This window comes from Schistocerca americana, chromosome 1, assembly GCF_021461395.2.
Source record: "Schistocerca americana isolate TAMUIC-IGC-003095 chromosome 1, iqSchAmer2.1, whole genome shotgun sequence".
NCBI classification, from domain to species: Eukaryota; Metazoa; Arthropoda; class Insecta; order Orthoptera; family Acrididae; genus Schistocerca; species Schistocerca americana.
This window is the reverse complement of record NC_060119.1, coordinates 42127250-42271428: the sequence shown is the minus strand read 5'-3', so window position 1 is coordinate 42271428 and position 144179 is coordinate 42127250.

Below are 144179 nucleotides of genomic sequence, written 5' to 3'. Positions count from 1 at the left end.
ACTGAAATATTTATGACAACAGGTTCCGCTACAGTGGCAGTCTCATATAAAAAATTTCACAGGTCAAGAATTTGCGTTACAAATCTGTAGAAACAAAATCCTGTAACTATAACAGTGTCCAAAAAAATTTTCGCCGGCATTGTGATACATTCACGCATATACACACTTTTCATAACTCTTAAAGTACGATTCTTGGTTTCCAACATCCTTTTTCACAAGTCAGAGTCCCTAACCACTACTCATTATTCCTTACCTTATTATACATATACATATTCGTCGACACGTCAATCTTGTGATGACACTTCAATATTTCATCATAATAAATACATAGCATAATCAAATTCCTCATATAGCATCAGCTTATTGATCATTAACATACCGCAACAGCATAATACACATCGTCATCATAACATCATAAAACCTCAGCCAAATCTCAAAATCGTCGTAGCTTCCTCCAATAATTTCAAAACCTAAAAAAAAATCTCTGCCACTTCAATAGTGTCATCTACCTCAAACGTACTTTAAAAATCATGATCCCATACCAAATACATCATTCAAAGCTCTCATAGTATCACAATGGTTCTGAGAAAATAAGAACAGTTCACAAAGTACAGACAAAACACAGTTTCATAAGTGTGAAGTTATCCAACTGTGTAATTGCGTAAACATCTGTCACTGACATAAAAAAATTTTTGTTTCTCTGTTAAATAATCAGATAGCTGTGTAATTCTGTGTTGGAGAAATATGGTACCGATGTGTAAAGTTGTATAAGCAAATACCATATTAGCTAGGGCTCCTTGTGCTTGCCAAACACATGGTACACAAAGTAAGCGTGTACCCCCCAGAGGATTAATGTAATTATACCCTCAGGTGTTACAGATTACAGTAACGGAATGAAATGTGTCACGGAAAACCTTTGTATCATTGTACTTCAAATATCTTTAAAAGTAAATGTTTTAAGTACAAAATTAATCACTCAAATACGTGTACTGTAACGCTAAATGTGCGTCTTGCTGTAAGATAATCTCTGTGGAAGTGTCGTAGTTATCATCCTCCGAAAGCTAAGTTCTGCAGAAGTCAATGTACTTACCTCATGATACACAAAAGTGAAATGCTTTGCGTATAGATATCTTAGTTATTACGCTTATTGCCGAGATGAAGAAAGTACGGTGCTGTAACGTATTGTTGTGCTACGGAAAAGGCAGTTTCATTGTAGCTATACCACAAAAGTTACTACTAAAACATGTTTTACTTTCCAGAATAATGCAGAAAAACTGTGCAGATATAAAACAGAAACACCACAAAAGCAATATTGTAAATTGTCACGCATTAGTAGCGTCTTGATAAAACCGTGTAGTTGTCACATAAACTAACCACTGTGTCGTCTGGTATCACACAGAAAGTACTTTAAATCCAGAATGTATTTTCAAGTAAACCAAAATGTTGCATTAAAATCTCATTAGCAGTACCAGTATATGTTCTAAGTATGTAAGCCTTATAGTCATTACGTAATCGTGCAACTAACAAGCAAGAATGTACACACACAATAACACTGTGACGTCTGTTCACTATAACAATGCATTCGTAATTTCTGTTTCAATAAGTTCTCTTGGTTCTTGACTGGATATTTAACTTCAAACATTGTTGCATGTTAACAGATTCTAAGTCTGACAAGCATACTAGTAATGTAAAGTGAAAAGTTTTATGGCAAAGACAAAGTTAAACAGCAGGTTATCATTCAATAAACGGTTTTACATGTGAAATGTGGTGTAAACCTTTACTCTTCCTAGTACGCAGACTTTCAACTGAAAAGCAATTGTCATGTTTTATACATCGGTAAGGAATGCTAAATCTTTTCTCAAGGTTAGCGTCTGTGTTATCTTTCTCTGAGCTAGCCGGCGCATGTGGCTGCCTGCGGTGCGAGTCATCGTCTGTTCCTTTATTGGCGCGCGTCGTTATTGGGATTAGGAGACCTAGCTTCTACAAATTCACGTTGTCGAAAGTGCCCTGCTCTGTTTGAATCCCGCCAGTTCTGATGAAATTCAGGTCTGTCGTTATGATTATCTCGTCTGTCGTCATGTCGGTAGATTTCATAATTTCTTTCTTGTCGGTCATGTGGTGGAGAATTTCTTCCTGAATCGTAACTGCGCGCTGAACTGTTGCGTCTGAAGTTATTCTGTCTCCCTTGATAATAATTGTTTTGGTTCCCATATTGTCTGTTTCTAAGGTAATCTCTGTCATATTCATTACTACGGAAATGCGATCTTTCTCTGTAACTATTGTTACTCTGCCAGTGGTTGTCATATGGGTGGTGTCTGTTTTGTTCACGATTTGCGTTGTGAGAATAGCCTTGTCGTGTCCAGTTATTATTTCTTTCATCGCGGAATTGCGACGGATGTGACCTGTAATTGTTGTGTTCCTGTTTTCGCATTCCGCGATTGTCAGTGTCAATTTCTAATTCTTGTAAGAGTCCTTGAAAAGCTTCAATGTCGTCTTTGCAACGTCCTGCCAAAATAATGTGTCGTAAATGTTCAGGTAATTTGATTAAGCAAATGCGGATGAGTTCTGAGGGGCTGTATGGGTTTGACAGGTACTGATTCTTGTGCAGCATGTCTTCAAAATATTTCACAAGACTGGAGAATTCAGATAGTTCGAAATGTTTCCTCATTATGATGCTATGTTTTACTCGGTCTTGTGTAGCTTGAGACCAATATGCTGAGAGGAAGGCATGATAAAATTCTCCTTCACTGTGACATTCGTGAATGACCGATCGCATTCTTACAGCTGGTTCATTCTCTAAGTAGCCACACATAAATTCTAATCTGTGTTCTAACGACCAGTTGGGAGGAAAACAATGAGAGAATTGATGCAGCCATGCTTGTGGATGAATGTCATTGTCAGAATACTTAAATGTTTTGAATTTGCGTGTAGTAATGAACAGCTTATAGTCAAAATCATCGTGTCGGCGAGTCGCATGTCGGTCATTGTTGCGTCGTTTCGGCAGTTCCAGTTCAAAATTTGGTGCACGTTGCCAATTTCTTTCATAATTTCCGAAATGCCCTGTGTTATTATTTTGCGGCTTTTCCGTATTTCTAAGTCCCTCTTCCCTTGTTGGAGCGCGAGTGTCCTCTGAAATACGTAATTCTTGTATTCCCTGTGTCAGCTGATCTTGTACTTCCCGGATTTCTCTTTGGTGTTGTGTATTAATTTGATTCTGATTTTGTTTGAATTTCCTAATTTGTTCGTACTCTTCTGTGTCATTAAAGACTACCGGTCTTGCGTCATTCAGATTATCATCTACCTTCGTAGATAAATTAGTGAACTGATCCGAAAGTTCGGCTACTCTCTCCGATAGTGTACTTATTTCCTCAGTGTGTTTTTCTGAACCAAGTTTCAGAGTATCTACTGTGTCCTTTAAGTTTTCCTGAGTTTTTGCAAGTTGCGTAACCGAATCGGTAGATGCAACTGAGTCAAATTTAGCTTGCAAGGTCTCATGATTTTCATGAACAATAGTTTGCAGTTCTTTTATGGCTGCTTCGTGATTCTGTAATGCATTTTCATGTCGCGAAAAAATAGGTTGAAAATGCTCACAAATTTGAGTTTTTACGTCATTACAGACTTTTTGACATTTCGATTCAATGTTATGTAACTCAGTAGTTAAATCTTCACGTGTTTGTTCAAGCGTGTGGTCCAATGAGTCTAACTTTTGAAGCTGTTGCTGTGTTTGTCTCTGATTTTGTTCCATTGTGTCTAACTTTTGAAGATTTTGTCCCATTTGTTTCTGATTTTGTTCATGCGTTGTGTCTAACTTTTGTAGCCTTTGTCCCATTTGTTGCATTAACTGTAATAACAATGCACTGGTGTCTGAAACTTGTTCCTCAGTGCTTTTCGGCAGTGAATTTGCACCGGCAAAATTGACATTTTGACAAGCAGAAAATGTGTCTTGACTTATTTGAGAAAACGGTGAGGACCCAAAACCTGAATCTGCAGTATTTGCAAGATTGTGTCCTATCATTCCCGATTCCTGAGGCAAGCTGTTGCCGACCGATCGATCGATAATGCTTCCCTGTTCACTATTTGTTTCACTGTCTACACCATTATTTGCCACCCGCTCTATTTCCCCATGCACAGTTACCAAATCACTACTTTGAATATTAGTTAATTCATTACACGGTGGCGCTAACACACTGCTTTCGTCTTCGCTGTCATTTCTCAGTTTACTTTGGAGCCTAGTGTTACGTTTTTCACACGCCATTATTGTCACAATATTTCACACGGCAACACAGAAAAACACAATTTGAAGAGCAAAAAAAGGGGAACACATTAACATAGCACTGAAAATAATATCTAGTTAATTGCAAGCGCAGCTGCGAAATACTTGCTGCAAATCTACATGCATGCCACAACTGTTTTACTGTACAACAATGAAAAACTACAACTACAAAGGAAATTCTGTCTATAATTACGCGCTAGTAATAAACAAAAGCTACACTAATTACACAAACTACAAAAAAAAATCAGAAGATTCCAGTGAGGTATCCTCGGCTAAGGGTCGACATATGAAACGTCCCCTTAGAAAAATTATACACGACTGTGCTTGAACTGACACACAATACTTTTAGCGCAACGCAATCTGACTTTCAAAAATCCATACAAAAGAATGGCCCTGACTAACATTAACCTATACGTTTCACAAATCACTTACCTCACAAAAATCTTGGTTACTCGAGCTACTGCAATACAGCTAGCGCCACTACTGCTAGCTAAATAAAAGATTCAAACTACGGAAGGCACTAACTACTGATAGGCATAGTTAGCAAATGAAAGATTTTAATAGAGAACAAACAATGTATTTACCTTAATAGTCATAATATATATAGCAGTTCATGACAAATTTCAAAACTCCGCCATTTCTCTCCCCACATCTACCACTGCTGGCGGCTCACCTCCAACTGCGCAACGCTACGCGCTGTTCACATCCAGCTTCCGCTGCCCAACACTACAATGGCAGACAACAATGCAAACTAGCCCCAGACTGCACACACCACAGCCAGTGATTTTCATACAGAGTGCTACGTAACGTTGCCAACAAGAAAACATGAACAGCCTACTTACAAAGGTACTGACCCGAACTGGGGAAAAAAGAAATTTACACCACAGCTCGACTAGCAGAAGTGATCAGTTGAAAGGATACATTCCGTGGCATTATGGAATCAACAATTTGGTCATGTAGGGAAATTTGTGTGTGTGTGTGTGTGTGTGTAGGGAACGAGGGGGGGGGGGAGGGGGTAGAAGATGGGGTAAAAATTGCAGAAGAACACGAAGGTTTTGGCATCAGAGATAAACTTTGACTTCCTGTTCCAACACACTGACGTTATTTGTGTAAGCTGCACGTGTGTGTGGAAAAAGCGGTGAACTGCTCACAGAGGTCTCCTGCCCCAGAAAACAATTCAGAAACACCATCTCAGCCACGTGTTCAATAGAAATAATCACGCACACACACACCCACTTGCATAACGTAGCGCAGGTGAAAATAGGCTTAGCGTAGCTGTCATTTGAATACTAACCATCAAGTAATGATTGATCAAGATTATGATACAAAGCTGAACAAGTGTTCAATTTATGATTACATATCTAGCTGTGCTAATGAGGGTGTTTCCTCAGTTTTCTAATCATTGACTTTAAACAGAGTAATTAAGTCAACAAAGTAAACACATGATCTGTGAATATCATTTGCGACTAACATCACAGTAACGTGTGAGATCTCTTTACACAACACTTAGCAAGCAGCGACTATCGAAACGGCAGCCGTTGACCTACCTCGTCCGTATCTCTAGTCTAATAGTATGCTGGGAGTAGCCACTTATTACTAATTTCTTGTGACTGCAACTCAGCACTTGTATTCCTGTATGCTGGTAGAATCGTGAACTGTGAATGGAATCCATGATGTACCACGAGACGGCAGCCATGCAACATGGCACTATTATGTGCAGTTAGCAAAGAATGATTTGTTTTGGACACAAACAATTCCAAAAGAAGTTGGTTAATAGGCCTACGAGTATATACAGGGTGTCCTATTTATCTTGACGACCCTAAATAACTGTTTGTCCAGATGCAAATTACAAAATATTTCAAGCAAATGTTCTTTAGCCGTCAGTGGGACATCAGTCATCGTAATTGCCTTTGTTGTAGCTTTGTTTTTTACAAAGATATGAACAGCGCTATGACTTTTTTAAATGGCACCGTGTATTTTTTATTCGGTAATTCATTTCATCTCCTAAAGACCAATTCAAAAATGTATCACAGTGTACCATTCACTGAAACACAACGTTATTAATTACATAACACGACATTGGCGTTGACGCTCCCAGCACGTAGGTGCAGGTACTCGAGGTAATGGAACACATCCACGTGCTGACGTTGACAGAGAACAAATGTAAACATAAGTAGGATGCACACCCGTCATTCAGTCAACCATCGTCAGTTGACGAGTTGTGTGAGTATAATGTACACCAACGAAGAGAAGGTAGAAATGCTACTCATCTATGGGGAATGTAAGTTAGCAGAACAGTAATTGCAACTGTTTCCTTACGTACGGGTACATTTAGTACAGTAGTTTAGTCATTTTAAATACTGCTGTGTAGAGTAGGCATACAATAAAGGCTGTCCTTCCTACAAACTGCATCGACATAACGTTTCTTTAATTGTTGTTGTTGAAGTTAGGCGAAATGCTACGCAGGCAGCGGAGCCGTATAGAGAGCGATATCCTGAGAAGAACCCACCTTCCCGACGGTTGTTTTCTCATCTTGTTGCGACGCTTCAGGAAACGAGAAGTTTCAACTCACGACAACGCAATCGTCGTAGCACTGGCACAGACGAAACTGCCGAAGTTACTGCTCTCGCTTCCGTTTCTATGAATTCATATGTGAGCACACGACAGCTTGAGCACGAGATTGGCATTCCTAAAACCAGCGTACATCGTATTCTTACACGTCACCGGTTCCATCCTTACCATGTACACATACATCAAGAACTGCATGGGAATGATTTCCAGAACCGTATACAGTTCTGTCAGAGGGCACAGCACTTCTTCTCCAATGTTCTATTAACCGATGAATGTTCCTTCTCAAACAAAGGACAGGTAAATACAAGCAACATGCATTACTGGCCCAGCGACAACCCACGATGGCTTAGACAGGTTGAATGTCAGCGTCAATGGAGGGTTAACGTCCAGTGCGGGATGCTTGGTACTACAATTATTAGCCCTTATTTCATGAATGGTAGTTTCAACGGCACAGCGTATGCCAACGTCCTAAGAAGAATTCTTCCTCCTCTTCTGGATGAAGCGCCGCTAAGAACCAGAATGCTTATGTGGTATCAACACGATGGATGTCCAGCACATAATGCCTTGCATGCACGTCGTGTTCTGAGCCGAAGGTATCCAACCAGATGGATTAGCCGAGGAGGAACAGTTACTTGGCCTGCTAGGTTTCCTGATTTAAATCCTCTGGACTTTCTTCTTTGGGGATGCATTAAAGACGTTGTCTATCGTGATATTCCAACAACTTCTGACGACATGCAGGAACGTATCGTGCTTGCTTGTAATTCTCTTCAGAAGGAAACACTGGAAGCAGTAAATAATTCTTTCATTCAACGAGTGCACCAGTGTATCGGTGTCCAGGGTCACCACTTTGAGCACTTTTGAATGTTCTACCCGTGGGCAATGGTACAGGAGAGTCAAAGTCAATTTTGTGTTATGTTTTTACTTGGTTTTCATTTCTTTTCAACTCCAGCAAGTGGACGAGTTTGTCATCCCGGGTTCAAAGTCAGTGTTGTGTTATGTAATTAATAACGTTGAGTCTCAGTGAATAGTACACTGTGATACATTTTTGAATAGGTCCTTAGGAGAGGAAATGAATTTCCGAATAAAAAATACAGGGTGCCATTTAAGAAAGTCATACCGCTGTTCATATCTTTGTAAGAAACAAAGCTACAACGAAGGCAATCATGCTGATTGATGTCCCCCTGACGGCTAAGAAGATTTGCCTGAAACATTTTGTAATTTGCATCTCGACAAACAGTTATTTAGGGTGGTCAAGATAAATGGGACACTCTGTATATCATTACTAAAAACAACTGAAATGATTTACATGGGAACGAAGCAATAGGTATACAATTCAATTTCAAAATGAGTAATGCGAAAACTCTGTCCCAAGTAGACGATTATAAACAGAGGAATAACTCCTTCACAGTTTATGAACGGAGGAAATATTTGAACCTACAGCATAACGAAAAGATAACAGACATCGCTATAATCAGCTTCCATGCAATCAAGTTTGAGCGACCTCAAGTTTCTATTTTACAATGCAAAAAAAAACCACACTCCTCGTCACGGAGTAATCATGAGCAAGTAGTGGCGAAGTGACCTACCGCCCAAAACCAGGCTTTACTATGGCAAACGATCCCACCCAATTTTCTCGTCATTGTAGAACCTCCGTACCACCACGAAAAGCAATCGTCCTCCCCAGTCAGAACACAGAACAGAAAACATAATGGGGAATGCTATTTCAAGCAAGAACAGCGTTGCGGCTTCTAACCTGCGAAGGCTCCCCCTTCATCGAAAGACAAACTGACCCCCAAAGATGCGTAATTTCATTGATCGCAGAATATGTTGGTCACAGATCTTATATCGATTGATCGATCGAGTGATTGATTGATGCTTCATTGATTGATCAAGCTGAATATAAAGGATACATGTTATCTACAAAAAGACAAATATCGAAATATATTGGGAAGAAATGAAATTCCTGAATGAAACGAACACTTCATTTGACCACAGAATTTTCTGCATTAGTATCAGTTTCAATATTTTTCCTCTAAGTGACTGACAAAGTACATAAAATTATGCAATAATAACTGCATGCAGTGATACTGTGCACTCACAGGTTAGGCTACACTCGTCAATTATTCACAGTGGCAGCTGGTGGTCATGTGACCACCGCTGAAATTGTGCCATTCCTCTCCAAATGCGAGCCGGAAGTCGCACTAAAATTATGCCATTTCTCTTCGAATGCGAACCAGAAATCACACTAAAATGACGCCATTTCTCTTCGAATGGTTGGTGGTATGCAAATAAATTGGACAAAAACATGTTTTGTAGAGCCCTGTCCATGATAATTAGAAACCAACGTCAAGTGCTGAAATGACGCCCAGCCACATTGATGTAGATAACATATGGAAAATTTATTAAAATTGAGAGCAGGACGATATGTCATTTCTTCCTCAAGTTGTTGAGAGGCACGTGTGGTGTGCCGGGGTCTGTGCATGTGGAGATGCCAGCTGCTACGGAATAGTTATCATTCTATTTCAAGAAAACTATTAGGTAAACACACTTGATTTTTGTACATTCGCTCGATGAAGGACTGAATTTCTTTTCGTTATTAAGTAATGCACTGCACGAAATTTTAAAGAGTTAGCAGAGATAAAAACGCACTGCGTAAACTTTGGGTATGGTTGGTTTTAGCACATACATTGCTGTGAATGAAATGTAGATAAGTAATCAAAATTTTATATCAAATTGAGAGCAGGGCGATATCTCATTTCACTCTCGAGTTATCGCTTTGTATGTCTGGCGCACGGTCGTGCGTAGCATGCTCATTTGCGTTCCTGCACGTAGCGAATCATGTGGTCAGAACAATCGTCTTACTTCAGAAAGATAGGGATAGATTTATATAACGATTTGGAGAACAGTGATTTGTGCCTCTAGCTAAATAAAATTTACAATCAATAACTCAAGGTTTTTTTTTTTTTTTTTTTTTTTTTTACAATCATGTTCCCAGGACAATATCTTGCGGTGCTGAAACTCCCCCGGATCTTGCATGTCCCCGACGTCCAAATTTGTAGTCAGTCTTCTACGCGACCCAGAATGGGAAGAGTAGAAGGGACAGGGATACCAGATTTTACATGCAACATTCATTCCAAAAGAATTAGCAATGAACGAAAGGGAAACTCTTCCTGTAAAAGAACTGGTTAGGTTGCACCGTCAAAGATTCTCCTTTTTGAAAACAAAGTCCCTATGGCTTCATGCATCCTTTTTCTTACGATGTACTACAGGGAATTTAGCCATTGACTTAAGGTTTCCATTTATCCATTGACTAATGCTGTTGCCGAAAACATCATAATATTTACTCCCGTTTAAATTTTCTTTTGTACTTCGCATATCACTCAATCTCCACTTGTGCTTATAAGTCCAAAAATTTTGACACATTTTCTGTCATTGATTTACTCTTCGTAATTTAAAGGATTCATGCAACTTGCAGTAGATTTTGGATTCAAATCATCGAATAATGGAAAGTGTGGTTCATTTTATACAAAGACATAATCCATCATTTCCTTGAAAAGTCATATCATTTATCTATACTCATAAAAATTTTATCCTGAATACATATATTTCTCCGCTTGATTGCTGTAATGTAAAAGTTATTAGTGACGAGGAATGTGGATTCACTTCTTTCATTTATTCTCTGATTCATCCGGCATTCATACATGCACATATATGGAAATGGATTTTAAAACAAAATTCCAATGTGAACAAAACCCTTTAAATAACTACTAATTCTATGAATATTAATTTCTTTTGACATTTAACAATAAATCAAGAACTCTTAACCTTTAATTCTGACACTATTTTGAAGTTCATCGTCAATCAGTCTCCCCTCGAGTTTGATGCGAGTCTCTTACAAAGCATATCTGTGTCGTCTATATCGATTCTAACTCTCGCGCCGACGTCATTTGTTTTGCGTGGGAAATTATCTTTGCGGCGTTAACCGTCACTCATGATTCACTGCCTAAGTGCATCACTTCATTTCACACGTTTACACATCTAAGCGTGCACTTGAAATTATACATGAACATTCACTGGGAACCGCTTTTGATTATGCTGCGTCATTTTCGGGAAATATTTCTTTCTTCTTGAAGGTCATTCAGATCCTTTATAATTCTTGATGACATTAGCAATGCTAAAGTTCTCTGTTTACCCAAACACAAGTGAAGCCTATCTCCACTATCTTCTTTACAGCACTCGATAGTTATAGTTGTTCACTATTTCTTCAATATGTGTCACTGATTAATTATTTCAGTTTAAAGTTTTCTAACACTAAACGCACACAGTTTATTGTTTTGTTTTTACGAGCGTCCATCTCTGTCACTCGCAACACCATTCATCCCTATCTTCTAATCTTCATTAAATTTTTTCAAGTCGTTATGGGAAAATAACCCTTTAATTTTGTCAGATCCCGAGTATGCTAACAGATAAGCCCCAGGGTTCAGAATTTGTAGAATGATGATTGGGCCAGTATATAATAACTCCCATTTCTTCATACTCTTCTTTATTAAGGATGATTTGGTATGTCTTTTGACTAGTACGTTCTCTCCGACGTGGTACGCCTGTACCCTCTTGATTAATTTGTCATATTGTTGTTTTCTCTGATCGCCCTTTTGCGTCATATTTATGATGGCTTGTCTTATTTTTTCTTCCCAAGGCATCTCAGTTTCCTGAGTTTTGGGCACATGTTTAGTCCAGAAGTTTTTGTCTTTTGCCTCGAACATCAATTCATGAGGTGTATATCCAGTGGAGGAGTGGGGCATGTTGTTGTATATCTGCTCAAATTCTTCCACATAATTTTCCCACGCAGTCTGCTTATTATGGCAATAGGTCCTCATAAAGCGATTGAACTGTCTAAAAATTCTCTCAACGAAATTGCCTTGTGGGTGGTAAAATGATGTTAGTATGTGTTTCACACCGACTTGAGACAAAGCCTGTTTCCATCGAAGTCCCGTGAATATCTTAGCATTGTCTGTTATTATCGCCTTAGGTATACCAACATGGGGAAGATAATCCCTTGTCAATCTTATTACAATTACTTTGGCTGTAGCCGCCTTTATCGGGTGTAGCTTTACGTATTTCGTACACACATCAAGAAATGCCAACACATATCTAACACCTCCTCTTGAAGTAGGTAACGGTCCACACAGATCGCACGAAATTAAGTCTTTTGGTTCTCGGACTAATATAGAGCATAATGGTTGCTTACTCCCTTTTGAATCCAGCTTTGCTTTTTGAGAGATTATGCATTTCTTCAAGACCTCATGCACTCTGCGCTTTATGTTTGGAAAGTAACAGTACACACTTATCTTGTCTGCACATTTTGTCGCACCGAAATGTCCCCATGTTAAATGGGTGAATCATACGAGTTTATCTATTTGCGCCTCAGGTATACAAACACACCAAAATACTTTATTTGGCCTTCCACAGCGGAAAAATAATACGCCATTTACCAGCTTGTAATAATTTGCCATCTGATCCGAAGGTTGCTGTTGTAACCTTTGAATGACACTTCCCCATTGAGCATCTCCTTTCTGTAACTGTGCCATATGCGCACACAAATTGACGTAGTACGTCTTATATGGATTTTCGTGCAGCAGCAATACAGGGAATTCTGAGTTATTATTTACTTGCAATCTCTTTAGTCAAACCCTGTGGTGACCTTGATAGAGCGTCAGCAATAATGTTTTGCTGTCCTGAGACATGCACGATCTTAAATTGGTGTTGTTGCAGAGCGAGAGTCCATCTAGCCAGTCTGGGGTGTAACAGTTTACATATTTGTAAAAACGTTAATGATTGATGATCGCAATATACGACAGTCTTTGACCCATATAGATAATAATGAAATTTTTTAAATCCCCAGATGACCGCAAGAGCCTCTAATTCTGTCGTCGTGTAAGTTCGTTCACAGTTTGACAAAACACGACTAGCAAACGCAATAGGACAGAAGGTGAGTTGTCCATTAATCTTGCGTACGTGGAAAAGGCACGCTCCAATACCCACATTCGAAAAATCTGTTGACAAGTAAAATTCTTCTTGCATGTCCGGATGGTACAGAAGCGATGCATTTACTAATTGCTTCTTTATCTCTTCGAATGCTTCTTGACACTCTAATGTCCAGAGCCAGGGCACATCCTTCTTCAACAGACTATTTAGAGCTGCTGCGTTCATCGCCTGATTTGTTATGAATCTTCTAAAAAATGAGGCAAGGCCCATAAACCCTTTTAATTGCCTCCTATTCCTGGGTGTTGGAAACTTACCAATTGCAATTAGCTTCTCCTTGGTTGGTAAAATTCCCTTTGCGTCAATTATATGCCCGAGGAACTTGATTCTGTTTACTGCAAAATGGGATTTCTGTAGGTTAGCAGTTATTCCCGTGGTTTTGAACACGTCCAACACTCGATTCAGTAAGGTAATATGCTCCTCCCAAGTTTTCGATGCAATAAGCAAATCATCAACAAACACTGTTATCCTGCTTCTGCGTTCTGGGCCTAGTGCATAATCTAGAGCTGCTATAACGATTCCAGCACTAATGTGAGTCCGAAAGGAACTACGGTAAATTGGTAACTTCTCCCAGAATAAATGAAAGCCGTATACTTCCTTGATGACTCATCCAGCTTGACTTGCCAATAAGAGCTCCGCAAATCAATGATCGTCAAATATTTGGCATCCTGGAATCCTTTTATAAGTTCATCTATGTTTTCCGGATGTGTTCTCACTGGATTTATGATTTTATTTATTTCTCCGGCGTCGAGTACCAGTCTAACAGTCCCATTTGCTTTTGGCTCGACTAACAATGGGGAGCAGTATAGGCTTGTAGAGGGTTCGATCAAACCCCATTTCAACATGCGATCTATTTCCTTTTGAACTTGAGCCTTTAACCTCCAGGGAACAGGATAGAAAGTTCTACAATACGTTTCGTGCGGCATAACGTAGAGATGGCATATGTATCCCTTGATAACTCTTGGCCTTTCATCAAAAACGTTTTCATACGTTAATAATAATTCATTGAGCTGCTTCTTCTGATTTTCGATAATGCAGTCGGATTCATTTAACTTTACAAACACTAATTGACCGAAATCTTCTTTGACTTGGAACTCATTAATTACGTGCTCTTTAGAATTTTGGGCCGTCCTGATTACTTGCACACTGATCCCACAATCATATTTTCTCGTAAGGCTTTTTTTCCAACAACTCCAACTCAATTTCTTGTTTATTAACATTCAACCAAATTTTTCCTGTTTTGAAATCTATTCTGCATCCGTACTGACGTAGGCTGTCGAATCTGATAATGCAATCTACCACCAAATTTTCCACAACAAGGAATGTGCTTAATATTGCTACATTTCCGAATTCCACACCAAGTAGTGACTGCACCTTTACATTAGCCGATCTAGCCCCAACGGCGCCTATTATTCCGCAATTTTGAACTGGAAAAACTGGTACCCGTCTTATATTTCTGATCCTGTTGAATAGTGCCTCCGAAATAACGTTTGTGGTTGCAGCTGTGTATAAAACCGCCGCTATAGGTATAGTCTCCATAATGACTTGCACTTCGGCTACTGCCACCTGTTCCTTATCCTCATCTTGTGGTTCTAAGTCCTCGGTCAGTTCATCTGCCAGTAATCGTCCATCATTATACGTTAGCATGGGTACACATATCCTGTTGCCCCTCAACCAATTGTTGACCGCTCCTCCGGGGCACTAGTCGGTCCTTACGAGTTTGTTGGATTTTGATTTGTCTGCTGGTTGACATCATCCGTCACTTCGGTAATTACCGGTTGATTCGTAGATGTCCGTCCCCACTGATGTTTGCTATTTGAATTCATTCCTCCCGGTTGATTCCAATGTCTACTTATTCCAGGCTGCAGGTCTGAAATTTCTTTCGTTTCCCCACACGGGGTTGTATCTTTTCCCGTTCCTGTTGTTCCTTGAATAGCCCCTCGAAAGACCATTGCCAGGATTACTATTGAGATTTTGAGGGGTTCCTCCATTATTTGACGATCTCTGTTCATGCCTTCTAAGTGTCGATTGATCGCCATTGGCATAACACATACTTCCACCTTGCCTACCGTTTGGCGGAGGTTCTATCGCCCTATATTGGAATCTGTTATTACGGGCTTTCTGATTGTTCTCTTCGATAATATCTATATTGTCTAACGTCGTGAGGAACGACTCCAAATCTTTGTCGTTGCCGTAAATCAATTGATTCCGGATGCTAGTTGGTAGTCGTGCCTTGAGTATGTTTATTATGTCTGGCAAGGGCATAGGTCTGTCCCAGTATCTCGTTTTATTTACATATTTTTCGAAATAGCTTCTAAGGCTTCCTTTCGAAAAGGAGAAAGGTTCTGGGTAGAACACCTCCTGTCTTAGGCGTTCCTGTACTGCTTCTGACCTGAACTTTGCTAAAAACACCTTCTCAAAATCGTCATATGTCGGGCAAACAGAAGTCATGTCCGAGGCAAAGATCGCCCCCGAACCTTGTACACTCCGACCAATTTCTGGGTAGCACTCCTCTGAAACTTCGAATAAAAACAAGTGGATGGAGCCCCCTTATGTCAGGGTTAAAAATGTGGAATTGCCGATGCTTTATCATTTCTTCTTCAGCATGGCAAAGGCTTTCGTAATCTCCGGTAGATAAGAATTCACGCGAACAACCAGCTTGTGGCAATTTAATGTTTGAATTACTTGCACAAGTCGGTATTGTATGCGAATGGGCCGTTACTGGCTCTATATTCGTTGCCAACTTCTGCTGCTGCCCTGTATTCGTTTGTTCTGAGCTTTGTTGTGAAGCGCGCATCGACTCTTCTATCGCTTGTTTCCAATGCTCAAAATCAGCACCTAACTGCTGTCGCACCTCCTCAAGTCCTTTCGCAAACAAATTCTCTTCCTGTTTGCCAGATAAATTCTGGAATGCTGTCTTAGCATTTTGCTCAACGTTTTCACACATTAACCTTTTGTTTTCTAATGTGATTTCGGATAATTTACCCGTTAATACGTTAATTTGGTGGTCTAAAACGTCTTGACGCTCTGTCAGATGTTCAACGCTTTCCTTTAATTTAGTCTGTGTACGTGCCAATTCAGGAAGTTGCGCAATTGCACATGCCATGGCGTCTTGCTTTTGTACTAATTGCGGAACCATTTCCGCTTGTTCCTGTACGGTATCTATCTTAATAGCCACATACTCCTTCATTTCGACAAGTACGCGCTCAGTAGATTCCTCACATTGTGCTTTCGCCAATTCTATTTGTGCAGTTAATTTTCGTTCCGTCTCTTCGGCCTGATCTTTGAGTTCCTTGGTCTTCGCCTCTATTCGCTGCTCTAATTCGGAAAAACTGTCTTGTAACTGCTGCTTAATCTCTTCTTGAGTTTGAGTGGCTGTCACTAATTGTGCTTTAATATCGGTTTTCAGATTTTCCTGCCCTTCAGTAACTGAGGCTAATTTCATATTCAAATCATTTTGCCCTTCAGTAACTGAGGTAAATTTCGCATTAATGTCTGTTTTCAAGGTATTCATGCTCTCGGTTATCATCTGCATCTGTCTCATGATAATTACCAATGGATCTAATCCCTGCTGCGTACTTGCTGTTACACCCGCAGCCGTGTCTACAGAGCGTTCTATTGCACAATCTGTAGCCATCGGTCCTACAACACTTCTTACTGCTTCATTATTATCAGTGCTAACAGCTGAAGGCTGATGCGTGCTGCTTTGTCTGTTTGACTCATCCTAAACATTGCCCTAGTTAAAACCATATAAATGTTCTACTGTCACTATATGTAACTTCCTTCACACGAGAGTACTTCTGTGTCTAATTTCTTAATGTACACATACAAATTAATGCAACTGGGACAGGTCAATCAAAACACTTCCTATATCTAACATGAACACAAATAATCAATGTTCAAATATCAAATAACACTAAACAGAAAAGCGTATCCTTCAACTGTACTAGCAAGCTTTAATAATAAAAATATAGATCTGGCCTTTTCTCTGCGCCCAATGTGCTGTCTTCCGGCTTTATTTGTGGATCCAATTATATCACCTGCGAATCTTTCCTCTCTTTTCCAAGCGTCAGTTAGGTTAGCTCGTCGTAGTTGACATGAAACAGAGAACAAAATTATTTTAGCAACGTCCAAAAACGTGTCCTGTAATGGTCGCCATTTTAACATTTTAAATGTTCGGATAATAAGTTGCCGTCTCTTTAATCTAAGAATAGATTATCAATGCATCTAGCCGCTATCTCTGTGTAATGTCGTGTCTGTATAGACGTGTATCTGTTGTCTTTAAGATCCCTTCACCTCCACACACAAGTCTATACAGTAAAGTAAGACCCTCCCAGTTCTTGGTTGATCCGTGGTAAGACAGGCGAAAAATTAGACTGATGGAGGATTATTAGTATTATCTCTATTTTCATTCGCTCTTTCTCTTTCTCTCCTTTATCTATGTACAGTTTTTAATATAAGATTTCATTACGTGATAAAAGGAATCAGCCAAATAAAATCTTTGGTGGAGTCCTTCGTCGTGGTAATCAGCGGTTGGCTTGCTGTAAGAGATCTTTACATTTATTATTACTGTTAAACACTGCAGTCAGTCGGGAGAATCAATCGTTTGGACAATTTGTTCCTTTTACAAAAGATTGCGAATTCCAAATGTGTACGAAGCCTTTTTGGACGATTCAACACAGACTCAGTGATTGCAGGCTCTCTTCGACACAGCTGAAACTTCCCCACTAATTACAGGGCCAACGTGATCAACAAATGATTAAGAAAAAAACTCATTCGTTCATTCACTCCAGAACAAAAAAGTCACAAACCTTATTTATGGAGGAAATCGTGTATTAAATCAATCTCCATTACATGTCCAGATCTCCAGTGATTCCACGCTTTAATTATTTTCCTTTTACAATCTCTTTCTCTTCAAAACAAACCGCCAACGGCACAAATGTTAATTGGCTCGCTTTAGAGAGAAGAAAAGCAGAATATGTATCTCTCAGAAACACGTCAATCCCTCAACAGAGGCCGAGCGGTTCTAGCCGCTTCAGTCTGGAACCGCGCGACCGCTACGGTCGCAGGTTCAAATCCTGCCTTGGGTACGGATGTATGTGATGTCCTTAGGTTAGTTAGGTTTAAGTAGTTCTAAGTTCTAGGGGACTGATGACCTCAGCTGTTTAGTCCCATAGTGCTCAGAGCCATTTGAACCCTCAACAGATACTGCAGAAGCTGTCCTAGTTACCACTCTAACAACCATGGAGAATGCATATAAACATCTCTGTTATTTCAAAGAATAAACGCATTAGAAAATACTTTGGCGTCGACGAGCTGTCGCCGCACATATTACGAGAAAATCAGATCAGATAACTTTTCAAAAGTGAATGAATGTGGATGGTTTGATTGAAAATGATTAATTGGTGCGTGGTAGAGGGTATTTGCTGTGGGGACATTACAAACTCTCCGTTCAAGTGTTTCTCTACAGTACAGTGTCATCTGAAAAATGATGGTTCAGATATATTCGAGAAATTTGCACGGCACCTGTAAGAAATGTGATACCGCAGTACTCTATTATATTATCTTACCCGATCGATGCTATCCGGCCCAAATGGCCCAGCGGTTCTAGGCGCTACAGTCTGGAACCGCGCGATCGCTGCGGTCGCAGGTTCGGATCCTGCCTCGGGCATGAATGTGTGTGAAGTCCTTAGGGTAGTTAGGTTTAAATAGCTCTAAGTTCTAGGGGAGTGATGACCTCCGAAGTTAAGTCCCACAGTGCTCAGAGCCAATCGATGCTATTATCGTCAGTAAATCACAATTTGAATTTTAGAAAGGTTGCTCAACAGACAGTGCCATTTACACGTTCATCTGCCAGATTTTACGAGCTTTAAATAATGAAATAGCACCAGGTGTTTTCTGTGACACGTCGAAGGATTTTTAAGAATCACAAGCCCTTCGAGATAAACTGATATTTTATGGAATTAACGGTATTTACAATCAACAGATTATGTCATGTGTAATAAAAGCAGTCCAGGATATTCTAGGTAATAATTCAGCTAACGTGGACGGGGAGATTCTTCTGACTGGAAATAAACCACATATGGTGTTCCATAAGGATAAATCGTAGGCCCACTGTTATTTCTCATCCATGTACACGACCTTTCGTCAAATAGACAACAAGCAGAATTGGTTCTTTTTTCAGATGCCACTGGTATTATAATCAATCCAAACAGACATTCAGCAATGGACGAAATATAGTACTCTTAAATGTATTATTGAGTGATCTTTTGCAAATTCTTTCAATTTTACGTTCAGTTCACCACATCTAGATGTAGTACACCAAAGACAAATGTAACATATAATGAGGAAATAGTAACATGGCGGAGCTTCAAAAATTTTACATGCTCATACTGCTATGAATTTAAAATGAGAAAAAACGCATTTTTGAAGTCCTAAAACACCTCAGCTGAGCCAGATTTGTACTTTTAATTATTGCAAATCTTGGGAAGGGAAAAATTAGTAAGCCAACATAGTTTCTACATCTACATGATTACTCTTTAATTCAGAAAGAAGTGCTTGGCAGAGGGTTCATCGAACCACCTTCAAGCTATTTTTCTTCCGTTCCACTCTCATATAGCGCACTGGAAAACGAGCACCTAAATCTTTGTGTGTAAACTCTGATTTATCTTATTTTACTCTGATCGTCGTTTCAACGTGCGTGAGTGGGCGCCAATAAAATATTTTTGTAGTCGGATGAGAATGTAGGTGATTGAAATTTCACCGGAATATCCTGCCTTAACGACAAATGCCTTTGTTGTGACGATTGACACCCTAATTCACGTATCATGTCTGCGGCATTCTCTCCCATATTTCGCGATAATTTTGCGTATTTTCAGTGCGTTATGTACGGAATAATGGTCTGGGATACTTTATCCTTCATAAATAAAATATTCGTCGGTCAAAATGTGCGCCAAGAATAATATGAAATGCTCATCGGTGATCACTTTGGAGAGATTTGTTTAAGGAGTTAGATATTTTGACTACAGCTTCACAGTGTATTTATTCCTCTCAGGAAGTCTGTTGTGAATAATTTACAGCAGAATAAAAAGGAACAATGATGTACATAATTACAATACCAGAAGATTATCTTTAAGACAAAAATAGGTGCACAATGCTGCCAACAAAACGTTTTATCACTTATCCCATGATATGAAATATCTGAGAGACAGAAAAGTTAAATTTGAGAAAGAAACTAAAGAAGTTTTTCAGTGACAGTGCATCCATTCCATATCTTTGTAATCTGTAGCGGTGGTGGGTAGGAATTAGTAACTCACATCTGTATTAAAAAAAAAAAAAACCTTGTAAATCATCATCATGTAGCCATATTTACATATGAGTAAGTAATTTGAATGGAAATGATCTCTTCAACGTAATTATGATTAATCGTACAATGATCCACAAAACTGAGTAACTTGCAAAACGAACAATGTGTGTGTTAGCTAAACATTTGCAAACTTTATCTAACAGTACTGTCTTCTCAAAAAAGTATGACTGTATACTATTTTGATGAACTCTAATAAATGCTCCAAGATGGAAATACATATTGTCCAGTATTCTAACGTAACTTGAAAAGAAAATGTTGTGGCAGTGATACAACACTTCATAAATGGAATACACATATAGATAAAGCTTTTGTTTTGTAAGTAAATTATTTCCTCCAAAAAAGAATGAAGTGTGTGCAACCGCTCTCTGTCAGAGCTGTGAGTGTGTTTAGAGCTTCCCTGATAATTCCTGTTCATAGTATTACTGGACACAGGCACCACTAACTTGTGTTGTGTTCATGACCGAAATGGCCTAAAATGTGGTCCACTCCCATCTGAAGCTGTTTGAAACCGTTCAGTTCTTTAAGTTCACTTCCTCTCACAGAAATTACACACATGTGGTGTCCATTCTTTGATACATTTCCTGATGTAGCAAAGAGGGTGTCTAATAGGGTCTCCTAAGATGCATAGCATTCATTTGAATTATCAACAATCCAAAGACTTTGCAAGCTATTTTAAACTACAAAATAGTTCCTACACTTTTTCACATCTTCACATGGCTGTGTAAACGTGTCAGATTAATAACATAATATTCCGTTTCAGACGAGGCATAACATTATATTCTGTTCCCAAGGCCCAGTGTCTTGCAGAAGATCATCAGTGGACTCGCTGGGAAGGTTGTGACACACGAACAACTGAATCAGGTGAGGCCACATATATTAAAGAAGAGAAGAACGAATGGTATTTAGAGGTGAAAAACATTAAAATAATTGGAATAAGTTAAGATGGACAGGCTGGCCAAAAGTGGGGGTTGAGATCAGCTATGGACATTTATTTGGAATTAACCATCCCACCACGTATTTCACATGTTTTAGATGGTAGCGTGGAACTCATACCAGTTAACAAAACGCACACAGTAAAGTTATAGTCTCAACAACCAGAACAGATATGATCATGTAACTGTGACAGCCAGTAAGTAGGAGTCCAATTGGGATGCAAAACAGATCAAGTGCTTGTACTTACTGTATGGTACACAGTCAGAATGGATTGGAGATGCGCCAGTACAAGTCAGCTGTAGATATGGCTTCTGCTTGTTTGCCCAGTTCACTATCTTATGCTGTCCCACGAGGCATGCAATCTCTCCACATGACATTTTATGTTAGTGTTCAAATCTCCACTTGACCATTCAAATTTAGGTGTCCTACAGTGCCTTAAACTGCTTGAGAAATAGATGAGGATATCGAACATACTCCCCAGTCCGATATGAAGCTCTGCCCCTAAAGATCTTGTCATTCACAGGGAGTAAAACTCTAAACTTCCAAGCTTCTCATGTGTCATCTGCTTTCCAAGCTCCATTGGACTCTATTACATACCTTGCAGGAGTGGCTTTCCTAGAAAATGGATGGTGGAGTAGTAGAGAGTTGGGGGCGTCAGTGCAATTTTGATATCAAATTGATATGCAAATTAATTAAATTGATCAATTTATCATCCCCACCCCCGTCCACGCCGACACACGCCCCCCCCCTCCCCAAATTACATTACGTGTTTTCCAAGCGGCACGTGTGCCCCAGCTTCCTCACCATCTCAACCTACCTTATTGGCGGGAATTTCGAATTTTGGCTGGGCTTTCGAATTCACCATCCCCCACCCGGGAATTGGCAGGAAATCAAAAATGGCGCCCTTTCCAGGACTTGAACTCTGGTCCCAAGTGCACCTCCATTGGAAATTAAATCACTAGAGGCGCTTGGGATTGATGGGAATTAATAATGGCAGGAAAAAGACTCAGGCTGTACTGGGCTGCTGGAGAGAGGAAGGGGTGTACTTTACTTATTTTTTGAACAATTTATTTAGGGACGGATTTCAGTTTATTTATTACACTGATACAAAACACTCGCCCTGACGTGCTTGGGGTCACAATATACAGTTTACAGACCTGGAAACTACTCGTAAATCACCGAAATAACGCAGTAAAGTGCTGTGTGGACATGGAAACAACTCGTAAATTACCGAAATAATGCATGGTACACCCTGCAGACAAGTTCACATAACAATGCAGTACACTGATGTGCCGGCACCTTCACTATGCATAAAATTATCAACATAATGCATGTACAACGCTCAGCAAACACACTTACAACGCTTAAATATCCGAAATAATGCAGTGCACAAACACTCACTGCACGTAGAAATGCTTTCGAACTATCCTTAAGAAACTCAACCACGACACATCAGCGATCTGTTTCCTACAGAGGTCCAAGGCGGAGTGTTGAGTGACTGTGTGAGGTGCATGCGCCAGTCCAGCCTGTCCCACAGGACAGACGCCTCTGGGCGTGCACACCTGGAGAGGGTGGCAACGTGCCTACCTGGCCACTGCGACTAGAGCGCTGACACATCGCCTTAGTGTTGACACTAATCCGTGCTGGACCCACAGGTACAAGGAGACATGCTCCTCTAATTGCTTGGATGCCAGCCTGTCCCACAGGCGAGACCCATCTGACTGGCGCCCGTGACGTGAACGACAACTCGTAGAGAGGTTCTATACGTGACAGCTCTGTGACATTGCCTAAGTGCCAAGCGAGATGTTTCCCTAGCGACCCACCCTTGCATCAAGGTGAAAAAGGTTGTCAGTGTCATACTGACATTTCATGTCTATGTAAAATGACAGCCGAGTCTTCCTCTTGACACACTGAAGAAATCTTTTGCACTGCTTTCAGAAACTGTTTACGAAAACATCCCAGAATAACACAGGACCCATGCTTCCTAGCGGTCCTAATGACGCAGCGTGTCCATTACATATCACCCCTTCTTGTAAATCATAAAGTGCTGCAAAAATAGTTAAGGATAGCTTTTCTTGTAGGAGCTTTCGTGACATCTCAGCTTGTCTGCATGGACATTCTTGTCCTAACAGGAGAGACTGTTCAAGACATGGATCAGCACACGTTATTAACGTCTCTGGCGACCTGCCTTCGAGGAACAAAAGCATGGCGCAGATAAAAGGTTGTCAGTGTTATACGCACGTCTCATGTTGATGTAGCCGACATCCAAATCTCGCTCCGGACAGATGCATGTTACAGAAATCTTTTGAACTGCTTTCAGACACTGTTTACAAAAATATCCCAGAATAACAGTGAATGCGTTCTTCCCGATGGTCCTAACGAGAGACGTCGTGTGTTCCCTCCTTGGAAATCGTGATGTCCTGCTGTCAACATACGTCTCAGAAACGTTAAACTTTCTCTCGCCGCTAAAGGCCTTCATCATTTATGTGCACGCTTGCGAAAACGTAGTTAATCATAAAATCATTCTTGTTACTCGGGGAGAGAGAGAGAGAGATAGAGAGAGAGAGAGAGACGATGGTCGCTTCAAGCCCTTCCAGAAATAGTGATGTTCGAAGCTTCTCATTGGCTGTACATTCAAATGAAGCTCTCTCATTGGTCGCCTCGGTCCATATATAAACCCACAACCAACCTCCGTCGTTCTCAGTCCTCTGCTGTCCGGCTTGTTGTGCATTCCATCGTGTCTGTGTGTGTTTACTAGTTCTTTTCTCTCCGCAGCATGAAGAGAGATAGCTGTAGGAACACCTCAGAGTGTAGCGGCAAGAGGCTTAGAGTTGTGGAGACAGGATTACCAAGTGAGTAAATAAGCTGTATTTTGAGTGTAAATTTTCGTGTGTATGTAAAATTCGCCTTATTAATTCCGTCTTCTTGTTACAGTACAACTCCAGGATTATGTTTTGGAGTGTGAGGAGAGGCAGGAGGGGGCTATACCGCAACAGACTCTGGAAGTCCTCCTGTGTTGGGTTCACAGCCGGAATTGCCTTTTGAGAATAATTTCCATTGTAATTTGTTCTTGTGTGGAAGCGATTCAAAATTTTCTTATTTCATACTTCTTTTGTTTCTACATCACTTGAAGCAAATGCAAGCTGAGCTGGAGGCAGAGCTGGGGGCTGAAAACAATAATCTACTACAGCACGTTTCTGAGACGTATGTTGACAGCAGGACATCACGATTTCCAAGGAGGGAACACACGATGTCTCTCGTTAGGACCATCGGGAAGAATGCATTCACTGTTATTCTGGGATATTTTCGTAAACAGTTTCTGAAAGCAGTTCAAAAGATTTCTACAGCTCCCAGCTGTAGATAACCGACAACAGCGCCCGCGTAAGTATAGAACAAAATATGCATGTGTTATCTTTCAGTGTAACTCGACATTAAAGTAAATAAAATTATGTCTCGTCTTGTTACAGGAAGAGCTCTGGAGGACTTGGATTTGTTGGACAGCAGCTGAAGGCTGTTTATCAGGAGATGCAGGAACAGCCTCCAGCAAATAATGAGATGCCCAAGCAGCATACCTGCAAGTTAAAATAAAAAAAAAAGATTACGTGCCTCTAGTAGTAGCGGTAGTAGTATAGGTAGTTTATTTCTGTAACATATCGGCTTATATATCTTGTTTATTGTTGTTGTTGTTGTTGTAGGTAGGACAGACAAAGACGCTGAGATCAGGCTCTACTAGACGATGATTATGATGACTTTTTTTAGAGTGTGGTGGAGTCGCCTGACCAACTTTTATACTCCGGAGCCAGCGCGGAAAAGGTAATTACTCACTCTGTTTATAACCGTGTGATCGTCAGAAATCTTTCTGTCAGCGCGCCAGCAACGGTAAACAATGCACGTAACTATTATTTATTTTCTACAGCAACGTCTTCCTCCATTATCAACATCAACATCACCATCATCATCATCCGAGTGTTGTCGGAATCGACGCACTCACAAGGTATGTGTACCTAGATGCATACCCTTCCCCCTGATGGCACCCCATCCGCAGCGCCCTCCCCCACCGGCTGGATGCAGTCGTCACCTAGCTGTAGTATTATTAATGATGAAGAACCTGTGGACAGCGGTAGTGCTCTATCCCGTCCTGATAGAGAAGGACATCAGATTAGCGGCATCATGACCCCTCTATAATACTCTGCAGTTGCTAGGGCCTTTGAGGGACGTATCTCTTTTAATAGAATAGAGACTCTGGCTGGGGGGGGGGGGGTATCGTGACCCAGCTATGTTTCTAGAAGTGTGCCTTCCTGTGGTAGAAGCAGACCTCCTGAATGCCATAGACGATACGAGATATATTGCCATTAAATTAAATGCAGTGCTCTGCTGCGTGTTGCCCCACCCGCCCAAACAGCAGGGTGCTGCTGAGAAGAAAACCTTACATTACATCTGGGGTGATGATGGCGTTATATCTCAGAGTACCATAATTGCCGAGTGGTATCGTGAATCCACCTTGGGTGCTATAATGGCCCTTGTTTTCCGAGATGGAAGTAAGAGGGTCAGCTAAGGCACTCAGCCAAATACTTCACGTCGACATCCATATTCATGTCTATTAAGAAGAAGCGGGCTTGCATTAACGTTCAAAATGAAAAAGATAACGCTTGTTTTGCATGGGCAGTCCCGGCTTGTGAGAGAAATTACACAAAAGATTTCGATACGAATAGGTCTTAACATTCGTGAATGTTATAACTTTCACGGTATCGAGTTCCCCGTAAAGATTCAGGACATAGCAAAATTTGAGGCAGAAAATCCCAGAATATCGGTTCATGTTTATGGCCTGAAGAAGAAGCAGAAAAGCAAGCCAGATGAGCAGGGAAGGGAAACTATAGTTGGATCACTCACTTGCAGGTGAGCATCATCTTAATGTGAACATGCTGTTCTTCTGTGACGATGATAATCAGCAATACGTATGTATCAAAGGCATATCCCGCCTCCTTTACAGCCAACTGTTGAAACATAAAGATAAGAAACACATTTCCTTCAGGTGCCTAAAAAAACTTTTCTGAAGAAAAGTATTTAAAATGGCATCTGGACGACTGTGAATCCAAGGAACTGGTATGTATTACTACGCCTACGAAAGAAAACAAGTTCATTACATTCAAGAATGCTCACCACCAGGAACGATGTCCATTTGTTGTATAGACAGACTTCGAATGTCTCCTTGCCCCTATTACCTGCTGTGAAGGGGACCCCTTAGCCTCACATACCACCTTCACGCAAAAACACGTACCGTATGCGGTGGTGTGCCATATTGCATATTCATATGAATCAAGTCTTAACCGTTATGAATGTTGTGTCGAGGATAATACTGCAGTTTGGTTGCTCACTGACATTGAATAACTCTCATGGGATGTTGATAGGCCTTGTAGCACCAACATCCCCATGACCAAATCGCAGGAGGATAAAAAATTATACATTGATGAGGATAACTTTCATATTTGCAAGCTGCAATTAGATAGGAAAGCTGGAACTCCGCATAGAGATCATTGTCATCTCACTGAGAAGTTCCGCGGTGCAGTTCACAACACATGCAATTTGAAGTATCAGTTACCATGACACATAACCATTTTCTTCGATAAGTGGGCACAACGCTCACTTTCTAGTCGAGCAATTTGATAATTTCGGTTGGGAGAAAAATCTGATCATTGTCCTGCCTGAGAGTGTTGAGAAGTATATTTCATTCTCCAAATTGACACCAAAAATTACGCTCCACTTCCTTGACACGCAACGTTTTATGCAGGCACCACTCCAGAAACTCGTTGAAACTCTTCCTCGAGAGGACGTGCATATCACCCGATCTGCTTACTCCGATGGGGAAAAGCTTCAGCTTGTGACTAGGAAAGTAGCTTTCCCTTATGAGTATTTGGATAGTAAGCCGAAACTCGACGAAGCCAGGCTGCCAGACATTTCTGCATTTACCAGTAATCTCACAGTCCATCCCATAACTAGTGCAGATGATGAGCATGCCATGAATGTCTGGCGGGAAATCAACATTCCAAATTTGGGTGAATGCGCAAGACTATACATGGACACCGACGTGCGCTTGCTTGCGGATGTTTTTGAAAAGTTTCAGATTGTATGTATGGCCACGTTCTCTCTGGACCCCGCCTTTTATTACACGGCAGCTGGGTTGTCCTGGGATACAACGCTCAAGAAAACGAGGGCAGCATCGAACTTTTGACTGATGCCGGTATGCTTCTTTTCATTTTAGCGTGGGATCCGTGGAGGACTTTGTCAGTGTGTCCAGAGACACGCCCAGGCAAATAACCTACGTATGGGTGCGGGGTTTAATGCATCTCTCGATTCAAGTTATATTCTGTATTTGGATGCGAGTAACTTATATGGGCACGCCATGATGCTGCCGATTTGGCGGGTTTTGTGGGTGCCCGAAAACGAATTAGAGGGATTAAGCGGGAAAATATTGGGTCTGGTGGCTGATTCTGATGTAGGGTATGTGGTGGAGGCAGACCTCATAAACACTGTTAGTTTGCATGAAATGACAAGCGACTTCCCGTAAAGTGCAGAGCAACAAGTTCTGCGAGGAAGCACTATCCCTAAACTGATGACCACTGTTGGACACAAGCAGAGGTATGTAATTCACTGTCGTAGTCTCCAGCAGTGTCTCAGCTTATTGGTGGAGCTGCTTAGAATCACCTGGGCTATCTCATTCAATCAGTCCCCCTGGCTGAAGGAGTATATCGAATTAAATACCGAAAAGAGAGCAGTCGTGACTAGTGATTTCGAAAATTTTTTTTCAAATTAAATAATAATCAAACTTTGGGTAAAACCATGCAGTATGTAAGAAATGAACGCGATATTTTGATTAGGACCGAATGGGATGGGTCGTGGGGCGTAAGAAAGTGCATCACCAAACCAAATTTTAAACGGGTCACAATATTCAATGAGAACCTTGTTACTGTGGAGATGACGACGGTTTCAGTATAATTTACGAAACCAATCTATTTGGGTTTTGTGTATACTGGACACCTCCAAACTCCACATGTACCGATTCTACTATGAGTTTGCTGAAACTCATTTCGTGGGGCCAAAGTTACTTCATGTGGATACAGATAGCTTCATCTACTGGGTGAAGAACTGCTTTCTGTATAAAGTAAATAGGTGTCACGGTAATGAATACGCAGCCGATAATCCTTACGGTATTGTTCCTCGGAACAAAAAGGTTGTCGGCTTAATGAAAGATGAGGTGGGTGGATTGCCGATTGTGGAGTTTGTGTATCTAAGATCCAAAGTGTATGCTATCGTACAGTAGATGGAGCCACCCGGAGGCAGGCTAAGGGTGTGCGACATGCGGCATCACGTGTCCTCACGGTCGAAGACTACTTGCAGTGCCCGTACGGCGGCGTTCGCGGTGCTCCGCCACAACCGCTGCATTTGGTTCAGCAAACTAGTATTCGATGACGAGGACACGAGGCGTACACTGTGCTGCAGTCTATAGTCGGATTGTCGCCTCGTGACGATAAAAATGCCATTTGTGATGACGGGATCGAAACACTCTTGTACACATATTGTTTACTTGATGCTCGAGACGGGGTGGGGGACTCTGACGGTGTGAATGAGAGAGAGTGAGAGAGTGAGTGAGTGAGTGAGTGAGTGAATAAGTGGGCTGAGTGAGAGCTTGTACCTATTAGTATGGCTCTTTTATCATAGTTTAAATATTGTGTGTGTGACGTACGGCTTGCCTGAATGTGTGAATTATTATGCGCGTCTGGTTATATGCTTGTCAGTGCGTCTGAGTGTGGATGTCTGCGTAAATATGTATGTTTGTGTGATTATATATATATATATATATATATATATATATATATATATATATATATAGGGTGTTACAAAAAGGTACGGCCAAACTTTCAGGAAACATTCCTCACACACAAAGAAAGAAAATATGTTATGTGGACATGTGTCCGGAAACGCTTACTTTCCATGTTAGAGCTCATTTTGTTACTTCTCTTCAAATCACATTATTCATGGAATGGAAACACACAGCAGCAGAACGTACCAGCGTGACTTCAAACGCTTTGTTACAGGAAATGTTCAAAATGTCCTCCGTTAGCGAGGATACATGCATCCACCCTCCGTCGCATGGAATCCCTGAATGGCGTATTGTATCACAGCCGTCCACAATACGAGCACGAAGAGTCTCTACATTTGGTACCGAGGTTGCGTAGACAAGAGCTTTCAAATGCCCCCATAAATGAAAGTCAAGAGGGTTGAGGTCAGGAGAGCGTGGAGGCCATGGAATTGGTCCGCCTCTACCAATCCATCGGTCACCGAATCTGTTGTTGAGAAGCGTACGAACACTACGACTGAAATGTGCAGGATCTCCATCGTGCATGAACCACATCTTCTGTCGTAGTTGTAAAGGCACATGTTCTAGCAGCACAGGTAGAGTATCCCGTATGAAATCATGATAACGTGCTCCATTGAGCGTAGGTGGACGAAACTAAAATGACCTCTGACATGGAAATTAAGCGTTTCCGGACACATGTCCACATAACATCTTTTCTTTATTTGTGTGTGAGGAATGTTTCCTGAAAGTTTGGCCGTACCTTTTTGTAACACCCTATATATATATATATATATATATATATATATATATATATATATATATATATTGATAGTGACCGGGCCAAATATCTCACGAAATAAGCATAAAATGAAAAAAACTACAAAGAACGAAACTCGTCTAGCTTGAAGGGGGAAACCAGATGGCACTACGGTTGGCCTGTTGGACGGCGCTGCCATAGGTCAAACGGATATCAACTGCGTTTTTAAAAAATAGGAACCCCCATTTTTGTTACATATTTGTGCAGTAAGTAAAGAAATATGAATTTTTTAGTTGGACCACTTTTTTCGCTTTGTGATAGACGGCGCTGTAGTAGTTACAAACGTATAAGTACGTGGTATCACGTAACATTCTGCCAGTGAAGACGGTATTTGCTTCGTGATACATTACCCGTGTTCAAATCGACCGTTTACCAATTGCGGAAAAGGTCAATATCGTGTTGATGTATGGCTATTGCGATCAAAATGCCCAACGGGTGTGTGCTATGTATGCTGCTCGGTATCCTGGACGACATCATCCCAGTGTTCGGACCGTTCGCCGAATAGTTACGTTATTTAAGGAAACAGGAAGTGTTCAGCCACATGTGAAACGTGAACCATGACCTGCAACATATAATTAAGCTCAAGTAGGTGTTTTAGCTGCTGTCGTGGCTAATCCGCACATCAGTAGCAGACAAACTGCGCGAGAATCGTGAATCTCAAAAACGTCGCTGTTGAGAATGCTACATCAACATCGATAGCACCCGTACTATATTTCTGTGCACCAGGAATTGCATGGCGACGACTTTGAACGTCGTGCACAGTTCTGCCACTGGGCGCAAGAGAAATTACGGGACGATGACAGATTTTTTGCACGCATTCTATTTAGTGACGAAGCGTCATTCACCAACAGCGGCAACGTAAAGTGGCATAATATGCACTATTGGGCAACGGAAAATCCTCGATAGCTGCGACAAGTGCAACATCAGCGACCTTGGCGGGTTAATGTATGGTGCGGCATTATGGGAGGAAGGATAATTGGTCCCGATTTTATCGATGGCAATCTAAATGGTGCAATGTATGCTGATTTCCTACGTAATGTTCTACCGATGTTGCTACAAGATGTTTCACTGCATGACAGAATGGCAATGTACTTCCAATATGATGCATGTCCGGCACATAGCTCGCGTCCGGTTGAGGCACTATTGAATAGCATATTTCATGAAAGGTGGATTGGTCGTCAAAGCACCATACCATGGCCCGCATGTTCACCGGATCTGGCGTCACCGGATTTCTTTCTGGGAGGAGAGTTGAAGGATATTTGCTATTGTGATCCACCGACAACGCCTGACAACATGTGTCAGCGCATTATCAATGGATGTGCGAACATTACGGAAGAGGAACTACTCGCTGTTAAGAGGAATGTCGTTACACGTATTCCCAAATGCATTGAGGTTAACGGACATCATTTTGAGCGTTTATTGCGTTAATGTGGTTTTTACAGGTAATAACGCTGTAACAGCATGCGTTCTCAGATGTGATAAGTTGACAAAGGTACATGTATCACGTTGGAACGACCGAAATAAAATGTTCAAACGTACCTACGTTCTGTATTTTAATTTAAAAAACCTACCTGTTACCAACTGTTCGTCTAAAATTGCGAGCCATATGTTTGTGACTATTACAGCGCCACCTATCACAAAGCGAAAAAAGTGGTCCAACTAAAACATTCATATTTCTTTACGTACTACACGAATATGTAATAAAAAAACGGCGGTTACTATTTGAAACACGCAGTTTTGGCAGCGCCATCTAGCGGGCCAACCGTAGCGCCATCTGGTTTCCGCCTTCAAGCTAGACGAGTTTCGTTCTTTGCAGTTTTTTCGTTTGACGCTTATTTCGTGAGATATTTGGCCCGGTCACGATCAATGGACCACCCTGTATAATCCTTTCACCTTTCTGCCTTGCCTTCTTTACTTGGAACTGGTTTTCCATCTGAGCTCTTGATATTCACGCAAGCGGTTCTCTTCTCTCCAAAGGTCTCATTAATTTTCCTGTAGGCGTTATCTATCTTACCCCTAGTTATATATGCCCATGACTATTAAATTTCCGTCTCCCTTCACTATCTGAAAATTTTCTCTTATCTCCTAATACATCTATTCGTCATCTGTGGAGCTAGCTGGCATATGAAGTTGTGCTACTGTGGTACGTGTGGGCTTCGTGTTTATCTTTGCTACAATAACGCAGTCTGGAACCGCGCGACCGCTACGGTCGCAGGTTCGAATGCTGCCTCGGGCATGGATGTGTGTGATGTCCTTAGGTTAGTTAGGTTTAAGTAGTTCTAAGTTCTAGGGGACTGATGACCTTAGAAGTTAAGTCCCATAGTGCTCAGAGCCATTTGAACCATTTTTACAATAACGCATCCACTAGGGTAAGGTGGTACAATTGCGATCATTTCGGACAAATGTTGTTGTAACTGGAAATATAATGAGAAAAGAAATAATTTTAACTATGGCACTTGTTCTTGGATGTTAATGAATATGAAACACAAATTTTAGATATTTACAAATGGTGGTATAAACACAAAAAAAGGTTACAGAATTGAGAAAAATGTACCACTCTAGGTAGAATTGTGATCACTTGCTGGTACAATTTTGATCACTGGCTTCTTCCTTACAAAAAGCACTTTTTCCCTCGGGCACCAGAGAATACTTTGTGGCACCAAACATTGCATTTTTGTCAGCGATTCCAGTCACCATTAGCTACTGATTCTGCGCCATAGTAATTCGATAAACAAAATCCACAATTATTCTCGTTGTTTGCTGGCGATTTGAAGCTTGGTACACCTCTTTCATCATTACTCACAGACGTACATTTCTGTTTATTGTTCTTGTTGCATTTGTTAATTGCTTTCGTTGTACCCTGTTGAAAAAGTTCTCTCATGCTTTGGAGATTTTGCAGGTTTTCATCTGAAGTGAGTCTATCTGATGTCTATATTTTCCTCTTCCGATACGATAATTTTTTCACTGGACTTGGCAAAATGTCCTTGACAAATGGTAATGGATCCTGGCGTTACGGATTTGCCGTGTTCTTCAGTTACATCTTTTGAAGATACGGGTTCCTCTCCCATAATGCTGTTAGTAGCTTGACTGGTGGAGATTGAAGGAGTTGGAGCCTCGAATATCATTGAAGGCGCAGATTTCTCCTCGGGAACAGTGTCTTTGCAAAATGGCATAACTCCTGTGCATTGTAACCCTTTTACTGCGCACCCAACGGACGCAGTTTTGCTCCAGGCATCACAGAAAATAGTACAGAATCATTGTTTTGTAATGCTTTCATTGGGATTGCGATGAATCCAGACAGTTGCATTTCTGTGATACTGAGCCTTTAGGGACTTGAAGAAAGTTCTATCTAATGGTTGCAGTACAAATGTACTGTGCCGCCGGCCGGTGTGGCAAAGCGGTTCTAGGCGCTTGTCTGGAACCGCGCGACCGCTACGGTCACAGGTTCGAATCCTGCCTCGGGCATGGATGTGTGTGCTGCCCTTAGGTTAGTTAGGTTTAAGTAGTTCTAAGTTCTAGGGTACTGATGATCTCCGATGTTAAGTCCCATAGTGCTTATAGCCATTTGAACCATTTTCTTGTACTGTGCGGAGGCAATCCCTAAAGTTCTATCTCATTTTCCCGACAATATTCTACAGCATCTAAGCTGGTATGGCTGCCATGGTTGTCAATAATAAGAAGTATAATAGGGCTACCCATTGCTTTGTATTTCTTGAAGTGTTGAAGCCAGACCATGAACAATTCTTCATTAATGTGTCCCGATTCCCTCATCTCCGTAATGGAACTAGGAGGTAAGCCATCTTGAAATTCAAGGCGTTTCCTCACTCCTTTAAAAATTACCGTTGGTGGTAAATACGTACCACTTGCATTCATGCATGCAGCAACAGTCACATTTTTTCCTCTTTCCACGTTTGTTAGCGAAACAACTTCTCGCTTTCCTTAATGACTTACTATTTTTGTGGGTCTATTGTTAAGAGGAAATCGGGATTCATCCGTATTATATGATTATCAAGCAAATCACATTTCTTTAAGATTTCTTCTAAATTCTGAAAATATTTACTTACTTCTGCTTTATTCAAGCCTTCAGCAATGGCTCGCGGAAGACCCTCGGGTTTTTCTCAGGCTAAGGTGAGTGGGTCTCTTAACAAGTGCTCTAAACCAATCGATTCCAGCAACCTTGCTTTCAGTGTTCCATGGATGTTTCAAATTATTTTTCTCAGCTAACCGAAATGAAGCTTTTCTTAACTGGAGTGGCGAATGACCCAATTCTCCCTGTTCTAGAAATAAAGCTCTCTGGACCAAAGCATCTTCCATTTCAGAACTGAGTACCGTTGGATAACCAATTCTGTTTTCTATAGGACTAGTTGGAGTTAATCCAGCTTGCATTTTAATTTGCACTTTACCATGTAAAGTGCTGAAGGGAAAGTCATATAATTTTGAAGCAGCGCGAAGGCTCAAATGTCCACTTATTACACTCTTTATTGCCTCATCTAATGGAGCTGGACTCCATTTATTGTAGATTTTCTTTCCTGCTCGTTTTCGTGACATCTAGAAAATAAGAGGAGGCGTTAAAAATCGCTTAGGAAAATGTTTAAATATACAGAATTTATTTGCAATAATTGTGTATAATATGTCCATGGTAACAAATCGTGACGGACTAAACTAAAAAACTGCATTGATCGAAATTGTACAAGGGTATAGAAATTGTACAATTTTTCTAATCGAAAATGTACTGTTGGCGTGAGTGAAATCACTAGTAAATAGTAGTGAATTGTGCCAAGAGATATCAGCACATGTCACAGAGGCTTTCTCTGCAGGTGCCTCAGAACACGCCCGAAAGGTAACCAAGTTTCTAACATCACTAATATAGAATTTGTAGAGTTTGCAAGCGCGTGGAAACTAAAACATTTATAAGAGCGCGTTAGACTAAGTAGTTTCACTTACCTCTTAACAGGGAAAAATTTATATCACCGTAGCACAAAGTGGTGTATCGTTGGAAAAGACAGGAGGAGCTGTAGAAACCTGCTACATTGCAACGCCGCACAAAGGCAAGTGCTGCCAACACTGTCAGACCGACAAATGGCGGGAAACCTTATGTTGCTCGGAAATGTACCTATATCGAAATTGTACCTCCTTACGCTATGCTGTTAATAGTAGGTTACCCGGGCTCCTACTTTTCATTCATTATTAAACCAACTCCTGCATTACCCCTATTTGATTTTGTATTTATAACCCTGTATTCACCTGACCAGATGTCTTGTCCCTCCGGCCACCGAACTTTACTAATTCCCACTATATCTAGCTTTAACCTATCCATTTCCCTTTTTAAATTTTCTAACCTACCTGGACGATTAAGGGATGTGACATTCCACGCTGCGATCCGTAGAACGCCAGTTTTCTTTCTCCTCCTCCCATGAACCATGGACATGGCCATTGGTGAGGAGGCTTTACTGCCTTAGCGATACAGATAGCCGCACCATAAGTACAACCACAATGGATGGTTAGCTATTGAGAGACCAGAAAAACGGGTGGTTCCTGAGGAGGGGCAGCAGCCTTTGCAGTAGTTGCAGGGGCAACAGTCTGGATGACTGACTGATATGGCCTTGTAACATTACCCAAAACGGCCTTGCTGTGCTGGTACTGCGAACAGCTGAAAGCAAGGGGAAACTACAGCCGTAATTTTTCCAGAGGGCATGCAGCTATACTGTATGGTTTAGTAATGATGGTGTCCTGTGGGTAAAATATTACTGGGGTAAAATAGTCCCCCGTTCAGATCTCCGGGCGGGGACTACTCGTGAGGCCGTCGTTATCGGAAGAAAGAGATCATTTAAATACTTCATCGCTAAATTATGCAGAATAAGTCTGCCTATAAATAACTAAGTTCATTACAAGTATTTTACAGTCGTTTAAAAGTTGTCTAAAAGAGCAATCTTCGGTCTTGATAGAGTTTTCAGGTGACGTCAGTTTATCAACTCCGTGTCGCCCTTCTCTTGAGGTCCTCAGTGCGGTTGCACTGGGGAAAGGAGAACCAATTTTCGTGAGGCCCTCTGTGCGGTAGCAGAGGAGAATGCAGCAATTATTTGAGATGGAACTCATCTTTTCGATCCGCTCTCTTGAATACTGGACAGATTGTTGGTAACGTAGTCTGCATACTGACTTCAATTAAATGTTCGTTACGTCAGCACCTCGGCGAGATTATTGCGAACTCTTATACCCTCCTCTTATTATGACTTGCGGAGCACGTTAGTTCAGTTGACTATTTGCTGATATATCTCTTCTTATAATTATTAATCAGTAGTAAAAGTTATATCTTGATCACTGGTGCATCTGATTTCTTCTCGCCGATTGACGAAGTACTTACTGACATCTTATCTTCCGTTGCGTTTTAATGCTTCATGGCTTTCTTCCATGGGGTTTTATTTTGCAGATCCCCCCCCGCCCCCCCTGCCGGTTACTTTCTTGGCATCATCGTCAATCATGACATAAGCAGCTTTAGACGACCATCTGATTATTAGGTTGTCGTTGTTGCAATCTCCTTAACGTCTTGGTTCCTAGCTGCGTAAAATTTGGCCCAACAGGACACCGGCAGTTCATCTTGAATCTCATTTGGTGTGGAAGTTCTGTGCTGCGGCTTAATGTGCTTTCGCCCCATCAGAGAATTCATGCAGCGAGCACACGTCATCTCGACCACCAGACGGTTTCGGCAGCCTCAGTATGTTGTCCCGCCCCGTAAGGTGTTGCAGGCAGCGTCGGTGTGTGTTCTCGCCCCATCAGGCAGGTTGTGCAGCGTCGGCACGTTGCGCAGTGCTGACTATCGAAGGTAGTGGCTACGTACAATTCATTCTCGTAGATAGTGTGGATACGGAACACAAAATTTGTGCATATACACGGTAGCAACAACCGCATCGCTTTTAGACAAAACAATGATAATTAGTCGCATTTAAAATAGTTATCTCAATAAGTTCCCTTGAGCTTCACGAAGTAAATTTAATCGTAGTTATTTTTTCACCAAATCACTCACGACACAGTCTTTAACACAGATTCTAGATCGTCATCTATTAAATGCATAATCACATCGGGTTCATTTTATAGCAACACTAACATTAATTAGCCGAGCGGTTCTAGGCGCTACAGCCTAGAACCGCGTGACCGCTACGGTCGCAGGTTCGAATCCTGCCTCGGGCATGGATATGTGTGATGTCGTTAGGTTAGGTTTAAGTAGTTCTACGTTCTATGGGACTGGTGACCTCAGATGTTAAGTCTAATAGTGCTCAGAGCCATTTGAACCATTTGAACTCACATTAATTACCTTTAATAATTGAGCAACTAGTTACGTGAACTGATTCCGTCCTCTCAGTTCTACCCACGCACAGTCACAACACGTGATCAATCAACGTCCCCCATCACGAGCTCAGATTCTGTCCTTTCAGTTAAAATCACGTAATGATATGAGGTCTTAATTGAACGCTTCCAGCGCGTCACGAGCCCAGATTCTGTCTTTAATTCAGTTCCGAACACGCAACAGGCGTGATACGACTGACCAAGCTTCTGTGTCACACGTTATGATTCAGTTACGTTTATCTTCAATCACGCAGTCACAAATCTAGTACTAAGAACCTTAAGTCTCCCCTCCCCCCCCTCCCCCCCCCCCTCCCCCATGAACCATGGACCTTGCCGGTGGTGGGGAGGCTTGCGTGCCTCAGCGATACAGCTGGCCGTACTGTAGGTGCAACCACAACGGGGGGGTATCTGTTGAGAGGCCAGACAAACGTGTGGTTCCTGAAGAGGGGCAGCAGCCTTTTCTGTAGTTGCAGGGGCAACAGTCTGGATGATTGACTGATCTGGCCTTGTAACACTAACCAAAACGGCCTTGTTGTGCTGGTACTGCGAACGGCTGAAAGCAAGGGGAAACTATAGCCGTAATTTTTCCCGAGGGCATGCAGCTTTACTGTATGGTTAAATGATGATGGCGTCCTCTTGGGTAAAATATTTCGGAGATAAAACAGTCCCAAATTCGGATCTCCGGGCGGGGACTACTCAGGAGGACGTCGTTATCAGGAGAAACAAGACTGGCGTTCTACGGATCGGAGCGTGGAATGTCAGATCCCTTAATCGAGCAGGTAGGTTAGAAACTTTAAAAGCGGAAATGGATAGATTGAAGTTAGATATAGTGGGAATTAGTGACGTTCGGTGGCAGGAGGAACAAGACTTTTGGTCAGGTGAATACAGGGTTTTAAATACAAAATCAAATAGGGGTAATTCAGGAGTAGGTTTAATAATGAATAAAAATTAGGACTGCGGGTAAGATACTACAAACAGCACAGTGAACGCATTATTGTGGCCAAGATAGACACGATGCCCACGCCTACTACAGTAGTACAAGTTTATATGCCAACTAGCTCTGCAGATGGTGAAGAAATTGATGAAATGTATGATGAGATAAAAGAAATTATTGAGGTAGAGAAGGGAGACGAAAATTTAATAGTCATGGGTGACTGGAATTCGAGAGTAGGAAAAGGGAGAGAAGGAAACATAGTAGGTGAATAACGGAATGGGGGTAAGAAATGAAAGAGGAAGCCGTCTGGTAGAATTTTGCTGAGAGCATAAAATAATCATAACTAACACTTGGTTCAAGAATGATGAAAGAAGGTTGTATACATGGAAGAACCTCGGAGATACTAAAAGGTATCAGATAGATTATATAATGGTAAGACAGAGATTTAGGAACCAGGTTTTAAATTGTAAGACATTTCCAGGGGCAGATGTGGACTCTGTCCACAATCTATTGGTTATGAACTATAGATTAAAACTGAAGAAACTACAAAAGAGTGGGAATTTAAGAAGATGGGACCTTGATAAACTGACTGAACCAGAGGTCGTAGAGCGTTTCAGGGAGAGCATAAGGGAAAAATTGACAGAAATTGGGGAAAGAAATACAGTAGTACAGTAGACGAAGAATGGGTAACTTTGAGGGATGAAATAGTGAAGGAAACAGAGGATCAAATAGGTAAAAATACGAGGGCTAGTAGAAACCGTTGGGTAACAGAAGATATATTGAATTTAATTGATTAAAGGAGAAAATATAAAAATGTAGTAAATGAAGCAGGCAAAAAGGAATACAAACGTCTCAAAAATGAGATCGACAGGAAGTGCAAAATGGCTAAGCAGGCATGGCTAGAGGACAAATGTAAGGATGTAGAGGCTTATCTCACTAGGGGTAAGATAGATACTGCCTACAGGAAAATTAAAGAGACCTTTGGAGAAAAGAGAACCACTTGTACGAATATCAAGAGCTCATATGCCAACCCAGTTCTAAGTAAAGAAGGGAAAGCAGAAAGGTGGAAGGAGTTCAAAATGGTTCAAATGGCTCTGAGCACTATGGGACTTAACATCTGTGGTCATCAGTCCCCTAGAACTTAGAACTACTTAAACCTAACTAACCTAAGGACATCACACACATCCATGCCCGAGGCAGGATTCGAACCTGTGACCGTAGCGGTCACGCGGTTCCAGACTGAGGCGCCTAGAACCGCACGGCCACAACGGCCGGCAGTGGAAAGAGTATATAGAGGGTCTATACAAGACAGATGTACTTGAGGACAATATTATGGAAATGGAAGAGGATGAAGATGAAATGGAAGATACGATACTGCGTGAAGAGTTTGACAGAGCACTGAAAGACCTGAGTCGAAACAAGGCCCCGGGAGTAGACAACATTCCATTAGAACTACTGACGGCCTTGGGAGAGCCAGTCCTGACAAAACTCTACCATCTGGTGAGCAAGATGTATGAGACAGGCGAAATACCCTCAGACTTCAAGAAGAATATAATAATTACAATCCCAAAGAAAGCAGGTGTTGACAGATGTGAAAATTACCGAACTATCAGTCTAATAAGTCACAACTGCAAAATATTATCGCGAATTCTTTACAGACGAATATAAAAACTAGTAGAAGCCGACATCTGGGAAGATCAGTTTGGATTCCGTAGAAATGTTGGAACACGTGAGGCAATACTGACCTTACGTCTTGTCTTAGAAGAAAGGTTAAGGCAAGGGAAACCTACGTTTCTAGCATTTGTAGACTTAGAGAAACCTTTTGACAAAGTTGACTGGAATACACTCTTTTAAATTCTGAAGGTGGCAGTCTGAGAAAAAAACGAGGAAGAAGAGTTTAGTTATTGATTTTAGGATGAGTTATATTTTTTGTGTGATTTCATGTAAATATAAGGAAACAATCTTAGTGTATGTTTTATGTATGGTTATTAGCTTTTTTAGTGAATTTATCTTCTAGAATTAAGCTGAATAAATGCCTCAGATGTAAAGTCAGTTTCATGATGCAAGGATATGTAAAAGCACGATGAGTACTGAAGCAGTTATTTAGCACGTAGTGCGAAAACAATTGTCCTAGAAGTTAACTGTCCATTACTTCCTGTTTAATGGGGGTTGATCCTAATTCAATGGAACATACCGTTTGAGTTTTTGCAGTATATGACCACCGACTGTGACTGACCTGGTATCAAGAACTGGCATGAGGACAGACTTTAGGTTGTTGTTGTGGTGGTCTTCCGTTCTGAGACTGGTTTGATATAGCTCTCCATGGTACTCTATCCTGGGCAAGCTTCTTCATCTCCCAATACTTACTGCAACCTACATCCTTCTGAATCTGCTTAGTGTATTCATCTCTAGGTCTCCCTCTACGATTTTTACCCTCCACGCTGCCCTCCGATACCAAATTGGTGATCCCTTGATGCCTCAGAACATGTCCTACCAACCGATCCCTTCTTCTAGTCAAGTTGTACCACAAACGTCCCCTAGAACTTAGAGCTATTTGAACCTAACGAACCTAAGGACATCACACACATCCATGCCCGAGGCAGGATTCGAACCTGCGACAGTAGCGGTCACGCGGTTCCAGACTGAAGCGCCTAGAACCGCACGGCCACACAGGCCGGCGAGGTGACTGAAACCGACGGAAAGTCACAGGAGACAATTATCGAAAGCACTTGACGCCTTTGAGCTGAACACTGTAAGACAAATGGCTACAATACAGCGACAGAAACGAAACCGTGATTTTTCAGTATGACTGTTCTCGACCTTCTGTCACAAAACCCGTCGAAACATACCTGGAAAGGTTGAAATGGGCAGTCCTGTCCCATTCACCTTCATCGCCGGACATTGCTCCCTCTGACTAGCACGTTTCTCGATCAGTGGCACAAGGCCTGGCGGACCAGCACTTCCGGCCTTATGAACAAGTGCAAAATTAGATCGATTCATGGATCTCCTCAAAAGACGCCCAGTTCTTCCGCTGAGGGACTTGTAACCGGAAGATGGGAGAAAGTAGTGATCCGCAGTGGCCGATACTTTGAATCGCAAATTTTTTGTAAGTTTTTTATAATAAAGTCTCCACCTTCGAGAAAAAACACCGCAAGCCAAGTTGTAGATCTAAGAAGTAACATTCAGATATCTACTCCTACATCTAACACCCTTTTTCTTTCTTACAATCTTGATGTGAAAAATTATTATTATTATTATTATCGCCGTATGTTCAGTTAGTGGCCTACAAGAGGCGGATTATGTAGTTTAATGTCATTAAGTGCTCAGTAGTAAATGCGCAAACGATTTGGAAATGTGACGAGGTTTGAAATATTAAATATCTCGTTGAGATATATTTTTGGTTACAGCTACATAATTTATTGAACAGCACATGGTCGACAGAGCCTGAAAGCTGTAAACGTACTGCTGTACTAACAGCAGTATACAGCCAAGGGAGCGCTGAACTGTGTACATCGGCACCTCGTGCCAGACAATTAGACAATTCGTTTGTAATGTTGCACACAGTTCAGAGCCAGCCGACACTAGTAAAAGGCTTGGCTGTGTGCTGCTGTTCGTGCTAAACCGATTGTCATGGCAACAGCTCTCAAGCCCGACCAGTTACGGACAGTTCATGAAATTATATGATATGACTGTATCGCAAAATATATATGTTTAACGCGTTCAACATTATACTGAAAATTGCTACAAGGAGGAAACGTCGTGGTGTACAAAGCAAAAATAAAATGTATGTAAAGAAACAACCAGTGGACGAAATAAATACCTTTTAAGAAGATTACCACTGGCATGGAACCTGTTGCAACTAAAAGCTATTAAATAAGCTTGTAGCATAATCGCATTTTGGACTTTATTTTGATGTAACATAATGTCTATTACCTTACAGTTTTTCAGCGAGCGTAGAGTACTATCTATCTCGTATCGATTAATATCCAATTGCTTGGTATATCTTTAGTACTATATTATTTTTCGAAAGTATAATGCGACATTGCAGTCCATTTCATTTTATGTTTCAGTCGTGCTGAGCTGCAGTCCTACACGTTACCATTCTTTCATTTTTGTACGTATCGAAGTATTTTGTTTCATCCCACTAATCTCCTAAGGAATCTCTTGTTGCTCCACCATCTGTTGCTAAGTATGTACCTCTGTTGGAATGCAGTTGGTATTTAATTGAGGACACATCTGCTCGCGATTTTGGTTCCTATTCAGATGCATAGTGCTATCTATCGACAAAAATATCACCTTGGAATCTGCTACGCTAGCATGTGTAATGCAGCGAAGTGTCTGAAACGTTTTGCACATATTGTGGCAGTTTTCTCCGCAAATTTGAAGTAATAAATTCTAATAAAAGGAAAAAATAAATTAAGTGTTAATCTGCAATTTGTCGTCTACAATTGAAATATGTAGGAGAGAGGTGCCTTTATTGTACGAGGTCCCAATGCATACCACTACTACAGAATACTGCCTCTAGCACTGTCCGACGTTTTGTGACGTCGGGGTGAAATACCTGCTTCTTGGTGCCATATTATCGGCTACGTGTTGAGGAACAGGTCGTCTGAAGGCAGCGTTCATTTTGTTGAGGTTTCCATCGACCGTAACCGTTCTCTTGTGGACGTGCCGAAGAAAATTATCGTTAAAGATAATGGGAACAAAATGTTTTATTTTTGGTTAACGTACATGAAACAGCTTTAATTTACAGACATTCATGGTTCGTTTGTAGGAAATTGACAAAAGGAAAATAGCGACGTTGCTTATAATCTACCGCTAGAAGCTTCCTATATTCCGCTGGTACAATATATGAAACTTTTTCGTATAATGAGCTTTAAAAATGTGTTCAGCATTATTAGTGCAACATAATGTTTAGAAATGACGTGGTGAATCTTATCATGCGTTCTTTATGCTAAGTTATTAATCGAATGATCATTGTGTATTGTAACACAGAAACAGATAGGCGTTATGGCAAGTGAGGCATAGATGAATTGCATTTAGTTGTAACAGTATATTTAACTGGCAATCACGGATTGAATGTATGTGAACGAATATACAATGTTCCTAAGCTAACTATGAAGAGGCATGCTGAAAATCAAAAGAAAAATGCTAACGGGGATAATGAATTGTTTTCCAGCGAAACTGAAAACGAATTTCAATGATATGTTCTTACATTTCAAGAGATAATGTTCGATTCACGTTTTTCGGACGTAAGAAAACTTGCGTTAGACTTACGAGTCGGTTTACCCCAGGATTTCAGTGCAGAAGAAGCAATGGCAGACAAAAAGTGGGATGAAGGTGTCCATCCAAGCAAAGGAGAATAAGAATGGAGCTACTGCTGGACCTGTGAAAAGGAAGTATTTTCGAGACTCTGTGGGGAAACCCCCACAGAAAATCATTCCTAAAATACAGGAATGGTCCAGTGACTTTTTTAGAAAGAGCGAATGGAAGAAGTGACCAGACGCATGAAGTAAAAAATGTTGACTCCTGCGAAGTGGACAGGGATGGAGAAAGGAGGAAAGAAGTTGGGTCGTGATGCCAGAAAATGGTGTTGTAAGAAATAAAACATGGGACGTTTCCTTAAACTTAGACTAATAGGTATCTTTCAGGTCACTCATATAGTTTATAAGGATGTTACAGTTTATCCACACACTTACACATATTAAGAAACCAGATTCTTAAGTTGTATCATTTGCAGATGTTTACAAAATTATATGTAGTGCGTTTAGTTTTCCAAGATTTTTAGTTCCTTAAATCAGATACCGAGAACAACGTCCCACAGTTGAGTAGGCATTGTTTAAATATCTTTATAAGTTGCTGTTTAGATTATAGTAAACAAAATCTCAAAAGCGATTAAATTTAGGCAACTCTTCCCTAGTCGTGTAGGTTATTCTATGCAATAGTAAGGAAAAGATTGTCTTAGTAGTTATGAAATAATTTCTCTCTCTCCCTTTACTTAATTTCATTGTTTTCGCCATGGACGATACTATTTGTTGCAGTTACCACGATTGTAATTTCGACCTTCGGTCTTTTTAAAGTGGTTAAATGTGCTGAAAATACAGCAACTGTCAATAAAACAGATAAAATGGATTTAAGCCTACGTTCATTTCATTAACGTTGATTATTGCTGTGTTGTCAGTACCTTTAAGCACTATAAAATGACCGAAGGTGGAAATTACAGTCGTGGAAATCATAGTAAATAGTACAGTGGATAGTGAATGTGATGCCATTAAAGAGATTCTATGGCACTGCCATCCCACAACAAATACAAGTGTGAAATTTGTCGTCTATTTCGGTGGTATGGAAGTCAGGAAGAAATGCGAGACTGCAGGGCAGCTTACGATTTCTCAGAGATTACGTCTGGAAAACTTACTCGTTTTTTGTGAAACATATTAGCAGGTGACAGGAAGCGGGCCAAAGAAATGTACATCTACATTTGCATCAGCATAGTATTCCGCAACCCTCCGTACGGTCAGTAGTGGAGGGTACTCTGTACCACTACTAATCATTTCCCTTCCTGTCCCACTCGCAAATAGATCTAGGCAAAATCGATTATCTACACAATGACGAGCCAAAACGTCATGACCACCTGCTTAATAGCTTTTCTGTCTGTCTCGGAACGAAATACATAACCGATTCTGCGTATCAGGGATCCGATAGTTTGTTGGGAGGTTTGTCCATGTATGTCGCATTATGTGTCTACGCACAGGTCATGTTATTCCCGTAAATAACTGGCCGCTGATTTATGTACGCGGTGATGGCGTCCGATAGCGACCCATACGGGTTCCATAGGATTTTATCAAGGTACTCTACTCGCAGAGGCATCAACGTGAGTTCACTACAATGCTGCTCAAACCACCGCAGCACGGTTCTGGCTCCGAGTCACGGTCAGTCATACTGTTGACAGCTGACATCGTCGTCGGGGAAGACATCAAGCATGAAGGGCTGCAAGTGGTTCGGAGCTGGCAGCGTGTCTTCGATTACTGCCACAGGTCCTACGCAAGAGGAGGAGAATGTCTCCCACAGCTTAATACTGCTCCGCTCAGCCTGCGTCCGTGGCGCGCTGCACATTTCGAGCCGCCCTTCAGCTCGATGGCGACGTTTGTGGAAGTGACCACTGACCTGGTGTAGCAAAAATGTAATTCACCCTAAGAGCCGACATGTTTCTGTTGATGAGCCATCGAATCCCGATGGCCCCGTGGCCACTGCAAGGGTAATCGACGGCCGCTTTGGATCAACATGTGAACACGTAGGGGTGGATTGCAGCGGAGATCCATTTTCATCAGTGTACGGTGAACGGTGTAGTCCGAGACACTTGTGCGTGCATCAGCAATGTGCTCTTTCGGCGGAGATGCCACGGATCACCATCTATCCTACTTTACAGAACAGACAACCCACCGAACCCCACTTTCTTTGAAAAGTCACGGGCGTCCAACCATTTAGCACCTAGTAGTAGTTTCGCTGTCCTACCTCTTTTCCGTAGACGCTCACGACAGTCGCAAGTGAACAGTCAAGCAGCTTCGCCGTTTTCGAGACACACGTTTATAGGCTCTGCGTAACAACAAATTGCCATTCGTCAAAGTCGCTTATCTCAGCGGATTACCCATTTGCAGCCCATATCTTGGCTAGGCTGATCCTCCCGTCCGTGTGTGCTCCGTTCACATACTTTTGTTATCGCGTCACGTGCCCGCAACGACACCACGTGGCGTCGTACGTAGCGGTGGGCAGAGGTCGTAACGTTCTGGGTGCTCACTCTACGCATCCGCACGAGCCCTGCTCTCTCTGACCTGATCTTCATAGTCCTTACGCGAAATGTACGCGGGAGGCAGTCAGCTACAAATGCCGGTCCTCTAAGCTTCCTCAGAGTGTCCCTTGAGAAGAAAGTCGCCTTGCCTCCAGGAATTCCCATTTGATTAATTAAAACTTCCGGGCTGAATTGCCGTGGTCCATATATAATACTTCTTCTCCTTCCTGACGTTTCGTTGCCTACTGTGGGCAACATCTTCCGAGGTGAATCGGCGACTGGGTGCTAGGCTCGCTCGCTCGCTGTAAAACACTGGCGACATACGCCAGGGGTTGAGGCAGTGTAAGCAGCGGGACTACTGTTCCTGCGCTGACCTGTGGCGTTGGCCGTGGGGCCTGTCTTGACGAGCTGTCCTCAGTAAGCGTCGCTGGCTTTAGAGACGCTCTTTGTATCTTCATCGGGACTGCGGGAGAGAACTACTCCCGCAGTAGGTCGGGCCAACGTGTTGTCGGCCTGTGGTGGACCTGTTGGCCCAGCCCACGAATTAGACGGCTGTCGGAGTGTTCTGCGTTGTTGTAGAACACCCTGGCGATTTGCCGGAAGCGATCCCGCAGGAAAGGGATGCCTGCTTCCTCGCGGAGCAGCCTCGTGGGGGAGCGAGGCGGTTTGTGGAGGGAAAGTCGCATCGCCCTATTCTGGACGCGTCGGAGCGTCGCAATGTGCGTCGCTGCTGCGTTACCCCACTCCACGGCCGCATATTCCAGAACCGACTGTACCGAGGCCAGGTACATGGAGAGGCCGTGGAGTGGAGGTAGTGCAGACGAGGAGTTGAGCAGCGGGTACAGCGCACGTAGTCTCCCCACTGCTTTACCCTCTGACGTCGCGGACGTGGGGCAGCCACGTCAGGATCCTGTCCAGTGTGACACCGAGGTATTTGCCGGTCCGAAACCGTGGGATGTGGTCCCCCACGATCGTGATCGGCGGCAGGTGCGGAGGTAGCCTCTTCCTGCTGAAGACGACAGCCTGGCTCTTCGCAGCGTTGTACTTTGGGCGCCACTTCGTGGACCAGACGCCCAGGACGTCACATCCGAGCTGGAGGCGGCGGCGCCTCTCGGCCGCATTCGTGCTGCTGATGAATAACGCCGTGTTGTCAACATAAAGCGCTAACTCCACGCCTGCCACCCGCGGTGCTTCGGCTGTGTACAGGGAGTACAGCAGGGGGCCGAGAACCGACTCCTTACGCACTCCCGCTCGAATCTGCCGATCGGTGGAGGTGCCACCATCTGTGCGGACGTGGAATGTGCGGCCCGAGAGATACGAGCGCTGTAGGACCACGTGCGACGTCGCTGCCCCGTGTACAAAAAATCTGTACAGGAGGGCGTCGTGCCACACGAAGTCGAAGGCCTCGGAGACGTCGAGAAGCTCCGCCCCTAGGTACTCCCGCGTCTCCAGCGCTAGCATCGCCTGCTTCACGAGGCGCAACAGCTGCTGGGTGGTCGACTGACCGCTACGGAACCCGAACTGTTCCTCGGGGATGAGCTGCTGCTCCGTCACGTGGCGTAGCAGCCGCTCCACCTACAACCTCTCAAAGACTTTTGAGAAGGGCGGGAGCAGGCTGATCGGCCGGTAGTTCGCTGCCTGACGTGGGTCCTTGCCGCTCTTGGGGACGGAAATTTTCCGCGAAAGCGTCCGCAAGGATGCTGGCTTTCGTATCCGGCTCGCAGACAACGTTCACACCCACGTGGACTGGCGGGACTCGCTGGTGACGGTGAAGGAAGCGCCTGGCGGTCCGCCAAGCACTGCCATCTGTCATCGTTAGGGTGGCCACAAGGCCCGACCAGTCACGATTCCGGTGATCATCTATGACGGCCCGAATCTTTCGCTGCGCCCTGTTGAGGCGACGCTTCGTCTCGGACAGCTGCCTCAACGACCGCAAAAGCGATTGGAGCTCGGCTCCGTCGGGAGCCTAGGGGGCGGCGGGGGCCGCTGGGGAAGCCTCCGCTACGGGGGCAGCTCGTTGCGACCGCTCCGTGGATCATCGGCAGCTGGTTGCACTGGCGGCGCAACACGACTTGCCGGCTGCTGCCGCGGCAGAGAGTCGACGGCAGTCCGTTACCCAGCGGCAGGGTGGCCCGGCCGGGCGCCGGCGGCGCCTGCGTGGGGCGGCATCCCGCGTATCATACGTGGGTGCCGCGGTTGCCACTCGCCCGGGCGAAGCCGTGGACGGCGCAGTCGGCTGCTCCCGCTCGCCAGCGGCCCGCTCCGTTCGCTGAGTGGAGGAGGCAGACGGTCCGCCCTCGGTGGCGGCAGCAATGCTGGTGGACGGGTGCACTTCACGAGAAGGAGCAGCCACGCCCTGTTGCTGGTTTCGGCCCCGTTTGAAGGCCGAACAGCCTCTGTAATTGGAACGTGCGGCCCCCTGCAGTTGCAGCACGTCGGTGAGCCAACAGGATTTTTTCTCGTGCTGTCCCGCGCACATTACGCAGCGGGGTAGCATGGAGCAGAAGCGAGAGACGTGGTCCAGCCTCTGGCATGAGAAGCACTGGGCCCTCTTGTCTTTGGCCCGAAGCGGCTCCCTCGAAACCTTCACACGGCCGACTGGCTGCACCTGGAAAATCTTCCGGTTTTCCAGGTTTTCAACGACGACAACCCGGTGCAGCGTAAGTTGAGTTCGAGGGGACTTCATCAGACCGGTAGACCGGATGCCAGAGCCGATGTTCTCGAGCTCCCCTCGGAGGTAGTCCGCGCCAAACTTGAGGGGAAGGTGGCGGAAAACCACCTTCAGAAGTTTGGGCAGCTCGGAAGGGTGCGTGTAGCACGGGAGGCCATCCTTGCAGGTGGTGTCCATCACCGGTCGGTACTCTTCATTGGTCGTCACTCTGACCTTGTATAGGTCACGGCCGGCGGCCTTGACAATAGTGGACGTGGCCACCCTGTCAAGTTTCTGCTGGAAATCCATGTAGACGCCGTCCCATTGGACAACGATAGGCGTCGGGGCGGCGCCAGAGGCACGTCGCCGTCCTCCGGCGCGTCTACACTGGCGCCCGCAAACGCGTTAGCGGTCGGCAGCGGCTGCGTTTGCTGCAGCGCGGTGTGCCGCCTGGGTGGGGCAACAGAGCCGTCCGCATCAGGCTGCCGGGAGGCAGCAGGCGAACGAGGGGGTGGCTGCGTCTTCTTTGTCGGTCTCGGCTTGGCGGTGCTCCGGGAGGAGCCCGCGACAGTCTTCACAGCCTCTGTGGTGGAGGCGCGGGAGGCCCTAGATGCCTTCTTCCTCGGCTTCGCGGTGTCAGAGGTCAGGGAGGAGTTGTCGGAATCGTCGTGCGTCACAGCCCGGCGCTTTCTGGGTGCGCGGGCATCGTCAGGGTCGATGTCGCGACGCTCTGCCTCGTCAATCGCCTCAGCAAGATTTGCTTCCGGCAGTTCGATGGCGTCCATCTCGGTGGCCTCTGCAGCTGACTGTGCCTCCGTCCAGACCGCGGGGTTTCCCCTAGTGCAGGACGGGGCATCAACTGATGTCATCATGATCCCCGTCTCTACCCTAACGCCATCGACAAGGCTCGGCCTGTTTTTACCTACAGGGTCTGAGAGATCTCCATCGCGTGTGGTCTGCCGAAGTAGGTGCTCAAGACAGTTTTCAGAAAACATATTCAATAGTCTGAGATTTGGTATTCTCGGCACACGCTTGACGCTGAGGGTCACGGAATATTAAATTCCCTAACGATTTCCGAAATGGAATGTCCCATGTTTCTAGCTCCAGCTACAATTCCGCGTTCAAAGTCTGTTATTTCCTGTCGCGCGGCCATAATCACGGCGGAAGGCTTTTCACATGAATCACGTGACTAAAACTGACAGCTCCGTCAACGGATTGCCCTTTTATACCCTGTGTGCTTGGTATTACGGCCATCTGTGTATGTGTACATCGCTACGCCATTTTTGTTACAGTGTAAACGAGTCTGAGGTGAGAATATTTTTAAATGACTGTAATATAATTTTTATTATTTAACCTAGGACCTATAGTCGTACAGAAATAACTGAAACATCCAAACCCAGTTGGATCAGCAGAGCACAGTATTTTGATAGAAACGCCTGAAAATTAGTCCTCCTTTTGTTTCATACAAACGTAACATAATTACTACACTGCACTTTGCCTTGTATTGAAATGGAGAGCTTTTGTCTTAAAGAGAAGGTTGTAATTGTGCGCTATACTAATAATATACGTTGATAGCTTAAAATGTGTTATATCCTAGCCAGTAATGCCACCCGAGCCCGCTGCCAAAAGGTTGGCAGCATCAAAGTCCGGACGCCGTCCGCATAAGCAGCGCCAGCGAGACAGGAAATCGCCGCAAGTCTGCGCGCGCCACCGCTGGCTTCTGGGTTCTTAAGCGCTGGAGTCGCGAGCGCTAGGACAGTTCTGTATTCCCGCTCAGTTGTATACTCGCCACCGAATTGTGTACTTGCTAGTCAGTTGTGTGTTCATCGCAGCAGAGTTGTTGTTTGTCGTCAGCCGACGCTGACCTAGCCGCTCCGACTCGAACTAGACAGATCTCTGTAGACACGGAGTTCACTACTGTATTTCTGTATCTTCGTAATAAAGATAAGTACCGACTTTTATTTAATCAGAGTGTTTGGGTTTTCATCTTTCTGTTCACTGTTCCAGCGGACCGGTCGGCCCGCTATTAAAAGTGTGGCGGTGACTTCGTAAGCCGTTTCTACAGCGAATAGTTTGTCGCTACGAACACCGCCACAAAAAAATGTTCGTCAAGTTCCATGTTTTGCTTGCGGTTAGAAAAGTTGTCATTTACTTCTTACATTTGTTTTCAGTTTGAAGCTAATGTTGGGTCATGAAAACATAGCCTATTTCCACACATGCAGCATTTTGTTCTTAATAAGAAAAGCTTAGAAACAAATAAGCAATCAATACGTTGCGGCGGCTCCGGTCCTAGTTAACTTTTCCGATATTATCGAGGTATCGACAGAATTTCCGATATTTGTACTGATACCAAATATCGCATCGATTATGGTTCCGAACACCTATAACTGTAAGTCTCAGAGCTGGCCAGAATCACAGTCCCGAATGACCTATAGTTTGTCGTTCACATTACATTAACCCTATTCCATTCACACCACGGGGAAGTTTCTGGGACCTGCTAATAAGTCATGAAATATCATTTTGTGTAATTCCAATACATTGAAATTACTAAACATTGTGGTACAGTACATATTCTAGGCTCACAATGGCAAGCTTATTTATGTCTTGGTCTTCTTGGGCCCACATTGTTATGATGTTTATGTGTAGTGGAACAGTTGTTAACTCACTTTTGGAAGCTATTTCTGTTGTGACGTATTTATCCCATTAATCAGGACGGAAAGTTTAACTGCAGCCTTTGGAATCAGTAACATAACGGCTGCACTAGTTGCCCCAATGTTATACACGGACATTATCTCTGCATTTATTTCCTCGAGATGTATCTATTTCGGCCAGGACTGTGTTGACTGTGGCAATCCTTTAGACGCCTACTAACTGATTCTGGTCGTTTCTCCACTTTTTAGTGAGTGCCTCGAAGCATTTTTTAATTTATTTATTGCTACGTTGTCGGGACCTGCCCTCTTGAATCTCTTTTCCAAATCATTTAACATGCAAGTGGCACAATACTGCAGCGCAGCTAATAGCATTTCGTGCTGTAGATCACAAGTTCAAACACAGCCACTAGCATTGATTTGCTATTAAGTATTTATAGGTTGAGAAAGGGTCTTGAAATGTGTAATGTTTGTGATGTTTGTGTATTGTGGAATATTCCATGTATGTACAAATACCAGCATTCTGAAGTATTCGCTGTTTATATCAACACCAGCATTCTACAATATCTGATGTCTGTATAAATAGGTACACTCCCCGTCCAAGAGTCCACTTCTGTTCACTGGACTCGCATTCGGGAGGACGACGGTTCAATCCCGTCTCCGGCCATCCTGATTTAGGTTTTCCGTGATTTCCCTAAATCGTTTCAGGCAAATGTCGGGATGGTTCCTCTGAAAGGGCACGGCCGATTTCCTTCCCAATCCTTCCCTAACCCGAGCTTGCGCTCCGTCTCTAATGACCTCGTTGTCGACGGGACGTTAAACACTAACCACCACCACCACCACCACCACTCCACTTCTGTTGTAGCTCCACGTTGACGTCAGTAATAAAAATTGCTTCAGTTCTAACTGGTCTATTTCGCTGATGACCCTGGCTTCGGATCTGGAGTTGACTATGGTTTCGATGTGACAATATTACAAAAAATTAGTGTTCAAATTGCAGTCTTAAAGTAATTTGCAGCGAAGCAATATGTTACTAGAACATTGCTCTGGCATTATTCCGGATTACTAAAACGTGGGGTTTTACTAGTCATGCAAGGATCTAAGAATTGGAACATAAGAAGCACGTAAATTAATATTTTCTTATAATGCATTATGAACAAAGTTTTATATTGATACAGCTACACTTACATGCAAAAGGTAGGTTCTTTATGTATCGACAGCAGCGGCGTTTCCGTAGATTTGTCAATGCTAACAAACAAGCAACAATGAGTGAAATAACCGCAAAAATCAATGTGGGACGTTCGACGAACGTACCCGCAAGGACAATACGGCGAAATTAGGCGTTAATGGGCTGTGGCAGTAGATGACAGACTTGAGTGCCTTTATTAACAACACGACATCGCCTGTAGCTCCTCTCCTGTGCTCTTGACCGTATCAGTTGCACCCTGGATAAATGGAAAACTGTGCCCTGCTCAGATGGATCCCGATTTCAGTTGGTAAGAGCTCATGGTAGAGTTCGAGTGTGGTGCAGATCCTACGAATCCATGGGCCCAAAGTGTCAACAAGACACAGTGTTGGCTGTTGGTGGCTCCATAATGGTGTGGACTGTGCTCAAATGGAATCGATTGGCTACCCGGTTATGTTTGCTACTTGGAAAACAATAGCAACCATTCATGAACTTCATGCTTCCAAACAGCTACGTAATTTTTATGGTTGACAATACGCCATGTCAGCGGGTCACAGTTGTTTGCGAATGCTTTGACGAATATTCTGGGCAGTTCAAGCAAACGATTTGGCCACCCAGATAGCCTGACATGAACTTCATCCAACACTTATGGTATATAATCGAGAGGTAAGTTCCTGCACAAAACCCTGCATCGGCAACACTTTCGTAGTCGTAGGTGGCTGTAGAGATAGCATGGCTCTTTCTGCTGGGGACCTCCAACTACTTGTTGAGTCGATGCTACGTTGAGTTGCTGCACTACGCCGAAGAATAAGAGCTGCGACACGATATTAGGAGGTACGCCATGACATTAAGCCGCTTGCTCTCGTCCGTCTGTATAGGCAGGCTAGTGTCAGGAAATTCTGTGGCGCTTTTTACCCGATTTTTACTAACAGATACGCTGATTCGTGAGGAAAGTTTTTGCATGTAGTTTATATACATTTCATACATACTGTCTGAATTACGACGAATTGATGTTAAACTGTGAAAGCGATACCATTGTCACCTACCAAACAGCGGCCACAACCAGAGACAGCAGCAGTGTCTCGTGAATGCAGCAAGCAGGACCTAATTCGTAATATCTCATGTGGTGGTGTAGTGAGCGGTAGAACGTGTGGCTGGAAGCCGAAAGGTTGTATGATCAAATCCCGGAAGATTTCTCTTTTTCCACTCTGTCTCTTAACCTAGTATCACTTCTCAATGATCTGGCGATAAGCATTTCGAAATATGGCTACAGTTTCAATCTGTCAGTGACTGCTTCCCTCAGATTCGCACGCTCAATTCACTGCAGATTCCTTGAACAATGGGCAGTCAGTTACTCTACACTGAAGTATCGTAGTAAATATGGGCAATGACGGAAAGATAACCACTTCATCATCAGGCTGTGATGAGACACAGTTTGAAATAATGAACCAATAAATCCCCTCCAATCATTTGAGAACAATTGCATTGCGAAGAAAACATGCGAATCCCAAATATCTGATGTTTTATTTTTTTCTATTAGTAAAATTTTTTCAAAAAGCAGCTTTGCTTCGTTGACTGGCTAAAACCAATACGGGTATTTTTCGGTATTTCTTTGGCCTTGGTCATATCAGGTGCTTTTATTTTTTTTCTAATAACCGGATAAAATAGTTGTAATATCAATTACCCGTTGAAACAATGCTAAAACTGTCCGTTTTTAAATAGAACTTTTTTTAAGGTTCAAATGGTTCAAATGGCTCTGAGCACTATGGGACTTAACATCTGAGGTCAACAGTCGCCTCGACTTAGAACTACTTAAACCTAACTAACCTAAGGACATCACACACATCCATCCCTGAGGCAGGATTAGAAACTGCGACGGTAGCAGCAGCACGGTTCCGGACTGAAGCGCCTAGAACCGGTCTGTCATAACGCCCGGCTTTTTTTTAAGCAACGAGTGTTTTCTATTCGTGATATTTGCATTGCTTTGAAGTATTGTGTTATAAAAGAAAACGGTAAAAACGGTCAGTTCTATGTTAATAACAATACCGACAGAAACGGGCAACAAACGAACAGTATAAGAATCGGTATAGCTTTGCTGAGTCAATGATGTACCTGTTACCATGTGGCGTGGCCTATTATATGGTATGCGTATACATGCAGTGTGCAGGACTTGCGCTATCTGGTCTACGTGGCAGTTTCACACTGTCATAGTCGAACATCAGTTGTATTACAGAATGGAACCATTCCTCGTCTGAGGTATTTTTTTGAAGTGTGCTATCATCGACGTACGCTAGTCCATTTGCTTTAAAAGGTTAAAAATGGGAGAAGTCACAACATATTTGCGACATCATGTAAGGGGAAAACTTGGAACTTAACAGTTCACTCATAGTTTAAAAGAAAAAACAACACAAAGCAACTCATCTACTGCCTGTATACATAACATGCCTTTATCTGCTTTTAACAAGTGAAAACGGACAAATTAACACGAAAAATAGAGTTCTCCAACCTCAGTTTTCACCCTATGGCACTGACTGACTGCAATGCCCAAGTAGTGGTACGATCCGCTATTACAACACGACTTTTGAGCAGAGCTACAAAAACTTCCAGTCAATAGGAGAACACTGGGGATTTTTTGTTGTAGTCAACCACGTTTCACTGTTCAAGAAAAGCGGCGAACCGTACATGGACTAAGTCTTTTTCTGTTTTCCTATTAGTTCAATATTCTGATTCTTTGTGTTTTGAAATTGAGGGAGAAAAAACTTTTTCAATCTTTGTTCGGTTTCCATCCTTATTTACAGAACATAATAGGAACAAAAAACCGAAAATCGGTTATTTCTTAAACCAGTTATTTTGAGCGGTTTTCACAGTCCAGTTAAACTGACCTTGGGGATATAACCGAAAACCAGTCGTTTCAGCAATAATCGCCATCGTTACTGTCAGCTTTCTGCCTTTCTTGAATCAAACCCAGATATGGACGCAGTTCTCTATGCGGTGTAGAGAGTCCACAGCAAAGAACTGCAGCATTGAGCCTCGACAACGCATCACAGTGCGTGCTTAGCTTCACAACGGAAGTACTGTTAACACAAAATAAACAGCTTCATTTCGCCAGTTCCTCATCTCCTTCCTTCCAGACTTCACAGACATTCTCCTGCATTACTTCCAGAAGGTATGCTGCGGAGACATTGCCAAGCCAAAACCTGGAGGATGTCTACAGAATGAATTTTCACTCTGCAGCGGAGTGTGCGCCGGTATGTAACTTCCTGGCAGGTTAAAACTGTGTGCCTGAACGAGACTCGAACCTGGGATCTTCGCCCTTTACGCAAAAGCGCTCTACCAACTGAGCTACCCAAGTACGAGTCATGACCAATCGTCTCAGTTGGTAGAGCGCTTCCACGTCGAAGGTAAAAGGCCTCAGGTTCCAGTCTCACTCCAGCACACCGTTTTAACCTGCGAGGAAGTTTCATATCAGCGCATACTCCACCTCAGGGTGAAAATTCATTCCATAAACGAGCTAAACTTGTATTGTCATGCGTGGTTTATTATTATTATTTATTTTCGTCATCTGTGCCAGTCTCTGGTACAAACTTAATCATTCACACACACATACACCCATGATTCGCATACAGTTTTTGGTTCAAATGGCTCTGAGCACTATGGTCATCAGTCCCCTAGAACTTAGAACTACTTAAACCTAACTAATCTAAGGACATCACACAACATACAGTTTTTGCATTCGTTGTAAACATATTCCTAACATCGCGTTATGCTCCCATTATTCTCATGAGATATCACTCCAACCTCCAGTTCAATATCGAACACGTAGCATTCATGCCTCCAGTCAACTTTCCTGTCGTGTGCCACTTACAGCGCAAAAGTTATATGGAAGTGACGATATTCAGTTTGTTAACGTTGTTATCTGAAATTTATTCATAACTCCACGCAGTAGCCCGCGAACAAAATACGCTACGCCACACAAGCTGTCTGACTGTACATACTTAATGCTACCTGTGCGTAGTCGAGCTGGGTCACTCGTGTGCGAAGGCAAATCAGAAAGTCTTTGCCACTATTTTCTGTAAGGCACATAGTTCCACACCGATTCATACATTTGTCCCATTGCAGCATTAAATTTGATGCGCCCCTGAAACAGAATTTGTCTGGCCGATTATGGAACCACCTTCGGACTGCTGTCTTGGTTTATTGTTACTTGTGAATCGCTGTTCTTCCAGGAACTTCTTCTGTGGTGCTAAAACGTGGAAATCAGTATGGGCGAGGTCTGGACTCTATGGTAGGTGGTCGGGAATGGCTGGAGCTTTTTGGATGTTCTGATTGCCACCCCTCGGCCTTCGCCTGACGGCAGCCCTCGGGTGTGACAGTGTGGAACAAAAACTGTCGACATTGACGGTTGCACGTTGTGGCGTGAAATCCGGCATGAGGCAGTCCACGGCTATCTCAAATGGCCATTAACATCACTTTCCCAACAGATGGCGCTGAACGGAATTTTATTGTCACAGGCGAACTTGGATGTTACCACAACATGCTCTGCTGCTTGAATTCCGGTGTGAAATGCAGTATCCACGTTTTATCGCCAGTAATATGGGGGTACAGGGACCTTTGACCCTCCTTGGACTACCACTGCAGATGATTCAGTGAGGACGTCATTCGCTTGCCTTCCATCATGTCGTCCAACTGCTTAGGCACCCACTGACATGAAACCTTCCGGTACCATAATGACCCTTTACCGATGTCATAAGCACTCCCATACAATATGTCAAGCTCTCGGGAAATGGTCGTGATTTGCACGCACCGATCTGCTTTCAACATTGCATCCGCGCGGGATTATGGTCATCAGTCAGCAACAAACGCGGCCTCCACGATCGCTCATTGAGATGCAAGACCTCACGGCCTTTGTCGAACTAACAACACCACCACGACCTCACAGTTCCCAGAGCGAAGCAGTTTTCCCCATATGTGGGCTGCACGTCCCTGTAGAACTGGGAAGCTGTTCGTCCCTTGCTCCATAGAAAACAAATCAAGCTTCGTGGCTCAGCGCCGTGCGGCGGAGCTACCGAAAGATAAGGCCGGAACGAGCCAAGATGAGTCCAACGCTGGGAACTTCGCATTTATAACCGTAATTTGGCTACAAAAATTAATGGTAAGGACTTGCAGATTTGCTCTCATATATGTAGTGTCCCCCGTCGCGTTTTTCATTCTGTATCTGAAGGATAATTTCGACAATCACTGTAGGGAATTTCATACGGTCTCACTGATAGACAGACTGTTTTATTTACGATGAAGGCTTCTGTCTAAAATTTATTGCCGCAACGCCAGACAACTCGTCCGGCTGTAGGCACAAGGGGAACCCGTCGTAGGTGGCTCTCTGGCACAGTGGAAACTTGGTAGATTGAAAGAAGAGCGAAAATAAAGGGACATGTACTTCAACTTACAGTCAACAGTTTTGGAGAAAATGACATTACAGCTTTCGACGCGACTTCATCAGTTCAAAAGCGCATCGTACACTACTGGCCATTAAAATTGCTACGCCACGAAGATGAGGTGCTACAGACTCGAAATTTAACCGTCAGGAAGAAGATGCTGTGATATGCAAATGATTAGCTTTTCAGAGCATTCACACAAGGTTGGCGCCGGTGGCGACACCTACAACAAGCTGAGATGAGAAAAGTTTCCAACCGATATCTCATACACAAACTGCAGTTGACCGGCGTTGCCTGGTCAAACGTCGTTGTGATGCCTCGTGTAAGGAGGGGAAACGCGTACCATCTCGTTTCCGACTTTGATAAAGGTCGGTTTGTAGCCTAACGCAATTACGGTTTATCGAATCGCGACATTGCTGTTCGCGTTGGTTGAGATACAATGACTGTTAGCAGAATACGGAATCGGTGGGTTCAGGAGGGTAATACGGAACGCCGTGCTGGATGCCAACGGTCTCGTATCACTATCAGTCGAGATGACAGACATCTTATCTGCATGGCTGTAACGGATCGTGGAGCTACGTCTCGATCCCTGATTCAACAGATGGGGACGTTTGCAAGACAACAACCATCTGCACGAACAGTTCGAAGACGTATGTAGCAATATGGACTATCAGCTAGGAGACCATTGCTGCGGTTACCCTTGATGCTGCATCACAGACAAAAGCGCCTGCGACGGTGTACTCAACGACGAACCTGGGTGCACGAATGGCAAAACGTCATTTTTTCGAATGAATACGGGTTCTGTTTACAGCATCATGATGGTCTCATCCATGTTTGGCGGCATCGCGGTGAACGCACATTGGAAGAGTGTATTCGCCATCGCCGTACTGACGTATCACCCGGCGTGATGGTATGGGGTGCCATTGATAACACGTCTCGGTCACCTCTTGTTCGCATTGACGGCACTTTGAGCAGTAGACATTACATTTCAGATGTGTTACGACCCGTCGCTCTACCTGCGAAACCCTACATTTCAGAAGGATAATGCACGACCGCATGTTGCAGGTCCTGTACGGGCCTTTCTCGATACAGAAAATGTTCGACTGTTGCCGTAGCCAGTACATACTGCAGCACATCGATTGAAAACGTCTGGTCAGTGGTGGCCGAGCAACTGGCTCGTCACAATACGGCAGTCACTACTCTTGATGAACTGTGGTATCGTGTTGAAGCTGCATGGGCAACTGTTACCTGTACACGCCATCCAAGCTCTGTTTGACTCAATGCCCAGGCGTATCAAGGCCGTTATTCCGGCCATAGGTGGTTGTTCTGGGTACTGATTTCTCAGGATCTGTGCACCCAAACTGCGTGAAAATGTAATCACATGTCAGTTCTAGTATAATATAGTTGTCCAATGAATACCCGTTTATCATCTGCACTTCTTCTTGGTGTAGCAATTTTAATGGCCAGTAGTGTACTCAACCTAAATTATATTAAGGACAAAGACACACACCCATGCCCGAGGGAGGACTCGAACCTCCGCCGGGATCAGCCGCACAGTCCATGACTGCAGCGCCTTATACCGTTATCTAATCCCGCGCGGCTGTAGTTAACTGCCAAAGCATTTGCAACAAAGTGCCAGAGTTCGATGTGCATCTGGAGAGCAAATGAAGCCTACAGAATCTGAGGTACAGAAAAATGTTTGACGCCTGACATTGATATCTATAACGTTTTGGGAAAAGTTTAACTTTGTATAAAAAAGATAGGGTAGTGGGAAATACGGTTGGTGTATTTGTCGTAGTAAACAAGGATCACAGACCCGCCGAGACAAAATTTGTAGCTGAATGAGAGATTCTTTGGGCAAGACTCTTTAGGCAAAATGGCAATTGGATCATTCGATCGACCAGCAGATTGACGTTCTATAGTAAGTGAGAAGTTTAGAGAAAACCTCATTTGATTGCACGTAAGTTCCCCAATCATACTGTAATCATTGATGGAGATTTTGGTCATGCAGCAACCCAAAGGTAAACTTACAATTTTGGTAGAAACGATCATGACAAATCATCCTTTGAAATGTTATCCAATCCCTTCTTCGAAAACTATTTAGAACATAAATATTGGAAACGGACTCTTGCACACCTACTTTTGTGTACAGTCACAGCTACCGAAGCAAAAGCTAAAATATTTAACTCTAGTTCATAAATGCCTCTACAAAGGAAAAACCCAGAAAATTACCCCACTTTAATTTTCGTACCATGTAGAACATACCCTGAGCCAAAATATAGTAAGATATCTCGAACAAAATGACAAAATGACCTACTTCGTGCCAGCCAGCATGGCTTCCGTATACATCGAACATGGGAGACACACAATCACGTGATATAGTCAGAGTTTTGACCAAAGTAGTCTGATAGATGCACTATTTCCTGATTTCCGTGAAGTATTTGACCCAGTACGACATCTGCACTTCCTATCAAAACCAGTTCTAGAATATTGCTCATGTGTGGTACCTGTACCAAATAGGACAAAGACAGAATATTTAAAAATTGCGAAGAAGTGCAATAATTGTCACAGGTTAGTTTTACATGTGAGAGAGTCACAGTGTAACGACAACTGTACATATAATAATTTTTTCTTTATGAATTTAGATAAATTAATGTAAGCAATGTTTTGAACTTCTTTTTCGGTTCGTATCGTTATGTTAAAGAGACTGTGAGCAACTTTTGAAATGAATATTATTATTTATGTTAGATTTCCAGCAATGTGATAATCAAAAGGGAAGTGTACTTAATGTTAAAACTATTGTAAGATGTGAAAATTATAATTTAAACACTTGGTCCATACGTAGGTAATGTATTAAGATATGTGAAGTAGAAAACCTGGCGTGAATACCCTACCTGTAGGGGAGCGGGAAAAGGTGGAGGCAGGCGAGGCGGGAAAACGCACACTGGGCGCGGTTCGGCACAACGGGCTCAGTATAACAGTCGGAGGCGAGCAACAGTCGGAATTGGGAATCGGTCAGAGGAACACGTACTGTACCGAGGAGGCTACCCAGGAAAAGTGGATTCCATTGAGCCTCGGATGAAACGATTCCGACGACTACTTGGCATGGCTATATTCTGAGGCACAAAATTGGAAAGATTACGACGCTAAGAAGAAGGAAAGTGCCAATGCAGCGAGAGCCTTAGCCGTGCTTGTATGTGCGCTGTGCTGCCCGCTATCTCGCTGCCCGCCACCCGCCGCACCGACTTGCACAGGTCAAACATTTATTTCATCTTTAGAAGTGTATCTGTGTGGACCAGTGTTGAAAATGTTTCTAACTGTTCAATAATAACGTGACTTTTACCAGAATTGCCTTAGCCGTGACTTATCCTGATCACTGACCTAGACAGGATCTTTACCTCGTATTGTGCAACCCGAGTATCCTGAACTGAAAGTTTAAAAATTAGTGTTAATAAAAATTATCAGCAGACAAACCTATGCTATAAAGAAGTTTACAGTTCTGTGTGTTATTGCAAATGTTGAGAAAGAACAAAAGTATGACTAAATTGGAAGAGAGTTTTTTTTGAATTGAGTTAGCGATGTTATTTAATTAATTTGAGACATAAATAATGACAGTTAAATTATTCAGAAGTAAGACAAATGAGTAGTTATCCATAGATTGATAATTTTGAGTGTTAATTTGCCTTCAGTACTTAACAGTTTCAGTATAACGACCATAACAGTTTCAGGGTCCCCCCTTCTCTTGTCCATTCTTTCAAACCTTGAAGTGTACTGATCAGTTTTGACCAGTAAAGCTAAGATCTATATTAAACCTAAGTGTATTAGTGTTTTTCCATTCTTAATAGTGACATTGTGTGTGTACATTCAAGATTGCTAATTTTAGGGTAATCTACGCCCGATTTCAGTCTGATCAATATACAAAATGCAGTTCGTAGTAATCATTGCAGTGTGGTGTTGTGTATTTATAGCTCGTCCAAATTAGTACAAAAGGAGAAAACTTTAGTTCAGTGGATTTTTCTGGTTCCAAACTTTGCCATATAACGCATCATTACTACGCGTTACTACGCTTGTACATGCACCCACTTGTACAAGGAAAAACTCACTCATTGCCTAAGCAGGCTGGCGACCGAATTATTAATTATAGGTAGCATCTACTGTGTGTACTTCTTGTCCATGCGAAAGAGTGATTATACTTTGCTTTTGATTGATGCATCACTGTAGTTATTGACTGAGTATAAGTCCGATCTTGCTTCTATTAGGTACACGCGGTCAACTAATGTACTAAAATCCTTGTTTATAAGGTGAAGCCCGTGAACTTATTACAGTACAGGCTTTATAGAGCTAACGTACGTCCGAGCAGGGAGGTAGCGTTACAACAGGTTAGTTTTACATGTGAGAGAGTGTTACAGAGATGCTGAGGGAAGTGAACTGGCGGACTGTTGAAGATACACGTAAGGTATCCAACGAAAGCCTACTTAGAAGGTTTCAAAAACGGCTTTATCTGATTACTCTAGGAATCTACTAATACCCCCTACATATCAGTCTGATAAGAATTGTGAGGACAGTTAATTATTGTACTCTTAGAGACTTTTAATCAATCATTCTTCACACGTGAACGGAATGGGAAGAATCCCTAACAAAATGGCACAATGGGACAGACTCCCTATAATGGACTTAAAAGTGGTTCGTGGATATAGCTGAAGACGTAGATTGGATAACATATGAGAAATCGTATTTGCTTCCGCAAGAGAACTGAAAATGGCAATCAAATAACTGAGGCAGGTTTACGTCTACATTGTACAGTGTAAGATAAGTGACCAAGCACAGGTAACAGACATCTGTCAGAGAAAACGCCGCAGAATTGTCTGTCACAGGGATGCATCAAGTGGTGAGAAGGCTCACATTACCATCGCACCTGTGACAAGCCGAGTGCCACTTCAACGTTGATGGTTCTCCCGTTAGTAAATATTCTTACAGAAATTTCTTTTTTAACACCAAGTTTTGTTTTGGAGCAGCAAGGTCCGTCTGCTCAACCTGCTTTCCTCTCCCAAACACCTTAAAGAAAGAAGGAGAGAGTACCTGTTTCTGGGAATATCTGAAGAAGCGTTCCTCTTTCCTTGGGAAATGGTTGCTGTGAGCATGATATGAAAATAACTTGCCGGCTGATGCCTCATAATCACATTTTGACTGCTGATTCAGCAGATAGACGTTAGATAAAAAACTCATTAAGAGCCTTTCAGTTGATGCTGAACCTTATTGCTACTATTAAGAATTTATAAATTTTGCTTATCTACTATATATCGTAATACATGAAAACCAGTATTGGAGAACATGAACAGTCCGAGGAGTGTAGTACACACTGTCAAACTGTCAGCAGGGGTGTAAGGGCGGCGGAATCCGATGTTCAGCACAGAACTCCGAACGCGACATCACGAAGAGCGATGGTGCTGGTTCATCTGAAGGACTGCAAGATATATCTTTCATGAAGAATTTCGACCATCAATCCCTATGAAATACACTCCCTCAACGGTGTTAGCCGGCCGGAGTGGCCGAGCGGTTGTAGGCGCTTCAGTCTGGAACCGCGCGACCGCTGCGGTCGCAGGTTCGAAACCTGCCTCGGGTAAGGATATGTGTGATGTCCTTAGGTTAGTTAGATTTAAGTAGTTCTAAGTTCTACGGGACTGATGACCTCATAAGTTAAGTCCCATAGTGCTGAGAGCCATTTGAACCTCAACGGTGTTAAAGTGTGCCTAGCGTATTGCAGAAGAGACAATAACATTGACACAGTCGATTTTGAAACTATTGTTAATATTGTTTGTGAAAAACGACATTTTCCAATTACAAAGTATCACACAATGGAAGAATAAGAGGTGTTAATATCAAATCTCTAAAAAGATTTATGTGACTCCTTGCTATATTCGCAACAGCTTCTCAGATATAAAATAACTGGTGGGCTAAAAGCTCTTAGAGAAGTCAGTGAGCGCGTAAGACAATAACTTCAGGGACAGTGCTTTACCGATCCCGAACACTACGTTGTTTTAGAAGTATACGGTAGTTACGAATGACAGAAGTCTTTCTGTTCCAGTATAAATAACTGCTTGATAGCTACATTAAGATACGTTATTCGTGATGTGCACAGTTGGCCCGTATAGTGCTGTTCAGCGGGGTTTCAATTTTATTAAGGCAGATTCAGCAGTGAAATCATGGTTGTCTAATGGGAATATTTTTAATATGATCTCAAATCGGAAAATAAACTACTTTTTACAACAGGCAGTGCTGAGAAAGATGTGGAAAACGATATAGAATGTCCATGAGATTGGTATGTCTCCACAGTATAAATAGTAGTAATTATCTGATAAAGTGTTTATATTGTAAAATGGTTAATTTTCCAATTTATTGTTCATTCCTCAGTAATATAAAATAGTGAAGTAATTACGATACAGATTGCGGCCGTGTCTGAATGCGTATGTTCGTGTGTGTGTGTGTGTGTGTGTGTGTGTGTGTATGTGTGTGTGTGTGAGAGAGAGAGAGAGAGAGAGAGAGAGAGAGAGAGAGAGAGAGAGACAGACAGACAGACAGACAGAGAGACAGAGAGAGGAAGAGAAGAAATTATTACTTTGGATAAGAAGCAATACAAGGGTGTACAGTATTTTGGAGTTTAGAGGTTTAGATATACAAATACGTCTGTATATTAATAATGCATAATTTTGACCCTAGAATCACTTTTTCCACATTATTACAGAGGTATTCTAATGTATACAGTAAACACTGTGTTTCACAGAAATAATTAAAACACCATTTTTATCTGTCCTAAATTTCTAGAGATCTGTAATTATAACTGCATGTAGCAATAGCGCTTAGCGTTCACCATTTAGCTTTCACCATTTAGCTTTTACTATTTGGTGTTTACCGATAGTTATTCAGCGTTTACTGTCTACCATATAGCACTTACCATTTAGTGTCTACTATTTAGCTTTTAGTGTTACCTGTTCAGTGTTTAAAGTCAAGCATTTAGTGTTTACGATTAACGTTCAGCATTTACTCTTTAGCGTTTACCACTGATGGTAGTATTTACTGTTTAGTGTTTGTGGTGCCACATTTACCATTTACCATTATGTGTTTTATGTTTACCTTTTAGTATTCACTGGAAAACAAAACTCATCTATTTCCACCATCTTGGAATTTTTTTACTTCTCTATGACTGGTCCGAAGAAATAGAGGTAACTTATAAAGCATACAATCGCTCTCTACGTAAGTTATGCAACTCGAATGCCATTTTATATTGGAAATAATGCATATATTTGGATTTCAAATACATATCGAAATTTTTGACTTTCCAGTGTAGGCTGCATGTTTTACTGCATCTCTGACACGTCATTTAAGTATTACAAAGAATGGAAATGAGGGTATGGCACCGTTGGCCCGAGAAGCCCCATGTGGGGAAGTTCGGCCGCCAAGTGCAAGTCTTACTTCAGCAGAAGCCACACTGGGCGACTTGCACCACGCCGGTGATGAGGATGGAATGATGATGAGGACAACACAACAGCCAGTCCACGAGGGCTGAAAAATCTCCAGCCCGGCCGGGAATCGAACCCGGGCCCGCTTGCACCGGGAAGGGGGGGGGGGGCGGCAAGCACGTTACCACCCAGCGAAGCAGGCGGAAATTTAAATATTACTCTCTGACTGGTTGGAAAGATGAGAGAATTGTTCTGTTCCCGTCATCTTGGAATTTCAATATTGTGACTGAGGTAAGGAGTACTATAGTGCGAACGGTAGGAGATACAGTGGACTGGGAGGGGAGAGGGCAGGGGAGAGTGTTTTTAACTTTCTGTTTACAGGATGTCTTGTTTTAATATTTTTCTCCGATTTCTTGGTAAGTGGCGGAAGAGGGGGTTGGGCTATGAAGCACAGCTCAGCTAAGTCACTTCACGCCGGGTCACACTTTGTCGCTGTGTTAGCGGTTCTACGTGCCTCAGCCGTGATTGTTGTCGCAAACCTCATCTGTCCGGAGTGTTTTGTCAAAATGTCAACAGTACTGCCCATTGGCTTATTTCCTTAGCACACTGGTTGTGCTGCTCCCCACTGCCTAGATGTGGCTCGCAAAAAATAAAAAGAAATTAAATTTCGGTCGCCCACGTTTTTTGAGGCAAAGAAACACGTACGTTCGTTTCTTCCGTTCAAAATGTCTTGTCGCACAGACGTCGTTCGTCTTTGTACACCATTTGGCCCAGCAAGCACTAACCTTTCTACCGAGAGTTCGTAGGTCCTGTTGTAAGTTCTTAATAAACGGTACTCGGCCGCTGTGGTCGCAGAAACTGCCACAGAGAGACTGCGGGCAGGTGGCGTTGTGCGTTGTCAACGGACAAACAAAAGTGCATCATGAATGTGTGAAAAATTAAACAACAGTGGTAGAGAAAGGTCATCTGAATAAAGGTCACTGTCGTTTACTAGCCTTCCAGCGACTAAATAATCAATGCACTGCCGTTTATTGATTCGTACTACACTGTGCAATACAAGACAGCAGTCATTAGTATGAGGTACAAGAATCTTCCAGTTGTTATTCCTTCATATACTTTTTCTACATTCATATAATGAGTTTCATGCGCAAATTTTCTTACAAGGCTTTATGGCGGTGTAATATTTTACCCTTGTGTATACTCTTTCGTAAACTAATGTATGATGAAGAAAAGTAGCGCTATGACTAGGCCTGGGTCGTTGTCACCATGTAAAAACAATTGCGTTAGAAATTGCAAACGGCGTCGTTTATGAGCTAAAGAAGACAACAGCTAGCCTTGTTGATTACAGACAGTGTACTAACGGCAGTTTGCGAACTTGAACCGTGTGGCTGGCTGTGGTTAGGATGTAAACAATAAGTTTATTTCAACTCCCAAGCTGCTGCACGCACACAGTTCGAGGTGGTTCTATAATGAAGCTAATAAACCTCGCCTTATTGGCGTCTTGACTGAAAACAAAATGTGGGGCTGCAGCAACGTGTAGTCGTCAGTTATTCTACAATTATTATATCCTCTGGCCAAAGGGCAGTCAAGTTCTAATCTTGCAGAAGTATTACAGCATCAAGGAACCTTGCAGGATTTGAGGAAGAATATTGTTAGGGATAAATGTCTCCACACACGAAAAATGAATTGACCAGCATATAGTACCTTTGCGTTCAGGGACAGAGTGAAAACTGGCAGGATTTTGGGGAGATGTTTTTAATGGTCTGGAACCGCGCGACCACTACGGTCGGAGGTTCGAATCCTGCCTCGGGCATGGGTGTGTGTAATGGCCTTTAGGCTACTTAGGTTTAAGTAGTTCTAAGTTCTAGGGGGCTGATCTCAGATGTTAAGTCCCATAGTGCTCAAATCCATTTGAACCATTTATGTTTTTATTGCGTCAACAGGGTGGCTGGCTCACCCATGATTTTTGTAAGTGGTCAGCCAGTTACATTTCGAGTGCATGCGTATAATACAACTTTAGTTCTTATCTACATTCGTTTGTTTGAATAAACCTCAGGGCGCTGATAACCTCGCTGTTCTGCGCCCATTAGATCCCAAAACACAGACACGCACACACACACACACACACACACACACACACACACACACACACACACACCTTGCAGGAATATATAGAAGGGGTTCGTAACGCCGTTATGGCTTTGGAGCTTGAGTGATGAGGAAGCGATCGAAACTACTGTATTCTGCAAAGGGGCTGTGCCCGAAGACCGATCGCGCTTGATATTTTGTAATAAGCCGGTGACTTTTGCCGAATTACACAGATTAGTGCTTCAGATTGATTCGATTCGTTTCTCCGATACGAAGCGAGATGGTGCGAGGTGCGTTTCAGAACAACCGAGCGCTGGACAGGTTGAGGAGAGTAGTCGGGATGCCACGTTGGTTAAGGCCAAGTGGTGTTTCCGATGCGGTGATCCTGCACAGTTGGTGAGCCGGTGTCTTGCGCCACGCAACGCACGTCCGGCCAGCTGACACCAAAAGCGTGCGGGTGCGTTGAGGTTTACATCTCATATTTAGTGCTGCAGCCGCATTCGACGTCCTGTAAATTCACTTTTGCCTCTTGTTTGTGCTGCAGTAAATCATTAATTCGTGTGTGCTTTAATTGATTCTGGCAGAAGCCTTTAATTTCTTGATTATTACTGGTATATTTTCAGTCGCAGTAGTTGTGAATTTCCTAGCCTAAAACCGGCCTTGCAGGGATGTCGTACTGCCAATGGGCAGGTGTTGCCTCTGATTGGTCGCTATGAGGCGCCAATCTCTGTGTAAGAGTTTTCTTGGCCCGTCCAGTTCGCCATTGCCAAGCACTAATGCGTTAATGGCCTTGTGCTGCGACTGGATTCAGCGTAGTAGTTTTATCTTGAATTACGTGGTTAGGACGTTTTCTTTTAAATTTTAGCCCAAAAAGAGGTACGAATTGTCAGTGTATTCCGGTCACAGGGGAAAACGCCGTTACTGTGCATGTTGTAAGTGTAAGGTAGGTCATGTTTGTGATGCTGAGGTTGGGGCGATGCTGCTCCTTCCGGGCGATTTCCTGGATGTCTTAACTGACAAATTAGGTGACACCCACAGTATACAATAGAGGATCCGCCTTAATGACGATCTTCAGTCCGTCAGCTCATTTCTAGGTTAACACCACCCATGTTGACTAGATGCTTCGTGATGGGGTTATGAGGCCGTCTGTCTCTCCTTATGCCTTCCCTATCTTTTTAGTTCCGGAGGGTCAGGGATTCCGGTGTCAACCCGTGGTTGATTATAGGCTATTAAATAAGTAGTTGGAATCTGTGACTCTGTCCCACTTGCACCACTGTTTCACCTGGTTTTCTGATTCTCATTCTTTTTTCTATTCTCTATGTGACAGCGTTTCGTCCGGATTGGAGTATATTCTAATTTAGCCATGTACCATTTGGCTTTTGGTTTGGGGCTGCTGTTCTCTCCAGACTTCAGACGTAATATCGGGGGATGTAAAATTTAAATCAGTTTGTTATTACTTAGATGACATGGCAATTTATAGTACTACCTTCCAACGACATTTGCAATACCTGGAGGAGGTTTTGAGCCGCTTTCTTGCCATTTGTCTCATTGTAGAGCCTTCGAGAACTAATTTAGCTAAGCACGAGATTTCTTCCCCTAATCATTTGGTTTCTGCTGGCCGGATTCGAGAAGATCAAAAAAGGAACATGTACTTGCTGATATTTCCCCCACCTAAGACCAAGAAGGGTGTCGTTCGGTTCATTATGACAGCGAACTTCCATCGAAAGTTCATCCCTAATTTTGCCCAGATAGCGGCCCCCCTTGAACCAGCTGCGTAAGAAGAATCAGACATTTGAGTGCAGGGTGTCACAGCTGTTTCCTTGATTAATTCTCCAGTGCTAGCCATTTCTGACTTCGCACATCTGTTTTGTCGTGCAGACCGACGGTTCAAAATTGGGTATCGCTGCGGTACTCTTCCAGGAAATCAGGGAGAACGTAGACAAATTGCGTACGCTTCAAGGTCCCTTTCGCCAGTAGGACTTCGATATTATGTTTACGAGTGTGAGGCCCTGATGGTAGTGTTCCCCCTCGAAAAGTTTCTCGACGTCGATCACCGGGAACTTTGTCTTGAAACTGACAACCAAGCCTTAAGTTGGGTACTCACCAGCCCCAGGAACACGGGACGAATTGTCCAGTGGGCCGTGGGCATTTCTGCGGTTCACTTTACCATCCGGCATAATAGGGGAACCGACAACGCTATGGCAGAAGCACTGAGTCAAATGTTCGACCAGGGTTGCAATCGCCACAATAAGGAACAGGGAGTAAGGGAACCAGGTTGGGTTGCTGAGGTATTAAGCATGTTCCATAAGTTATTTAGTAATTTGGAGCACCATCAAGACCAAGACCTCGCTCTGTGTAAGATTAAACAAAATATATTATCATGCAAAAGGGAGATTGTGTTATTAGAGCAAGTGGGATAAGCAGACCAAGATTTGTGTTACGCAAGACTTGGTTGCCGGAATTTTCCATTGCTTTCATAAGTCTGTGATTGGAGGGCATTTAGCAATCTGTTGGATCCTTGCCAGGGTTAGGGAATTTCTTAGTTGACCTACCTTGTATCAAGATGTATAGCATTTGGTGGGACAGTGTCATGAATGTAAAATTGCTAAACCCAGTTCCAATACTTGTAGGCGATTTTTGCAGTCTTCAAGTGATCACTTACTCACGAGTACGCTCTTAGTTGATTATGTCGGCCCATTCTATGTAATAGTTACAGCAACCGGTACATTCTGGTCATGTGTTGATGCCTGCTCGGATTAGTCTGGTTGGTACCAAGATATAGCGTGACCACTGTTGGGTGAACTCTTCTTCACTTGTCACCGATATTTTTCATGGTTGTCACTCCCTTTACCATTGCCGTGCAATGCTCCTGTCTTCTTCTCTACAACAAGTTAAAGATTGTGTTTTGACAACGCATTATCTCATTCGACGACTATACCCTACTGCCTGAAACCTTGATTTGTTGAGAGAGTGAACTGCAATCTGCAGGCAGCCATAATTATTTTCCATTCTATTTCACTCCAGAAGTGGGGTCCTTCAGTACCATGGTTTAATTTGGCGGTTACTTCCACCTACCATGAAACCCTTAGAACCACCACCACATTTCTGATGTTTGCTCATGGTCTCAACTCCCCTTGGCCAACCTGTGGTCTGTTAATGGCCAGCTCCTTGAGAAACGAACACGTGACCTAATTTAAGAGAACTGGAAACAAGTGTGACCTAATATTAGTATCACATGCTAGAGGCAGGTGCGCCGTTACAGTCAGGGACAAAGCGAGTTTAAGGTGCCTGTTGGTGATAAGGTTTCACCCAAAATCTTTCTGCCAGGGGTCAAGATATGACCCTAATTTCTCATAAATTGGCACCGTGCTTTGTAGCACCTTGTGAGGTTATCCAGATTCTTTACCCAGTCACCCTATCGGTACGTAACATTGCTACTGGGAAGTTTTCTAGAGTACATATCTCCAATGTCAAGCGATGGAACTAAATTCTCTGTTCCTCGTTTGACACAAATTAGCGGACGGGCTTTGTGGAGATTTTGATAGGGGAAGAATGAGCTGTGGCGCTTGATTCGATATATGACTAATGGGCTGGTTCCCGAGCCTCGCATGTAACATTGTCTGGCTGGTGGTATGAAGCAAGTCCCAGAGATGGCGCGAGTGGTATGTCGGCATCGAGTGAGTCCACAGAATATAGAAGGGGAGCTGCACTATGGAGAGCAGCAGCAGTTACGAACTTTGAGATGATGCCGCGAGTGGCGTGTGTGGAGTCAAGGGGAGGGACTGTGTTGTGCCCTGGTCGGTGAGGCTGCCTGCCTGTGTGGTGTTTGGACGCCGGTCTCACTATTGGGAGGAGCGAAGACCTTCAGCTGCTGATGTTCATCCAGAACCTCTCGGTGACCTATGTGACCAATTCCAGTTTATGAATGTGATAAGACACTTCGCCTGATAATTGCATGTTTACATGTAAAGGACAACGTCCTGCGCTGCTTTAAAGTTCTGGTGAAGCTTATGGACAAGAGTTCCAGCATTTGTTGAGGCGTAATTATGCTCCACTTAAGACAGCTAATGTTCTGAAGCAGTGTAATATGTGATAGTCAAAATGTTACAGAGTTGTGACTGTTAGACAGATCGCTTTGCTCTTATTAGCCCAATATTCTACCTTGAGTTTGGTGACTATTATTGATGTCCCAACAATAATATTCATTGCCTGACTTTTGGTTGAGTTCCCAGTTGGTTGTAGCTTCAATTCAAAGAAATTGCTAATGTGAACAGGCAGTTTTTGTATAGAGTAATGTAGGAACGTTACTCTCACTTCCCTTAGGTGGAATTGGTTTGTTCCACCTTTGTAATTTTTCACCCTTGTGTGCAACAATCTGTTCATTTGGAACTTTAGTGTGTCGCAGTTGAGTCCATCTGGGATCCTGTGTGATCTGGATAGTTAACAGGCGGCAGTTCAGGGCAGATCTCCGCTGCCATGGCCGGTCACGGATCTGGTGCAGCTCCCTTAGCGATAGCGAGGTGCTGGTGTTAGAAAAGGCTGAGCCATCTCATGGCCTGCTGGCAGTTAGAGGTAGGAACTGTGAAACAGTAAAAAGTTTCCTGTATGTATCTTACTCTCTTATAAACATACGGCTTTATTCAGATGGCTGCTAACGTCTAAATTCGCACCTTATTTCGCACTGATATCTTGGTGTTTAATGAATCATTTGTGGAGAGCCTTGGGGCGTTTGGTCTTAAATATCTTAGACTTCATGAGCACAGTGGCTCATGTTCCTTAATTACAGCTGCTAGTAGGAGGGTTATTAACATAGTGTAGTAAGAGCCAGGCGCGTATTTTTCAAAAATTGCAAATATTATTCAAATTGTTTTGAAAATATAAGTTGTTATTTACAGGTGGTTTAGTAAGCGTTAGTCACATATTTTTTAAGTCTAAAATGTATTTTTATTCTTACGAATATCAGCATTTTGGAGTATTGTGACGTGTATTAACTACGAACTGTTTACTGTGTAATCAGTACTGTAATTGGTGTATTTCATGAAGGAAGAAATTTGCTGCATTGGTCCACACACTCACTGGTTAAACTTGTACAAATGAATTATCGTCCAAACTGTGAATGATATTACAGTTGCTGCGCTAAACATCCCACTCCACAGCCATTTATGCTGATATGTCTCTATGACCCCCCACCCCCCCCACTCCCCATCCACAGGGCACACCACTCTTTGGTCAGTTTATGCTTGGTTACCATGGGGCCTCAGCTTTTGCAGCATCTTTTGCCTTCTGTGCTGCATGTCTATCCTCCTGCTATCCTTTTTCCGCTGCTTTGGAGGACCTGTCTGGGATTTTTTTGGGAATGTCTTCTGAATTTTCAGTAACCTGACATCAGAGCAAGCCCCACAACATTTTTCTCTTTCTTTACACTTCGTACTCAATCTCCCATTATTCATCCGTTTCAACGCTTGAGGTTCCTCTTTATTTGTTTCTCCTCCCTCCCTGGGTGCTTCTGAAAGCTAGCCGATGCATCTGCCACATAACAAATGACTGGGTAATGCGTAATTTCCCGCCCTGGGTAGACACGTAGGGTCCGCATGCACTCCCTCGTACAGGACAGACCCAGGGAGAGGTGACTGACAGCCTGAGCTATTACTTCCCAAATTTCCAAGTGGCCCCTCTGTCAGGAGCTTGGGAGGTGTGACATGAGGTGTGAACGATCACCTAAAGTGGGTATGCCACCCATCTGAGGGGGGCCCCAGTTGGAAGGAGCACACTATTGCATTTGAGACACTGGCAATCACGGGGGATTTTCCCACAATGAGCCAATCACCATCTCAGTCTATATCTACTAAATGAAGATGGAATGAAGCTAAACATTCCCAGACTCTCTCAGCTGCACCTCGGGTCCTTGTGGTGTCATAAACCGAAGAAGCTCAGTCCTTTTCTACAGTTAATCCGTTTATCATTCAGAGAGGTGCTGATGCAGATACCAACCCTGTGAAATCCTGCTCCCGTTTATGTAATGGCAATTTGCTTAGGAAGACTAATTGTGATACTGAAACGCAACAACTGGTGGCAGCTTCGCTCCTCCATGACTAACCTGTTTATGTTGAGGCCCATCGAAAGCTGAATTTTTCGCGTCTTGTTATTTGCACTCGGTTGCTCGATGATCTGACCGACGTCAATGAAGTGCATCGGGTAATGTAGAAGGTTGATGCAACCTTAGTGGCTAAATGCACTCTTTTTCTCACGTTTGATATGATAGTGCTTCCATCGGTGATTAGAGCAGGCTATGAAGTCATCAAAGTCCAACTGTACATTCCAAATCCGATGCGGTACTACCAGTGTCAACGTTACAACCACACTCGAAGGACCTGTCGAAACAGAATCAAATGTGTTACTTGTGTTAGGGATGCCCATAAGGGCCATTTCCCACCTCCTTTTTCTCACTATATCAATTGCAATTCCAACCATACAGCATTATCTCAAGAATGTCACATGTGTCTCGATGAGGAGACCTTCTGGGAGTACTGGCAGAAGAAAAAGTCCTTATGCTGTCTCTCCCAAGCTGTTGGTTACTAGAAAACCCTGCGTTTTACCATCTGGCACTTACACCACTGTTCTTGCTACACCTCGTTCTACGAAAGACACAGCCACGCAGGCTTGACACCTCAAATTCTGCACCAGAGTTGTAAAATCGCCTAGTGTCACGGCAGCATCCCAATCTCCTTCTCCTTCAACTGTGTAACAAGTAACTTTATGTCCACCTTTTGGGGCGAAATCACCTGCTACACAACCGCGAGGCTGGAAAGGACAGAAGGAACTCTCCCATGAACACTTTTTACATCCCTCTGGCCAACAAACATGCGAGTATTCCTCCGCCAACCGCAAAGGCTCCCAGAAATTTTACAAAGGCAAATGGTCTCTTTTGCCGAATCGACTACCCTCTACAACGGTGTCGATGGTGCGCACCGCCAACCGCTTTTCCGCCCTGAAACCCGCAGGCTAACCCAGTTAGGATGCTGATGTCTTTGTAGATCTCATGGAACAGGATCCTCCAGCCTCTGAACCCTGTAGCAGTGAGTCTTGGAAGGCTGACACTCGGTGACTGCCGAGGTGACAACCCATCATTTGTTTCCCTCCTCCGCTTTCGCTATCGCGACTCTTCCTCAATGGAATGTTCACAGCATTAGATCCTACAAGAAGGAATTTCGGCTGCTCTTGAAATCACGGGGTCCACTTCTTTTCTGCCTCCAGAAAACTAAATTGCGTCCTTGCAACTCCTTTGACCTCTCGCATTCTTTTCCAGTCATGGTGCTCATCCAGGATTACATTTATAGTCAAACCATATCAGTGAACACCCAGTTGCGCGCTGTTGCAGCCAACGTTTTCCTTCCTCATTTAAACTTTTCTCTTTGTAATGTCTACATCCCCCCATCGTCAGGTGTTGAGCCATGCCGGTCTTGCAGCTATCGATATCCGTTCAGAGATGCTGACTTTTCGGCGCTTGTGGGTCGACCGCGAGTGGCGCGGCGGTGAGGGGATCGGCGGCCGACCGGGAGAGGTTGTTTGGAGGTGGGGAGAAGGCGGTGCGACTGTCCGTGGAAGGGAGGTAACGCGGTCGGTGAAGAGGTGTTTTGAAAAGTCATTGTACAGGCGACAGTTGTAACGGTTGTGTCTTGCGATGGTCTACACAGCCAAGCAGTTGGTGGCCGTTAAGCGATTACATTGTATTGGAAGACTGTACTGGCGACCTACTTCTCTGACGATTATTTCGCTGGCGTGATAAGGTGACGTCATTCTGTTTATGTCTTTCACTGGCCACGCACTTTCCACCTTCCGTATTGCAAGTGCTCAGTTATGAAATTCTGTTAGTAATCCATGTTGTGGTCGGACACTACGCAATTTGTTGGACCATTCTAATCGAACTGTTGTTGCTTGGTGTCTAGTGACGTCGGTATTCTGCCCTACCACCCGCGCCGTGGGGCTTATTGTGTACAATGTTTTAAAACTGAGTGTTTAGTTTGTTCCAGACAGTGTTGTAGGTCTTCAACTGTACGATGTACCAAAGTCCGCTAACTCCGTGAGATACTTGTGCGGAGGTTTGAATGTCAGTACCAACCAAGGGCTCGATTTACGCGAGGATATAATATCATTTGGTGTTTTTTTGGGGCATCACGTGTGCAAGTGATCTCAATCGGTTACTTGAAATATCTCATCCGGAGTCCTCTTTAATTATTACTTGTAAGCTATATTTAGCAGTCGCAATTTGTTTTAATTCTTGCGTAACTGCTACCATGCCTCTTTATTTAAAGTTGTTTTAAGTGACTGATTTTGGTGTTATTAACATAGCACTGTTTCAGACATTTGGTTGTAGCGTGTAGTTGCTGCATCAGCACACGCGATTGCTTGGACTATAATTGTTGACAATGTGTTCTACACCTGTGCCTAGGTGGTTGGTCTGAGCCACCCCTCCCAGGTGCACACAATGAGATCCCTCTGAGTTAATCGTTTGGGGGGGGGGGGGGGGGGTCACGCAGAAAGTGCTTCGCGCCCTCCGTCGGGCCGGCACATCGGGCCCGAGCGGCACAACCAGGTGTGGCCCGCGTTAGCCGCTCCGACGGACGTTCATATCCGCACTTGGTCGATGCCGAGAGCTGGGAACTATTTGTAAGAGAAGTGTCTGATGTATATTATTTCCTGTCTAGTTGGGAGCCCGTATGTAAGGTTACTGTTTCTTTTAAACGAATATATTTCGGGAAGGATTCAAAAATGTCTGTAAGTGAATTTACGATAGCCCTTTGGGAGTGCAGTATTTTCTATTTTCTATAAAAAGGGTATTACATTTCTCATTTGAAAAGTTGTTGTACATTCATTGGTAACTAAAGCCAAGTGATAGACTTCATGTATAAATGATCTCTCACTGGGAGTTTATTATTATAAATGTTATTTCTTCCTATTTTTTGTACAAAGTATAGTTACCCTTTCTTTAGTAAACGAATATATCTGGGAAAGCTTTTAAATCTGTCTCTAAGTGAACTTACGGTAGCCCTTTAGGCGTTCAGTGTATCCTATTTTTTGTAAAAGGGTATTATCTTTCTGATTTGAAAATTTGTTACACTTTCTTTGGTATTTAAAGCCAACTTAGGAGCTTCATGTACAAATGTTCTCCCACTTGAAGTTTATGACAACTTTTATTTGTGTAGATTGCCTTCCATAAATACTGTGATCAATAAAAGGTGAATGCTTCCCTGCCCAAAGGTCCACTCCTTCCACTTAGTCGTTTGGGTGTTTTATGATACGCCGAGGTACTACCGGTATAAGGTGTCACCGGGGAAGACATCCTCCAGCTTATTGGTCAGCTGCCTCACCCCTTGTGCCTGTCGTCTCGAGTGGTCTGTTCTCTTTGACATGTACTCGAGCGATCATTTACCGTGTGTTATCCATTTACTCCTCCTACCCCAACAATGTGTAAACCCAACTGGCAGCTTTCTAAGGCTAAATAGGGGCTTTACTCCTCCCTGCCGATCTTCGCCGAGCAATATTTTCCCAATTCTCATGAACAGGTACAATACCTTACACACGTTATCCTGACCGCCACAGAATGCTCTATTCCTCGCACTTTATCTTTACCTCTCCGTGTCCCGGTCCCTTGGTGGACTGAGGAGTGTCACGACGCCATTTGCGCGCGAAGACGTGCTCTCTGCTTTTCTAACCCTCATCCTACAATGGAGAAATGCATCCATTATAAGCAGTGGCGTGCGCAGTGTCATTCTATTCTTAGGGACAGTAAAGAAGATAGTCGTATTTCATTTACTAGATCTTTTGGCAGTTCCACTCCCTCTTCAGTCGTGTGGGCCAACCTCCGGCGGCTCTCTGGGACCGAGGCCCATTCCCCAATTTCCCGCCTGACCGTAACGGATCTCACTGTGGACCGCATTGCTCTCCGTAACACCCTACACCGCTATTTTTCGGAGATTTCGAGCTCTGCCCACTACCGCCTGCCTTTCTCCATCGGAAACGAGTGGAGGAGGCTCGGGTGATACCCATTTCCTCTCAGAATCGTGAACATGACCATGCTGCCTTTATTACGAAGAAGCGAAACCATGCTCTCACTTCATCAAAGTCTTCTGCCTCAGGGCTGGACGATGTTCACATTCAGACGTTGCAGCACCTTTCTGTTGTGGGCAAGCACTTTCTCCTTCATACATAAAATCGCATCTGAGCAGATGGCACGTTTCCCAGACACTGACGTGAAGCCACTGTCATTTTCATACCTAATCTCTGTAAGGACAAACACCTTCCTCCTACTTACTGCCCCATTTCTCTCAGCAGGAGTGTTTGCAAGGTGATGGAACGTATGATTCATGCCCAGCTGGTATGGTTTCTCGTATCTCGCAATTTATTAACCACTGCCCAATGTGGATTCCGAGCGAGTCGTTCTGCATTCGACAATCTCGTCACTCTGTCAATCTATTTCATTAACAGTGTTCTGCTGAAATACCAGACGGTGGATGTATGTTTTGATTTGGAGAAAGCCTACGAGACCTGCTGAACGACTGGAATCCTCCGTACTCTATACACAAGGGGTTTCCGACGTAGCCTGTCCTGTATCCGACAGGAATTTTTAAAAGACGGAGTTTTCAAAGTCTGGGTGGATTCTGCCTTGTTGGACACCTTCATCCAGGAAAATTGGGTGCTTTAAGATTCTGTCCTGAGCGTCGTCCCCTTTGCTGTAGCCATTAAACCTGTTATGAACTGTCTCCCAGTGGACATCTTTCTCCCTTTCCGTCGACCATTTTGCTATCTGTTGCATTTCTCCACGTACCTGTCGCCTTCAGCGTCGTCTTTAGCGATGTCTTTACTCGTGGAGTATCCACTACGGTTTTCGCTTTTCTACTGACAAAACAGTTTGTATGAATTTCTGGCGGCTCAATGGGTTTCTTCCAGCGTCTTTTCATCTTGGGCCCATTGCCCTTACGTTCGCTGAAATTACGAACTTCCTGTGACTCACTCGTGATAGGAAACGTTCCTGGCCCTCCCACGTATCTGATCCGGCCGCCCACTGCACCCGGTCAAGCAGTGTCCTACATGTCCCAAGCGGTACTTCCTAGGGAGCGTATGGGACCACCAACTTGCATTTGTATCGATCCGTTGTCCGTTCGGAACTAGACTATAGGTGTTTCGTCTACTCGTGTGCACGTATCTCCATCTTACACCGTCTAATTACAATCCACAGTCGTGGAATCCGTTTGGCCTTTTACGCTAGCCCGGTTGAGAGTCTCTTTGCAGAAGCTGCTAAACTACCGCTGTTCTACCGCCATGACTTCTCCTCTGCAGATACGCGTGCCGTTTGTGTGCCGTGCGCGGCCACCCATCCCACGCCTACTCCTTCTATGACTCCTTTGACTGCCAGTATGCAGCACGCCCCTCCTCTCTGCTACCTCCTGGAGTTCGCTCTCTGCTGTTGCTCAACATCACGCTACTTGCCACTTTCCCGATTGGTGTGAACCCTTCACCACATTGCCTTCGTACGGCAGCCCTTGTTACCTTGGAATTAATTCACTTCATAAGGAAACTATTCCAGATTCGATTTATCGCTGTAAGTTTCTCAACACTTACATAGAACTTACAGATAGTACAGTTGTATACACTGATGGCTCTCGTGTCAACCATAGTGCCGGGTGTGCCTTTCCCATTGGCACCGACGATTTTCGGCCTAACTCACTATTTACAGCAGCACTCTTCAGCCTGTATCAGGCCACACAGTACATCAGGCGACACAGACTTTTCAGTTGACATCTGCTCTGACTCCTTGTAGCCTTCAGAGCTTCTAAGTGCTGTCCACAGTCCACCCTTTAGTGCAACGGGTCGAAGAAAGCTTCCACTTGCTCCCTCTTGAGAAAACCACCGCGATGTTTATGTGGGTTCCTGGTACGTCGGTCTGACGGAAAACGAGGCCGCTGACGCTGCTGCCAAGCCTGCAGTCCCCCTACCTCGCGCCGCTAGCTCTTCCATTCCTTCCCATGATCTCCGTGTTGCCATCTGTCAGCAGTTGCTGTCACGTTGGCATCACCATCTTCATGGTAGCAAGCTCCGAGGAATAAAAAATATCCCAATGGGCTCGGCCGACCTCCTCTCGGCCCTCTCGCCGCGAGATCGTTTTAGCCAAACTCCGTACTGGACACTGTCGTTTTGGCCATCGCTATTTGTTAGGTGGTGACCCCCCACTGCTTTGTGCTTGTTGTCATCAGCCTTTGACAGTTCGCCATTTCCTGACCGAATGCCCCCTTTTTTAACCACTTACGTTCTGCTGTCAGTATGCCGTCTGAATTACCGGCCGTTCAACGAAGAGACGCGTGAGCTGCCGCCTGTTTATTACTTTCTATCCGTCGTAGCAGTATGGCGAAGAACATTTAATCTTTATTTCGGAACTATATTGTCTATACTGCGTAGTTTATTGACCTTTCTCCAAGAGCAAGTCCTTCTTCTCAACGCTCTATCCTCCAATCGAATGGGCTTAAAGTGTAGTTGTTTTTAACTCCTTTTTCGTATTTATGTTCTAAGGTTCTGACATGGTCACGGATGACCTTTGTTGTTTTTGCGCCCTAATATAAATCAAAAGAAACCTATGACCGTCCTTTCATTTAGCAATTGTGAAGCATTGCCGGGTTCACTAGGGCATTGTATATGTAATCATTTCTGTACGTCATTCTCGTATTCACAGTGCCAGATCAGCACATGGTGACCAAAATTGGAACAAATTTTTTTCAACCAACATTGAATAACTATTAAATTCGTGTTTTTTTTATTTTATCGTTACACAACTTCTAATATTACTGACTATTGCTCATTAAGTACTGACACATTAATTGGTTATGGTTCTGAGCACTATGGGACTCAACTGCTGTGGTCATAAGTCCCCTAGAACTTAGAACGACTTAAACCTAACTAACCTAAGGACATCACACACATCCATGCCCGAGGCAGGATTCGAACCTGCGACCGTAGCGGTCGTGCGGTTCCAGACTGTAGCGCCTTTAACCGCTCGGCCACTCCGGCCGGCTACACATTAATTGATAAACATGCGTATGCACTTCTCTTCTCCGCTGTTAGTCGAGCCTGTTGAGTAAACTCTAAGTGGAATGTTACATTCACATTTGGCGAAGTGCAATTACGCCGCTTATTGCTAAACTACTGTATTTCTGTTCTTTTGTGGTGACATACGTATATCAGCAGATAAATTACTGCCTATCAGGGCTGACATATTAACACGTTGGGTTGATTTCATGAAACCAGGTTTCTGGATGGTACTGAAGTGATAAGTGTGTACTGAGATATTTTTATCGTTTCTATTTGTGTTTAATTGGGAGAGGCAAATGTTCGTGTGCTTAGAAATCCTTCGTCAGGTTCGTGGCATTTAAGATGCTTTTGAATGTTATTAGGAGTGTGATCTTTCGACCTTGTGGAATCAGTACTAACTTAGTTATACATTAAAAAAGCATTTCTGATCAATAATTTTGGGAACTGAACACCGTATTTAACGTTGGGGTCCGCTGTGTGGATACCTATATTGAAGTTCTGCACGCAAAAACCTTTCTCCTGCTAATTATATGAACTATTAATGTGGATCAAATGTATATAACTGTACGGAATATTAGTCTAAAACTTTCGATGATTATTGACTGTAGATATGTTTTTCCCGGTTGGTGGCTATAGTATCTGTAATGAAACTTATTACTGGGTTGCTGTGGGCTGTTTTAATAGGCAGTTTAATTAGAATGGAATACTATGAGTAACTTTGATTGCCAATTTCATCGTTGTACTTTGCAGTCATGACAACTCGTAGCTAGAATAATGAAGCAGTCCACATCCTTCAATCCTCTCGCCTCCCAGCACCCTCCCATCACGATTATGTTAACTGCAATTTTGACATAGTGGAGTTCATAATCATTTCCATATTTGTTAAGAATATTAAATACTTTGCAATCCATGGATCTGATGACTTGATTCATTTGCTTGGAGAAAGTGTATACTGGACTTTGTAAATGTTGTCGCATGAGCAACTTAAAACCACAAAGCTGAATTGTTTCACATTTATTATACTGATTGTCTACTACTTGTGTTAAATACTAACGCCTTGCTGAATTATTACGCTGCGCTTTAGTGCGCACTTGCACTGAAAATAATGCTATGTTGTTGTGGGACGTTGGGTTGGATTCAGCTCAATGTACTTTATGTTACTTCAGTCCCCAAGCTAGCCCTCATTAGAACTTGCATTGCAAAATTTCTGCATTCTACAGAGGATGACATTCCCATGTTACAACAGACTGCGTAGGACTACAAGGAAGTATTACAACCAAACAGATTAATAGCACTTGAGGACGACAATCTTAAGCAATTATAACTGTCATAGACCAGTAGATAAGAAGTGAAAGACCAGGAAGATGGAATCTATGGAAGAAGGGAATAATCTGAGTTACATCATAGGCTAGAAACTGCTCTAGAAATAATGTTTGAGGGAACAGAAACGGCTGATGTAGTTGTTACTGTTGTAGCCCAACTGGCTACTTGCTGTAAGCAGAGCTTGGATAGCCCAGTAATCTGTAATTCAGTGTTTGTGGCTGAGCTCACAGCGTGTTGGGAGCACCTGACGACCACAAGGCACATGTTAAACCAGGGTTGAGAGATAAATCTGGGGTAAGTTCATTTTCAGTAAATATACATGTTCATGTCACGTCTCTGTATGAAGCATTTGTATAACGATTGGAATTCACGATATCCATTATTCTATGGCGCTATACGATAAGATCGTTTATTTGGATAAAAGCGTGTGGGTCCTGAAGATGGCAAAGTGATTTGCCAAGACTGGTTGCCTTCAGAATAAAATAAAGTATTTTGAAGTATACGGCTGTTGGTGAAGTTTATTGACACTGAAATGTCATTGGCCTTGTTGAAAGTGGATTATTAATAAATTAGAAGCTAGCAGTCCAAAGTTTATTGAGGAGAAGCGGCTCCCCACCTACCGTGGTTTTGTGAATGCTGTCCCAACAAGGACTAAAACTTCAAACACGAAATTTTATGCCTTCAAACTAACGTATATCTCTTTCTGTTACGAGATAACCATCTCCGATGGCCTCAATGTCAGTGGAAAGTTAAACACTAGTGTTAGAATATATAGAACTTGCGCAGGGTAAAGTGCAGACCTCAGTGTGTGGTAGTGTGGAAGTAGCATATTTTCTGACGTTCAGGTATCTAGTGTAATATGTCTAGTGTTCCTGCTATTGTGCCAGTTAAGTTTCTTTGAGTAACCCAGCAGCATCGATGTGTTCTCTGTCGAGCATATTTTCACGCTTTATAGAATTTTTTGCGTGAGTGAGGCATTAGTCACGTGTCAATAGCCTTCCCATATTGGATCTCGCACTATCAACAACGTTAAACAATGTCAGGCCGGGTTAGAATTACGATCGATTATCTTGTGGTATTCCTGGCGCTATTTGACTCGTATGTTGCACAATGTGACTATTGTTATTATAATGCAACATGGAATGAGGAATTTAGTATTATTGAGGAGTACTATTGATAAGAGTGCACAATTATGTTAATTATGAGGACGAGTGAGATAGTGTGCAGCGCTCGAACAGATGACGATATCATTAGAGATGTAGTTACCATACGTAACACACATATACATGTATTTTCTTACATTTCGTTTATACACAAATGAGGTAATTTTCTGCATACATTGTGCACTTTCTTCTTTGAGTGTCAGGCCTGATTTGATGAATGACAAGTTACATTATATGATTTGCATGAGTATTTTGATATAGTGGTGGCCTATAAGAGTTATATGAATAATGTATGCTATAATGAGATGATGCAGGGTAACAACATTTGTTTGTTGTGAGGCTGAAACTGTCACACTTGTTTATGAAAGGATGTTTTCTATTAGCGAGCAACTCCATTACACACTGTGAATGATATGCAAGAGGATTTAAGCAAGGTATGTTTAGCCTTTAACTGGTGTTTTATTTAATGATGTTTTACTTGAATGAGTGACATTCTTCTTTGATAGAATCCAATCCATCTGGAAGACATGTGTATGCACGATCTGACATGTTGTGGATCTCATATTTTTCAAAAGTTTCAATTATAGCTGTGTGATTCCACAGTTGTTTGCATGAAGAGATGGTGCAGTTCTAGTAGGCTCGAAAGTGAGTTTTGATTTGCAGTGGTTGTGACTTGGTCTGTGAGATTAGTATATGATGTGAAAAATGCCGCGTTTGGTCGATACGCTCTGAGGATGGCTGAAATGGCTCTGAGCACTATGCGACTTAACTTCTGAGGTCATCAGTCGCCTAGAACTTAGAACTAAATAAACCTAACTAACCTAAGGACATCACACACATCCATGCCCGAGGCAGGATTCGAACCTGCGACCGTAGCGGTCACGCGGTTTCAGACTGAAGCGCCTTTAACCGCACGGCCACACCGGCCGGCGCTCTGAGGATGAAAGTGAATGTAATGTGTAGTGAGGTTATTATCTTGGCGCCCAGCGGCTCATTCTGACTGTGTGCATGGAGGGTGTAGCAAGCTCAAGGTCACTCCTGCCAAGTCAGTACACATTTCGGTATTCATTTTCTGTGCTGTTTCCTGCTCTCGTTCTGCCCTATGTTTAAGTGAGTGTAGCTCTATTGCAGAGTTGTTTAAAAAGGGTGGACGTCTACGAGAAAATTTGTACGTCCACATGATACAAAACTAGAATGGTTCATTCGGATGCGTGAGACATATTGGGTTGTGTCAAGGGAATTACTAACTGTGATTAAGGTCTCGATATGGACGCCGTTTCACTGATGCTTGACTATGTTTTACGATGGTTTCTGCAGGCCGTCGTTGCGTATCAGACTGTGATGGTCCCATTTCTCTATGCAACAAAGCGAGTAGTAGTCATCTTTATGTCCGAGATTAACACTAGTATAATTTTTGTAGCGGTAGCTTTTTCGAGCTGCAGTAACTCATAATTGACGTGCGACAGAAGACAGCGACGAAACACCGTTTACATTCACCTAGGTCAGGTAGTGTTTGTGGCACTCTTGTGTTGCCACATCCTGTTGTTGGTTCCTGTAGCTCCGTGTCGCATTGCCACCGCTTTGTCAAACTTCCGCCTTCTTTTGAGAAACATAGCCTCTGTTGCAACATTCTGTGCCCACTAAGAACATTCCAGTTGTTGCTCCAGAACTTTTTCTCTTTCCCTTAAATCAATGACTTTTTATGCCTCAATAATTACAAATTCGTGCAATTTACATCTTGATCCAAGTAAATCATTTGTCTTGCTATTAATAACTATCCCTTGCGTGAAAGTTAAACGTAGTGAAGATAATGTTGCAGTTTTGTCTCCTTCAGCTTCCACCGTTGGGAGGATATATAGACGTGAATACGTCCATCCTCGTACCCCTTGGCTGTGTTGTGCAATAGTAAACACGGAACAATTTTCAAGCAGAGATGTCCCATCATTCACAATACTACAGAGTTTTAATAGCTATCTATGGTTAAGGTAAAAGTTAATTTAATAGGCATGAATTTTACAAGCTCGTAATCATAGCAACACAGTTATTGGCCTTAGTGCAGAACAGTCCATATTCATCAACACTGCTGTAATAATTATAGCACACTGTTTTCATCTTCAGAACGCTTCCCAGAAAGTTAACAAAACCACGGTATAAGTTATGATGAAAGACAATGAGGCCACCAACATCCTCATATCCAAAGGAGCGACACCGTAAAGTCGGTGAGTGGGACTCTGGCTGCGGGCCTGGCGGCAGAAGTGGCGCAGCTCTACAGTTTCTGAGCAGCGGAGAGTCGAACCCAGGCGTAGTCGGCACACGACAGGAGCTGTCTGCGCCGCCTCCCTGGACAGCGCGTGCGAGGACGCTATCACCATTAACAATTGCGACGACTGCCACTACAGAACCAAAATATATACCACCTCTGGCCGTCTATGTGGTAGTGATAAGGTTATCGCAACAACGTTCCAAGAAATAGTGCACAGTGGTGTCACGATGAATGAAACCAAGAATGTCTCACGAGCCGAAAGAACCTCCTGAGACTGGTGGCACAGTGCGGAGTGGACTCTCCTCAGTTTCCGGTAGCGGTCTGCAAGTGGTCGGCTCTGGCACCTCATTTGCTCCGAACCTCCCAGACACTGGTTGAGTTGACTTAAGTCGTCCTTCACCAGAATAACAAAGCCCACGTACCTGAAAACAGCTGTTGGTACAATACTATTTGTGAACAATATGGGGAAAAATGACCAGCCGGTGCCGTTGCTCGGACGATCCAGCGTAACAACAGCTATAATCAGAGCAAGAGACATGACGTAAACTGCAACGCAGAAGATCTTTACTGCCCCACTGGAGGAAAGATGAGACTCCAAGACGCCGCTGTCCCGATAAGACAGCAGAGTGAGGATCCTCTGGTACTTGCGGGTGTTCAGAAAAAGATCTGCGACGACAGTCATCACGGTGGTAGCGAAGCGTGTCGTGATATAAGCAACCAACCACACAAAGGTGATGGAATCCTTTTTTCTCGCGTTCACAGTTTGCAGCCGGTTTTCCACGGGCGCTATCATTGCTAGGCTCATGACGAGAACAACAGCCGCGTATAGCGTTCCAGCACGTGTCTTCCGTAGCTCACACCTCTCGGTGTTTACTGTGAACGGCGTCAGCCCGAAAACCCTGCAGATGGTGTGGTATGATGCTGTAGATGTTAAGAGGTCTCTTCTATTCGCCATGTCAACATCGGCTAGCACTCCAGTATACCTCTGTTGCCTGTGAAGAAAGAAAAAGTTATGCAGCTGTAGTAGGCAAGATGCTCGCATTACATAGAGAATTAATCTATAATTCTCTACATAGAACTAATTAACAGAGTAAACTCAACCATGAACACTTCTACGACAAATGATTTTTCCTTAACTCTTGTTTTCACGAACGATTAGGAGAATGATAGAGTAACCATAGGCATGATTAAAAACACCGTCATAGTCATTATTTTCCGACAATTTATGACAAAACAAAAACTTGACCAACCAACACAGTTGCCGCATCTCTGCACATCGCAAATTGTGGGAATTGAGAACTCGAATCACTCATAACTTGTTGAGTATGACAAGTATGTAAGTATTGGTTGTTTTATAGCAAAGTACTTATGTTCATTCAACAAAATTAATGAGAATGGTCTCGCCGTAACACGTTTATTAATTACTACAACTATTATTATTGCTACATAAAAACCACCTATCAAGCACATTGCGAAGTCTACTGTTATGAATGTCTTTAAGGAGTCTTGCTTACATCTCAGACAGAACCTTACGTATTTAATAATTGTGGGTTAAGTAACTAAATAAATGAAAATAAATAAGAGTTGTAATGGAAAAATAAGAGGAAATATTGGATAGTTATGGGGAACAGTACAGACCTCGCATTATACACGTTGGAGATTGCCACTTGAAGGAGTACTGTCGACAGTCATCAAGATAAGCCTAGCAAACCTAAATCATCTGGAAGAATGAAAATTCATATTCCGTTCCTCCCATATACAAGTTTAGCAACTCAAATTTTTACTGAGCTTTTTTATTATCATGTTTCCTTGTTACCGTAATGCTGTCTTTTATTTTACTTCTACTTACGTGTAGCTTTTTAATATCCGTTTGGTCGTCTAAAGTGCTATTTAAGTTAGATCTAAATAGTTTATTTTATTATGATGTACACTCTCAGTTGTAAATCTATTTTTGCATGAAATCAAATAATGGAATAACAACAGTACCATATAGAAGAGGCATTGAGTTGCAGACATGCACAATGAAAAAATAGCCTAAATACCTAGCTTTAAGACGAAGTTCTTCTTCAAAAATAGGAAACACACACATACGCACAGAGCCACAGTTCACACAGTAATGGCCCTTGTCTCTGGACACTGGAGCCTGACTCACGTTAAGTCGTGCTCGAGCGCCTGGAGACAATGACCATGTCTGTGGGGGTTGTACCTGTGTGAACGTGTGCGTATTTCCTATTACAGAAGAAGAATATTGTTCTAAAGCTCAGTATGTTAGCGGTCTTTCGGATGAAACCTCTCTGTGTCTCATCGTCTCTTAATGTGGTGAGTAGCGATGTATCCTTTCCATACTGTTCATATTTTTGGATTATTTATTCAATTCAATGGAGTATGTTTATTTTTCTCATCGCTCTTTTAATATTAGTGTGTCATCTACAAAGAATTTTTTATCCATTTGGGATTGTTATAAGGAAATTAGTTCTCAGTATGGTGCAGTAAAATATTAGCTAGTAGACCAGCAAGATAGTGTCACTTTACTAAACCATATTCTAGTACATGTATTTGGTTATTTAACTTGGAATAGTTATGGGAGAGTTGTAATCCTAGTAAAGCAATAAAATTCGTCTACTACTATTGCGTTCCTCTTATGATGCGTCGGTGTATTATGTTCGACAACTTGAATGGTCTCTTCAATTGTTCTGTTGGTGTACATGGTGATAACATCAAAAAAAATGTTTTAGGCGGGATGAGATGTCGACGTCTGTAGCTTTTTGTATCACTTCACTCAAACTTTTCACTGTATGCTGACTTTTGTATGTACAGCCTGAGTAGGTGTATACAATACCTTACATTTGCGGGTCGGTTCATCATGGGGCAATATTTTTTTCTCTTTTCTCAAGTCGATATTTAGTACTGTTTAGTGATTTTTAAGTAGGACAGGAGTCAATTGGTTGAGTGTTTTTGTTTTCTTTGCAAATTTTTCGTTGGAGACTCGATGATTCTTTTTATACAGACTATGTTGAATACAACTCCTCCATTCTCTTGTCAGATACTATTGCACTGTTAGTGTTTATTTTTTCACAAATCTACTCATATTTTTCATATTGGGAAATTATCAGATAATATCAAACGTTCATCTCAAAATTCCAAGTTGAGTATAAGTATCAGAGCTCACAACAAAACACAATTATGTCATTCTAGGGGAAAACGCTGTAAATTCACCAATTCAGGAGTGCATAAATTAAAATGCGGTTGCCATGGGATAACATACCTAGGACTAACAGAAATATTTCAAAACAGTATTCATAGAAGGCGTAAAATTCGCTGGCATGAAACTGTCTTCATCTGGTTCACATATTCATCTACAGAAACTCAGGCGGTGACATAACACAATGGCTGGCAGTCCCAGCCACTGGTGAAAAACATAGACAACTAAATATTTTAGATGAAATATGAAGTTTCACATGTTGGACAAAACATCCTGTCATTGCTTGGAACAAAGAGACGGAGTGAAAAAAATTCATTCAATTTTTTCTAATGCTTTTATAAATGTCTATTGTTGAAATACATTCCCATGTAAGATATTGTCTAACAAAGATAACATACAAATGATTTTGTAGAATCGGAGATCATTCAAGTTAATATTTACCCTTGTATATAACGTACTTCACCTTTGACAATTAAATATTAACCAAATCTATAGAGTGAGTCAAAATTATGTGAAGAATCTTAAAAATGGTTCAAATTGCTCTATGCGCAATGGGACTTAACATCTGAGGTCATCAGTCCACTAGACTTAGAACTACTTAAACCTAAGTAACCTAAGGACATCACACACATCCATGCCCGAGGCAGGATTCGAACCTGCGACCGTAGCAGCAGCGCAGTTCCGGTCTGAAGTGCATAGAACCACTCGGCCACAGCGGGCGGTGAAGAATCTTAACTTTGTCTCGTTTTTTACTCCAGATTGTTAGAGCCTATGGCTGATAGACTCACATTTGAGCAGAGATGAATGTTTGCAAGCTTGCTGGAAATTGTGCTGCCGGCGAAAAAAGTGTAGCGAAGGTTTGCAGAACGATTTCGAAGTAGACGGTCACCAACTCGTTTACCAGGTTTGTAGCAACTGGATTAGTAGCAGACAATTATCACTAAACTGTACTGTTGAACGTTGAATGAGTGCCTTAATCATGTTAAGATTGGGACCATGTTCTCCAAAAAAGTATTCACATAGTTATGACTCACCCTGTATGTTCTGAATACCACAGACATGTGCTAAGGTGATAACATGTAAATTATTAACATAGGTTTTTGGCATATGCTAAAAAGTATACATAACTTGTTTCTCATATGAAAATTAACTGATATGGGACACAGTACCCCAGAGGTAAATGTATTCTTCAGCGCCAGTGCCACAGTTAGTGGGTGTGTGTCCCAGTTCAAGTCTGGAAATAAATAAATAAGAATACAATATATTGGACAATTTATGATAGTCTCGTTCTCTTACCAGTCCCTGACAAGTTTGTTCTCCTACCCCTATTATATTTGCACATTCCGTATCCCAACCAATAACAAACTTTTTCCACTTCAGTTGTATTAATCTGCACCTTACAAGATAAAAAGTAATTCCAGAGGGCAAAGCATCATATTAACTTTAATACAGCACACTCGTCCCGTCAGGAGCGAAGACTTCAATCACTTCTCCTGCACAGAAATGAAACACCACATATCTCCTAGTTCTTCCTCTTCACTTTTTCCATTTACTAGTTCCCTACGGGATCGACATTGTTACGTGGGTTGAAGCAATGTTGGTAATTGTTGGTGACTGGATACCCTTCCTGACGCCACCACTCCCTGTGGACAGAGTCTGCTTACCAGATCTGTCTGCATCTAGTGTACAGCTCATGTTCAAGTGTGAGAAGTTTCTCCTAAAAGTTTATGTAGCAGGTATCTGGCACGGGACTGAGGCTGCTGGCCAGTATTTATCTCGGTGGATGTGGGGAACAGCATAAAAGCCACCTCTGGGCTGGCTGGCTGAAGAGCGAGGAGCATTCGATCTGAGACTGGGTCACCTTCCCGACAAACTCAAGCGGTGCATTAACGCGCTCGGATATCGTGGTGGGTACGTTTCTCCTAGTTACTACACGCTAGATATCTATCATTACCAGAATAAGTATCGCACCTCCTTTTACAGGCAAAATTTATCCCAACACTTTTCTACATCATCATTCCATACCCATAGCTGTCCACACTGTTTGTAGCACACACAATAATTTTGCAGTTAGCTCTGTTCCTACATTCATTCAAAGTAGCTCCCTTGTATTTTGTGGTACCTTATCACATAAACTGACCTTAATAACTATGCATGGAATTTAATTCGTTTTACCTTTATGACAGATAAACCCTGAAACTATACATCATTGACAATAGTTTCCTCTAATAGTAACAATGGTTCCCAGTTTCCACCATGCATTCCCAAAGACCAACTTTAGCATGATGTGCAGGACCCTTCACCTCTGTGGGGCTACACTCCCTGATCCCCAAACTTTCCATCGTTCCACTCCTACCTAAAAACATAACATTGCTGATTCTTGTGATTGCACATTATAATCCTCAAACCACACAACGTATAACGTGTAAAGTCGACTCGCCACTGACATATGAACCTTCTGTTTGTTGTGCTAGTCAAGAAACGCCCCACTTCTTACAGCATCAAATATTACTGGGAACGCCACTCAGTGGATTTGAAGTTGCCATTCTCATTTAACAGTTGATTATTTGCACTTCATCTTCTACCATTGTACGTCTTACTCCTTCAGTCCAACTTCCAGTGTTCCACTTGCCCACATTTTATACGTTGTGACTGGTGACGCTCCTTTCACATATGACCCAAACGTTCTCAGCGATAGAAATTCACATCAGTAGGGGATGCATTTCTCCTATCGAGGACCTTTGTCGCTATACCTATTTCTTCCAGTATACTGGGTACGTGAACAGGATCAGTCAGGTCCTTCGGAAATACTTCACTCACCTTCCTTGAGACACTAACAAGGAAACCTCCCCATCGCAACCCCCTCAGATTTAGTTATAAGCTGGCACAGTGGATAGGCCTTGATAAACTAAACACAGATCAATTGAGAAAACAGGAAGAAGTTGTGTCGAACTGTGAAAAAATAAGCAAAATATACAAACTGAGTAGTCCATGGGCCACATAAGCAACATAATGGAAAATGTGAGCTTAGGAGCGCCGTGGTCTCGTGGGAGCGTGAGCAGCTGCAGAATCAGAAGTCCTTGGTTCAAGTCTTCCCTCGTCTGAAAATTTTACTTTCTTTATTTTTGCATAGTTATCTGTCCGTTCGTTCATTGACATCTCTGTTCACTGTAATAAGTTTAGTGTCTGTGTTTTGCGACCGCATCGCAAAACCGTGCGATTAGTAGACGAAAGGACGTGCCTCTCCAATGGGAACAGAAAACATTTGATCGCAAGGCCATAGGTCAACCGATTCCTCCACAGGAAAACACATCTGATATATTCTATACGGCACTGGTGACGGCATGTGCGTCACATGACAGGAATATGTTGTCGATCCACCTAACTTGTACACTTGGCGAATGGGTAAAAAGATTCTTCTACCTTGCCCGATTTAGGTTTTCTTGTGGATGTGGTAATCACTCCCAAAAAAGTGATGAAAACATAAGAGTTTGTCACATAAACTGAAAATTAAAAAATTAAACTTTTCACTGGATGGAAGATTTGAACCAAGGACCTTCCGTTCCGCAGCTGCTCACGTTACCACGAGAGCACGGCGCTAGTGCGTTCCCTTCGTCCATAATGTTGCCTATCTTCCCTTGAACTACTCAGTTTGTATATTTTGCTTATTTTTTCACAGTTCCAAACAACTTCTTCCTTTTTCCGCAATTGATCTGTGTTCAGTTTTTCAAGGCCTATCCACTGTGGCAACTTATAACTAAATCTGAGGGGCGTGCGATGGGGAGGTTCCCTTGTAAGTGGTGGTCTGCATAAGAACGCCACTATTCGTTTATGTTCTGCTTGCTTTAGAATGATTCCATTTGCCTCAACATTATCTCTACACTGATAGGTGTGTGTGTGTGTGTGTGTGTGTGTGTGTGTGTGTGTATGTGTGTGAAATCTTATGGGACTTAACTGCTAATGTCATCAGTCCCTCAGCTTACACACTACTTAACCTAAATTATCCTAAGGACTAACACACACACACCCATGCCCGAGGGAGGATTCCAACCTCCGCCGGGACCAGCCGCACAGTCCCATACCGCTCGGCTAATCCCGCACGGCCACTGGGAGGTATCAACATGGATCCTCCATATTTTATCTACAAGTTTCGACAGACTCCTTCTGCTTTTGTGATACAACGTTGAATGTCTCTGGTAGAATCTAGTGTTATCCAGTTTCTTATACCATTGTACCCACTTTTCTTGAGTTCCTCAAACCTAGCTTCTTAAGCCATCGTGGTAACTGCGCATCAGTCCAGAATCCCGTATTTTCAACCACTGATAGATTACCTACAAATGCCAGTACATCCTCTCCTGCCAGGAGCAGTCCAAAAGACGAGATTATTTCCTCCTTTGCTGTACTCAACTCTTTATGTTCTTCTTTATTCCCTTCTCTTAAATAAGCTAGGTACTGCTACAAGAACTGATCTGCTTCCTCAATGGTAACTTTCTGTGTTCCTCATTCAACCATTGCGTGGTTTTTATACAATAAAGGTAACAAAAATCGATCGGAGAAAACAGTAAATACCAACATGAAGACTAAATATATAGGTAATAGTAACATTCAAGCACTACTTCCAATGCTTGTGGCGGACCATAAGCCATTCAGACTGATGTCGCAGCCATTGTGACCATGCCTATGGCATGTACAACACATCACCGGGGCTGATAGTGTACAGGAAGCACTGTAGCCTAACAGTTTACGTGGTGCACACCACACAGGACACATGCCTTGATGTTCCTCCCCAGTATTCTCCCAAAACTAAGGCACCCTAATGTGTGATTCTGGCATACTATACGCTACCCTTAAATTCCAATGCCAACTAAAGTTTAACCATCACACTTGCCAGCAACCGAGAAGGCGAAAGAACAGTCTCTGGACTGGCGCTACAGTGGTGATGACAACGTGTGATGCGACTGTAGACATATTCCAAATAATTCTGTCATCATTTGTGGCGGTGGCTCCAGCGCTTCTCACAAGAGTTGCAGTGGAACATGAGGATGGGGCTTGGATAAAGTACCCCAGTACCAGTTATAGTGATCAGAAGCGTTGTTTACCCAGATGGAGGATTTGAAGCCAATTGGATGTGAACTGGTAACTGTTTCCATACGTTAAAGCCTGCTAAGAGTCTTAGTAATGACTGTTTCTCAATGAAAGGATCAGAGCAACATACAAGCCACAATAATACAGTGAGGCGGCGAAGAAAGTATGGTCATTTCTTATTAGATATTAGGAACTCGTTGTATCATACCTATACTGGTTGAGCTGCTTTGAGGGAACAGAGAAAACAGTGAGGTCATCGATCTCGTCGGATTAGGGGAGGAACCATCCAGGCACTTGCCTGAAGCAATTTAAGGAAATTACAGAAAACGTAAATCAGGAATGAACCGTCGTCCTCCCGAATGCAAGTCCAGTGTGCTAACCACTGCACTAACTCGGTCGGTTGGCTATATTCCAAGTACTACTAATATGCTGCTGGGCATTAAAAACAGAGGAACAGGAAGTATAGCAAATCAGTTAATTCTGTTTGTAGTGAGACAGAACGAATACAGTACGGCAGAAGAATATTTGATCAAATTTGTTCATTATTTGAGGACACACAAGGTACAGAGTGGCGGCAGGATGGGGCTTGTATTCTGGTACCCTGCTACCGATTATGGTGATGGTGAGTATTTTTTGTTTGGACAGCAGAATTAGAGGCAAAGGATGCCAGTTGGTAAGTCAGGGAAGCGTGGCAGAAACTTTCATTTATTTATTCCATTAGTTATAGCGGATGTGTTGTTGCTCTCAGCAACGAGTGTCAGACGTCGGCCCCAGAGTGTTAGTAAAGTGCTGAACTCAGCAAGCAGCCTTCACAAACAGGCCAGTTTACAGTGTCGTTAGACCCAGGTGAGGAGTCGTGGCGTCAGTACTTCGGCAGGTGGAGAAGTGCAAAGTGAGGCTCCTGGCCCAGGGGGTCACTCTCCTAAGGAAGCAAGGAGACGCAGCCGCGGTACAGTGAGTGCGCTGAGACACCCCAGCGTGGCCAGCAACACAGTGGCCTGCAGAACAAGCGTGCCTGCAAAAGAGAGCAGCCTAGTGTGCAGGCAGTAGGGACGCAGTGACTCATCAGCTGGTCAGTCTGCGGTGAGAACCCTGATCTCTCGGCCGGGCGTCGTAAAGTCGGCAGCAGTCAGCCAGTGGGTGGTCCCCTGGCTGAAGATGCCAGGTCGACGCTCTGCAGCATCGGACCTAGACCCGGCCTGTAGCAGCCAGTGGAGGCCACGTCCAGTAGCGGCAGCCAGATGAACCATATCAGGCTGGTGAGGGGCGTGGACGATTTCTCGAAATCTGCCGGCAGTGGCTAATGCTGCCTGGCTAAAATGGGCAGCATTGATGGGGGTTTTACCCACGAATGGTCTTCTGAGGCAGCATATTTTGTCATTTACGACAGGGAATAGCCAGGTGTCCCGCCGTGACATTTGGTAACGCCGGTCGGCATTGCTATAGACTGTCTCCTTTACTGCAGCAGTGTTCGGCTCGAGTCCTAGATGTGAGGCAAATTTGTATATGGCAAGGCCTGGATGGTGACATTTGTTGTGATACCAGGCCATCCAGAACTTGTTGACAAAGAACGCATAGGCGGCCTTCTTTCTCTGCTAACCTGACAAAAACTCTGCCACAAGACGTGCAATGAAATCGTGACACAACAAAAGAGTGACATTTAGAGCACAGAGCTTCAACCGCTGATGGCAACAATGGCTTTAAACTCTCAGCGTACCGGGTCGAAATGGAGTTGGATGACAGATGTACACTCCTGGAAATGCAAAAAAGAACACATTGACACCGGTGTGTCAGACCCACCATACTTGCTCCGGACACTGCGAGAGGGCTGTACAAGCAATGATCACACGCACGGCACAGCGGACACACCAGGAACCGCGGTGTTGGCCGTCGAATGGCGCTAGCTGCGCAGCATTTGTGCACCGCCGCCGTCAGTGTCAGCCAGTTTGCCGAGGCATACGGAGCTCCATCGCAATCTTTAACACTGGTAGCATGCCGCGACAGCGTGGACGCGAACCGCATGTGCAGTTGACGGACTTTGAGCGAGGGCGTATAGTGGGCATGCGGGAGGCCGGGTGGACGTACCGCCGAATTGCTCAACACGTGGGGCGTGAAGTCTCCACAGTACATCGATGTTGTCGCCAGTGGTCGGCGGAAGGTGCACGTGCCCGTCGACCTGGGACCGGACCGCAGCGACGCACGGATGCACGCCAAGACCGTAGGATCCTACGCAGTGCCGTAGGGGACCGCACCGCCACTTCCCAGCAAATTAGGGACACTGTTGCTCCTGGGGTATCGGCGAGGACCACTCGCAACCGTCTCCATGAAGCTGGGCTACGGTCCCGCACACCGTTAGGCCGTCTTCCGCTCACGCCCCAACATCGTGCAGCCCGCCTCCAGTGGTGTCGCGACAGGCGTGAATGGAGGGACGAATGGAGACGTGTCGTCTTCAGCGATGAAAGTCGCTTCTGCCTTGGTGCCAATGATGGTCGTATGCGTGTTTGGCGCCGTGCAGGTGAGCGCCACAATCAGGACTGCATACGACCGAGGCACACAGGGCCAACACCCGGCATCATGGTGTGGGGAGCGATCTCCTACACTGGCCGTACACCACTGGTGATCGTCGAGGGGACACTGAATAGTGCACGGTACATCCAAACCGTCATCGAACCCATCGTTCTACCATTCCTAGACCGGCAAGGGAACTTGCTGTTCCAACAGGACAATGCACGTCCGCATGTATCCCGTGCCACCCAACGTGCTCTAGAAAGTGTAAGTCAACTACCCTGGCCAGCAAGATCTCCGGATCTGTCCCCCATTGAGCATGTTTGGGACTGGATGAAGCGTCGTCTCACGCGGTCTGCACGTCCAGCACGAACGCTGGTCCAACTGAGGCGCCAGGTGGAAATGGCATGGCAAGCCGTTCCACAGGAGTACATCCAGCATCTCTACGATCGTCTCCATGGGAGAATAGCAGCCTGCATTGCTGCGAAAGGTGGATATACACTGTACTAGTGCCGACATTGTGCATGCTCTGTTGCCTGTGTCTACGTGCCTGTGGTTCTGTCAGTGTGATCATGTGATGTATCTGACCCCAGGAATGTGTCAATAAAGTTTCCCCTTCCTGGGACAATGAATTCACGGTGTTCTTATTTCAATTTCCAGGAGTGTACGTCATTCCATCGTGCTTCTACTTTGTCCTGGAGTTCATTACCACTGTGGTTGGTTAATGACGACGGCGTGCCAGTCTCTCGGTAACTCATCACTGAGTGACGCATCCCAGCCCATGCTGAGCTGGACAAGTGTTACATTCGAACAGTATCATCGTAGGTCATGATGGAACTGGCAGACTGCAGTTTTGTAGTATCTTGTTTAGATACAACGTCATGGGGCCACTACAAGTAGAATAGAGACTCGTATGAAAAGATGCCGTAATGTCACTCTTGTGTTTATTGCTGCCGTACCCCTGCTGGCGTATCCCTCTCTGCTGCACAAACAATGGTCACCGTGCTACAGTCCCATGATGCTCCAGATGTCGTCGCAGTATGCTATACATTCCTGCCTTGCTGGAAGCAGGCCCATTTCTTGACTCAGGGTAAGTGATGTTGCAGTGCGATGCTGTAGGGTCGCGCAAATCCTCTCGCTCTCTAGTCCCATGCTACCGTTGAGATCTTGCGTGGTGTTGAGTAAAGACGTACTAATTTCGTATTTATGTGGCAATCGTGGAATACCAGCCAATGCGTGCAGTAACACTGCGTAGCTGCAGACTCGATAGGTCATGATACTGCTGCAGATGTGTTGGTAGGCAGTCCTCCTTGTTATACGCCGTACAGCATCCAACATTCGATATTTGGATAAGAAACCGTTTGCATTACCTTGCCTTGTACACAGAATGCAGCTGTCGTTTGTGCTATTTACATTGTATTTTTGCACTGTAATGGTAATCAACTTCATTTAAAAGCAGCAATTCAAAGTGCCAGAGGCGAACATTTGTTCTAAAGTATTCAATTAAAAGGTACATGGGTGGTAATTATCGCTGAATATTACTTCTTACTAAAGGCACTGACCTGTTTCCAGAGAGCACGCAGGCCCTTTGCTCCACAGTTAAAGGTTCTGTGTCCTTACTCCACGCTCCTCGGCAGCTGTGATCGCAGAAATAAGGCATAAAAGCTGGCGGCAGATAGATATCTATGTTTCGATTGGCCAACGACGCTGGTCGTTTGGGCTATCACTCAGCTGTACATTCGTAATGAATGAGAATGATTTATACAAAAAGTGGAAATAGTCAGAAACTGACATGGCGGAGAACGGAGGTCATTTTTTTCAGGCGACTGTCACTTTAACAGCCTTCGCACGGACTATGGAATCAATACGAAGAGGTAAACGCCTTTCCATACGTTTTCTCTGCTACTCAATTCATTTGATTGCGTACTTTACTCCATACATCATCTTTTCTCAAAGACGTTACCTTCACTCAGGTATTTAACCCCGCAGCATACTACCGGAAATATAACCGCCCAGCGAAGTACCCAGTAGAGAGTTTGCACTTTTAATGCATAGAGCGACAACCTTCTACTAGAACACATAACGTATGTGTGACTGGCATGACACTTTCAAATTTTCATTTGTTTCTTTAAACTAAAATTCCCATATTACACTAATATACTAATAAAAAGTTTAAAATGTATCCATTTATTTAATAGTAAAGAAGACAAAGAAGAGTGTTTGAAATAAGGGAATCAAGATTACTTTCTGGTAATGACAATTAATTAGTTTACTTATTATGGGTTGCCCTTCGACATGCAGACACATGCGCGTCAAGAATCAGGAAAGCAGAGCACATGCCAGGATGCTGCAGTGCCCTCCCACTCTGCTGCGCCAACGATTTTTAAATTTACGATTCTACGTCACACTAAAGGTGACTGCTGTAGCGAGCTGAGTAGTATCAGCCTGAAGCAGACGTATTTTTAAGTCTAAAATTGTTGCGTTTCCATTTTAGATAGATGTTTGACAGTTTCATTACAATTTTTATTTTCCTACGTATTTGTCACAAGTTTTTATATTACAGTATAAAATTACTGCAGCCACGCAGTTGCTTAAGAATATTTACTTGCATTTCGTCTGTCTTTCCCTTTTAATGGGCCACGCCAGTTTGCGTTATACGCGATAACTACCTTCTATCTGGCAAATGTGAATGCGTCCAGAGAGATTGGTTGTGTTCTTAAGTCCGTTTTGCGTCATTTCTCCTACAGTATGGGTTATGTTAGTATCCTACACTTTTCGTTGTAATCTAACTGGACTAATGTAAATACGGAAGCATACTGGTGGTAGGTATTTCATTATGTGATTACAAGTTTTGCAGCCTATAGAGAAGATTTCTGGAAAACTGACATCAATGAACATTTTTACATTTTTGGTGATCAGCCACCTTAAGCCGATGGTATCCTCTTATAGCTGATAGCCCTCGCCTATTGACGAGACGGTTCTGAAGTCATATTTCACTAAATTCTTTATTGATACTCTCCCAAAATCCACTAATTCTGCACAACATATCTGATTTCTCAAATTCGAACGTACGCCCCTCGTCGAGGCTGTGTTTAGCCGCTGCTGATTTGTCTTTATGCCCCAGGCGACCGCGCATAATGTGTTCCATGCACCATTGCGAGATGCTGTGCTGCATTATAGCGACCTATTGGTGGCGACACTCTCAAGGAATGTCATACACTGAAGCGCCAAAGAAACTCGTATAGACATGTATACTCAATTACATAGATATGTTAACAGGCAGAATACTGCGCTGTGGTCGGCAACGCTATATATGACAATAAGTGTCTGGCGCAGTGGTTACATCTGTTACTGCTGCTACAATGCAGGTTAGGTTATCAAGATTTAAGGAGGGAGGGGGGGGGGGGGGGTAAGATGTCAGACGCGCCGACTTGGAGCAGGAGAGGCACCACAGGACATTTTAATTTACACTGTCTATACTTTTACAAATAAATTCATAAAACGTTGCCAGCATGACCAGAAAGGACTAAGGATTCATACTCATCGCAGTGGAAGTTCAACAATGTAACAAAATATTTTTTTTAATATGTGAAATTTCACAATTTTTTCACTTACTATTGACTGCATTTGTTCCTATAGGTACACTTTTCTTCATAAGTAAGAGAGATTCTTCGATGGATTTTGCACAGCATGCAAACCATAGTTAAGTGTGTATGAAACTCTAGAATTTATTTAATTTATGAAAAACTGAATGAGCTGTTACATTTTAAACTTCATGTATAGAAAAAAACCTCTAATTTTATAGTTAATTATCTCAATTTTTCCACAGTTTTTAATAGATTTGGAAAATTTTAGAGTTTCATACACCTGTAGGGATGGTTTGTACGCTGTGCAAAATTCATCGAAGAACCTCTCTTACTTATGACGAAAAGTGTACCTATACCAACAAATGCAGCAAATAGTAAGTGAAAAAATTATGATATTTCGCATGTTAAAAAAATTTATTTTGTTACTTTTTTGAACTTCCACTGCTATGAGTATGAATCCTGAATCCTTTCTGGTCATGCTGGCAAATTTTTATGAGTTTATTTGTAAAAGTATAGACAGTAGAATTAAAATGTCCTGTGGTGCCTCTCCTGCTCCAAGGCGGCCCATCTGACGTCCTACCTAGCTTAAGTGAGTTTGAACGTGTTGTCATAGTAGGCGCACGAGCGATGGGACACAGCATCTCCGAGGTAACTACGAAGTGAGGATTTTCCCGGACGATCATTTCACGAGGGTACCGTGAATATCAGGAATGCAGTAAAATATGAAATCTACGTTATCGCTGTGGCTGGAAAAAGATCTTGCAAGAATGGGACGAACGACGACTGAAGAGAATCGTTCAACGTGACGGAAGTGCAACCCTTCCGCATGTTGCTGCAGATTTCAGTGCTAGGCCATCACGAAGAGTCAAAGTGCGAACCACTCAACGAAACATCGTCGATATGGGCTTTCGGAGCCGAAGGCCCACTCGTATACCTTGATGACGTCTCACCTGGGCCCACAACATCAACAATGGGTGTTGATGACTGGAAACATATTGCCTAATCGGACTATTGTCGTTACAAATTTCACCGAGCAAATGGACGTGTACAGGTATGGGCCCAGCATAATGAATCCATGGATCCTGTATGTCAGCAAGGATCTGTTCAGGGTCTGTAATGGTGTGGGAGACCTGATAGGTCAAGATACCTCTCTGATTGGTGGAACGTACGTAAACATTCTGTATGATCACATGCATCAATTCGTGTTCATTTTGCATCCCGACGGACTTCGGCAAATCCAACAGGACAACGCAACATTCCACATCTCCAGAACTGCTACAGAGTGGCTCCAGGAACAGTCTCATGAGTTTAAACACTTCTACTGGCCAGCAGACTCCGCAGACAAGAACATTATTGAGCGTATCTGGGATCCTTGCAACGTGCTGTTCAGAGGAGATCTCCATCCCCTCTTACTCTTACGGATTTATGGACAGCCCTGCAAGATTCATGGTAAGATTTTTGAAAACAGTCAGCGATCTTAAAAGTAGTTAAAATTAAAATTTACAACAGTTTTGATCGCGGTCTTATTAAAATACTTTTTAATTGGAGCGAATGACCGGTTTCGACTCTATGAAACAGTCATCTTCAGATTCTGTAAAGATGTATTGCCAAAGCAGTACAGACATTATAATAAGCATATAAAAATGTATATAAAAACAAGATAAATAGTGATAAATTATACCCAGAGCGGTGGATGGACACTGCCAGATATGTTCTGTCGACCCTCGACCCTCGTGTAACTGCTGGCTGTGCATGGAGGGAACGGGTATTAATAGGGCTGGTCACACCCACAGTTCTGAGTACGACATCATAAGTAGCCAATCAGAAAACACGTTCATGATTACATAACTTAAAACATGACTACAAAGGAACAGTTGCAGTTGGAGTACATCGTAATGTCAATTATTGATCATTAATCGTCAGTGAATATAAATTATGCTATTAAAATGGTCCATTGGTATGAAATAAGGCTTAGAGTATGCTGCCTGTCTTCTAAACTCGGAACTACATAATCTGCACCAAAGATTGTCGTTGCCCAGCGTTTACGTGGATTTTTCCTCTCTTCTGATGTACTATGGTGGAACCACACCGACACTTCTGTAATAACAGCGGAACGATGTTACTAAAGTGCATCGATAGTTGCCGTGGAAACGGCGTCCTAGCCCGGTGAGGCAGGCATCAGATTGTCAGAGATTATTGGGTACTTCGAAAGATATCTCAAGGGTTGACAATTCGACCACGAAAACAGTGTTTGCGTAGATATGTCGGCGGTTGCCATGGAAATAGCGTCTTATTCTCACTGCGACAATCTATGGTGCTATAACAAGGTTATAATTGCCGGAATTTGACGCCTTTTGTCAGTATTAGCGTAGATACGTCATAATGACAAAATTATGCGTCAAAAAGAATAAAATTATAGGTTAATAATCAGCTTAAAATTACGTTTTTTTCTAAAATATGTTCACAAGAAATTGTCTATGTCAGGTTGGACATAGTATAGGTTCTAATATTGGCAACATTATGCTAAAGAAAGTGTATGGTGATCGGTGGGAACTAGGTGCCTGATACCGCTATGGCGAAGTACAAAGCGGACATAAAAAATAAGCGACGACTAGCATCCTTTGATGGTAAAATATGGATAACAAAATATAAAATGAGAAAAGTGTGAAGTGACAGTTTACATGTTGTTTTGTTGTGGTTTTTAAAATATGAACCATTATAAAAATGAGATCCACATAGTTAAAAACGTAGTTGTAAAATACTAATGATAAAACAAGCGTCAGAAGTGAAACATGGACGGTAAATAGTTTGGACAAGAAGAGAACAGAAGCTTTCGAAATGTGGTGCTACAGAAGAATGCCGAAGATTAAATGGGTAGATCACATAACTAATGAGGAGGTATTGAATAGAATTGGGGAGAAAAGGATTTTGTGGCACAACTTGGCAAGAAGAAGGGACCGGTTGGTAGGACATGTTCTGAGGCATCACGGGATCACAAATTTAGCATTGGAGGGCAGCGTGGAGGGTAAAAATCAGAGAGGGAGGCCAAGAGATGAATACATTAAGCAGATTCAGAAGGAGGTAGGTTGCAGTAAGTACTGGGAAATGAAGAAACTTGCACAAGATAGAGTTGCATGGAGAGCTGCTTCAAATCCGTCTCAGGACTGAAGACCACAACATCAAAAATAGGAAAACTAAAGAGCAGTTCTTTATAATAGGTCTTCAAAAAGATCATAAAAATGTTTTTCCCTAAAGTCTAGCTGTTCACTGAGTAGAGCTAGGAGTTCACTTTTACGATGTGCATAGATTTCAATTTTCTCTAATGCATTAAGTTACGGTCCTTTTGGGGCAGAGTGAACGATTTTTAAATTCGTATGAATTAATCCTTCGGAATGGTTGCAGTCATTGAAATGTTGGCCAAACAAGGATTTACTACGACTGGTACCTGCCACATGTTCTTTAAAACGAATAGCAAAGTTACGGACAGTTTGTCCGATACATTGTTTTTCGCAGGCATCACATTGTATTTTATACATTCTTGAATTTTGATATTTAGTGTTTTTTTTTTTTTTATTAATACTGTGTCTGAGTCTTGTCGTATTCGTTCTGTCCTACGTTGGTGGTGTCCGTCCTCTCCCGTTGTGTTGTTGTTCGCGGGCCTCTCCGCGGGTAGCGCCGCGCCTTCCGTCAGTGCTACCCCGCGACCGTCCTGGTCGCAGTTACAACAATGTGTATCCTGTATCTTATTAAACATGAAGTCAATGTAATTGGGATTGCAATCATTTACACTAGCAATTTGCTGCAATATTAGTCTCTCTATCTGTATGTAGTTCCTGTGTGGTGAGTGGTGACTTACACACAGTCAGCAGTTACACGAGCGTCGAGGGCAGACGGAACTCATCGAGCAGTGTCCACCCACCGCTCTGGGTAAGATTTATTATTATTTATCTTATTTTTATATACACTCCTGGAAATTGAAATAAGAACACCGTGAATTCATTGTCCCAGGAAGGGGAAACTTTATTGACACATTCCTGGGGTCAGATACATCACATGATCACACTGACAGAACCACAGGCACATAGACACAGGCAACAGAGCATGCACAATGTCGGCACTAGTACAGTGTATATCCACCTTTCGCAGCAATGCAGGCTGCTATTCTCCCATGGAGACGATCGTAGAGATGCTGGATGTAGTCCTGTGGAACGGCTTGCCATGCCATTTCCACCTGGCGCCTCAGTTGGACCAGCGTTCGTGCTGGACGTGCAGACCGCGTGAGACGACGCTTCATCCAGTCCCAAACATGCTCAATGGGGGACAGATCCGGAGATCTTGCTGGCCAGGGTAGTTGACTTACACCTTCTAGAGCACGTTGGGTGGCACGGGATACATGCGGACGTGCATTGTCCTGTTGGAACAGCAAGTTCCCTTGCCGGTGTAGGAATGGTAGAACGATGGGTTCGATGACGGTTTGGATGTACCGTGCATTATTCAGTGTCCCCTTGACGATCACCAGTGTAGGAGATCGCTCCCCCACACCATGATGCCGGGTGTTGGCCCTGTGTGCCTCGGTCGTATGTAGTCCTGATTGTGGCGCTCACCTGCACGGCGCCAAACACGCATACGACCATCATTGGCACCAAGGCAGAAGCGACTCTCATCGCTGAAGACGACAGGTCTCCATTCGTCCCTCCATTCATGGCTGCACGATGTTGGGGCGTGAGCGGAAGACGGCCTAACGGTGTGCGGGACCAAGCCCAGCTTCATGGAGACGGTTGCGAATGGTCCTCGCCGATACCCCAGGAGCAACAGTGTCCCTAATTTGCTGGGAAGTGGCGGTGCGGTCCCCTACGGCACTGCGTAGGATCCTACGGTCTTAGCGTGCATCCGTGCGTCGCTGCGGTCCGGTCCCAGGTCGACGGGCACGTGCACCTTCCGCCGACCACTGGCGACAACATCGATGTACTGTGGAGACCTCACGCCCCACGTGTTGAGCAATTCGGCGGTACGTCCACCCGGCCTCCCGCATGCCCACTATACGCCCTCGCTCAAAGTCCGTCAACTGCACATACGGTTCACGTCCACGCTGTCGCGGCATGCTACCAGTGTTAAATACTGCGATGAAGCTCCGTATGCCACGGCAAAGTGGCTGACACTGACGGCGCCGGTGCACAAATGCTGCGCAGCTAGCGCCATTCGACGGCCAACACCTCGGTTCCTGGTGTGTCCGCTGTGCTGTGCGTGTGATCATTGCTTGTACAGCCCTCTCGCAGTGTTCGGAGCAAGTATGGTGGGTCTGACACACCGGTGTCAATGTGTTCTTTTTTCCATTTCCAGGAGTGAGGTCTCCACAGTACATCGATGTTGTCGCCAGTGGTCGGCGGAAGGTGCACGTGCCCGTCGACCTGGGACCGGACCGCAGCGATGCACGGATGCACGCCAAGACCGTAGGATCCTACGCAGTGCCGTAGGGGACTGCACCGCCACTACCCAGCAAATTAGGGACACTGTTGCTCCTGGGGTATCGGCGAGGACCATTCGCAACCGTCTCCATGAAGCTGGGCTATGGTCCCGCACACCGTTAGGCCGTCTTCCGCTCACGTCCCAACATCGTACAGCCCGCCTCCTGTGGTGTTGCGACAGGCGTGAATGGAGGGACGAATGGAGACGTGTCGTCTTCAGCGATGAGAGTCGCTTCTGCCTTGGTGCCAATGATGGTCGTATGCGTGTTTGGCGCCGTGCAGGTGAGCGCCAAAATCAGGACTGCATACGACCGAGGCACACAGGGCCAACACCCGGCATCATGGTGGGGGATCGATCTCCTACACTGGCCATACACCACTGGTGATCGTCGAGGGGACACTGAATAGTGCACGGTACATCCAAACCCATCGTTCTACCATTCCTAGGCCGGCAAGGGAACTTGCTGTTCCAACAGGACAATGCACGTCCGCATGTATCCCGTGCCACCCAACGTGCTCTAGAAGGTGTAAGTCAACTACCCTGGCCAGCAAGATCTCCGGATCTGTCCCCCATTGAGCATGTTTGGGACTGGATGAAGCGTCGTCTCACGCGGTCTGCACGTCCAGCACGAACGCTGGTCCAACTGAGGCGCCAGGTGGAAATGGCATGGCAAGCCGTTCCACAGGACTACATCCAGCATCTCTACGATCGTCTCCATGGGAGAATAGCAGCCTGCATTGCTGCGAAAGGTGGATATACACTGTACTAGTGCCGACATTGTGCATGCTCTGTTGCCTGTGTCTATGTGCCTGTGGTTCTGTCAGTGTGATCATGTGATGTATCTGACCCCAGGAATGTGTCAATGTAGTTTCCCCTTCCTGGGACAATGAATGCACGGTATTCTTATTTCAATTTCCAGGAGTGTATTTTATATGCTTCTTATAGCGTCTATACTACTTTGGCAAAATATATCTTTACAGAGTCTGAAGATGACTCTTTCATAGAGTCGAAACCGGTCACTCACTCCAATAAAAAAATATTTTACACGTTTGCAATCTAGACTGTCGTAAACTTTAATTTTAAGATTCATGGTGTCAGTTACCCCCAGCACTGATTCAGACATTAGTCGAGTCCATGCCACGTCGTGTTGCGGCACTTCTGCGTGCTCGAGGAGGCCCTACACGATATTAGGCAGGTGTGCCAGTTTCTTTGGCTCCTCAGTGTAGAAGTGGTTTGTAACGACACTATGGATTTAGGACTTGATGTGTGTGAGGAGGAGGAGGCGATAGGAGCTATTGCATTCTGGAAAGCGGTTAAGCCAGAATATCGATTGCACTTGAAAGCTCTGAAATATGCCGATGACTTCTGCGCAATTAGACGGACTAGTGGTTAACATTTTTTTTTTTTTTCGTTATGTCGATAGGAAGTGGGAAGGAGGGCCGGGATCGGTTGTCAGAAAAACCGACCGGTGGGCGGGGAGCAGAGTGTAGCCGGTATGCTGGGTTGGTTAAGACCGAGCAGGCATTCCGTTGCGGTGATCCCAGACAGTCGGTGAGTCGGTGTCCTGCACCGTGTAACGCGTGTGTGGCCAGCTGACGCCAGAGGCGTGCGGAAGCTTTGAAATTCAAACCTCCTATTGGATGCTACAGCGGAATTAGACCTTCCGTCAGTTCATTTTTGCCCCGTGTTTACACTGTAGTAGATCAGGAACCCGTGTGTGATATAATTGATTCAGGCAGTAGCCTCTCATTGCTTGAGTATGATATTTGTAATCGCAGCATTTGTAAGATTCCTAGCCTACAACCGGTCTTGCAGGGATGTGTTACTGCCAATGGGTAAGTGTTGCTTACGAATGGTCGCTGTAAGGCGAGTATTTCTGTGCAAGGGTTTTCTCGGCCCGTTTAATTCGTTATTGTCAAGCATTACTGAAATGGTGTTTCACTTTTCCTTGTTTATTTTATTCCTCTAAATAAAGCCTGTAGAATTTCACTATTTATCACACAAAATCACATAGTTCTTTGCGATTTTTAAAATAATACACATAAATGGAGTGTTAGAGAACTGACTTACTCTTTCTGAAACGTTATACGAGTCTGTAGCAAGTAAATTTCCATACAAAACTAAATTCCAATGCTTAAATTTGGACGTAAAATATCTTCTCGATAGGTACAAAAACAAAATCTACAAAATAGTTGAGGTGATGGTACTTACAACTCCAGAGAGTAGCGCACCACAATCGATAATTCTCTCTCGGAACACCCTTAGTGCACCAGCTGTATGGGTTGGTACTACACCGAGAACTGCCACTGACCGCAGCTGCCATGTGTGGACAGAGATTGGGCGGTGCCTCGTTAAACACCGGGGCACCGAGTTATGGCAGCCGGGACTCCATTGCCTCACAGGTCGAAAGTTACACCCTTAACTTTCACCGCCCACTGACATCACCCATGCCTCTTCCTTCCTCCAGAAGGCCATCACTGACGCTGAAAAGGCCAAAGTTCCTATCAAACTCATTCAACCTCACCGCCCTATTCGGCCTCCACAGGCCGCCCTTCTTCTTTGCGAATCCCGCAGGCTTTACCGCTCCTTCCTCCACACCTATGACAAGGATACACTCCTCCGCCAGTGGCAATTATAGCGACACATCTGGAACCTTCTTACAGCAAAGAAACGCTGGGACTGGCGCCACACACGTACACGCCTCAACTCCGCCCTCCATGTCAGCTCCTCCAAGTACTGCTCAGTCTTCCACTGCCTTACTGGTAGCCATTGCACCCCACATTACCCTGTTCTCCACGACAATCACACCACCTCAGTGTGGCTAACCATTTTGCTTCCCACCTATCTGAGGTCTTCTACATTCATGATGATCCCCATTTTGATTACTCCCTCTTCCCCACCGTCCTTGAATGCACTGATATCTCTGTCCCACAGCTCACTCCTAGTTTCCAGTTCTTGGATCAGTTACCCTCTCAGACATAAACACTCCCATCACCGCACATGGCGTTACACTCAGCCTCTGCTCCAAACGCAACACCACCCCTGGTCACGATGCTGTCACCTCTTGCCACCTCAAGGAATCCCCCCATTTTCCTGGCTGCCCTTGCTACCCTGTACAAAGTTCTCCTCTCCACTGGCTTTTACCATGACTGTGGATGAGTTCCCATCTCCTGTTGTTCCCTAAACCCAACAAACCCCCCTCTGACACCTCTTCCTATCGTTCCATATGCCTCACTGCTGTGTTCACTAAGGTCTTCGAGTCCATCCTGCCCTGCCAGATTTATCGCCACCCAAACTAGCACCACCTACTTCCCCTTACCCAGTGTGGCTTCTGGGCCCCCTTCTCAGTGAACAACCAACTCCTTAACCTTACCAATCTTCTTTCCCTCAAACTCTCGTTGCTCCACTATCTTCATTTCCCTCGACCTCCAGAATACCTACGACCATGCCTGGGATCCCAAGCTCATCTTCAGACTCCATACCTCTGCTCTCCCTATAAACTTCGTCTGTCTCGTTGCTTCCTTCCTCTCCCTACGTCCCACCTATGTCAATTTTCACAATTCCCACTCCTGTACTTTCTAGCCCGCTGGCGTGCCCCAAGGCTCCATCCTTTCCCCTCTCCCCTATTTCCTGTAAACTGCCAGTATGCCCAAACCTTCCCTACCTGTCCATCTCCTCCAATTTGCTGATGACACCACCTTCCGGCCCTTTATCTTAACCTTCAAAGGTAAAGGTCTCAGTGTACACTGGAAACTCACCTCGACCAGTTCACTGCTTGGTGCAACCAGTAGTTCCTTCGTATCAACCCCTCCAAGGCACAGGCTATCATCATTGGCGTGCCCCAAGGCTCCATATTTTCCCCTCTCCCCTATTTCCTGTATACTGCCAGTATGCCCAAACCTTCCCTACCTGTCCCTCTCCTCCAATTTCCTGTTGACACCACCTTTTGGCCCTTTATCTTAACCTTCAAAGGTAAAGGTATCAGTGTACACTGGAAACTCACCTCGACCAGTTCACTGCTTGGTGCAACCAGTAGTTCCTTCGTATCAACCCCTCCAAGGCACAGGCAATCATCATTGGCTGCACTACCCGCTCCTTCCATCTCCATGATTTCTGCCTTACTATTTATGATCGTTCTATTCACGTCACTCCTAGCCTAAAATACCTTGGCCTCAGTCTTGACCGCCACCTAACCTGGACTCCCTATCTCCTTATGATCCAACACAAAACCCACAATAGATAGCTGTCTGGCCAGACGTGGGGGCTGAACCCTTCCATCATCCTTCACACCTAGAAGTCCTCGATCCGCCCCATCCTTTGTTATGCCAGTGGCGCTTGGAGTTCCGCCCCCCCCCCCCCCCCCAGATTCCATAAAGCCTTCCAAATCCTGGAACACCATGCACTTCGCAACGCCTTCCGTATCTGCCTTCCGTCACCCACACACATCGTCTATGACCTAATCCCCTTACCCCACCTTCTTCTTTTCCTTGAACACATCCACACCCTGTACATTGTCCACTGACTCGATACCCCTATCCTCTTGTGCCCCCATGTACAAGTTAAAAGTGTAAAAATCACACAGAGCGAGACAATTAAGAAAAGAAAAGAAAAGAAAAGAAAAGAAAAAAGAAAAGAAAAGAAAAGAAAAAGAAAAACACTGGAAACGATGGTGCACTCATGTAGAATAAAAACCGCTGATAGGGACCTACCGAGGGACTGGAGGCCAGGAAGAGGGGGAAAAAAGCTATAGCAGGCATAGCAGGTAGTTCTCTTCAGTGCACCGCGTCGTGTGCAGTTTCGAGTTACCGGCGAGTCTACTAGCTTCAGTGTTCGTCCGTCATGTCCAAAGGCATCATAGGCCACTTCTAGACTCTACATGGGCATTACTTAGAGGCACAGAGACAGAACTTTAATATTTTACAGGACTTGCAATAATTTCAAACGTTTAATTGTGCTGGACATTTCACAAGAAGAAGCATCATTTACGTCGAGTATTTCTTCATATTTAATAAATACCATTTTATTACTATATGGTGAGAATCTTTCTGATCAAAGATAACCTACGCCGCCTCCTTGCAGTCCCAACGGTGGATATTAAATGCTGGGTTCTACAGAACTGCATTTGACTTTAACTGACACACTAAGTATTTTATTGGAGAAACAAATCCCCGCCATAGTTTTCCTAAGATTCTTCCTCTGAATAGTGCTGTTGCTCCACAGCAGAATTGTGATCACTGGCTATTGTACAATCATCTTTTTCGTCTATTTCTTGACCTGTATCAATGACACATTTCTCTATCCACCGACTAACAATTTCATCAGACTCGATGAAATTAAAAGTGTCACGTTCCTGCGACCAAATTTTGTAATACACTGTACTGAAGAAAACAGGCACTTAGTTCACGAGGCGAGATCTAGGAGACCCTAACGCCTGTCAGTAACACGTGTAACAACAAACAAAGAACGCAATAACGCGACCGACTGTAAAACATTGTAAAGTTGGCAATCTATGGAGGGTTGGGGACAGTATAGAAGCATTCCATCACAGCTGAAGTTACAGAGAGAGTTCGAAAATTTTCACGCCTTCTGAGAGACCACACATTGTGAACTGAGGGTTAAGGATCTTTTGGCCGGCGACTGAATTCAGCGTATTGGTTCTATCACTATTATGTAGAAAGGAATTTTCTTTTCAATTTTACCCCAACTAAAACTTCAAGTTGTACCAGTGTTTTCCTGTCAAAGGAACCAACGCCGTTGCTGTGCAGGATTGTAAATTTAAGGTTGGTCATTTTGGTGATTGTGAGGCTGAGGCGATGCTGCTCCTTTTGGGCGAGTCCCCGGATGCCTTAACCGACAAATCAGGTGTTACCAACATGATACAATATAGGATATGCCTTGCTGACGATTTTTAGTGCGTCAACCCCCATATAGATTGACACCACCCGCAATGAAAATATTGCGTCAGCTGGTGGAGCGGATGCTCTGTGATGGGGTTATTAGGTCTCCCACATCACCTTATCCCTCTCTTATCTTTCTAGTTACAATGGCTGAAGAATGCGGTTATCGACTGGTGGTTGAGTAGACTATTAAATAAGAAGTTTGTTCGTGTATCTATGCCACTATCCAACTTGCACCACTGTTTCACCTGGCTTTCATAGGCTCGTTTTTCTTCTATTCTCGATCTTAATCAGGCTTACCACCAACCCCATTAGCCAAAACTGTAGACAGGTGACAGCGTTTTGTATGGATTGGAATTTATTCGAATTTATCCGTGTACTAATTGGCTTATCAACTTGGGCTGCTGTTCTCTCTAGACATTTGGATAATGTTTCCTGAGATGTAAAATTTAAATCTTAGATGACGTTGTAGTTTATAGTATTAGCTTCCAACAAGATTTGTAACACCTGGAGGAGGTTTTGAGCCGAGTTCTTGCCACTGGTCTTGCTGTTAAGCATTCCAAAATTAATGTAGCTAAGCAGAAGATTTCTCTTCTTGGTATTTGGTTTCTACTAGCGGGACCCGAGTGGATGGAGAGAGGACCAAGGCCCTACACAAAAAAAACAGACAAGGACAGGTGTTGCCCAGTTCACTGTCCATTACTTTGTTTAGAAATACTTCCACAGAAGAGGGAGGCGACCATTCAGATTTGGCACAACTTTGAAATGTAGAGAAGTCCTGATCGCAAAATTCTTTATTAAGCGTCATGCGTTTAAATATTTTATCGTCAGACTGAAGCTGTGGAATGAACTGCACAAGAAATTAATGACAGAAAATATACATAAGTGCGTATCTAAGTACGTATTCCACTACACATATATTCCAAATAGTGTCGTACTTACATAAAAACACATTTTAGTACAAGTTCACAAAAGTGAGCACATGAACTGAATACAATACAAATCTCCTCATGTCATGTAGGCACATTTTTTTGTCCCATCGTCTATCGAATAGAACCAGTGCTAAACGGTGCGTGGCGATTGAACTTACAAGAGGTAAACGATGGCCAGCAGGTGGTGCTAGCATTGACTGAAGAATGCGAATCAGACGGTAAATTTACTGACTACTGTACACTGCGATGAAATACAGTCAAAAAAATTGTTACTCTTATAGAAGAGATACTCATGCTAACACCATGAAAAGTGCATCGTTAGGTAACATCGTAAGAAACGTTGCAGAGGCAGTCTTTAGTCAGTAATCAAAACAGAAGACAATTTTAGGCACTAAATGGTGTGCTACAATATAAACGTAAAATAAATATGAGTAATAAGTAAAATGTGAATGTGAAGGAATAAGTTCACAACCATCACAAAATAAATGTACATAATTATCATAAAATGTAGTCAAATGTCATAACAGAATCATTTAGGTGAGCCAAAATTGGTGGTTACAACTTTAAATGAAAGAAATATTACACAATAAATGGGTATTTTTTGTTAACTTAGTGTAAGTTCGTGCAGCTGTGTAGCTATTATCAGTTTTCAACTCTTATTGTGGAATATTACATGAGTATGACCAACTGTAATCACTACATTAGTCGAAAAACAATGAATGACATGCAATGTAACCATTTAGGTAAGCCTAGGATGGTGTCAACAATTTGAAATGAAATTTTACAATTTTCCTTTATTTTATAAGTATGTTAAAAAACAAAGGTACAATATCAAACATGTATAACAACTCTGTTTTAGCAGACCCGCGAGGACATCCAAAATGCTGGTATAACAAAGTATGGGGTGGATCAAGGATTTGTAGATGTGAAGGACGGTGGATGGATGTAGGCTCTATGTCAGGCAAGACGAGAGTTTCAGAATGTGGAGTCTGTTGTGGGCTTTGTGTTGGATCATAAAAAGATTGGGAGTCCAGGTGAGGTGATGGTCGAGGGTGAGGCCTAGGTGTATCATGGTAGGAGTGCTGTGGATAGGACAACCATAAACGAATGGTAAAATCGTGGAGCTGGAAAGTGTGGGTGGTATGACCTTGGTCTTGGAAGGGTCGATGTGAAGATCCACTGGTTGCACTAGGCAGTGAACTGGTTGAGGTGGGTTTGAAAGTTTACTTTGGCACTGTTGAAGGGGAGGATACAGGGTCTGGAAAAAAGTATACTTTGGCACTGTTGAAGGGGAGGATACAGGGCCAGGAAGACGGTGTCATCAGCAAATTGGTAGAAGATGTGAGCAGGTGGGGTATGTTTGGGTATATCTGCAGCATAAAGGAGACAGAGGAGAGGGAAAAGGTTGGAGCCTTGGAGCACATTGATGGAGGGATAGAATGCATGGCTGTTGGTATTGTTGATACAGACATAAGAGGGACTACAGGAGTAAGCAACGAGACAGAGAAAATTGTTGCAAAGAGCGTAGCTCTGGAGTTTAAGGAGAAGACTGGGATGCCAGACATGGTCATAGACATTCTGGTGGTCGAAGGAGACTTCGAAAGAGGAACAATGGGAGTTACGTTGGAGGGAAAGAAGACTGACAAGATTAAAGAGCTGGTTATCGGCTAAGGAGGAGGTTCAGAAGCCACACTGGGTATGGGGAAGGAGGTGGAGCTGGTTAAGGTGGTGCTGAATGCATTGGGAGAGGATGGTCTCAAAGACCTTACTGAACATGGAGGTGAGAGAAGCGAAGTGATAGGAAAAGGTGTAAGAGTGTGGTTTGTCCGGTTTAGGGAACAGTGGGATGTGGGAAGTCTTACACACGTCAGGGTACAAGCCAATGGAGAGAATGAGATTGTCAAGGTAGCAACGATAGCCAGGATGGAGGGGCGGGATTTCTTGAGGTGGCGGTAGGTGACACTGTTGTGGAGAGGGATGGCATGCCGGCCAAAGTGGCAGAGCGGTTCTAGGCACTACAGTCTGGAGCTACGCGACCGCTACTGTCGCAGGTTCGAATCCTGTCTCGGGCATGGATGTGTGTGATGTCCTTAGGTTAGTTAGGTTTAAGTAGTTCTAAGTTCTAGGGGACTGATGCCCATCGATGTTAAGTCCCACGGTGCTCAGAGCCATTTGAACCATTTTTTGAAAGGAGAAAAACTTGGAGAGGTGGGAAGCAAAATGGTTAGCCTTACTGAGGTTGTCATGGAAAGGGTGGTCTTCGTGGAGAAGGGTGTAATGTGAGGCAAGATGGCTACCAGTAAGGTGGTGGAAGGCAGAGGAGGAGTTGATAGGAATCGCAGAGTTAAGTCATGTACTTGTCTGGAGCCAGTCATGCCGTTTCTTCGTTGTTAAGAGGTTGCAGATCTGTACTTGCCAGTGTCATAGGAGGGAATCTTGGTCACAGATGCAGAGGAAGGAGCAGTAGAGTCTCTGGGATTCATGGAGAAGAAAGACAGCCTGTGGAGGAAGAGTAGGGTGGTGAGGGTGGATAAGTTTGTTAGGAACATCAACCTCCACAGCATTAGTGATGATCTACTGAAGGAACAGAGAGGCATGGGGGATGTCAGCGGGATGGTGGTAGGTAAGATGGTCGTTTTTGACCTGTGAGGCAATGGATTCCTGGTATGCATCCCGGTCAACTCGTTGGTAGTCATGGCAGGGCAGCTAGCAGGGGGCTGGATTTGGGCAATGTGCTGAGGAGATGTTGAGAACCACTGGTAGGTGATTGGTACCAAAGGGGTCAAGGACATCCGTGGTGATACGACCAAGGAGGTTGGGGCAAGTGATGATGACACCAGTGATGGAGCTACTTTTGGGATGGGTGATCTGTGAGATGGGAACAAGATCACCATGGAGGGTTGCGAGGAACTGATGCCACCACCAAAGGTAGCACGGTCGCAGCTGACAATGTTGAGGTATGTGGTAATAATTGTTGGAGAAGGTGTGACCAACACGGGAGATAAATTCATAGGGTAGAGGAACTGTGGATCAGACGTACTTAGCGGTACATGTGATGAGGGGGGGAAGGGTGGGGAAGAAAGATGCTGCTGAGGATGAGGTGTTTGGTTGTCATTGAGCTGCAGTTGTGGCAGGACAGGGACATAGAGATATGCTTCAGGTGGCCAGTAGTGACCCCACCTCCCTCTATCAAATGGGGATTGTCAGTGCAGTGAAGGAGGTAAAGAGAGGTGTGGACAACATGATGACGTTGGAGGAAGGTTTCAGTAAAGGATGAAGGAGTTTACCTGGTGCTGGGACAGGATACACATGAAGAGGTATTTGTTGGCAGGGAGGGAGCAAATGTTGATGTATAGGAGATGATACTGTTGGCGCGCCAGGGGGGTAAGGGGGAGAGTGGGCAGAGGGAAGAGAGGGGCTTAAATGAGGGTGTCCAGGTGGGTGAAGATGAATTGGGCCTGGTTGTTGGAGTATGTGGTGTAGGAATTGAAATGAATGATGCAACAGGAGACAAAGGAGATCTGCTGGAGGGTGTGGGGGCGTTGGAAGAGGTGGATATTCTGGAGTATGATGGTCAGGAAACAGATGATGTTGTCAGCCATCTGGAATCGGCAGAGGGAATTGATGGATTGGATGGGCTGATCGATGGCGTGAATGGGATCAGTTAGTTTGGGATTGGTGGGAAGGGGTTTGGCCTTGTATTTGGAGTAGTACATAGGGTGCGATTCGTTGAAAGTGTTGCAGGAAGGAGGGGAATCGAGGTTAGGACATTTTTTGAGGAAGTGGGAGGATTTACAGTCGGGCTAGGTGGGGGTGGGGGGGGGGGGTTGTAGCTTTGTGTGAGGTGGACATTGTAGAGGAGACAGCATTGGCGGTGATAGCATTGAGGAGGAGAATGGAAGGGGTCAATGGGGTGGCGACAGTTGAAAATCAAAGCTCCCTGAGTGAGAAGGTGATGTATGGAGGAGGCGGACGCCGTGAACACATGTGCCAGAAAGGTGGGCCTGGAGCTGTTATAGATACATCAGGCTGAGCAGATTTCCAGGGCAGGGTGGCCATTCAGTTCTGCCAATAACTTCACCTTCATTACCACAGAGCTGAGCTTTGCAATCACAGCAGTGAGGGTTTGTGAACGATGAGGGAGTTAGGACTGACAGGAAGAGGAGGAGGTAAGTAAATATGTGAGAGACATGTGGGCTAAAGACGATATGGGGAAGTTTCTGGAAGAGGTCAGTGTGGAAAGAGAGAGAGAAGGGGATTGGATAAGGACAGAGCCTCTGTGTGACATAAGCTGAGAGATGCGGGCACTGGGGATATACTTGCAGATTTCTTGTGTGTAGGCATTGAGGAATCTACACTACTGGCCATTAAAATTACTGCACCACGAAGATTATGTGCTACAGACGCGAAATTTAACATAGAGGCAGAAGATGCTGTGATATGCAAATGATTAGCTATTCAGAGCATTCACACAAGGCTGACGCTGGTGGCGACACCTACAACGTGCTGACATGACGAAAGTTTCCAACCGATTTCTCATACAGAAACAGCAGTTGACCGGCGTTGCCTGGTGAGACGTTGTTGTGATGCCTTGTGTAAGGAGGAAATATGCGTACCATCACGTTTCCGGCTTTGATAAAGGTCGGATTGTAGCCTATCACTATTGCGGTTTATCGTATCGCGACATTGCTGCTCGCGTTGGTCGAGATCCAATGACTGTTAGCAGAATGTGGAATCGGTGGTTTCAGGAGCGTAATACGGAACGCCGTGATGGATCCCAATGGCCTTGGATCACTAGCAGTCGAGATGAAAGGCATCTTATCTGCATGGCTGTAGCGGATCTTGCAGCCACGTCTCGATCCCTGAGTCAACACATGGGGACGTTTGCAAGACATAAACCATCTGCACGAACAGTTCGACGATGTTTGCAGCAGCATGAACTATCAGCTCGGAGACCATGTCTGTGGTTACCCCTGACGCTGCATCACAGACAGGAGCCCCTGGGTGCACGAATGGCAAAACGTCATTTTTTCGGATGAATCCAGGTTCTGCTTACAGCATCATGATGATCGCATCTGTGTTTGGCGACATCGCGGTGAACGCATATGGGAAGCGTGTATTCGTCATCGCCATACTGGCGTGATGGTATGGGGTGCCATTGGTTACACTTCTCGGTCACCTCTTGTTTGCATTGACGGCACTTTGAACAGTGGACGCTACATTTCAGATGTGTTATGACCCGTGACTCTACCCTGTGTTCGATCACTGCGAAACCCTACATTTCAGCAGGCTAATGCACGACCGCATGTTGCAGGTTCTGTACGGGCCTTTCTGGATACAGAAAATGTTCGACTGCTGCCCTGGCCAGCACATTCTCCATATCTCTCACCAATTGAAAACATCTGGTCAATGGTGGCCGAGCAACTGGCTCGTCACAATACGCCAGTAACTACTGTGGTATCATGTTGAAGCTGCATGGGCAGCTGTACCTTTACACGCCATCCAAACTCTGTTTGACTCAATGCCCAGGCGTATCAAGGCCGTTATTACGGCCAGAGGTGGTTGTTCTGGACACTGATTTCTCAGGATCTATGCACCCAAATTGCGTGAAAATGTAATCACATGTCAGTTCTAGTATAATATATTCGTCCAATGAAGTGTCGGAGCTCCCAAGAACCTCAAAGAAGATTAGAACTAAAAAGAATTACTTTTGAATACATTATGAGAGAGGCGGTGATCAATGTCTAGTGATTCTCCAACAGAAAGAGGTTCCTACTCAATGGTCCGAAGATGACCACAGTAGTAGTCGAAACCGGTCACCTTGATAAATAAATCGTGATCAAGACTGTCTTTAATAGTAAAAACTAAAAAGATTTTCAGAATTGGAACCAGAAATGTACAGACAATGATTAAGACTGGTAAAGTTAAACAGGTAATAGATGAGATGAAAGAGAGAAGCATTGGAATACTGGCGATGCAAGAAACAAGATACACTGACGAAGACACAGTGGATTCAGAAGGCTTCACAATACTGAGGGGGAAACCAGGAGTTAAAGTGGGAAAGGGAAGACATGCACCTAGATGCTTTGGTACAGTGTTCATAGTAGACAAGAGATACGAGGAAAAACAACAGTAGACACTTTTTTCGGGAAATTCAAAAAGAGTATGATTGGATACAAGGGTAGAGAACTGTTTGTAAGAGATAAGAAAGGGGAGCTGGCTGTTAGTGCGAAGGAGAAATGTCGGATTTTTGCAGAGCACTTTCACGACCTGCTGAACTGTGAACCACCTGAAGAAGAGCTGGAACTGGGGACTGACACAGAAGAGAGAGAGCCACGCCCTCCACCCAGGGATGAAGTCGCACATGCCATAAGCGATCTGAAGAATAATAAGGCAACTGGAGAAGATGATATAGCAGCCGAGATGATAAAGTTGGGAGGCAACAAAGCAAAAGACAACATGGCCAATATAATTCACCAGATCTGGAGAACAAAGAAGTTGCCAGAAGGATGGAAGAATGCAATTGTAGTACCAATACATAAGAAGGGGGACAAGAGAGATGCAAACAACTACAGAGGAATATCGCTACCAGAGGTCGGATACAAGGTGCTGTCAAAACTATTGCTCAAGAGAGTAGAAGAACAGGTAGAAAGTACAGTTGGTGACTACCAAGCGGAATTCAGGAAGGAAAGTGGTTGTATAGAACAGATATTTATCCTGAAGCAACTGACAGAACATAGGGCCTTAAAAAACAAAAAGACAGTTATAACCTTCGTGGACTTCACAAAGGCATATGACTCCATCAACAGACAGACTCTTATTAGGATCCTGCAGAACAGAGGACTAGATGGAACTACACAAGAACTCATAAAAGAAATTCTGACAGACACAAAAGCAAGGGTGAAATTCAGAGGAGCACTGTTAGAAGAATTTGATATCAAGACTGATGTTAAACAGGGAGATGGATTGTCACCATTGTTGTTCAATATAGCACTGGACGAAGTGATCAGTGGAGAGCAACAGACAAGGAAATAGGAATACCAAAGACCCATGTGGGGGACAAAAAGGACAACAGGGCTCACGTGGACTGCCTAGCCTTTGCAGATGACATAGCAATAGTAAGTGAGACGGAAGAAGACGCAAAGACACAACTCGACAACTTAAGTAAGGTAGCCAGAAAGGTGGGACTGAAGATCGCCTATAACAAGACAAAGACATTAAACACCACTGCAGACTGGGAAACACCGGAAGGCACTGTACAAATGGTGGACAATTTTAAATACCTGGGAGAATTTATAATTGGAAGGAACAGGAGCAAGGAGGGAATAACAGAGAGGATAAAGAAGATGAGGTCAACCTTCTGCATGACGAGAGAGATATACAATAAAAAGAATATATCCACAGAGGCAAAGATAAGCCACAACAAGGCAACAGTGAGGAATGCAGTATTATATGCTGCTGACACTATGACACTAGGAAGAAATGGGGCAGAACAACTAGAGAAAGAAGATAGAAAAATACTAGGTCCCAAAAGCGGTGGAGAGAGGTGGATGGGAAGACCAATTGAAGAATTGTACCGGACCATGAGAACAATATCCGGGGAAATCAGACTCAAAAGGGCAAGGTTTTCTGGGAATGTAGTTAGGATGAGTATGGACAGAATGCCGAAGAGAGTGTGGAAAACAACAGGTTGGACATGGGGAAAGAGGGGAACAAAGTGGGTTGTTGAACTTCGGAAGGACAGGTTGGAATTGCGGATCGAAGTCGAAGGAAAGGAAACTTGGGGGAACAAATATAGACCGACAAATATGCCGGAGATCAATGACAGAGAAGAATACAGGAAAAGATTAGAGCGTCACCAATGGAGCCGCCAACAAAAACGGAAACTGAAGATCTTGGAAGAAGAGCGGGAGAGAAGAAGAGAAAGCATGAAGAAGTTCTGGGAGAAGAAGAGGAAAGTGGAGTCCACGAAGGGGCTAACCGTGGTCCTACAGAGGCCGTAACGCAAGAAATAGAAGAAGATACAAGGTAAGAACTTGCGTTTGTTGTGAGTCTGAAACTGTGACATGTGATTATGAGTGGATATTTTCTATGTTGTGAGGTTCAGTACATGCTGTGAATGATATGTAGAAGGATTTGTGACAGTTATGTTTAGACTTTACTTGATATTTTACTTGACGTTTCCTTGAATCCGTGACATTCTTCTTTGACAGAAACCAGTCTTTATGGAAGATATGTGCAGGCACGATCTGACAAGTTGTGGAAATTTATATTCTTCAGAAGTTTCTATTACTCCTGTATGAATCCACAGTTGTTATGATGAAGAAATGGTTCTGTCATAGTATGTTGAAAAGTGAGTTTTGATTTGCAATGCTTGTCTCTTTGTCTGTGTCAGATGAGTATATGATGCGAAAGATGCCTCGTTTGTTCGATATTTGAGCCAGAGTCAGTACACTGTGAGGATGAAAGTGAATCTGATGTGCTGTGAGGTTACCATCTTAACGCTCGGTGGCTTATACTGACTGAGCATATGACGAGTGTAGCAGGGTCAAGGTCACTCCTGCCGAGGCAGTACATGTTTATCTTCCATTTTCTGTGTTACTTCCTACTCTTGTTCTGTCCTATGTCTATGGGAATGTAGATTTATTACAATGACTGGATAAGGTGTGAGAGCTGTTTAAAAAGGTTGGCCATGTGCGAGAAAATGTGTACCTCTACATGACACAAAAGTGAAATGATTGATTAGGGTTGCGTGAAACATGGTGGGTTGGGTCAAGGGAACTAATAACTGTGATTAAGGCCTCGATATGGAGTCTGTTTCGCTGATGATTGATTATATAAATTACAGTTTCTACAACTGAAGTGGTGTTTAAGACTGTGTTGGTCCCAGTTCTCTATGGAACAAAGCAGGTAGTAGTCCGAGATTAACACTAGTATGATTTTTGTAGCAGTAGGTTTTTCGAGCTGCAGCAACCGATATTTGACGTCCGTCTGAGGACAGCGCCGAAACATAGTATACACTCGCCTATGTCAGCTACTAATCGTGGCCCTTTGCTGTTGACCCATCTTGTACCTCCATTTAGCATCTGAAACTGTTTGTTAATCTTCTGCATTCTTCTGAGGAACACTCTGTCCCCTCTAATAACATTCCAGTTATAGTTCCTGAACTTTCCTCTAAGACTTAAATGTAATAACTTATTATGTGCCTCAAGAATTATAAATTGGGAAATTTATATCTTTGTCTAAGTAGGTCATTTCAATCTTGCTATTAATAAGTACCAATTGCGTGGAAGTTTAATGTAGTGAAAAAAGTGCAGCAGTTTTGATTTTTCTCCTATTGTTTCCACCGATGGGATGATACATGTTGGTTCTGAGTGAAGGTAGCGACACTGTACCTGAATATACTGCACAACAGACTTGATAACATCCATTCTTGTACCCCTTGGCTGTGTTGTTCAATACTAATCAGAGGAAAATTTTGATGAAATAAGGTCTCACTATTTACAACACTACACACTTTTAATAACTACCTGAGATTCTGATAAAAATTCATGTAACAGGCATCTATTCTACACGCTCTCACACACTGGTTGGGTTGGCGTAAGTCACTCCTGACAAGAAGAACGAGGCCCACAAACCTGGCAACAGCGGTAAGTACAACACCACATGAGAACAGTGTTAACATGTATGTTCATTTCATTTCGTAACTCAGAAATTTCAACGTCACAGCAGCTACACGTAGCGCGAGACAGCCTGCATACACCACTTTGCTGGAGGTCCTCACCGCCGCACTGGAGAAATGGCGCGACTCCAGGATACCACTGTCCCGATAAGACAAAAGACTGGGGATCCTCTGGTAGTTGTGGATGTTTCGAAACAAGTCTGCGGTGACCGCCGTCAGCGTGGTGGCATAAAATGTCATGATATAGGCAACCAACCACACAAAGGTGACGGAATCCTTTCTTTCTCGTGTGTATAGCTTGGAATCAGCTTACCACATGTGCTGTTACTGCCACGTTAATGACGAGAACAACAGCTGCGTACAGTGTACCAGCACGTGTCCTCCGTAGCTCACACTTCTCAGCGTCCACTGTGAACGGCGTCAACCCGAAAATCCTGCAGGTGGCGTGGTATGGTGCTACCGATCTTAAGAGGTCTCTTCTATTCGCCATTTCTACATCGGCTAGAACTACAGGACACCTTCGTTACCTGTGATGAAAGAAAAAATTTCCCCACTTATAGTAAGCAAGACGCTTGCATTAGAAAGAGAATTAACCTGAAAACATCGGCATGTGACTGATTAACAGTGTACACTCAGCCTGAAGATGGCACTTCCACGACAAATGAGCTTTCCTTGTCTCATGGAGTAAACATAGGCATGACCAAACAGCCCCTTCATAGCCTCTATTTTTCGACATCTGAAATCGATACAAAGATGCAACAATTATAACAAAACAGAACTTGACCATCCAGTACAGTTACCGCACCTCTACAAGCCGAAAATAGTGAAAAATGAGAACTTGAATACTCATAATTCCTTGAGTATGATGTGTAGGGAAATTTTGGTTGTTTGATCGTATAAGTTCTTATGTTCATTTAAGAAAGTGAGCTATCTGTCCTTGCCGTAATACATTTATTAATTGCTACAAGTATTATTATTGTTACGCAAAAGCCATCTATCAACCTCATTGCAAAATTTACTGTTACGAATATCTGTGAGAAGTCTTGCTTATATCTCAGACAAAGCCAGAAAGATTTAAAGATTCTGAGTGAAGTAACAAAATTAATGAAAATAAATAAGGCAGTAAACAAGAAAAGTTAAGACGGAATGTTGGATCGTAACCGGTACCGTTACAGACGGCGCACTAAATCACCTGGAGAGGGAAGTGATGGTTGCCACTTGAAGGAGTAATGTCGACAATCATGTAGTTACGCCAAGCAAATCTAAATCATGTGACAGAATGGAAATTCATATTCCGTTTCAATCATACACCAGATTAGTAACTCAGATTTTATCGGAAATTTTTTTGCCAATATGGGATGACAGTAAACTGAGCTTTTCCGTTATCATGTTTCCTTCTTAAGGTAATGCTGTCTTTTATTTTATTTTACTTCCGTTTGGGTATAACTTTTTAATATAAGTTTTGTCATGTAATGTGGGATAGTACCAATCGTTTCCTGCTATTTTTTGCTACGTAAGATAGTTCTCTAAATTTGTTTTGTTGTGGTGTTCATGCTCGATTCTAAATACATTTTTGTGTGAATTCAAAGAATGGAATAACAATGTGGGAAGAACAGATTGCTATTCACCATATAGGGGACTGACTGAGCTTCATACATGCACAATGAAAAACCAGCCTAAATTTCCAGCTTTAAGACAAAGTCCTCCTTCCAAAATAGAAATCACACACGTATTCAGACAAGCACAACTCCCGCAGACATGGCCATTTCCTCTGGACACTGGAAAAAAGAGAGAGGGGAACGACTAATTAGTTGCTGGAAATAACATTCATTTGTAATGGGTAACACATTATTTTAACCCCACAAAAGGAGACGTTACCCATGGATATCAAATTTGAATAGGGAAAGATATCAGTTGCACTCAGGTTTAGGAACTGTTTGAAGAATGCCAAAGCGTATCCAGTAGCGGATATAAATCCAGACCACAACCTAGTAGTGGGAGGAATACAAGTGAAGTTGAAAAAAATCTGGAGAGGTAAAGCAAAAGAAAGAATAGACATAGAAAGACTCAAAGAGGTAGGAAAGGCATCAGATTTGGAAAACAGACCCATGGTAAAATGGGAAAGAGGTACTGTTGATGAAAGTGTTAATGACAAATGGAAAACAATGAGGGAAGGACTCATGGACTCTGCCAAAGAATTAATAGGAATTAGAGTTTCCCAAAGTACCAGGAAAGAATGGATAACAGAAAACATGTTGAAAAAGATGGAAGAGCGGAGAAAGTGCAAAAACGTAGAAACTGAAGAAGGCAAAAAGAGGTACAGGAAACTGAATAATGAATTAAGAAGAGAAACTGAAGAAGCAAGGTAAAAATCTATGAAATAGAGAAAATGGAGAAAGAGGGAAAGTACGAAATGATGTATAGACTGGTTAGTGAGACGTTTTTGAACGCAAAAGAAAGAGGAATAACATGGAAATAGAAAGAGCGAATGGTACAGCCACAGGAGCTTTTGAACAGACAGCAGGATTATATTGAATGTCTGTATAAGTGGGATGAAAAAAGAAGCGAAATTAATGTTGAAGAGGAGCAATATGTGCCGGAAGATGGTAATGGATTCACCATGTTGGAAGCAACAGTAGAAAAGGCGCTGAAGGAGGTGAAGAATAGGAAGGCATGTGGAATTAACGATATGCCAGCAGAACTGGAGAAGAGTCTGGGAAACAATGCAAGAAAAGAAATAATCTACCTCGGTAATGAGTTATATGACGGAGGGGAATGGCTTGAGGACTTCCTGTTAACATTTATGATACGAACAGAGAAAAAGAGAAACACTAAAAAATGTGAAGAGCATAGGACCATCAGTCTAATTTCTCATGCAGCTGAAGTTTTGCTGAGAGTGTTGAATAGAAGTCGATGTGGCAAGCTGGATACAGGGATTGCAGAGGAGCAGTTCAGATTTAGAAGAGGATAAGGAACAAGAGATGCTATTGGCATGTTAAGAACTATAGGGGAAAGATATATGGAAAAAGATAGAGAAATTTTAGCTGTTTTTACAGATTTAGAAAAGGCTTTTGACAGATTTCAGTGGAACGAGTTGATGGATATATTGAAGAGGAAAGGAGTACATTGGAAAGAGAGACGACTGATACAGAATCTATACATACACCAGAAATTTAGGATAAGGATTGGAAATCAACTGTCAGAAGGATCCAGCATTGGACGAGGTGTTGGTCCCCACTGTTGTTTAATGAATACGTTGGTGAGATTATTGCGAAAAGCTTCGATGGGAAAAGGGGAATATGTATTGGTGGAAAGAGAATAGAATGTATACGATTTGCTGATAACATGGTACTAGTGCAGAAAGTGAGCGGACACTGAATAACATGCTGAAAGACCTGACTAAAGCTTGTGTGGAATACGGGATGCAAATAAACACAGCAAAAACACAGAGTATGGTCATCAGTAGAAGAAGCAGACTGTCCAGTATTAAAATAGGACAAGTTACCATTAGCCAAGAAAGTGCATTTAAATATCTTCGAAGCACAACTGAAGACTTGAGATGTCACCAGGATGTGAGAACTCGAATTGCCATAGCGAAGGAGGCATTCAACAGAAAGAGGAGACTGTTATGTGGCAAATTAGATACAGGTCTAAGGAAAAGGCTTGGCAAATATTTTGACTGGAGTATAGCACTATATGGGGCAGAAACATGCACGCTAAGACGAGAGGATGAAAAAAGGTTACAAGCATTTGAGATGTGGATGTGGAGGAGAATGGAGAGGATAAGCTGGATGGAAAGAGTAACGAAAGAGTATTGGAAAGGGTTCGTGAGAGAAGATGACTGCTGGAAGTCATAAGAGAAAAAGAGAAAGGAAAAAGAACTGGTTAGGACATTCACTGAGCAGGGACTGCTTGCAAGCCGATGCTTTGGAAGGAGTGGGAGGAAGATGGAGATACAAGATGATAGACGACATAAAGGGAAGATGAAATTATGCGGACCTGAAGAGGGTGACGGAAGACCAGACAGCCTGGAGAACTACCATGTGAAAACCTGCCTTTTGGCAGAACACTAATCATGATGACTGGGGCCTGAGTCATGCTAAGTTGTACTCCAGCGCCCAGAGACAGTGGCCATGTCTGTATGGGTTGTGCTTGTGTGAATGCGTGTGTGTTTCTGATTGTTGTTGGACCTGATTACTCCACACCTGTCTGCACATTTGATTATAGTGCCCGCAATGCTCCCTCGCCAGCGAGTGGTGTCGTAAACCTGCCTCGCAGAACTGGTTGCTTAATAACAACATTGCCAATGCCTCCTACCTGACGTGTCCGTCGCTCCCGTAAGCTCAACATCACTAAACTTATTCCTGGTGCAACATTCCTCGTCCTTTCCGAGAAGATTAGTCCCGAATCTTTAGTAAATGGCTCCCACTAAACTACCTAAATACCAATTAGTTTCATGTTGAGAACATTCCCCCCCCCCCCCCCCCAATTCACAGTGTAGTGTCCCCCACACTCAACACCTCAGCACCAATTTATTCCATCCTTAACTAACTGCCACGTAGCCCTATTATGACCTTACATACTAATTAAATGCTTAAAACTAATTGCTTCCCCAGCCAACGCTGGTCAACAATTCTTCAGGTAATTGGTGTGTTGGCGTGTCTTCAGAGTATGCCTTCTTGCGTATTTTCCAGGAATGCAGTACACAATGCCTCCTAGAAACACGTCACAAACATCAGTCGAAACGCTTACTACTAACACTTCATGCCTCTGTTGTTCTGGGAAATGGTGTAATACGCGGCCACATTTGTTCCATCAAAATTCTCCCATGCTGGGACACTATTAATTTCTCTCACGATTGCAAGAGTTGTGGAGTGAGTGAGTTATTTAAATACGTTAAATTTAGAATTGGGAGCTGTTTCTGTCTAGTTGCGATTGAATCTGAATCGCGTTCCCAGCTTCTAACTCACGATAAAGTTAGAAATTTCTATGCCTCTCGTGCTCCATTTCCTCTCTTAACGTGTGCATTCGCTGAGTTAAGGCAGCAACTGCTTTCGTATTAGCGGTAGCTCGTGTTTCCATCATTTTTTGTACTGTATTTCTACCATAAGAAAACACACACATTTTCATTTAACCATCCCAGACACAAGAATCTAACCACAAATTAATTCTTCCAGCGAATCATCTACGATTTGCACTTAGTACAGTTACTATCGAGATGACAATTCGCTTACACTCAGAACAAGTAGCTTCTACAGCTGTGGTATATGGCTATTTGTGCCCAGAGAATTTACAAAATGGACACCCTAATGTTACTAAATTATCGTGCCCACCATTACCCCTAAAGAAATATGTAAATGGGTTTCTGTGGTTTCACAAAAGGAATTCTAAACATGGTGTACCCTAGCTCACACAATATTCATAGTAAATTTCACTAATGTTATTCTACATGCTTCATGTTGAAATAGCTTCCTTTCTCTAGATAATGTGTTAACATAGATAGCATTGCTTGGGATTGAAATTATGTAGTCTGTGATATAGCAAAGTTAATCATTATCTTTGTATGTAAAGCACACTGCCATTGAAAATTACACAATAGCCAAATCTAATTGCCTCAAGATTACATATGTTACTGGCTAATGTCTCTGACAAGTGCTAATAAATCAGTGTATATATGTTGTGTGAAAAAACAGTTGTCATGTTAACTAATAAGAAACACTAGTCATTTGACATAATGTCTGGAAAGATAAATTGACTTCTCTAATGCTAGTAAGGCTAATGATGGACATTTGCGCTTGCTACTATCCCAGTAATGTGTAAACAAAGTAATTCTCTGTTGTTCAGTTTATGTCAGTCAACCCCAGTACCAACAACCCTGATGCCATACACTTTTCATAACACAATACAAAACCTCCTTTCCCTGGTTGAGGTTTAATAATCACCATGTCCCAATGCATAAAATAGTCCCAGAAACCTATGAGTATCCATATTTTAAACTTTAATGTAACACACTCATCACATCAAAAGTGAAGCCTCAAAATTATTCTCTTCCTGCAGAACTGAAATATTACATAAATACCTCCCAGTTCTTCCATACTAAAAATTAGTTTCTTCTCTCACAAGTATGGAAAATCTTTTTTCTTCTATCTTTATTCCCAGTGCTGTCTTGGTCATGATTCCTTATTTATAGCTACAAGCAGTCCCCAGTATCATCAACCTCATTCACTACATAAGTGACTGGAACAATTAGAAGAAAAAACGCAGGTGTACAAAATTTGAAGGCAATCACATCAAAGGTGAAGACAAGACAAAATCATTCTGTTAGTATAACAGACGTTACGAATGAACCACCTAATGGTACTAACAAATCGGAAATGCTATAACGACCAATTGTAGCCTTCCAGGAAGAGGGAGGCAATTCACAAAACATGTTGCTAGTGGTCAGATAGGTGCCAGCGAGAAGACTGAAGACGATTAGGTAAAGAGTGTGTTGAGGATAAATCTGATAATAAGATAATCCAAGCTGTAATTAAAGCTCATATATATGATATACCAGTTGATATAACTGTTCATACCGGTGCCACTATGTCCATGATAGATTGTAAGCTATAGAAACAATTGAATACGCTAAGATAGATTCCAATATTGCCTATTTAGAAATGTAATGTTACTAGCGCGTTTGGGGGGCAAATTCAATTAATTAAGTTCCAAATCATGGTCGATATTGAAGTCTAGAAGTATGAACTACAGTGAAACTTCCTGGTCATGAAGAAATTTTCAGTTCAGTGTATCTGGGGATCGGAATTCCTACATAAAATGAAAGCGGTGACAGACCTATATTTAGGTAGATAATAGTGGTAACATGGTTACATTAAATCTGGTAAGCAATGTGGATCATCTTTTAAAGTATGGCATTGGCATAAATATAAGATATATCATGCCTAATAGTGTAGATTAGTGTGATGAAATGCATACTCAGTCCATTAATGCAATGAACACAAAGCTCAGTGATCATATTAATGAAAAAATTGCTGAGTCTACTTATCCTACAGAACACCAACAGATATAGTTAAGTCATTTATTAACGTGGTATATCAGGATTTTTTTATGGTAGATCATGTGTGATAAAAGGTTATGTTTGTCATCTAGAAAAATACCATAAAACATTTTGTATGTCATCATATTCCATACATTTGTCTAAGAAAGAATCTGTATCCAAAGAAATTCGTAATATGTTTGAATGGAATATTGTAGAACTTTCAAATTCCCCCTACAGCCATCCTTTGTTAGCTATAGCAAACCTGACAGTAGCATTAGACTCACGATGGATGTTTGAGATATAAATAACATTATTACGCCTGTTAGAACATGACTAGAGAACTTAGAAGAGTTGTTACAAAATATTTATAGTATAAAATGTTTAAGTTCCATAGACTTAAGACCTCGTTCTGACAAATAAAGCTTCATAAAGAATTCAGAAAATGTACAGCTTTTATATTTTCTGGAAGAAGCTACCAGTTTCAGGTAATGCCTTTTGTGCTCAACATAAGTGATGGAGTGTTCATAGCACTCTTCGATACAGTACTAGAACTTGAGTTACTAAATACAATTACATCATATGTAGATGATATTCTACTCGCTGCTGAACCTTGGGAAGAACATATCGAAGGCTTAGAAAAGGTATTTAAGAAATTTAATGATTATGCTGTAACTCCTATTTTTAAAAAGTCTAAGATTGGGAAGAGTCAAATTAAATGTTTTGGTCACATTATATCACCTATGAGAATCAAACCCAATCAAAAAAAAAAAAAAAAAAAAAAAAAAAAAAAAAAAAAAAAAAAAAAAACAGGATTCGTTAAGAAACATACCACATGCAACAAACAAATGGCAATTGAAATCATTTCTAGGTTTGGCCTCATTTCTTAGAAAATTTGTACCCAATAATCTACTGGGTAATGATAATTTATTAAATTTGTTTCTGAAAAATACTCCTTGGTACTGGTCAACAAATTGTGCAGAAGTATACAAACAGATCAAAAATGTTTTGGCTAACCCTTGTATTTTGTACCACCCTAATATAACTGAAGACTTTTGTTTATTCACTGATACAGCTTTAGCTGGGTTAGGCGCATCTTTATTCTGAGTTATAGGGGATGAAAAAGAAATTAGAGTAATTGTTTATGTGAGTCAAGTTCTATCATCCAGCGAACATAGTTATACTGTAACAGAGCTGGAGGTGTGGGCTGTAAAATGGGCATTGGAAAAGTGCAATTATTTCGTTCATAGAAGACACTTGAAAGTATATATACACCACCAGTCAGTATGCTTTCTATTGACCTGTAAATTACTTCATGTTACACTTGCAAGATGGGCGTTAGTGCTTCAGAGTTATGATACAGAATTAATACACAATAGTGGAAAAGATAATGTAGTGCCTGATCCTCTATTGTGACTGCCACAAGGCCTAAATGGTTTAAATGAAATTGTTGAACAATCATCTGCTTTTAGAACACTGATAGTTAAGAATTCTCCATTTAAAAGTCAGTATCTGTCTATGTCTAAAAATCTAGCGCCGTTACTAGAAACAAATAAGAGATTGAATGCTAAATGAAGAGAAAACTTCTGTTAAATATAAGTTGTATACTGATACTTCATAAGAGGAACAACAACTTTAGGATATGGAAGGCATGTATTCAAGAAAATTACTTATTGCACATAATATTATCTGATAATCCTTCATATTTCATTAGAAATAAATGGAAACACTATATGACAGGGAATAAGTTCAAACACATGTTAATAAGTTGACTCCATCCAGAATCCAGTGGAGTTGAGAGAGTGTTTAGAGAGTTCAATCGATTTATTAGGTCATTGTGCTCCCAGGCAACAATATAAGTGGATAGACTATGTATCTGTATTCGAAAATGTACTGAATAACCTACCGCATTTATCTACCAATCATACACCTGTTGAACTGATGCTTAATGAACCTGAAAAGAACGAGTGCATTACTCCCATACCTGAAGTTCCTGAAATGGCAAGACGCAAAGAAGACACTATCCAACTAGTCTTAGAGGAGTTAAAATCTGCTGCTCTAAAAAGAAAGGCAAAATATAATACTGAAATGGGTAATCTTTTAGTATATAGTATTGCGATAAGATAATGTTAAAAACGACCTGAAGTCATCTTTAATGAAGATAAAGAATAAGAAGTGTCAAGAAGTTTATTCTGGACCTTACAAAATAAGTAATATACTACATGAAGGTAGCTATTTATTACAACACCCTGAAACTAGAAAGGTGAAGGGTTTATATCATCGTAAGGACCTGAAAAAGTTCTATGACTGATGCCTTATATTCAATAACAATATAGTAAATTTTTGTGTGAATATCTTTGTGTGTGGAGGCTTAATTCTTTGTGTATAATAAATATCTAAGTTTCTCTTCTTTTAATGTGTTCTCTGAGATGTAAGTTTGTTCTGTTAGAAGTAAGGTAATGCTTCGATTTCTTTATGTTCCACTGTAAGTTAAAGTTATAGTCTGGCAAGTTGTTATTCTCGCAATTGAAAAACTGGATTCGTAATATTTAACAAAAGGGCTGCAATACGCTGTTTGAAGTTAATCTTTTAATTTTTCTGATTAGAGTTCTTCCTTATAACGAGTTATTTCGTGACAGTTTAAGAATTTCAATTTTGAGTCATTATTCTCACAATTAAAGGTCTCTCTTACCAATTCATAACGAAAATGCTGCAATATGCAGAATGTAACGAGATTTATTAAACAGTTGCAGTTAGAGTACTGGAATTTATCACTTTTATGTTGTTCTTTCAATTAGCTAGAAATTATAGTGTTATTAGGTATAGTATTAACTAAATGTGCACACATAAAGCCATTTGAGCATTAACACCAAATTCGCATATGTAGTTAACTCTTTTTTTAAAATAAAATACAGAAAATCCTGTAAACTGACCCAATTACAAGTTGAAACCGTCTTATCCAAAAAAATATGGTATATTTCAGCCTCTCGCGATTTCATCAGGAATAAACTTCCTTTTTAAAAACCGCGGTTATTGGTTAACACATGGTTGAGGCAAGAGCCAGACGCAATTGTCAACAGCTGAGCTCTCACTAAATGCTTATAATACCATTATTACTATGGGTACTCACCATATGATTATGTGAAAAGTATCCACTCACGTATATTTGATATCATGTCAAGGAAATCGTGATATGTAATGAACTGTAATTAATGCTTGAAGTGTGATTGTGTGATGGGACTCTGATGGTAAAATACCTGCACAAAAGACAATATTGGACTATTCTATTGACAGATATATACAAACTGCAATTACATTGATAGAGTGTCTATGAATAGTGAGTATAGTGATATACAACAATAAATAAATTCACGATACAAAACAGTTGTCATTAAACATGAATTTGACGAATCATAATAGTGAGAAGTGCACACCTGGTACGCAGAGCAATTAACAAACGTCTACTTTGTGTTTCTAGGAACAATGTGTCAGTAATAAGTGTCTTATATATGTTCTTTATATTGTATCATGGAAAATTTCGAGACATTGTCCTACTACGTTTTGTGTTTTTCAACCCACCAGCTACAAACCTAGTAGGTCATGCCATGTGGCCATCAAAACATCTTCAACATGACAGCTACAGCAGTCGATCATGAAGCCAAACACAATAAAATTTGTCAAAAGATATGATGTAAGTTTTGTTATTTTGTTAATTGAGCAATTATGTTAGGCTCAAAGCAATTACTTACACAAATTTCTTTAAAATAATACATGAATAAATTTTTGAATTATATAAATGAGCCCTCCTGTTCAGCTCTTCACTAAAATATTTGACTAATTTTCTTTCAAAAAATAATTATTGGTATTAATTACTTAAAATTTTATCTGTGGTTATAATTTCAATTTTTTTCAAAGAGCAGAATTTTTAGGGTCATATAGTTTAGAGCACTTAGCGATATTCATTTTCTTGTGCCTCTCTTGAACTAAGTTTGCTAATATAATTCGCAACATTTGCTTCAAGGGGGCTACTGAAGGCACTCTTTCATAGTAATTGAAATACTCATATTTGTTTGAGTTATTATGTCAATTTTTGTTTGAAATTTATAAGATTATTAATACAATAAAATAATTTAGATTTTTCAAAGAAGCTAATGGCTTCAGAATAACAAGTAGGTGTTACGTTGTTCAGTGTTTTGATTTTGGTAGTATAAGTGTATGTTTTAGACTGTTGCAATATCTTCTGTTAGCTCTCTCCCAGTTAGAATGTCGGTTACATTTATGTTTGTTGTTAAAAAAGGTTATTTGTGAAAGTTTCGTTACATATGAGTTACAAATAAAACAGAATCAAAAGTAATCTCTGGTTCAGCTTCGTCGTTTATGAATTCTAATATGTGCTCTTATTGAAGTTTTACGATTTTACATCTGAGGTTGTTTGGTTTAAATATACTATACTTCACCTACAATAATTTTGAATTTATTCTCAATTCAACAGCAGTTAAACAAGTTTCAGCACAGAGCGATCGGTGACTGTCATTTGTTTGAAGCTACGTTACGTCTGCTATTACTGTTTCAAGAGATTACAATGAAGTTTCTGACACATACTCCCAGTTTTAAACAAAAATAAACTGAACATGATCCTGGAGATCGAAGACATTGTGGGAGTAGCCAGACGAACATCTGTGAATGCACAATGAAATGCAGCACTATTCTGTGGCGACGAGTACAATGACAATCTGCTTTATTCTTTGATTCTTACAAGTATTCTTTGTGTTGAGTTATGTTCTTTCAGTTGATTGGTGTTCGAGATCTGGTAAATAAAAAAAATTTTGTTTGACTGCTAAGATGTATCTCTTCAGCAGATAGACGAAAACATCGTCACCTGCAAACTCAATAAACTCAAATTTAGCACCCGCAAAGGACTAGAAAAATGAGGAGAAGCCACATTACCTGTTATTGAATATTGTTATCCATGGAAGCACTAACCTATTTCACAAGAACACATAGTCCATCTGCCTCGGCAGTTATGGCTGAAAGTTCTTATTGCGCTTTGCTCGGCATTCCTGATCACTAGGATAACATCTCGGAGGTGACAGATACGTAAATTGCGATTGTGAGAAACGATGCAGAATGTTTGGCCTGTCTCTCAGTTGTAGGTTCGTAATGAACAAGAAAAACATCGATTAAAACATAAAAAATGAAATGGCCTGAAATTGATGTAGCGTAGGATGGAAGTAACATTTTAAGGAAGTAATATTTTTAAGGTGGCTGTCATTTTAACAGCCACTGCAGGAACAGTCGAATCAATACAGAATGACTAAAAACTATACAATTTTTTTTCTGCTCCATAATTTCTTTGTTTCCCTACTTCAATATTTCGTACTTTCTCAAACACTTTGGTGTCAATATTATACTTTACTATGCTTCGTACTATCGGAATTAACTATCCAAAAATTCTGTATCACCACGTAGGCTCATATTCATGTCATGAGAGAAACACACTCGGGCAGGGAACTAACAGGGAGTTTGCACTTTGAATGCCTGCAATGAGAACATGTTATTGGGTTACATAGCAGGAGCAACAATTGTTACGGCAGTTTTTTTATCACTATTTATTTGTTGATTATTATTAGTCAGTTATTTTAGCTCTAAGACACAACGTACATTGCACATGAAAATTCTCATAATATACACAAAAAACTGATTATGAATATTTAGTGTAATTATTGAGATATTTAAAATTCTGTCATAATATAGTCATTAAGGCATGTATGACTATTCTTACATTAAATGTTTAGCACAATATGGAAAATATTAACTCATTTGTAAAGTAATGATGAAGATATTTTACACATGGGAGATTCATTCTTTAACTAATCACGGGTTGGGGTGGAGGAAGGGACAGTGGGACGTTAAATCTGTGAAGAAAAGTATTTAGAATCTAAGAGAAACAATTTGGATAAGGCAAATTACTTATTATGGAAAGAAATTAGTTTACTAACAATGGACTGTTCCTGTGACACTTATTCAGATGTAGGACCCAGAAAGCATCCTACTTGCTAGTATACTACAGTACTCTCCCTCATTGCTATACCACGGATTCCTAAATTTAGAAATTTGCAACACTAAATATCACTGTGGTAGTGAATAATTTAATATCTCGTTGAAGTGGACCTATTTTAAAGTCCAATTTTTTTATTGTTTCGTGGCAGGTTCAAAACAATTTTTACTTTTTTCTGTTATTATCAAAGCTCTTTACATTACAGAATAACATTACGAGTTTCAAAGATCTGGCTGGGAATAATAATAATACTTACTCGTTATTTTTCTCTCTTGACCTTATAAATGTTTTGTCCTAGTGCGTGAACGTTACTGGCACTGATGAGGCTTCGTCGAAATTTCGCGATGTGTTGACGAATGCCTATCCAATCATCTCCTGGCGAAATGTCGAGATTGCGTGGGTGTCCCACATACAGGGTCTAATGTGTATAATGCAGTGGTACCTCAAAAAGTACACTCATGTATGTGTTGGTTGTTTTTTCTCTCCATCGTACGGTCTTCTCTTCTAGTCTCATGACTAGGTGTTTTCTGCACAATCCTAACAACACCACTAAGTCGACTACACATTTCGGGATAGACTAACGATTTTGCGTCCTCATGTCCACACTTCTACATCTGTGATTCTTCCCAAGGGAAAACAAGCATTAATGGCTTCCTCTTGTCACACATACTTGGAGAGGCTAACCAAATTACAAACAGATCACTTGTATTAGATACAATTATGTGGCTGACTCTCCCCGAGTGTGGCGTGTGTAGTGGGAGGGGCGGAGAGGGGGGGGGGGGGGGACGGCGACCGCCGTTCAATCCTCGGCGCATTCAGTCTTGCCCACACTTGTGAAGCGTCAACTGCTGGGTGCGTTCTTGGTGTAATGTTGCCAGTGAAGGATTCCACACCGAACTTAGTTGATGGCGCTCGACTAATATCGAGACTGTTATGAAGCCTAATCTCACTAAATTCTTTGATGATGCTCTCCTAAAATTCACTAACTCGACACAACTTATTTGCTCTCTCATATTCCAATGTATGTCCTATGTTGAGCCTGCTTTTAACCCTTGGTGATTTGTCTTTATGACACATGCGTACGCATCTAATGTGTTCCATCCACCGTTGCGAGATGCTGTGCTGCGTTTTCCGAATCTGTTGGCGGCGACACTCTCAAAGCATGAGTACAGTCTTGCAGCACAACATCGAAATACCAATCACGATGAATATAAAAAAAGAATTCACAAAGAAAAGTAACAAACTGTGTCAACCACTCAGACAAAGACGACTGTTGCACCAACCGGGAGAATGAAGTACACACTCTAGACTCTCTGGCAGACTTTCTTCGGAAGAGTATCAATCAGCCTTGAATCCCTACTCCATAACTCTGCACGTTCATTACAGTCAGGCGTTTACCTTGAAGCACTACTCAGGAACCCCTTGGAGCAGGGACTGATTTGTGCTCAGAGTTTTCCCACATCATTGTTCATTCATTTATTTTCATTCACTCACCATGTTCTGTAGATCCCTACCCTTTCGAATCCGGTACGCATAAGTGTGTGGGTGTGGGTTATTTGTGTTGTAGCATCATATTATTGCCCTATGTCATTGACTCCTGTGTTGGTATCATTTGGAGAACCGACGTGCAAGTAGATGATGAATGTAGCAACCACAGAAGAAAAAGCTGAAATGATCCTGATCTACGGAGAATGTAGGAGAAATGATGAGGGTGCTGTTGCCTTGCATGGTGAGCGTTTTCCAGAGTAAGCTCGCTGTCGTTCGTTCTTTTAACAAGGTTGTGAATGCTTTTATGTCTGATGGCGACTTACGGACTGGCAAAAGGAAACGAAGCAAACGTGTTGAAGGAGAAGCTAATGAAATAGCTGTACTAGCAGCAGTGCAACGCAAACCACTGATTGCTGGCTGGCTTAGTGATCAGAGCATCGATCTCCTAAACAGTAGACTTGGGTTCCAATCGCAGTGTGGTAAAATTTTTAACTTTTCCTATTGATTTTAAATCAATGCCCAATTGTAGCCAATGTCTGTAAGTTCTTTGTGTTTACCTGAGCGAGCTATGCAGTTATTCTTTGAGAGAAAACAGTCTTTTGTACTTTTTCACTAAGTGAAGTAAAGCTGTGGGATACAAAACATACCCCCAGAGGGGAGCCCGACTCTCAGACGCATGCAGAGATACTTCAGTGGGTACGCCGGAGTTAACATATTGTAATTAATTATTTAATGAAAGACTAATTCTCTTCACCATTTCAAACTGATTGCTTGCTGTTGTGCTTTTAATTTGTTCCAAGTGCAATGTGTAACTAATAAATTGAGCAAGCAACTTAGAAATTTCTCTTAGGGCATTGTGAACAAGAAGAAAGGTACATTTTCCAACTTTTGCGACTGTTTTACTGCAAAAAGAGTGATTTGATTGATGATGATGCGCCTGCGTCGTCCCGCACGCTCTACGTCGGCGTCACGGAGCTGAGAGGGACAGGGTAGTAGCCGGCGCGAGGAGGTGGCTGGCGCTGCGCTCGCGCCGGCTATCACGCCACCTCCTCGCGCCGGCTGATCCCCTGGCTCTGGAAACAGCAGGAGGAATCTACGTGCTGCGGCGGCGCCACGCGCCCTCACCAAACAAAATCCTCCTCCATCGTAAGGCCCCACGAAAAATTACAGAAAAAGTATGTAAATGAAACAGCTCAAACCCAGAGACTGAGTGAAAACCGAAGTAACTGACAGAAGTAACAGCTGGCGCTCTCGGATTAAGTGAAACCACTCAAACTACTCGGTTCGCAGCAGATTACGGAATAAATTGTCATATTTATTTATTTTTATTGTCAAAGTGCGTTAGTTTCTTTTTTATTTTTAGCGCTAGTAATGAGGAAGTTTTAGTATTAGATGAATCCAAAGTTGACGACTTCAGCGGTCTTCCGACAGCTGACTGGAGCAGCCCTAATTTCTTCATCTTGTAGTGTGAAAGTGATTAAGTGTTTCTGATGAAGACCCACCGAACAATCTATTCAAACCAATAAATACACCATGTAATCATAAGAAGCTACACGGTACGAGCACTGGCCTACTGTTGATGATATGCACTCCGCTCATTGCCTTAAGCAATTTAATTGCTAGAAGAGGACAAGAACAAGATGTGTGAAACTTAAAATCTATCCTGTTCGTGACAAAAAAATATTTACTTTCACGAGTATCGCTGCAAGAATGACACAATCGTGTGAGTCTAAAATTTTTGTGAAAATAAAATAAAAATTTCTCACCATTAATATACCATTCTATGAATATTATTGTCATAAAGAAACACTCATTCGAAATATTCGTTCAGAGTTCAACGCTGGGATATCAAAGGGGCTAAATACTCTGAAAGGGGTCAAGGTATTCATTAACAAAAAACAGACAAATCGTAGTAACATAATCTGTATACTGTATACTGTATTAGCGATAATAAACTATCACTGCAGTGCTTAATGCTTTCCATGGTTACACTAGCTACATTTAATCAACTAAATTAAGAAAAAAGTGCTACTTTGAAAAAGCTGCAGCCTCCTCAGTAACACTGAGCAGTTTCTGTTTGCCTACTATTGATTCCTAAATATGTTCATCACACTGGTGTGAAAACAGTCATCTACATCTGTAAAGGGAGTCTTATTTACAGACGCCACTACTTGTCACACCGCTGTACAACAAACGCTGCTACTTCCCATATAATTCATAGAAAGTTTCCATCTATGAATCTACATAATTGGTGATCTGTAGAAACAGTGGCTCACGAGGTATGTTTTTACTTTTCTCATAAACTAAGTGGGATTTCCAGTTTTCTTCCTTGTGTTAGATGGGAGCTTGTTGGATATTTTTGGACCAGAGTACCTAACTCCAATCCGAAGTGTAGACAAGGAGACAAAGTCTACATGAAAATTATTCTTTTGTCTTTTATTGTAATTGTGTAGATCACAGTAGAGCTGAAACCGATATAACTCAGGTGCGAAAAAAATTAATGACTAAACGTATTGGGAAATAATTCTAAGGATTTCAAGCTCATTAAAAGGTTTCTTAAGATATACAGTTGCGTATTTCAGGCAATATATTTTTACTGGTCGCATATTTACTTCAGGTACACTTCTCTGGAATATAATTCCATAAGACAACATGGAGACAAAATACACAAAATTATCGAGCATTCTTGTCCTTGGGGAAACACAATGAGACATAATGTAAACTAAAGGCAGTGGGCAGTGATAGCAAAAGAAAGGAACTGTTGACGTCAGCTGCATGGGGACTGTATGCGACTCAGTGGCGACGCGTAAAAACGTGTGCCGCATTTGGACTCGAACCCACGATCCACTGCTTATTAAACAGTTACGCACACCACTGCGCCACCTTCTTCTTTTTTTTTTTCTTCAAAAAAAAAAAAATTCATTTTGTTCGCTGCATCAGCTCGGGGCGGACGTCGTAAGACATCCATTTATTTTCGCTGTTGATCGATTGACTCAGTTATTTTAGTTACAGAAAGCACATAACTCCCTGACCGAACACGCTGAACTCCCGTGCCGTCACACAGTATTTACAGAGGCTGAGTGAACTATTTCTGTACGCATCCCGGAGACCGGCATGTCCATGTCCCCATGCTCACTACTTTGTGATTCACTCAGGAGGCCGAACGTAATTGTAAATCCGTCGCTGAAGATGGTGGATTCATTGCCCAGCGAGGTGAATCAGTTGTATGTTTTCGTCCTGCGCATATTGTCGGCAGTAACCTGACCTGGCAATCTGACAACGCGGTAATCACACGTGTGCTAACTACCCTCTCAGCGTATGTTAGTAGCGCTGTACAGGTGGTGCAGTGGATAGCGTTTTGGGTTAACGTGCAGGGGGTCAAGAGTTCGATTCTGGGTCGAGGCGTATATGTTTTTATTTGCTAAATGTAGTCTCCGTGGTACGGTGTCTGGCGTTTTGATCGTCATACAGCTATTACAGTGGGTCTTCTACAAAACATTTGCACTTACATAATACGAACACAGAAGTACGATGAACAACCGTTTTCATTGGTAAACCTCTTGCACGTCCCGTTCACGAATTGTTTCACACCACTGCATCTACTAGGTTCCGAGCCTGTTTTCTGCGTACCCTACCAATATGGTCGCATCGAAAGTACCAACTATTATTCTTCCCACGTTCAAGTGCATCACATTTCGATAAGGCCTTACGTGACTAATAGGGCTAGCAACATGCTTTGCAAATAATTTCCAAACATGTGCTATGTAAATATCGGATACATGTGGCTCAAGAAACGGTCTATACTAACAGTATTGTATGGCAGAATGAAACTGGCAAATAAAATCAAATATGCCTCGACCCAGTGTCGAACCCTTAACTTGCTGCATGCCCACCTATCCGTTCTCTTGATCAAGTACTGCTTTAAAGCTCTCTTCTCGCATATTCGATTGGTTATCTGATATATTCCTCATTCTTTTGCAACACTGCATTTAAAAAGCTTCTATTCTCTTCCCGCCTGCACTGTTTGCCGTTCATCTTTCCTCACAAACAAAGGCTACAGTCCCGACAAATACTTTCAGAAGATTCTTCCCAACGTTTAAGTTTAATTTCGAAGTTAACATACTTCTCTTTTTAAGAAAAACGTCTCTTTCTGTTGGAAGTCAGCATTTTATATCTCCTCTTTACTGCTGCCCTCCTTAGTTGCTATGGTTCCTAGATAGCAAAACTCGCCTACTGCTCTGACTGTCTCATTTGCTAAGCTAATTCGCTCAATGTCATCAGCTTCATTTCAACTACACGCCATTAACCTTGTTTTACATTTCTTGATATTCGCCTTATAACTTGTTTTCATGATACTGTCATCCTTCCCGTTCATCAGATCTTCTAAGTTGTTTAATGAGGAAATGTCACCAACTTGACGTCGTATTTTAATGACAGAAAGCACACTTGCATGATATCGACCCCAGCAATCGACACCGCTTGAAAATTTGGGGCGTAATTGTTAGAGTGCGCAGTTACGACCTTCCGAAAGGATGGGTTTGAAACTTTCGCGCGCACAGGTAGTTTGTCACTCGTTCCGCCCCACATCAGCCGCCTAATGCCCGGCCGCGATGTACGGTACGTCGTGGTGACAACCACAGCATTCGTATTCGCATGATTCTGAAGACGAGGGAAGGGGAGGAGAAGGCTGGACTCATCTTCCCAGCGTGTTGTAAACTCTTGTCTCTCTGTCCGAAACATAGCTAACAAGACGAGTTCATAATATGTCTCCAACACGCACGTTCAGTATTAACAATATTCTAGTACTGAAATGCTCCGCTTACATATACGCCCCAAAATCAAAATGAATACTCTGGAGCGAGTGAAGATTATAAAATGAAGTTAGTGAATTTCGATTAATCACAGTTGAAGAAAGAGCATCTGCTACAAATATACTTTAACAGTGCTAGCTTCAAAATCCAAAGATAATAACGTACCACAGCGATGTCAATAATTAAACAGCGCTACACTACTTCCTTAATGATACACTCAGTTGTCTCATTAAATTGCACTGCATTTGTGAATCGCAACCTAAAAATTTTCGAAGCCAAGACATCTGTGGCACCAGCTAGAGGTTGCAAATCGAGCTCTCTGACGCAGCTAAAAAGCAGCAGCAGTGGGGTGGCAACGAATAACAAAAAAATTGTGAGCGCGCAGGTTTAAAAGCTGTACTTCCAAAAGTTCATAACTGCTTACAGTCTACATCTACATCTACATAGACACTCCGGAAGCCACCGTACGGTACGTAGAGCAAGGTATCCTGTACTACTACCTGTCATTTCCTTTCCTGTACTACACGCAAATAGAGCGAAGAAAAAAAACGAGTCTTTACACTGAAGAACCAAAGAAACGGAAACGGGCACATCTGGCTAATATCGTGCAGGGCCCCCGCGAGCACACAGAAGTGCCGCAACAAGACGTGGCACTGACTCGACTACATCTACATCCACATCTACATTTATACACAGCAAGCCACACAACGGTGTGCGGTGGAGGGCACTTTACGTGCCACTGTCATTACCTCCCCTTTCTGTTCCAGTCGCGTATGGTTCGGGGGAAGAACGACTGCCGGAAAGACTCCGTGCGCGCTCGAATCTCTCTAATTTTACATTCGTGATCTCCTCGGGAGGTATAAGTAGGGGAAAGCAATATATTCGATACCTCATCCAGAAACGCACCCTCTCGAAACCTGGACAGCAAGCTACACCGCTATGCAGAGCGCCTCTCTTGCAGAGTTTGCCACTTGAGTTTGCTGAACATCTCCTTAACGCTATCACGCTTACCAGATAACCCTGTGACGAAACGCTCCGCTCTTCTTTGGATCTTCTCTATCTCCTCCGTCAGCCCGATCTGGTACGGATCTCACACCGATGAGCAACGCTCAAGTATAGGTCGAACGAGTGTTTTGTAGGCCACCTCCTTTGCTGATGGACTACATTTTCTAAGGACTCTCCCAATGAATCTCAACTTGGCACCCGCCTTACCAACAATAAATTTTATATGATCATTCCACTTCAAATCGTTCCGCACGCATACTCCCAGATATTTTACAGAAGTAACTGCTACCAATGATTGTTCCGCTATCACATAATCATACAATAAAGGACCCTTCTTTATATGTATTCGCAATACATTACATTTGTCTATGTTAAGGGTCAGTTGCCACTCCCTGCACCAGGTGCCTATCCGCTGCAGATCTTCCTGCAATTCGCTACAATTTTCTAATGCTGCAACTTCTCTGTATACTACAGCATCATCCGCGAAAAGCCGCATGGAACTTCCGACACTACCTACTAGATCATTTATATATACTGTGAAAAGCAATGGTCCCATGACAATCCCCTGTGGCACGCCAGAGGTTACTTTAACGTCTGTAGACGTCTCTCCACTGATAACAACATGCTGTGTTCTGTTTGCTAAAAACTCTTCAATCCAGCCACACAGCTGGTCTGACATTCCGTAGGCTCTTACTTTGTTTATCAGGCGACAGCGCGGAACTGTATCGAACGCCTTCCGGAAGTCAAGGAAAATAGCATCTACCTGGGAGCCTGTATCTAATATTTTCTGGGTCTCATGAAAAAATAAAGCGAGTTGGGTCTCACACGATCTCTGTTTCCGGAACCCTTGTTGATTCCTACAGAGTAGATTCTGGGTTTCCAGAAACGACTGATACGCGAGCTAAAAACATGTTCTAAAATTCTACAACAGATCGACGTCAGAGATATAGGTCTATAGTTTTGTGCATCTGCTCGACGACCCTTCTTGAAGACTGGGACTAGCTGTGGTCTTTTCCAATCATTTGGAACCTTCTGTTCCTCTAGAGGCTTGCGGACACGGCTGTTAGAAGGGGGGCAAGTTCTTTCGCGTACTCTGTGTGAAATCTAATTGGTATCCCGTCAGGTCCAGTGGACTTTCCTCTGTTGAGTGATTCCAGTTGCTTTTCTATCCCATGGACACTTATTTCGATGTCAGCCATATTTTCGTTTGTGCGAGAGTTTACAGAAGGAACTGCAGTGCGGTCTTCCTCTGTGAAACAGCTTTGGAAAAAGGTGTTCAATATTTCAGCTTTACGCGTGTCATGCTCTGTTTCAATGCCATCATCATCCCGGAGTGTCTGGATATGCTGTTTCGAGCCACTTACTGATTTAACGTAAGACCAGAACTTCCTAGGATTTTCTGTAAAGTCGGTGCATAGAACTTCACTTTCGAATTCATTGAATGCTTCACGCATAGCCCTCTTTACGCTAACTTTGACATCGTTTAGCTTCTGTTTGTCTGAGAGATTTTGGCTGCGTTTAAACTTGCGGTGAAGCTCTCTTTGCTTTCGCAGTAGTTTCCTAACTTTGTGGTTGAACCACGATGGGTTTTTCCCATCCCTCACAGTTTTACTCGGCACGTACCTATCTAAAACGCAGTAGTGCTGGAGGGAACTGACGCCATGAATTCTCCAGCGCTGTCCATAAATCCGTAAGAGTTGCAAGGTATCCCAGATATGCTCAATAATGTTCACGTCTGGGGATTCCGGTGGCCAGCGGAAGTGTTTAAAGTCAAAAGAATGCTCCTGGAGCGACTCTGTAATAATTCTGAATGTGTGGGGTGTCGCATTGTCCTGCTGGAATTTTCCAAGTCCGTCGGAATGCACAAAGGACATGAATGAATGTAAGTTATCAGACATGATGCTTACATTCGTGTCACCAGTCAGAGTCTTGTCTAGACGTTTCAGGGGTCCCATACCATTCCAACTGCACACGCCCCACACCATTACAGGGCCTCCACCAGCTTGAACAGCGCCATGCTGTCATGCAGGATCCATGGATTCATGAGGTTGTCTCCATACCCGTACACGTCCATCCGCTCGATACAATTTGAAAAGAGACTCGTCCGACCAGGCAACATGTTTCCAGTCATCAACAGTCCAATATCGGTGCTGACGGTCCCAGGCGAGGCGTAAAGCTTTGTGTTGTTCAGTCATCAAGGGTACACGAGTGAGCCTT